Source organism: Ruditapes philippinarum, unplaced genomic scaffold (assembly GCF_026571515.1).
Source record: "Ruditapes philippinarum isolate M1 unplaced genomic scaffold, ASM2657151v2 ctg802_1_1_1_1, whole genome shotgun sequence".
NCBI classification, from domain to species: domain Eukaryota; kingdom Metazoa; phylum Mollusca; class Bivalvia; order Venerida; family Veneridae; genus Ruditapes; species Ruditapes philippinarum.
In genome coordinates this window covers 1-141,144 of record NW_026866781.1, presented here as the reverse complement: position 1 = coordinate 141,144, position 141,144 = coordinate 1, and the positions used below count along the sequence as shown (strand labels likewise).

General features: G+C 32.2%; 4 protein-coding genes across 11 annotated transcripts; 1 reads left to right on the top strand and 3 right to left on the bottom strand.

Annotated features, from left to right (window-relative positions):
• Positions 1-4,303: 4,303 nt before the first annotated feature.
• On the bottom strand, positions 4,304-27,978 carry LOC132733710 (cytochrome P450 3A8-like). The gene is made up of 14 exons (XM_060720386.1): positions 27,811-27,978; positions 27,507-27,603; positions 26,880-26,932; positions 25,934-26,030; positions 22,958-23,074; positions 20,350-20,432; positions 16,618-16,769; positions 15,809-15,933; positions 15,249-15,375; positions 14,177-14,334; positions 13,774-13,862; positions 11,746-11,883; positions 9,645-9,807; positions 4,304-5,185 (listed from the first exon to the last, which is right to left on the bottom strand). The coding sequence occupies exons 1-14, from the start codon at positions 27,876-27,878 to the stop codon at positions 5,108-5,110; spliced, it is 1,545 nt and encodes a 514-aa protein (XP_060576369.1). The 5' UTR covers positions 27,879-27,978; the 3' UTR covers positions 4,304-5,107.
• Positions 27,979-37,042: 9,064 nt separating this feature from the next.
• On the bottom strand, positions 37,043-116,878 carry LOC132733706 (PH and SEC7 domain-containing protein-like). 8 transcript variants are annotated; one of them, XM_060720382.1, is made up of 13 exons: positions 116,796-116,878; positions 99,447-99,500; positions 96,062-97,850; positions 87,310-87,503; positions 83,906-83,964; positions 83,357-83,490; positions 82,393-82,513; positions 78,930-79,011; positions 77,946-78,316; positions 77,447-77,590; positions 76,583-76,776; positions 71,762-71,849; positions 37,552-37,631 (listed from the first exon to the last, which is right to left on the bottom strand). In XM_060720382.1, the coding sequence occupies exons 3-12, from the start codon at positions 97,720-97,722 to the stop codon at positions 71,792-71,794; spliced, it is 3,018 nt and encodes a 1,005-aa protein (XP_060576365.1). In that variant the 5' UTR covers positions 97,723-97,850; positions 99,447-99,500; positions 116,796-116,878; the 3' UTR covers positions 37,552-37,631; positions 71,762-71,791. The 8 variants fall into 8 exon arrangements, 7 of the variants coding, with proteins under 7 accessions (XP_060576361.1, XP_060576365.1, XP_060576360.1 ...); XR_009626200.1 differs by having other exon boundaries at positions 37,597-37,631; positions 71,762-72,704; XM_060720381.1 differs by lacking the exon at positions 37,552-37,631 and adding an exon at positions 67,816-67,951.
• On the bottom strand, positions 44,191-58,937 carry LOC132733708 (cytochrome P450 3A8-like). The gene is made up of 14 exons (XM_060720384.1): positions 58,735-58,937; positions 58,447-58,543; positions 57,768-57,820; positions 55,166-55,262; positions 54,473-54,589; positions 53,794-53,876; positions 51,884-52,035; positions 51,100-51,224; positions 50,248-50,374; positions 47,739-47,896; positions 47,307-47,395; positions 45,980-46,117; positions 45,445-45,607; positions 44,191-44,677 (listed from the first exon to the last, which is right to left on the bottom strand). Exons 1-14 carry the CDS (start codon positions 58,800-58,802, stop codon positions 44,594-44,596), a joined length of 1,551 nt encoding a protein of 516 aa, XP_060576367.1. The 5' UTR covers positions 58,803-58,937; the 3' UTR covers positions 44,191-44,593.
• Positions 116,841-140,427, top strand: LOC132733709 (sphingosine-1-phosphate lyase 1-like; the record flags this gene model as incomplete). The annotated part of the gene is given in 11 exon segments (XM_060720385.1): positions 116,841-116,976; positions 124,865-125,021; positions 125,784-125,959; positions 132,022-132,061; positions 132,388-132,467; positions 135,576-135,704; positions 136,273-136,361; positions 138,859-138,895; positions 139,295-139,402; positions 140,027-140,089; positions 140,281-140,427. Coding segments are annotated over 11 exon segments (1,053 nt in total), but the record flags the coding sequence as incomplete, so codon positions are not given.
• Between the last annotated feature and the right edge of the window lie 717 nt (positions 140,428-141,144).

The following is a 141,144-nucleotide window of genomic DNA, read 5'->3' as shown; positions in this document are numbered from 1 at the left end:
CTTTTATAAGGCACTGGCAAAGGTTTGGTCAAAATCCATCAGGTACATAATGTAGTTTAAGTAGAGATGTTATGTAAAGAAATTGAGGTTAGTGACATCCAAAGAACTATGGACACACTGCCATCTCAAAAGCTCATATCTGAGCACTTTGTGTTCATGTGAGCTAAAAATAAAAAAGTTTTTGAGAAATTATAAAGATAGCAGTTTCAGCTTATAATTTCATTACAAAAAGTACAAAGTATTTCAATGATATGTTAAATGCTAAGAAATTATTAGAAATAAATCATTTAATCAGAATACTTGATTAGGATTGTCTACAAGGCAACTGTTAGAAATCTGACAAATACAGAATAAAGAACATGGCATAGGCAACACCTTACACAAAGTTGATGTCTGTTGTAGCCACATAACATATTCAAGTTGTAAACATCAACAATAATACCTTTGTTAAAGCAAGTGGGATATTATAAATGTAGTTAACCATGCAAGTAACCATTAAACTTCTCTGGGCAATACACAACCATTATAAAATAATAAAATTTGCCCAGTGTTGAATGAATTTCTTTAATGCAAGTTTAATTTCTTAATTGCCATATCAACCAAACACTGGTCTAAAGCATCAGATCTTTTATATTTTAATTGTGTTTTTCTTTAATTACCTTATCAACTAAGAAATTTTAATCTAATCATCACATTTGTATGAAACAAACACGATTTTATCTTGAATAACCAATTCATATTATAAAAGCACTTTAATATAAAATACATGTTGTAGATAATATACCGGACACCCACGTGAAAAATGATGACTCCTGTATAAATGAGTGTTAGCATCTATATAAAAACATTTAACTTATCAGAATTTTGTTAGAACAAATTTATCAAATTTCATAACTGCTTACTTTGATAGCCAATTATTTTGCTCATTTGAATAAAGATTTCAACTTCCCCCATCTTGTGCTGAAGCAAGTGAATGCATTGTAAAGAAAAGTAGAGAAGTCTTATTATACATTGAGACAATAAGTCAGACATTAAAGCCTGTGTCATATATCTATGCTTAAAGCTTACTCCTAATTAAATAACTTCAATGTAATTTAATGCATAGAGATTACTTGTGGAAACGTAAAACAATTTTATTTGATCCAAGATGACATTGCGTTCAGTCAGTTGATGTGTCAAATATCAATAGAAAAAAAGTTCTAAGAAATTTATTTTTTAGAAAACAAAGTGAATCTTCAACTGAGTCCATTTTTATCCAAAGCTATGATTTGTTAAAACTTGGGAAAGGTCTACTCAAAATGGCAACACAATTATCAATCTTTTTACATTTCTGACACCCTTGAGATAATATATTTTAAAGATTTTTGCATTTATAAGTCTATATAAACCCAAGAAACAATTGTGGCAGAGAGATTTTTCATCCCAACGGACACGATTAACTTGATGGTAGTACACCAGAAATGCCACACCCTAAATATCTATTAGTAAGCCTTCCAGGTTATGAATGAGTTAGTGCCTGTTTTGGCAAAGACACAAGAGGGCCATAAATTGTCCCAATGTCATAAAGGATGAAGTGGGTATAAACTGAGACTGTACCATTGGTTAAAATTTTTAAGATGTGCACAAAAATGCATTATGTGAAGGTCCAATATATAAAAAAAAGTGTTCACCAAAGCATGTATTACTTAGTGAAGCAGTCAGTATAAGTAAAATGTGATCTTGATTGAAACAGTCTTAGATTTAAGGCAAAATCCTGTGACAGTTTCTTTTGATGTAAATTAAAAAAGTAATTCGTCCTGCAACCTTAAAGTGGATCTGGTTCGAAGAGCTCTTCAAGTTGCATTTAGAGAATGAAATTGCAAGAACTTACATTTAACAGTCAAGGTTTATGTTTTTGTGCCCCCACGTTAGTGGCGGGCATTTAGATTTACCCTTGTCCGTCCGCCCGCCGTCCTTCCGTCCGTCCGTTAATTCACTTTTGTGTCGCACGTAACTCAAAAAGTTTTTGACCTACAGTCATGAAACTTTACAGGAATGTTGATCAGCATGTGTAGTTGTGCACCTGGGTATTTTCGTCTGGATATTTTTAGTATTTTCAGAGTTATTGCCCTTGACTTAGTAGATGTTGCAATTTTCAACTTGTGTCGCACGTAACTCAAAAAGTATTTGACCTAGAGTCATGAAACTTTACAGGAATGTTGATCAGCATGTGTAGTTGTGCACCTGGGTATTTTCGTGTGGATATTTATAGTATTTTCAGAGTTATTGCCCTTGATTTAGTAAAATTTTGCAATTTTCAACTTGTTTCGCACGTAACTCAAAAAGTATTTGACCTAGAGTCATGAAACTTCACAGGAATGTTGATCAGCATGTGTAGTTGTGCACCTGGGTATTTTCGTATGTATATTTTTAGTATTTTCAGAGTTATTGCCCTTGACTTAGTAAAATTTTGCAATTTTCAACTTGTGTCGCACGTAACTCAAAAAGTATTTGACCTAGAGTCATGAAACTTTACAGGAATGTTGATCAGCATGTGTTGTTGTGCACCTGGGTATTTTCGTGTGGATATTTTTAGTATTTTCAGAGTTATTGCCCTTGACTTAGTAAAATTTTGCAATTTTCAACTTGTGTCGCATGTAACTCAAAAAGTATTTGACCTAGAGTCATGAAACTTTACAGGAATGTTGATCAGCATGTGTTGTTGTGCACCTGGGTATTTTCGTCTGGATATTTTTAGTATTTTCAGAGTTATTGCCCTTGACTTAGTAAAATTTTGCAATTTTCAACTTGTGTCGCATGTAACTCAAAAAGTATTTGACCTAGAGTCATGAAACTTTACAGGAATGTTGATCAGCATGTGTTGTATGCACCTGGGTATTTTCGTCTGGATATTTCTAGTATTTTCAGAGTTATTGCCCTTGACTTAGTAAAATTTTGCAATTTTCAACTTGTGTCGCATGTAACTCAAAAAGTATTTGACCTAGAGTCATGAAACTTTACAGGAATGTTGATCAGCATGTGTTGTTGTGCACCTGGGTATTTTCGTCTGGATATTTCTAGTATTTTCAGAATTATTGCCCTTGACTTAGTAAAATTTTGCAATTTTCAACATGTGTGGCACGTAACTCAAAAAGTATTTGACCTAGAGTCATGTAACTTTACAGGAATATTGATCAGCATGTGCAGTTGTGCACCAGGTATTTTCGTCTGGATTTATTTAGCATTTTTAGAGTTATTGCCTTTCACTTAGAAAATTTTTGCAATTTTCAACTTGTGTCTCAAGTTACTCAAAAAGGATTTGACATAGTCATTAAACCTTATGGGCAGGTTGCTCAGCATATTTAGATTTGCACCTGGGGTTTCGCTTGTGGATTTATCCAGTATTTGTAGAGTTATTTCCCTTGACTTAGTAAAAAGATTGACAGAAAAGTGGCGCGGTGGGGGCACCCGTGTCCTATGGACACATTTCTAGTTTATCATGCAGAAAATTGCTAGACTTAACAACATTTGATTAGGGAATGGAGCTTTTTTTAATCTGCAAGTTTTCTTTTTCAAAACTAACTTTTCTTAAGTGGATTGGTCAATAGGCGAATTTTCAAAACAAATCAAAAGCTTGGTTATGGAACAATTTTGGGACTGTGCCATGATAAGTAGAGGACCACAAGGTCTCATACATGCAACAGATCTAAGCTCTGAGTATAGCAGTTTTGGAGAAGAAGATTTCATTTTTTAAGTTTATTTTTAGCTCACGAGACCTTCTTGTGCATGAGACTGAAACCATTTACATTACTTTTGTGGAGGGCAACCACCCTAACGATCATTCTTGTCAAATTGTAAAGTTGAGAGGATGTTGTCTAAAAACAACTCTGACTGAGATCACAAAAGCTCACCTGGTCAGGTAAGATAAAAACAAAATCTTTAGGTAATACAATACCTGTGCAAGTTTGGTTCTGTAAATGATACAGCCATTGTGTAGACAAAGCAAAAGACATTTAATTTTATCATAAAACTATACACATTCTTGACAAGTACCAACACTCCACACAGAACTGCTATTATAAGACGATTAAATGTGGACAAACAACCATCAAGTTTAGAAAATCATCAGAGCACAGAGAACAGGAAACTGGTGCCTCAGGACTTATAAAACAACATATAGCTAAACAACACATTTACATAAATCATTATATAAAACAATTGTACAACCACTCTTTAACAGAAACATACACAAAGTTAACAGTTCTTGATCGATACAACAATGACACATATATACTTTGTTTGTAAAACAGATAATAAAGAAAGAAAACATTTATTTGATCTTTAATGCTCAAATTATACTCTCTTTATATGCACAAGGCAACAACAAGAAATTAAATATTTCATTCTACAATTTTAAGGATAGCTACATTTGCTCTATTATACTCTTATAGGCACAAGGCAACAACAAGAAATTAAATATTTCATTCTACAAGTTTAATTTAAGGATAGCTACATTCCCAAGAATTATCTTATTAGGAATAACTTTCGAAAAAAGTTCATTTAATGAAATGATTAATTTAAAAAACAAAGTACAATAAAATGTATGTCCAATATATATCCTATGCCCAACCAAATAAAATGTTATATTATAATATTGATTTAACTGATGTGGAGCTCAAAGTTTATATACATTTCTATATAAACAGAATAATGAGATAATAATGAACTGTTTATGTTCTTTGGTTAGAAGATCTCATTCAACCTGTTATCACATTTCAAACTTGGCAGGTTGTGCTGAAGATAATTGTATTTTATTTTTACTTAAAACAAGGGCCCATTCTGGTTTATATAATGTTCTTTTCGGTAAATTATTTTCGTTCATTCTTTTCTGTAATTTCCGCTCATTGTGTGATTCGGATATACTCCGGACTACTACGCAGTTTGAACGTTTTATATTAGTCTGGTTCCTGTCGTACTATAAAATTTACTATTGAACGGAGAGAAAAGGGCAGGTAATCCAGACTAGGTTTATATACGTTTCTTAAATAAAAGTAAAGAAGAAAATAGACAATTAGTCGTTTATTTTATTCGTCATTATAGTTTATAGTTTACACAGGTGTTGTGGTGATTACCTTGCCTCTATCCTCACCTGGATTGGTGTTGCTGGATACAGTAAATTGAAATGTCGCAGATTCAATGGTGGATCCTATAATAACAAGCAATTATCATAGTATTGCAAGCAATCCATAAGTCCCCTACCGGTTAGAACCCCAGCAACATTCTGAACCCCAGCAACATTCTGATGGGCCATTGGCCATTCACTTATGTTTCTATTTTAAGTAAATTTGTTGAAAAAGTTCTTTAAAAGTGATCGTGCAGGAAACAGTTTTTATGTACAGACAGACCGACTGAAGGACACTCTACAGTTATTTTTTCAACATCCCTGTTATCAAAATATAACATTTTTAAAAGCAAAATTTTAAAAAAGGAGATAACTCTTAAAATAAAGATGAAAGATTTCATACATGATGTGAGTGTAACAAAGAACAATTAGTAATGAAGGTATGAATAATGAATGTTTATTTTGAATTTGAAGTAAATGAAAGTTAAAAGAACGAATAAGAAAAATAAGCAATTATCATAGTATTGCAAGCAATCCATAAATCCCCTACCGGTTAGAACCCCAGCAACATTCTGAAGGGCCATTGGCAATTCACTTATGTTTTTTTTTAAGTAAATTTGTTGAAAAAGTTCTTTAAAAGTGATCACAGGAAACAGTTTTAATGTACAGACAGACGGACTGAAGGACACTCTACAAACATCCCTGTTATCAAAATATAACATTTTTAAAAGCAAAATTTTTAAAAAGGAGATAACTCTTGAAATAAAGATGCAAGATGTCATACCTGATGTGAGTGTAACAAAGAACAATTAGTATTGAACGTATGAATAAAGAATGGTTATTTTTAATTTGAAGTAAATGAAAGTTAAAAGAACGAATAAGAAAAATTAAAAGTTTAAGGAGGAGATAACTTTGGAAATATGGATGCTAGATTTATAAACCTTGTCATATTATTATGATGTGGGAGTTTGAAGAAAATCCTATCATGATTGAAGAAGTTGAGTAAAAATTACCAATTTCTGTAAAAAAAGTTCAAAAGGGGCATAATTCTGGAAATAGTCTTGCTAGAGTATTGAACTTTCTCACAAATGTTAAGTGATAATAAGAAACATATATATGAAGTTTGAAGTAGATACATTCAGAAAAAAAGAAGTTATTAAAAAAAACAATATTTTTTTTTCATGAACATTTTAAGTTCAAGGGAGGTAATTCTAATAAATTTTGTGCTAGAGTTGTAAACTTTGTCACATATGATGTGGTTGATGACTAGCAACTTATATATAAAGTTTGAAGATAATACCTTAAGAAATAAAGAACTTATAGTGAAAAAACTTAAAAAACTAAATTCAGAAATCTTGAAATTCAGTCCATTTGTTGCCATAGCAACCAGAATTTTCAACATAGGAAGATAAGAAAAGGATGTGCATAATTTCCAGACTGCCATCTACCCATATGTCAAGTTTCATAAAAATATTTTCAGTACTTCTGCGTTATCACTGGATCCAGGTTTTGTGTAAAATTTGCCATATTTTCAGTCTATTTGTTGCCATAGCAACCAGAATTTTCAGCATAGGAAAAAAAGAAAAAGACGTGCATAATCTCCATACTGCCATCTATCCAATTATATCAAGTTTCATAAAAATATTTTCAGTACTTTTTGCGTTATCGCGGGATCCAGTTTTGTGGACGGACTGACGGACGGACAGAGGTCCGGACGGACGGACGGACAGACAGACGGACGGAGGGTAAACCTAAAGTCCCCTCCGGAAAACCGGTAGGGGACTAAAAACACATAACTTTTATCAATAGAGATAAATTGTATTTCTGATGGATATTTTCATGAAAAATAGGAAAAAATTAATGATCAAGAAATGCATGTTTAAACAATTCGGAAAAGCTGAAAATAAAGCATTGGCAAGAATAGGGGACCCGGAGGCAAGAACCACTAGTAAGCTTGATAATTTATGCAAAACGCATAGTAAACTTGCTAAATGAAAAAAACCTTGGTTAGCTTGGGGGATGCAAGGACCCCTAGTTAACTTGATGAATATAAGAACTCCTGGTAAGCTTAGAGGATACCAGGACCCCTAGTTAACCTGACTGATACAAGGATCCCTAGTTAACCTGAGTGATACAAGGTTCCCTAGTTAACCTGAATGATACAATGACCCCTAGTTAACTTGAGTGATATCAGGACCCCTAGTTAACCTGAATGATACAAGGGCCCCTAGTTGACCTGAGTGATACAAGGACCCTAGTTAACCTGAGTGATATCAGGACCCTTAGTTAACCTGAGTGATACAAGGACCCCTAAGTTAACCTGAGTAATATTATGGCCCCTAGTTAACTGAGTGATACCAGGACCCCTAGTTAACCTGGAAAGTGCAAGGCCTCAAGTCTTAGGGATGCCTGGACCCCTAGTAAGCTTGAGGGATGCATGAAAATCAGGTTATTCTGGGACATGCAAGGAGACAAGGATGTTCTGAGGGTTGTAAGGACACTATGAATCTCTGGTTTGTCCCTTGAGTGGATAGACACATGATTAGTCTGGAGTATTCAAAAACCCAAGTCAACTTGGGTGATGCAAGATTAGTCAAGGGAATGCATGAACACTAGGTCAGCCTTGGTGGTGCATGAAAATCAGGTCAGCCTTTGGGGTGCATGAACACCAGGTGTGCCTTGGGATGCATGAAAAGCACGTGTTCCTGTGGGATGCATGAACACTAGGTGTGCCTGGGGGTTGCATGAAGACCACATTTACCTGTGGGATGCATGGACACTAGGTGAGTCTGGGGGATGCATGAACACCGGGTGTGCTTGGGGGATGCATGCATACTAGGTGTGCCTGGGGGATGCATGAAGACCAAGTGTGCCTATGGGATGCATGAACGACAGGTGTACCTGGAGGATGCATGAACACCAGATGTGCCTTGGGGTTGCATGAAGACCAGGTGTGCCTATGGGATGCATGAACACTAGGTGAGTCTGGGGGATGCATGAACACCAGGTGTGCTTGGGGGATGCATGAACACTAGGTGTGCCTTGGGGATGCATGAAGACCAAGTGTGCCTATGGGATGCATGAACGACAGGTGTACCTGGAGGATGCATGAACACCAGGTGTGCCTTGGGGTTGCATGAAGACCAGGTGTGCCTATGGGATGCATGAAGACTAGGTGAGCCTGGGGGATGCATGAACACCAGGTAAGCCTGGGGGATGCATGAAGACTAAGTGAGCCTGGAGGATACATGAACACCAGGTGTGCCTGGGGGATGCATGAACACTAGGTGAGCCTGGGGATGCATGAACACAAGGTGAGCCTGGGGGATGCATGATCACTAGGTGAGCCTGGGGGATGCATGAACACTAGGTGAGCCTATTGAATGCATGAACACCAGGTGTGCCTGGGGGATGCATGAACACTAGAGGAGCCTGGGGGATGCATAAACACTAGGTCAGCTTTGGGGATGCATGGGAATCAGGTCAGCCTTGGGGTGCATGAACATTTAGTGGGCCTGGGGGGTGCATGAACACTAGGTGAGCCTAGGGATGCATGAATAATTTGACTTCTTATAGCCATTATAAAGAAATTTTTATACATGACTTTTGATGTAAGATTGTGACCTTGACCTTTAAGATGAAATGAAGATCTGGTTATTGCAACATAACATCATCATGTTCAACACATTTAATTCAAGCTATTTTCAAATCAACCAAGGAATGAAAAAATTGTCAACTAGACACAATTATCAATACACTTTTGTTTTTAAATCTTCCTTTCAATTTAAATGTGACCTTGACCTTTGACTTACAAATCTGGGTCTTTCATGCAACATATTGTCTCAATTTTTTACACATTTATGCAAAATAATTACAAAATAAAAGTTATTGGCAAGACAAAATACAGGCAGACAGAAGGACAATTAAATAACTAAATATCACCCTTAGGGGCATAAGAATATTTGTGATTAATGAAATATTCTAACTTAGACCATCCATCTAAGTAAGTGCTTCAACTGACTGATAGTTATATGCAAACAGACTTGTCATATGTTAGCATTATTTGTAACTGACATTCCTGATACAACCTTCATACAGGTATAAAGTACTTTGTGGATACAATGTACATGTATATTTGTACACTGAACTTTTGAACAAAGTGAATGGATAGTCACAGCTAATATCTTTATTTTTCCTAGATTTAGTTCACCTAAATGAATGAAATAAAAATACAGTGAACTGTTACAACTATAAACAGATTGATGACCCTCATCTATTTTCTATACTCATGTTGTCTTTTTATGAATTTTTCAGGCATGACTTGCCATACAAATAAACATATTATATATTTATTACATTTTTGCAGGATCTTTCTATTTGAAAGACCCTGATTTTTGTAATAAATTTATTACATTTTTGTATAAGAGTCTTTTCTTTCTAGTATCGTCTGATGTTTAATTAAAAACCCTGTTAATTGATCAGCTTAAACCTAGAATTCAGTTTTTGCTGTATATATAGTAACGTGAAAAATCAATACACGTACCTGTGTTTTTTCACATTTGACAAATCTAATTTTCCGTAACATATAAACAAGAGCAATCTTGGCCTCAACAAGTGCTAGTCTCATTCCAATACAATTTCTCGGCCCTGTACCAAATGGTAAAAATGTGATTTTTTCTGTAGCCCCTTTCTTTCCCTGAGCAAATCTAAAATATCAAGAAATGTCATTTACTGAAAAATAAATACAAATGTATTACCTCTTAATAAAGTCACACCAATACGTTTATTTTATATGATTAGTTTTTCGGAATAACTGCAGTAAGAAGACTGATGCATTACTGATGGAAAAAAGCTGTGATGTTCTATTGATAGAATATAAGACCTTCTAAATATCTTAAAAATATATAACCATGGCCACTAAGAATGACACAGAGTGGGCCTCTGCATCATTTAAGGCATAAGCAGCACCAAAGTCGAATAATATCCTTTTTTAAGCCATAACTGTTGCTGACAAGATAAAAACAACAAGAGCACCGCTAGGCGGAGCATTATATGCCCGAAAGTGATTTTTTTAGTAAAGATGAAGCATTTATAAGACATTGGAATTTAATAAAGTATTACCTCCTTCAAATAACAATCCTCCTATGAAGTTTGAATATTGTGGTCCAAGTTATGCCCCGGAAACTGTTTTCAGTTTTAAGGTAATAGTGACCTTGACCTTTGACCTTGTGACCCCAAAATCAATAGGGGTATTCTACCTAATATGGACAATCATCCTATGAAGTTTGAATATTGTGGGCTAAATGGAACTTAATTAATACTCAAGAAACTGTTTTCAATTTCAAAGTAATAGTGACCTTGACCTTTGATCTAGTGATCCCAAAATCAATAGGGGTATTCTACCCAATATGGACAATAATCCTATGACGTTTGAACACTGTGGGCCAAATGGAACTTTAGTTATGCTCCGAAACTGTTTTTAGTTTTAAGGTAATAGTGGCCTTGACCTTTGACCTTGTGACCTCGAAATCAATAGGCGTCTTCTACCCAATATTGACAATCATCCTATGAAGATTGAACACTGTGGGCCAAATGGAACTTAAGTTATGCTCAAGAAACTGTCTTCAGTTTTAAGGTAATAGTGACTTTGACCTTGTGACCCCAAAATCAATAGGGGTCTTCTACCCAATATGGACAATCATCCTATGAAGTTTGAACACTGTTGGCCAAATGGGACTTTAGTTATGCTCCGGAAACTGTTTTCAGTTTTAAGGTCATAGTGACTTTGACCTTGTGACCCCAATATCAATAGGGGTATTTTACCCAATATGGACAATTATCCTATGAAGTTTGAACACTGTTGGCCAAATGGGAGTTAAGTTATACTCCGGAAACTGTGTTCAGTTTTAAGGTCATAGTGACATTGACCTTTGACATTGTGATCCCAAAATCAATAGGGATCTTCTACCTAATATGGACAATCATCCTATGAAGATTGAACACTGTGGGCCAGATTGGACTTAAGTTATGCTCCGGAAACTGTTTTCAGTTTTACGGTCATAGTGACATTGATCTTTGACCTTGTGACCCCAAAATAAATAGGGGTCTTCTACCCAATATGGACAATCATCCTATGAAGTTTGAACACTGTGGGCCAAATGGGACTTAAGTTATGCTCCGGAAACTGTTTTCAGTTTTAAGGTCATAAACACCTTGACCTTTGACCGTGTGATCCCAAAATCAATAGGGGGCTTCTACCCAATATGGACAATCATCCTATGAAGTTTGAATATTGTGGGCCAAATGGAACTTAGGTTATGCTCCGGAAACCAAACTGCTAACGGACGGACGGACGGATTGACGGACGTCCTTACATTTGTATTCTTGTTGGGTATTTTACTGCGTAAAAAAGTACCCAACAATACATCAAAATTCATTAAAAATACCCTACAATACATTACGAAGTGAGTAGGATTGGTAGTTGTTGGGTATTTAGTACCCAACATATACCCTCTCGTGGGCTCGGACAGATGGACGGACGCCAGGGGGTATAACATAATATGCCCGAAATTCTTTCGGGAATATAAAAATTGAACAAAATGAATATAGTAAAGATTTTATAATGAATTAAAGATACAGGATACCTCTCAGGTTTAAATGCCTCTGAATCAGGGTAATTTTCCTCACTATGATGAACGTTCCACACAGGTATATGTATTGATGTACCTTTAGGTATGGTTATTCCTCCAACTGTTATCTCTTCATGAGCCTTCCTAAATAGCCTGTCAATACATGATTAACATATAATAGCAACATGATAGTATGGCCCTTTCTTTATGTCCTTTACAGGTGCAGCATTAAAAGAACTCCAATGAGTTTGATTTTTTTTTTACATCTATCGATCTTCCATTAATGTCAAATCCCTCCAGCGGACATAGACATGTCTGTGCGCCAAAATCACAAAAAAGATTTAAAATACGTTGAATAAAGAGGATAAAAGAATTTTAAAAATGTTAAAAACAAGGGGCTGAAAAACTAGGGTGAGACATGTTTAATGTAAACTATGACTGCACTGAACTGCTCTGGGCTATGGAGTAGGGCAACCGCAGGGGGTAGTTGGTTCCAGTGGTATACTGTCCTAGGAAAGAAAGACAATTTATAATAGTCTGAAGTTGCTTTGAATAACCTTTTACACAGGGGATGGCCATGATATGATATTCGGTAGAGGAGTGTCAAATATTCTTCTATAGGGATAGCAACCAAACCATGGTGAATCTTTTAGAAAAGGGATAACCAAGTATCTATATGTCTGAGTTTGAGTTTTCGAAGCTTAAGGGAGTGAAGCATGTCCATGACGCTAGAGGTCTGACCATAATCTAGTTTGATCCATCCGGTTGCTCTTCTTTGGACATTTTCAATATGATCTATTTCTATTTTGGTGTAGGGGAGGCCATACTTCAGAACCATATTCAAGCTGGGCTCTGACTAATCTAATGTCTGATAAGCAATGTTGGGCCTGGAAGTAACTTTTCAAGATTAATGTTCCATTTGATGTATGTCTAGACCAATAACTTCTGTGGAAAATTTGCTCACTCCATTTCTCCAAAATAGTTATTCTATTTGTAAAAAATGACCAAAGTTGAAAACACTGCAAATTATTATTGCTTTTCACTCATATTGAGCTAAATATAGCAAAAAAATATGAGTTTATTTCTTAATTATCTTTAGCATATCTTTCTGTTGTAAGTGCCCTGGTTAACTTATGTAAGAAATTCAACTTTCAGGTTTTTAGGCTTTGGACCACAGTGGAGTTCCTTTAATATTAATCTACAAAAATCTGAGCGAAGGCAATGTTATTTTACTTAAATCCTTTACCACCATCTAAAATATAGCCTTAAGAAACAATCATAACTTTATACTATTTTTGTTACCCTGCTTATTTGACATGTGTTGTCAACACACTTAATTCATTTTATTTAACTCTGACAACTAGTTGTTATAATGTTTAACTACAATGTATTTCACTAGCACAAAGAGATGTTAGCTTTTTTTCTAATGTCTGTTTAAAATTGACATTTAAATGTATATAAACCCTACCACACTAAACATCTTGAATGAACTTTTCCACCTTTCAATCTGGGTCCGAGGTTATAAAAAAAAATTTCATAGCTGAAACTCAGATCTCAGGCATTTGATTGGTCAGAAATTGTCACAGAATGTTCACTGGCCAAAGAAAATCCTGAGATCTGAGACAGAACTCAGTAAAAATTTTATAATCTTGAGACCAGGACACTCATATTTACTGGTATTAGGGTATATTTCAAAATATTTACTAACCGAGTAGCAATTATTGCAAATTATGATTCAGGTGGTAGACATGCTGGCTGATTTTGGTCTGCACTGGTTGAGAGAATTCGATCGCGGCTAGCACTAGGTAAGAGTTACATTATGGAAGTAAGTGAATTTATATACATTTCCAAGTTCTATGCTGGGCATGTCCTATACACGTGTATAACAGGGTAAAAGTTCTTCACGTCCAATACACGTGTATAACAGGGTAAAAGGTCTTCATGTCCAATACACTGGTATAACAGGATAACAGTTCTCTTCATGCTTCATGAAGAATAAAGTTTATGTTGTAAATTATTATGAATATATCATACATATGTTACCTTGGAACTGGAGGGTAAAATCTGAGCACCTCATAAATAAACTGATCCATGAACTTTAAATCATTTATACTGTCATAGTCTGGATCATCCTACAATATATAACAACATTGTCAAATCATTGTCATAGCAACATGTTAACTGTGATATATATATAGGGTAGAATTTGGCTGCTTAGAAAAAAAACAAGGACAGGTTTATGGCTGCCTACATAAAAATCACTGTTGAGCTTTTATCTTGTATGTTTTTGTATTTCTTTCCCAAAATCAATCAATCTAAAATGAAATGCATAAATAAAAGTAATTGAAAAATGTGTAAAAGCAGGACTCTATACTTATATGCAGCAATATGAAATACAACTGCTTTATCTTTATTCTCCAGTTAGAAAGTTTTCAAGTGTACATACCTGCCCAATGTATTTCTGTATCTCATCATATAGTTGTGAATCTAGTTCAGGATGAAATGCCAGGACATAAGCTGAGTAACGTAACAGACTGGCTGTTGTCTCAAACCCAGCAAGAAAGAATACAAATGCTTGACCTTTTATTTCATCATCAGTCAACCCTATATGTCAAAATCTATGTTATAACATTACATACATTTTTCATGAATGCATACATCGACCCTGATATATTTATCTGGATTAATAGTAAGATATGTTGTAAAATGATAAACACATAAGGGAACACAACCTCATCCTGTAATGGGGATGTTTGTTCGGCAATCTTGGGAGACAGTCACCCTATAATAAATTTCTGTTAAATTTTCAATTGTTTCTTGATATACATATTGAAAAGTGATTCTTTACAAGGAGATCTTCAAATATTTTCCTGAAAACATATAGGATAAAAGACAACATATCTTTTAGACAAACTGGGATTTTGATAAAATGTCACACATTTTTTTCTTTGAAACACTGTTTAAATCTATTTGACAAGGACTTTTCAGATTTCTATAGTTTTTCCTTTTGGTTGGCTTAGAAACCCGAGGTTTGAATGGGTAACTTTGAAAGAGGATTACCCAAGAAACATTTTTTTTAAGTTTGGATGATATTGACCCAGTGCTTTGGAAAGAGATGTTAATGTTTAAAGTGAAGTATGGAAGGATGAACACCAGATGGTGAGTGAACTTAAGCACTTTGAGAAAGGATTAGTAAATGTGATGGAAAGATGGAAGGAAGTTAAGGAAGGTCAAATGGGGCAACTTATAATTTCCATGGGGAAGAGCATACATAAAATTATGTAGAGAGTGTGGGACTGTGAATTCAAGCCCTACTTGGTTTACAATTGTGTTTCTCTATCTGTTACCAACAGCAAATTTTAAAATGATAAATTCAAGTTGCTCAAAGTTCCAAATCAACTTTTAAATGTACATATCATAAATACATTACAATCCCTCATTGTATACTGATTTTATTTTTGCCTAGCAACAATATCTACTAACACTTGTTATATTACTATTATCAAATAAACTCATACTTTGTAGATTATGAACATGATGACAATTAGAAGCTCCGTTGGACATTATAATCTCATTTTTCATATACCCCTCTTTTGTATTATCAAAATCTGCATCCACCAACATTTGTATGAAGTCCACTCTGTCCTGTTAAATAAAAAATTGCAGAAATTTCACCGATTAAGAAAAGAGAAACAGGTCTGTCTTACAAAACTGAAATACCCCATGGTTTAGAAAATGAAAATATGAGATATCAATGTTTCTTTACTATAAATCATAATGACATACAGCTTTGAGTATTTTATCAATATGTACCAAACAAAACAAATATTTTTCAGTACCATTCACAATAATTATTGTTTATGTTAATTGTTATACTTCATCTTGATACCATAGTTTTCTAATTACCATGTCTAAGCCACAACAATAGAGCAAGACGAGCCTGGTTAAATTAAGTATAAACATAATGAAAAAAGCTGACACAATTTCTGGGCAAGTTTACATATAGGCCTATAATAGATTTATTTGGAGTGCGGGCAGAACAACTGGTCTAAAAATGACTATATACATAACGATATACCATTTTATTTTTCCTTCTTTCATCAATCAAGGCCTGCCCTATATCATTATAAAAGTTGACACATTCTGTAGGCCATGTGGTGATCCCTATCTTATACAACCATTTTCCTAGAGGCGGTATCATTGCTTCAAATATAAAAAAATCATATTTATATATCTATACATGTGCAAGGTATATACACAATATGATGAATTTTTCAAATAATATCTCAGTCCAAAACAAGAGCTCCTCATGTTGGAGAATTATATTCCAAACAGGAGTATAAAAACAGAACAGTGTGCAAATTAATTAAAACAAGAGGGATCAGTGATCATGTGTCACCTCGAGATAGGCAATAGGCAATTGCATGTTGTAGCTATTGTGAAGCAGGGGACACACCAATTATTAATAGGCAAAAACAAGATTTTTATTCAAGGACCAGGAAACACAAAAATGTTCCAAATACCCCTTATTCTAAAATATTAATAATATATCAGTTTTAGTGATATTTCTTGAATTTTGTAAATTTCATTAAAAAGAATAAGCTCATTATAATATTTTAATTTAGAGGTATGTTATGTCCAAGTTTGACTGCTCTAGTAACTGAAAATATTATGGCCAAAGTTAAATTCAGTATTCAGTCTGTCAGAATTTGGAATGAGAGAACATTATTAGTGGGGTATAAAAAATTCCTTTGTAAAAATGGGAACAACTTAGTTAAGAGTTACAGAGCTATTAACCAATTTTAATAACTGAAAATAATCAATGATCTTCTTTTAAATTTTCCACTCAGATAATGAAAATATGTAATTATGATAAAGGAAATATACCTGATAGAAATATAGGAATCCTTTTCAACCGGGCCATCTTAAAGATTTTCTCCAGGTTTCTAACAAATGGATCATCATGTTGTTTCTGGGAATCTATTTCTATACCAAAGGCTGTAGATGCAATAGCATCCATTGTAAAACATACAAACCAACTGTAAAAAATAGAGCATTCATGCATTTAATATCACTGTGAAATATAAAACGTTTATCACTAAATTGTTTATAACAGCATTCAATGTAAAGTAAATGTTTTTTCAAGACATGTGCACTGAAGTACAAAAATAACTAGTGCTCCGCTTAAGTAGGTCAATATAAGTAAGTAAAGTAAGTAAATCTTTTATTATAGTGACATGTGTACATGTAATAACAATTACACAATAACATATTGATATAAACACACAGCCCAATGTGTCTAGGTCACTTTTAAATTAGAAGTGTTTCAATAGTTCGCATAGTTCAACAAAATTTTTTAACACATATTTAAAGGAAAGAAATATTGCTTATAACACATATTTATAACTTAGAAGAAATGTCATACAATGTCATTGGTTGTGCACAAACTTTCAAATATATAATATAATGTACTTTGTATTACTGTAAAAAGAGTTTCACCTTTTAACAGTATGCCTTCACTAAGTATTTCCTACTTTTCTTGGGGAAATTGTTCATTAACGTTATAAATTCATTTTTGATTGTCACTGAATTATTAAGCTCAAGGTTTAAATCATGAAAACATTCATTTTGTATATGGTCATAGAAAGGACACACTAAAGGGAAATGTTTTTCGTCCTCAATTTCTTATATATCACAGAAGGTACAAAGTCCCTGTTTGGGGTTTTCACCAATATAGCACATAATTTTAAAGCAGACAGGTATGATTCTACATCTGAAGTAGAGATCTCTTGTTTTTTTATACGTTCACTTTAACATATTCTTCAGTGGTGAATTTATCATTTAAAGATATACAGTCGTATTTTGAGACATTTTTGATACTGTTTAACCATGAGTTGGAATAAAGTTCTCTTAATTTTGAATGAGCAGTTTTTATAGTGATCACTATTTTTGTTCAAAATTATCTAGTTATCCTAGTTTATGTACAAGAAAAGCATTGATGCAAAGCATCAAAGGGCGTCCAAGCAAGAAATGCAGCAGGTGAAGATGAACTAGTAGACATATGATGACAAGATATTCTTATAATCTTTTCAATGGTTAATTGGTTTTTACCAGAATTGTATATCACTTATGAATGAACGGACGAAAGACATTGTTCATTATGAACTTTGATTGGCATGCTAGAGATTAGAATATTACTTGTTATTTCTTTATGCTCGTGATTATTAAAAGCAACGGATATACATTTATACAATCATTTATAATCCATGCAACGCATGATCAACACCACACTTGTGTAATTGTCCCTTATTATGTTATCGCTATTAGCGAAGAATCCCCTCTTAAGGTATCTGTTCACATTTAGTAACAATATGACACTGGTTATATTACCATGTTGATCATGTTGAGCATAATTGTTTATTATACAATAATTGTAAGATCTATTTTAATAAAAAAAAATACAGATTTAATTAATATTGTTTTCTTTTCTTTTTTGTGTTTTATGTGCTATTTTAAAACTGAGATTTTACGTTTACTTCTCTTTTTTTATTAAAATTGTAAAAGAATTCAATTGTCATATTGACCGACGATTATAAGTCAAAACTTAACTGGAAAAAGTCAGAAAATTATGGTTATTCTTTCAATATATAATATTGTTTATTCTTAAACCATGTACATGTACATTTGTATTTTTCTTTATCATTTTTTAAATTATCAATCAATTGAATAATTCATAAACTTTGAATAATTCCTCGGCATCTTTACTAAACACGAATAACAAATTAAATAAAATGTTTCAAAGTTGATAGTGTCATATTAATACAATGTACCATAAAAATGTACATTTTAATTTTTCTCAATTTTTGTACATATTTATTGTTTTTATCTCATATAGATAAAATGAAACATGCGGTTGTTGGATTTTATTCGAATTGTATGTTTACGTATAATAATAATCAATAAATTTGAGAGTTGATCCGTGTTTATTAATTATTGTAACCAAACTAAGTGACAAACATTCATTTTGGAAAAAAAGCTTATTTATCTGTAAAATATTTGTTCTGTTCTGTAACGATATCAAACATCTACTCCAAAACCGGGAGAGACCGGACAATAAGCGTGTGATACTACTCGCCGGTCACTGATAAATCCCGGTCAAAATAGACCGTGAGAGACCGGGACTTACCGATAGGAGTACATCCCTCTATAAATAGATTTTCGGAATGTTTAGGTCATCAACTCATCATTCTATTTACAGCTTTCGGATACATGTACAACAATAACATACCATAATAACCCACTGTGTACTACAAAATGATAAATAAAAAGCCCCGAAGAGCGCTATTTATTGACGGAAAAGGTTATTGCATTTGAAAATGTTTTGCATTGCGAAATTCTCCAGTTCGCTATTCATTGTACATATCGCGACATTTCATGCAAGCACCCTCATACCGATCGGAATGATCGGCTTTTATTATGAGACTAAAAGGCTCGAGAAGTTGCTGTCGCCCTTTCACAAAATCTGATTTCATTCCATAAGGGGCGCCGCGCTTCGGCGCGGACGCCAATTATAGTTTTTATTTCTAAATACCAGTTGTTAATGCACCTATCATAATCCAAGTCAATAATCTATTATCTTCTGCTCAAATTTTTGTCAATGGTTCAGATTATGACATTCCCATTAAATGTAAAAGAAAATAATTATACAGTCTAATTTTTTTCTAGGTAGCAAGTTAACATATTAAAAATAGAATATAATTGATCATTATGATAAAGCATACTTACATGCTAAATATAAACTCAATCTTTGAAATCCTTGAAAAGTTTTTCTGCAGAAATCAATAATTTCACTTAACAAGAGGGCCGCCTAGCGGGGACCACACCCAACTTTTTCTTATTTTTAAAGTCAAATACATCAGACGGAGAATATTGTCAAGGTCATATACAGGTCATGGTAATTAAAAAAACACAAAAAACTAAACATGCTAGTTTTGTTATGGCTCTTCTTTTGTCCGAGTATAAATCAAAGATATAAATAAATAATAAAATTATGACCAATTGTAGTAAAATTCACTAATTTCACCCATAGTATCAAGGTTAAATTAAGGTCAAGATCAAGTTCACTTAAAGAAAATTAATGCCTTGTCACACGTTGCACACAAGTATAAAGATAAACAGAATTTTAAGTAAAGACAATCCATATATATATATTACAAAGTTATAGCCAATTATAAATTACATTAATTTGACCTTTAAGGTCAAGGTTATTTATGAGTCAATGTCAAATTAAGTCTAATCTTCTTTGACACCTTGTCCTTAAGGTAGTTGTGCTCAAATATGAAGACAATCCATCTATAAATAACAAAGTCATAGCCAATTAGAGCAAAATAGGTTGTTGTGGTCAATCAATTCAGAAATAAAAAAAAATAGTGATTGTTAAAGTTTCAGGACATCAACAGCAACGGGAATGACAACATGACTGTAGTAATACATACATCATTATTTCTCCATAAAACTATCATATTAATGAATTTCAACAAATTGCAACAATCTTCAACCAATACAATGCCATACCTTCTGCCTCACCCTCTTAATTCTAGCAGGTAAGTCAAGTCTTACCTTCTAACAGTCACATCTTTTCCAATCTCTTTTTCTAATTTATTGATGCAAGTTTCAGCACATTTGTTGATAATGGGCACAAGCTGAGGTGAAAAAAAAATACTAAAACCAGTAAATACATGTATAGAAGAGGATTTGTCTATCATCTGTTTCCTTTACAAACATATATTTGTATACATTTCTAATTTTGAAGCACTCCCATATTTCAGTAAAACTTTTTGGCATGAAGAGTAACTGCAGAGTTACCTGACATCTGAATTCTGTTATGCTGATAAGATTTTAGTTTAAATCACAGTTACAGACTTAAAAACATTAAAGATCGTAACTGGGGCCATCCTTACCTGAGTGGTCAAGCACACTGACAGTGAAACTCTTACTCATCAAATAGTTCAACTACAGACATAGAACATCATAAAACAAAAACTATCGCTGAATGCGATTCATACCCCACCAATGTCCTTGACAGAAGACGACTTGAAAAGGTGGCTAAGGGAATAACTTTAGTGGCACAAATACATAAAAATTATCTCTGGTGAAAAAAGACTAATTGTGCAGGTAATAGTATAAATATATTTTATCAAATCATGTTCGAAACAGTTACAAATTACCTTCCATTTTCCCAATGTACTAAACATTATATAAGTCAATATTTGACCTTCAAGTGTTGCCTTGACCTTAAGTTGGCACAAGGGTAGGATGGGTTCTGCACATTGCCCAGTTGGGATGAACATTTGAGTAAAGTTTGAAGAAAATCCTTTCATTGGTATAGAATTTATAGAGCGGACACGACATATTAGAATTGATTGTATTTAAATTTAAAGACTTAAAAAGGGGCATAACTTAGTCAAAATGCAATACAGAGTTATGAATCTTGACCTTCATATCTTATTTGTAAAACCTGATATATCTTTTAAGTTTTAAGCAAATACCTGTGCTAGTTTCAGAAATATTCTAGTACATGTTTAAATTTAAGAATATTTTCTAAGTCAATATTTGACTTTCAAGTGTGACCTTGACCTTTAGCCGGTACAAAGGTTACAAGGATTCTGCACATAACCTTGTGAGGTGAACATTTGAGTAAAGTTAGAAGAACCTTCTTCAATTAGTAAAGGATTTATAGAGCGGACACGACATATTGTCTAATATTTGATTGTATGTAAATTTGAAGACTTAAAAGGGGCATAACTTTGTTAAAATGCAATACAGAGTTATGAAACTTGACCAGCATATCTTAATTGTGACACTTCATATATATTTTAAGTTTCAAGCAAATTCAGAAATATTCCATTACATATTTAAAATTTAAGAATATTTTCTAAGTCCAATTTTTGACCTTCAAGTGTGACCTTGACATTAAGTCGGCAAAATAGTGACATGGGTTCTGCACATTACCTTTTGTTGAGTGTGAACATTTGAGGCAAGATTGAAAGAAAATCTTTCAATTAGTATAGGACTTACAAAGCGGACACGACATACTGTCTAATATTTTGATTTGTTTGATATTTGACCTTCAAATTGTGATTTTGACCTTGAGCTGACACATGGACAACATGAGTTCTGCACATTCCCTGGCTGAGGTGACCATTTGAGCCAAATTTGTAGAAAATCCTTCAATTAGTGTAGGACTTACAGAGCAGGCACGACATACTGTCTAATATTTGATTGTCTGATACTAGTATTTGACCTTCAATTGTGTCCTTGACCTTGAGCTGACACATATACAACATGGGTTCTGCACATCCTCTTGTTGAGTTGAGCATTTGAGCCAAGTTTGAAGAAAATCCTTCAATTAGTGTAGGACTTGCAGAGCGGACACGACATACTGTCTAATATTTGATTGTTTGATATTTGACCTTCAATTGTGACCTTGACCTTGAGCTGACACATGGGCAACATAGGTTCTGCACATCCCCTTTGTTGAGGTGAACATTTTGAAGCCAAGTTTGAAGAAATTCTTTTCAATAAGTGTAGGACTTACAAAGCGGACACGACACATACTGTCTAATATTTGATTGTGTTTGATATTTGACCTTAAAATTGTGACCTTGACCTTTGAGCTGAACACATGGGCAACAACGGTTTCTGCATATCCCCTTGTTGAGGTGAACATTTGAGCCAAGTTTGAAGACAATCTTTCAATTAGTGTAGGACTTATAGAGCGGACACGACATACTGTCTAATATTTGATTGTGTTTGATATTTGACCTTCAATTGTGACTTTGACCTTGAGCTGACACATGCGTTCTGCACATCCCCTTGTTGAGGTGAACATTTGAGCCAATTTTGAAGAAAATCCTTCAATTGGTAAATGGAGAAGGACGGACCGACAGACGGATGGACCGACCTACGCGACAAAGCGAATCCATTTTAGCCCCCCCCCCCACACACATTTTGTGGTGGGGTATAATGATGCTAAGCTTACAGAGGGTTAGTGTTTCTATATGCAATCTTGTAACTTACATAATTATGCCTTGAGCATTGGAAGAATTGGAAATCATGGAGGTTTGAAGTAAATAAATATAATTATATAAGTAAACTGAACCATTCAGTTACATGTTTATACACTATAAAGTACTTTATTTATCGAGAAAAAGTTTAACACTGATACATTTTTTAGCTTTCCTGCACTGAAGGTGGGTGTAATTATGTTTCTCGTTTTCTTCCATGTTTGTCCTTTCATGAAGAATAGTCCATCTACCATTAATTTTGGGAGGTTACCATTGTGCTGAAAAATAATGCTTATATTTTAGTGCACTTAAAAAATTGACAAACAAAATAAGACTATTTTTCATTTATCACCATCTCAAAAAGACTAACAATAAAAACCTTATGTAAAACAAACTCACTTGACACAACATAACTAGCTATTATGTACAGTTTTATTTCATAAGTCCCTAAAGCATATACAAGTACATATTTCTCTAAAAAAATATTTATAGTTACTAAGTTCACATGAATAGTTATATTGTACGGTGGCACAAAGGTGATATGTGTGTGTTTTAATTTATCTCGTGGCCACTAGATACTATGTCGTGGCCACGAGTTACTAAGTCGTGGCCACGAGATACTATGTCATGGCCACGAGTTACTAAGTCGTGGCCACGAGATAGCTAAAATAGATAAATACAGAATCCCTAAAGAAAGCCCAAAACGACAAAATTGAAAATGTTGCAGGCTCGGTTTGATTGAGCCTGTTCATGGACGGTACTGGAAAGTGCAAGTTACTATGGAAGCTTAAATTGACCCCATAGAAGCCATAAGCGTGATAACTCGTGTGTTGGCATGTCGACACATTTTCACGCGACATGACGCCTTTTATCATTGTTTGGTGGGATATTAAAGACGTCTTGACAACGTCTGTTTTAATGCATGTCGACATATAATCTTCTCCATAATGGAGTTGATGAGAATTGTGAACAGCTATGTCAACCTGTTTTATCTCGACAAGCCTAGTAATATCTCTGCTTTTGGTAAATATCACAACATCATAACACCATGTGTACTGTCGGAAAGACCTTATTAATATTCGGAAACTAAATCCCTCCCACCAAACCAAAATCTAAAGACATCGAATGATTCATTCTTTAAAGAACAGTTCTGTAGTCTATAGTATTATTCGCTAGACTTTGAAAGGTCTTTGAATCTGTGCTTGTTTGTATATAATGCGTGTTTAACAAGCAGTTTTACCAGTTAATAATTTCAGCCAGTGTTTGCTAAGCAACCTTCTATATTTTATATATGTGTATGTACATATTACCTTCAAAAATGTTCATTTGAAAATTTTAGCCGAAAGATTATTTAAAGAGCACTTAAGTAATTTAACTTGTTTTGTTTCCAGAAAGGTTATTCAACAAAATGCTCTGCGCGTATTATACATAACTCAATTGATATACATGTATTAAAGATCGAAAATAAACATCAGACTGATATACTTTAAATCTTAATAATAATGAAATCAACGATATAGTTATGCAGTACGTCAATCATTACTCGATGGGCGGGATTTAGTTTCCGAATAATAATTAGGCTCCAGTCCTCTTTTATGATATACAAAAGTAAAGTCGAAATGCTCTGATACGGGTGTTGTCAAGATTATATTTTTTTCCCATCCAAACCATGAAAAAATACGCCATGTCGCACTATTATATGTCAACATGACCACATACAAATTATCACGGACCACGGCATCTCGGGGGGTCAATTCAAGCTTCCATAAGTTACCGTCCACGCCCCCTAGCACCGGCTTAAGCAGAATTCAACATTTAAACATGAAATAGTAAAATTTTGAATTTAGAAACATCCGCAGATGTGTTCTAAGTCGTGTTTACGAGATACTATGTCGTGGCCACGAGTTACTAAGTCGTGGCCACGAGTTACTAAGTCGTGGCCACGAGGTACTAATGTATAAGTAACGACTTAGTAACTCGTGGCCACAACATAGTATCTCGTGGCCACGACTTAGCTATCTCGTGGCCACGACATAGTACTAGTATCTCGTTGCCTTGACTTAGTAACTCATGGCCACGACATAGTATCTCGTGGCCACAACTTAGCTATCTCGTGGCCACGACTTAGTAACTCGTGGCCACGACATTGTAATTCGTGGCCACGACTTAGCTATCTCGTGGCCATGACTAAGTAACTCGTGGCCACGACATAGTATATCGTGGCCACGACTTAGTAACTCGTGGCCACGAATTAGCTATCTCGCGGCCACGACTTAGTAACTCGTGGCCACGACATAGTATCTCGTGGCCACGACTTCGCTATCTCGTGGCCACGACTTAGTAACTCGTGGCCACGACATAGTATCTCGTGGCCACGAGATATATAAAAACACACACATGTCACCTTTGTGCCACCGTAATATTGTAATGTTATGATAAATGTATTAACTGCACTACATGTGAGTCTCAAATGAATATCAAATAAATGATTAAGAAGAGCTCTGAATGTCGAAGCATCATACCTCTAAAGTATTTGTTGTTATAAAGTGTACACTGTTAAATTGTGCTTGAAGTCATTTTAGAATATAAAAGAAAACAACTAAAACAAGTTTATTTATCAGAAAAAGAGTTTAATCAGTGCTACTGTGACCTTGACCTTTGACCTAAAAACTGTAGGGGTCATCAACTTGCTATGAGCAATGTCCCCACCAAGTTCCACAGACCTAGGCTCATTCTTTCTTAAGTAATTGGTCAGACAAGTATTTTACAGTAAATGTCACGTGACCTTGACATTTGGTCTAATGATCTCATAATAAATAGGGGTCATCCACCACCAATGACTATCCTTCCTTCTAAGTATGAAGACAGCAACCCTAGTTGTAATCAAGGTATTGGGCAAACAACAATGTCACTAACTGACAGACAGGGTGGCACACATTATAAATTATACAATTAAGGTAACCTACTGGCATATAAAAAATGAAATCATCAAATAAAGACCAAACACAGAATATAGGGTACGTCATGCAAGCATGTAACTGTTATGTTACATACGGGTCTGGTTATACAGGTATGACTGTAAATGTTATGCTACCAACTGGACTATATACACAGGTATAGCTATAATATTTACTTACTGGTCTATCTGTGAAGTTTTGGAAGTCTTTGATTAGTACTGCCTTGATTATATCAGGATCTGTTACAGCTATAACTGGAGTATACCCATTGAAATATCTGCCATGATAAAATATAATTAAAATTATTTAAAATATCCTCAGCATATAAAAGCTTTTTATTCATTGCTATAATATAATAATGTTACTAATAATTTGTACAGTTAATTTCTTATTCTTGAAAAATTAATAATTGATAGATCAAAGAGATACTAAAATATGTAATATGTAACATTATGTTGAAACAAACTTAACCGATAAATACATGCATTCATGAAAAAGTGCAATAGTTCTAAATAGTACTAAAGTTGTAGGCATAGAACACACTTGTGCCATTGTTATTTTTTTCATAAAACTATTGTATACATGTATATAGTTGTCGTTGTCTACAAAGTAACAATTACTCATTATAAAACCACAAAATATGACATTGTATCAGAAATTCTGCTGAATTCCAAATCATTTGATTAATGTATTATTAACTCAATATCTCATTGCGTAGTACAATTAGTTTGACTAGTGAAAAGGCTTCACAAAATGCATAAACATAAATAAACAGTTTTCGCCATATTCATGTTTGAAAGTTGAATTCTGCTTAAGCTGGTTATGAACTTGCGCTTATCACTTCTGTCAATTAACAAAACTGGTTCATTCGGGCCAAGCATGCAAAATATTAAATTTTGACACTAAATTGGTCATTGTTTTGGGATTCCAGTTTTAACATCAATTGACAGTTAAAAAAAATCATGCAATTATTAGATATACTGGTTAACCTCCATCTTTGTTTATGTTGTCCTGACCTAGGTGCCTGATTTTGGAACATATTCTGACACATAAAAAGGGAAATCTCCTTAATTCATATTTACAACTAAACAAGTGCATGAATACAGCAGAATAATTAAAAACTTACCCGAATACTTTGCCATATTTTTTTGACCATTCTTCATCTGTGACATGCATACCCTTGTAAAAGAGAAAAAACAACAGAATATCAAACAACATCATTCTGTCAGACACGCTGCACTGCACTATTAATCATTCTCAGTGTTGAATAGTATAGAAAACAAAATCAATGCAGGACTTTATAAGATTTTGACTTACAATAATTATCCTAAAAACATTTTTTTAAGAAATGAATTGAAAATCATATTGTTGAGCCCATTTGAGTGAAAAGTGTTGTAATGCTTTTCAATTTCTGGTCAATGTTCACAATTAGAATAATTATTATGGAAGAACAGTGAGGGAATGATCTGAAATTTTGCAGACAAGTTATTTAGTTTAGACATATATCAAAAGAAACATATATCTGGAAATTAAAAAAAAATAAACCGAAGTGTTCAGTCTCCGAAGTGTTCAGTCCCTTTAATATTGTAACATTATCAGTAATAAGTAACCTATATTACCAATATATGACAGGATTGAATAGATTAATTGAATTCTGAACAAACTCTTTATTACGATATTCAAATATCTTATTCATGCTAAAACAAGTGATAGTTCAAAATCAGTACATAAATGCACCAGAATGAAATGATACCCTGTAAACTTGTTCATGAAGATTTCCGATGATAGGCCATGGTGTTGGTCCAGGTATACCGTATCTCTTCAATATTGTATAGTGTCTGTACAGAAAACTGTGAAAAATAAATACAATGATAAACAGTCATGTATATGTCATAAGTTATATGTAGGCTGTTACAAGATACATTTTCAATATCTAGCCTGTCTTAACTTGATTAACTCAAACTACATGTATATTTTTTCAATCTGTACAATTTTCACAGTATATGTTTAGTTTATACAAAATATAATAAATATGGTAAACATAGATAAATACTTACATTGCCAACAGTGTAAACAGAAGAGCAAACAGTTGCCATGACAAATTATAAAAATCAAACAGATCCATCCTCTTTTAAATTATAAAATAAAACTTGTTGATGTTAATAGTTCATGTAAACTTGTGCTTTTGAATCATTCATGGATTTAAATTCATATGTGTAAGATCCAATTTTGGATTGACCTAAAAATAAAATGAGCCTATTTACTTGTAACCTAAAAGTTATAGCTTATCTATTCAACATAATTTTTCTAAACGTTATATGTTGTTCCAGAATGAGTGTTATATTTAGGTCCTACTTTTTAGTGAAATGTTAAAGGTGATATGACTTAATTTTCAACAAAACAATGTCCACTTGATAGGTTTATTATTGTACTTCAATATTTATGCAAATTTAGCATGTATTACCTACTTATTATTAAATAAGTAGAATTTTTCAGAAAAATGTTTTAACAATTCAAGGTCAAAAATCTGGAATGAAATACCAATCAGCATACGCTCTGCACAATCACTTCAAAACTTTAAACATAAATAGATAGAAAACTGGAAAAAGACAAATCAAATACAAAATTATAAGAAACACACTGCTCTACAAGTTGAAATATTGTTATTGTCAAAGGTTTATTTGTAATTTTGAAATGCCTAGTTTCACTTTATATTTTTTGTGCACTTTATATAATTATTATCATTATTTTCTTTTTGCAATATCAAAATAATTATGTTAATGTTTCTGCATAATATTTCATGTTATTAACAACTATGATTGTAAATTTTTACATTTTATGAGGCCCGCAGGGTAGATTGCCTTTATTGCAACTGTGTAGCCTCTTTAAATAAAGACTTTATTGTTATTATCATTATTATTATTTAAGATGACATGGTCTTAATTAGAATTTTTTAAGCTTTTATCAGCCTTGCATCAGTAATCAGTCATTGATGAGGAAAAAGGCAGGGCAATATTTCATAAAATATGATAAACAAGATCAACAAGGAAAGGCGGCGTTCAATGAAAGCAACCCCCATGCGACCCAGCAACAAGAACCAGAGCCTGAAGCCTTAAGCGTTTGAGTAATCAAAGTAATCTTTTAATTAAAGAAGAGGTCAATTCATGAAACTTGTCTAAAACATGTTTTATCTTAATTATCCTTTTGATGCTCAATCAGAGCCCAAGGGCAAGAACAATTGTGACCCTCCAAAGATTGTCTATTGGATACCGTCTAATAGTAGGTTATTACACAAATCAAAGGTGTCTTAGATAAATATAATTGACATGAAGTGAAAAGACTAAATGACAGAGTCAATATCTTGCATGATAAAAGGACTAGAATGAAAAAAATAGAATTAAGATTAATACATGAAAAATATTTAAAGTGCACGATGGATACCCCATCTGCTGACAGAAGAACAGAAACGTCTCTGCGTGAAAATATCTCAAACATTGCTTACAATTTGTCCTTAATACTGTCAATGGTGATGAAACATGGGTACATTTTTATGAGCCAAGGCATAAGTTTTGAAACAAGATATGGGCTACCAAACACGCAAAAAGGCTATGTATATCTTAGCCTACCATGAGTGTCAGAAAGGTCATGTATATCATTTTCTTTGCCAATCAAGGACCAGCTTTACAAATTGCTGTACCAAATAGACAATCTGTCAATGAGGGTTTGTATTTAAAACACTGAGGAAATACTTCTACAAACAAAGGCCAGCGATGGGTCTGCATGGTGTCTGGCTGTAGCACAACGATTTGCTTCTTGCCACAAGGTGGCCATTATACATGTACCTGACATTCTTGAAAGCAGAAAAGCCCTCGGCTCCCTGTGATGTTTTCTTTTTTAAAGACTGAAAAAGTCAGTTTTGAGCTATTTAATTGCCTTCCCACAAATGCATCAACAAGGAAATGATACATGACAAATATTTTAACTTTAGGCATTGTTGTTTAACAAAGTAAGACTTAATTGTGTTTTCATACAAGACTTTATAAACAAACCCCAGGGGGGGGCAATATTAAACCAAGGGGCATCATTAATACCAGAGTGTTGTAGATGCTGACAAGGCAGTGCTACATATCTAAGCTCTAGGCATTGTAGTTTCACAAAAAGGCTTAAATGTATTTTCCTATACAAAACAATACATGTATTTAACTATTATTAAAGTGAGCCCCAGTGCCGGGACAATAATGACCCAAGGAGCATGATTAATATCAATTATATTTTGATCCTGGAAAGCCCAAACCTGTCTTCTGCACATTGTCTCATTGAATGAATGATTATTAAATTTCTTTTCTTTCAATTCAAAAGATACAGAGCTGACACTCATTGAAATTCATACAAAATGACTTAGTGTGACCTTGACCTGAGGAAGGTCAAACCTGCGCTCTGCACATTGTCTCATTATGGTTAACATTTCTGCCACATAGTTTCTATTTCCTCCATTGGTTCACGAGATATATTATATAAACCGGATAGTTGCTTACAGACTGACGGAAATCCATGTGCATAACAATATAAGCCAAAAAGTTTGTGGGCATATCAAAACAAACAAGAGGGCCATGATGGCCATGATGGCCCTGAGTCTCTTACCAGAAACAACTGCTTTTCAGTGTTAGAAAATATCCATTGTCAATATTTTCTAATAGTAAATTTGAGCATAGAATATCTTAAAACAATAATTTGAAGAAATGTCCTGACCTGGGGCATTTTAGCTTTAGCTTAAACTGAGCCAATCAAATCAATATGAGCAAACTTGATAAAAGACTTCCTAAGATTAGTAAGAATGCTACAGACAAAGTTTGGTGATCATCTATCAATTATTTCTGTAGAAAATGATGTTCATAGGTTTTTCTATTTTTAGCTTTTGTGACCCCTAAAGGGGGCCAATCAAATTTATATGAGCAAACTTGAAAACAGAATACCTAAGAATGCTACAGACAAAATTTGGTGATCATCTATAAATTAGTTCTGTAGAAGCAGACGTTTAAAGGTATTTCTATATTTAGTTTTAGCGGCCCCTAAAAGGTGCCAATCAAATTAATATGAGCAAACTTGATAAAAAGCTACCCAAGAATGCAACAGACAAAGTTTGGTGATCATCTATCAATTATTTCTGTAGGAAATGATGTTCAAAGTTTTTTTTCTATTTTTAGCTTAAGCAGCCCCTAAAAGGGACTAATCAAATTAATTTGAGCAAACTTGATAAAAGACTACCTAAGAATGCTACAGACAAAATTTGGTGATCATCCATCAATTAGTTCTGTAAAAGGAGATGTTTAAATGTTTTTCTCTTGTAGCTTTAGCAGCCCTTAAAATGGGCCAATCAAATTAATATGAGCACACTTGATAAATGACTACCTAAAAATGCTACAGACAAAGTTTGGTGATCATCCATCAATTAGTTCTGTAGAAGAAGATGTCTAACGGTTTTTCTATTTTTAGCCCTAGAGACCCCTAAAAGGGGCCACTCAAATTAATATGAGCAAACTTGATAAAAGACTACCTAAGAATGCTACAGACAAAGTTTGGTGATCATCCATCAATTAGTTCTGTAGAAATAGACGTTTAAATGTAAATCTATTTTTAGCTTTAGCGGCCCCTTATATAAGCAAACTTGATAAAAGACTACCTAAGAATGCTACAGACAAAGTTTGATGATAATCCATTCATAAGTTCTGTAGAAGAAGTGGCCAAACGTTTTTCTATTTTTAGCCATAGAGACCCCTAAAAGGGGCCAATCAAATTAATATGAGCAAACTTGATAAAAACAACTACCTAAGAATGCAACAGACAAAGTTTGGTGATCATCCATCAATTAGTTCTGAAGTAGAAGATGTTGAAAGGTTTTTCTATTTTTTGCTCAGTTGATCCCTAAAAGGAGCCAATTGAAATGACATGAGCTAATTTAAGTGTGACTGTCACAAGGATGCTACATACCAAATTTGAAGTAAATCTACCCAGCAGTTTCAGAGAAGAAGACGATTGTTGACGCATGACGACGGACTGACGGACGACGGAGCTTCCCTCCCCCTTTGATACTAATAGCTCAACCTGAACCTTCGGTTCTGGTGACCTTAAAACGTCCTGATTTTCAGGTTGTCTGCCCCTGAAATTAACTTGTTTACAATTTTTAGGTTACTTTAAAGCATTTTCTGCCTTTATTACCTTGAAATGTGGTTATAGAACACTTTTACCCCTACTTGATTTGTTGTCACAGAGGTACATTTTCATACATGAACTTATGCATATTCTATAACAGTAAAGTGTTATGTTAACAAGTAATTTATATGTACATGTAACAAATAAGTTTTACAAATGTATGACCGAAGAAACTCTTGTTCTTGATTAGAAAACTCAATATGGGTCTAAGACAGGCCATGGGCATTGTCCAACACAGTTTCATAAATTTAGCCTTTTTTCTTTTAAATTATTGATATGACAAAGCAATTATATGACCTTTGACCCAATGACCCTTAAAATCAACAGATGTCATCTACTGGCCAAGAACAATGTCCCTACTAAGTTTAAAAAAGATTTATCCCTTCTCAAATAGTTGTTAGGACAAGGATCTGGCACATAGTGGCACTGTGAGCACAACCCTAAAAAATTTAGGGGTCATTTACTAGCCAAGACCAGCCTAAATATCAAATTTATGGATTGTTGGCTAAAACTTTCTTTGGTTATTGGTCAGACAAGCTTCTAGTAGTCAAGGCCACAAGGAATTAGGCATTTTCTTCTACTGAACTCAAAATCAATAAAAGTTGTCTACTAGTCATGACCAACCTCAAAATCAAACTTTGGACCGTAGGCCATATCCTTTTCTAATTGTTGGCTGGACAAGCTTTAAGTGGTAAATGACCTCTGACCTTTGGCAATCTAAACAATAGTGGTCATCTACTAATCATGACCAACCTTCACACACAATTTTAAGACTGTAGGCCAAACTGTTCTCAAGTTATTGGATGGACAAGATTTAAGTGGTCAAAGTCAATGTGACTTTTGATCTATTGACCTAAAACTTAGTAGAGGTTATTCTACCAGTCATGAGTAACTTTCAAGCCATATGTTAAAACTGTAGGGCAGTGTTGTCTAATTATTGGTCAGACAAGCTTTTTAGTGGTCAAAGCCACAGTGACCTCGACCTAAAACAAATAGGGGTCATCTATAGGACATGGGTATGGCTCTGGGCACAATAAAAAGTAAACTGCTCCCATAAATGATTTTAAATGACTTAGTATAACCTTAACCTTGATTTGTGTAAGCCAAAATCTAAAGTTTGCAAACTGTCTCATTATTATTATTTAAATTTCTAATTAATTAGTCCATCAGTTCAATAGAGCAACACTAAATTTTAAAATTCATACACAATGATTACATGACCTTGACCAGAGGAGACCAAACCTAGATTGTTTATATATTCATCCATTGCTTCAGACATGAAATTGTTAATGGACATAAAGACAAACAGATGACTAGGTGAAATTCTATCTTCTTTTTTTGTTATATCATACAAATTTTACAGAGTGGGTGTATTTAAAGGAGTCAAGTATATTGTGTTTATACCTACAAACGTTATTCTGCAAACAACTACTGGTATATTATGATTATTGTATTATAATTTAACACCAATATGTTGAACTAAACATATGTACATACAAGAGTAGCTACACTATACCATTTGAAATGGACCGCAGACAATATCACTAGAAGGTGTTTTTATGTGTAATTTTTTTCTACAGATTTGATATAAATATATAGGCAGAATTAAAACTGTATAACTGTATAATAAAATATCAATAAGGGTTTTTAAATGACTAAGTATGACCTTGATCTGAGGAAAGCACAAACCTGGGCTCTGCACATCATCTCATTGCAGTCAACTTTTCTGCCAAGTGTTTTTAATGTCCGTTCATTGCTTTGAAAGATTCAAACAGGCACATCTTTGCTAACAGATGGACACTATTGGAGATTTTAGCATGTTGATATCAAAGTCCCTCATATTTTCAATTGACAGTTTATTTCTAGCAGTAATTAAATGTCTATTTTTTGAAATTATACAAGGTTGCAATTAAAGTATTAGCCTGAATTTCAGGTTACAATTGAACTATAATATGCTTCAAATGCAGGTACTGAAAGTGTTTATAATCACCATTGTCTTTCCTTCAAAATAACATGAACAGTTTACATTTGTATTCAGTCATAATTCAAAGGAACGCATGCATTAACTTAATAATGTAACTGTTTCACAAGGGAGAAATATCAGTAAACAAACAATAAAATAAAAATATTGTTTTTATTTCAACATCTATCACATGTTATTTATGACAAGCATTAAATTTACATTATATAATATACTTTTAGTGACATGTCAGTTTTATTAATGAACATACAAGTTAAAATGAATACATGTCTGTATAGCTTTTTTTTATTATCTACAAATAAAACATCTTGGAGAAATGAGACACTGGTTACAATACAGCAAAACTCCAAACATTTGGCACAACAAAATATAGGACATATATGTATATACATTATGGTTAATTGATGTATACTTCAAATACTATAGAGAATGACTATTTTGTTACATTTATTAATAATCTCTTACCACACTAAGGCCATCCTTAAAAAGATGTTTGTTTGCAGTAACGCGACCTACTCACAAAATTTGCCCCTACTCAAATTTTTTTTCATGGTCTGGATAAAAATTTTTTTTTTTTGGAATCAGAAAAATATGCCTTGTACATTGTTTTCGTTCTTTTAAAGGTTAATAGAAGAAATAAAATGTAGTTCTTATTAAATTAGAATTCAGTTATCAATTTATTAATTATTACCAGATTAGGCCATCTTTAAAAAAATGTTTGTTTGCAGTAACCCGACCCAGAATTTTCAAGTTGGGTAGGTAGGTAGATTTTTTTTTTTTTTTTTATTGAACTGACTACTCCCAAATAAACATGGAATTTCAAAAATGCTGGACAATATATGCTTTGATAATCTGGTAATAATTAATAAATTGATAACTGAATTCTAATTTAATAAGAACTACATTTTATTTCTTCTATTAACCTTTAAAAGAACGAAAACAATGTACAAGGCATATTTTTCTGATTCCAAAAAAAAAAAATTTTTATCCAGACCATGAAAAAAAATTTGAGTAGGGGCAAATTTTGTGAGTAGGTCGCGTTACTGCAAACAAACATCTTTTTAAGGATGGCCTTATCAAAGCATATATTGTCCAGCATTTTTGAAATTCCATGTTTATTTGGGAGTAGTCAGTTCAATAAAAAAAAAAAAAAAAATCTACCTACCTACCCAACTTGAAAATTCTGGGTCGGGTTACTGCAAACAAACATTTTTTTAAAGATGGCCTAAATATCTTAAATGGACTTGTCTATCTTTCAATCTGGATAAAACCATTGATAAACTTTACAGAAATTTTTAAAATAAGTTTTGACTGAAAAGCGAATAATGCAGAAAATGAGCAGATGTCAGCCAGGAAAGGTATATGATGAGCTTGCAGGTAACAGGTTCCCTCCACACGTTATACTGTAAAAACACAGACTGAGCTTGCTAGGCTATATCAACTATCTCTGTCTTACAGTGGTTTCATTGACGGTGTATCACCTTCTTGACTATGGAGGAACTATTTTACCAATGTTTTAACACTCAAAACATTATAAATATATAACCAGTAATCTTGTATAAAACAAATATCAATTTACAAAACTGTCATTCACACACAATAAAAAATATAAAATACAGTCAATGTCATTATTCTGGAAATATTTGCTGTTTTGGTTAGTTTTTAGTTGTTGTTTTTGTGTGTGTGTGAGAAATAACTAAACTCTTGTAATCAAATAACAAGTTGCCATTTATAAGTCTATTTTACTGATAGCTGTAACAATTAAAGTAAACATTAAAATCTCAATACTTTGGCTCCATCAAACAGACCAGATTTTAACCTGTCAATATGAAAACTTGTACCATTGGACAGAAACATTTGAAAATTATAAAAAAATATGTAATCTCTTTCTCAACTGGTAAAAATATGACAATGTCGAATGATGACAAAATAACTCATTTCATTTTTGATGTTTTATATGATTGTGTTATAAAAGAAAGGTTTCTGGAATGTCTTTATCCACCTCTTACATATTCCACCTTGATTTCTGCATGTATTCCAAGATAAAGAAGTTTAAATCAACACTTTATACACATTTTTAGACCTTATTATCTATTTCTGATATTTTCACAGATAGGTAAGTTCACAAGTTACATTATAAGAATGTTATACTAGCCGCTGCTACAGACTGGACTCGATATAGGTTGAGGGTAACTGATTCATGTAATAATGACTCCACTAAACAGTTTATCTCACATGCAGATATTCTCATCTATGAAAATAGCTAGTATCCTTTGTCTTGCATTTTACATATCATTTTGCTCGAAATTAAGTAAAGAAAACTAGTATTTTCATTTGGCACTATTTTCTAACAGTAGTTTACATTTATAACAGTACAATTACATCATCATATACATAGGATTGATTCAGATGAAATCTGAAGTTATTTAAAACACTTAGGCTGTGTTAAATTACAAATTTTCAGCACCACTGCAAACATAAGCAAATCCAGTTTGATATGGTAGAAAATTATGTAAATGCTTGACTGATATATAAGACCAAGAATAGTACAATGTACCTTTAAATCTGTAATGTTACAAGACTTTCACTACTAGCAGCCTCAGATATGAAAATCCCTCATATTAGTAGTGGACTGTTCAAAACTTAAAGTAGAAAAAGTCATGTTTAAACACACATAAATAGTGTACAGATTAAACAGAGAGTTACTATGGCAACTTTCAGTAAGTGTAAATTTCAATGTTTCTGGCAGTATTCAAACAGTAGTTAGAGGCAAGAGAAGCTTGTTAAAATTGTAGCTCAGTTTGATAAAATACTGATGTTTGATTTATAAAAATTAACCCTTAACCTGGTGAAATTCTTAAATGGACTTGTCCAGCATCTATTTGTGGAACTGTCAAGTATCAATAATGTTATAAAGGTAATAAGTTATAGTGAGTCAGCCTACAGTCAAGAACCTGGTCAAACTGCACAAGTGGCCCATCAATGGTGGCCAAAGGCCGATCACTTAATTCTGTTGCAGCAGGGCGAAGGTTACCATACCATATTTGGACATTTTACACTTTAGTACAAGAGTAGATAACGTTTTAATTTGTATCTTAGAACAGCTGTTGTTAAATGGTTAAACTATAAATATTCTTATATCTTAAATATCTAGATACATGTATTTTATATCAAGTACTATTTATATAACATAACATATGAATGATCAGCCAAAATCAATAAATACATGAAAACTTAGTGACCACCCATAAATTAAATTGCTTTCCAATTACGTTATGTACTCTCACTAGATCAACATACAATGCTATATCTTATACTTATTTCAGCTGTTTTTACGCTGATAGAAGGTTTTGCTTATAAGTTCATTACAAAATCTATCCAAATAATACTGTTACACCAATGTTAGATACACCTCCTCTTAACTGTTCTAATACATTAACTCAGTCCTAGTTTCCTACATGTATTAGCTACACAAGGGGTTACAACTTTGTATCTTCTGATTTAGAATTAACAAGTTCACCATATTCATTGTATGTAGTTTGATCACTGTTTAATGATGGCAAGTTGTCTTCTTCCATTTGTTCTCTTGTCTTAATATCAGAATCTGTGTATAAAGCCGGTGATTGGTTTGTATGGAAGACTTGATTAGGCCTGACACCTGATGTACAGCTCTCACATGGGCTCTCTCTGAAGTGATAAAAAAATGAGGAATTTTACAAAAAAAGAAAAAAAAATGCTTTAAGTTACTTACAGACAGGGAAATTTCAAGAACCAATTCATTTAATATAGAAAATATCTCAAACTACCACCAAAATATTTTAATGATATATAATATTTTTGAAATGTTTTTTATCCAGTTATCAATAATGAGAACATATAATTATATAGTTTGTTAAAACACACACATATTTATATTGAAGGTAGGAGAGAGTGAGTTTCCATACATCAGGTTACAGGAATCTCATATATTATCACATGCTAGGTTAACATATAATACACACACATACACACACGTCTGTCCACGTCCATGCACACAGATGATTACTTTAACAATGTCATCATATTAACACTGTGTGAAGGTCAGGATAATTGATAGGGTTGTAAATGGGAAGTCATGCAGTCACAAAATAATATAATTCAGTTTATATCAATAAATATTACACTTTGCACCTATGTTAGTACATACAGTGAAAATCAAAAAACAAAAAATAAACAAGAATATAGACAAATAAGAATAAAATAAACAATAAAATGAACATTTAATTAAGTAAATAAAATAGGATCATTCTGACAAAATAATTTACCATTTATTATTTTCCCTTTTGAAGTAAACCATTCTGTTCTTGCTCCCATTCCTAAAATACTTCCTTTAATTTGTTACTTTTTGTTACATGGAACAGAAATATGGTCAAAAGGTACATGTATTATTGCAGTAACATATAATTTTTTTTCTAGTTAAATTAGTCTTTGTTTTCAAGCTGTTTTAAGCTGTTTTTGATGTAAGATTTTTAAAGTTTGCCTTCATAGTATCAGATAACTTGAAAAATTATGAAACGTAGAGTTATCATTCTTGTGCACTGCACACCTCCTTAATATGATCTATCCACCCATGAAGTTTCAAGTTGATGCCTCAAATACTTTTTGAGATATGCTCCAGACAAAAATGTCAGACGGAAGGACGGACAGACTGATGGATGGAAGGACACAGACTAAGTTATATTTTGAGTTTCAAGTGAATACCTTATATAGTAAATACTTAATGAGTTACTGTCGGGACAAAAAATAAGCATGAAAAATAACAAAGGGCAATAACTGAAAACTGAAAAAGTATGCACGGTAGAGTTATCATATTTGTGCGCTGCACTCCTCAATGAGATCAACCTACCTATGAAGTTTCAAGTTGATATCTGTAACACTTTTTGAGGTAAGCTCTGGACAAAAAGTATAAAAAATAAAAAAGGGCAATAACTCGAAAATTATATGAAAAATAACAAAGGGCAATTACTCAAAAATTATAAATGGTAGTTATCTTTATTGTGCATAGCACACCTCCTAAATAAGATCTATCCACCTATGAAGTTTTATGTTGACATCACAAAGATTTTTGAGTTATGCTCAAGTCGGGAAAAAAATAAGTATAGAAATAACAAAGGGCAATAACTCAATAATTAAGAAGGGTAGAGTAATCATTCTTGTGCACTGCTCACCTACTGAGTGAGATCAATCCACCTATGAAGTTTCATGTTGATATCTCAAAGGCTTTTTGAGTTATGCTCTGGACAAAAATTAATTTTGAAAAAAACAAAAGGCAATTTCTCAAAAATCATGCAGGGTATAGTTATCATTCTTGTGAACTGCACTCTTCCACAATAAGATCTATCCACCCATGAAGTTTCAAGTTGATACCTCAAACACTTTTTGAGATATGCTCCGGACAAAAATGTCGGACGGACGGACGAAGACTATTTCTATATCCCCGCCACCTTTTAGCGGGGGATAAAAAGCTTGTTAACACTCTAGTGGCTGCAGTTTTAATCCAAATTTCCTGGAAATTAGTCAGGAAGGTTGTCTCCGGTCAAAAACTAGGTCACAGGAGCTAAAAATAGAAAAATCTTGTTAACACTAATGGCTGCAGTTTTGATCCAAATATTCTGGAAATTTGTCAGGAAGGTTGTTTTGATGATTTGTAGGTCAAGTTTGAATATGGGTCATCTCCGGTCAAAAACTAGTTCACAGGAGCTAAAAATTGAAAAATCTTGTTAACACTCCAGTGGTTGCAGTTTTGATCCAAATATCCTTGAAATTGGTCAGGAAGGTTGTTTAGATGATTTCTTGGTCAAGTTTGAATATGGGTCATCTCCGGTCAAAAGCTAGGTCACATGAGCTCAAATAGAAAAATCTCGTTAACACTCTACTGGCTGCAGTTTTGATTCAAGTATCCTGGAAATTGGTCAGAAAGGTTGTTTTGATGATTTCTAGGTCAAGTTCAAGTATGGATTGTCTCCGGTCAAAACAAGGTCACAGGAGCTAAAAAAAGAAACTTCTTGTTAACACTTAAGTGCCTGCAGTTTTGATCCAAATATTCTGGAAATTTGTCAGGAAGGTTGCTTTGATGATTTCTAGGTCATGTCTTAATATGGGTCGTCTCCGGTCAAAAATTAGGTCACAGGGGCAAAAAATCGAAAAATCTTGTTAACACTCTTGTGGCTGCAGTTTTGATCCAAATATCCTTGAAATTAGTCAGGAAGGTTGTTTTGATGATTTCTATGTCAAGTTTTTATATGGTCATCTCCGGTCAAAAACTAGGTCACAGGAGCTAAAAATAGAAAAATCTTGTGAACACTAGTGGCTGCAGTTTTGCTCCAAATATCCTGGAGATTGGTCAGGAAGGTTGTTTTGATGATTTCTATGTCAACTTTGAAAATGGGTCACCTGGGTTCAAAAGCTAGGTCACACTGCCCAAATATGGAAAATCCTTGTTAACACACTAGAGGTCACATTTGTTACTCCATTGTCATCAAACTTGGTCAGGATGCTTGTCTAAGACATTGCTCGGATGTGGTTGATGGGTCAGGGGAGCGATCTAGGGCCATATTGGCCCTCTTGTTTTACACACCAAGAAGCTTCAAGTAACTTTAAGTTACTTTTTTCTTGGTCAAGTTTATTTATAGATCACCTGCGGTCAAAACCTAGGTCACACTGCCCAAATATGGAAAAACCTTGTTAATTTTCTTATGGTAACATTTTGATCAATTCTCATCAAGGGGCGTCCGTTGCCGAGTGGTTAAGGTCGTTGACTTCAAACCACTTGCCCCTCACCGCTGTTGGTTCGAATCCCGATAGGGACTTTGGATTCTTTCATCCAGCTAGCTTTCGGAAAGTCGGTGGATCTACTCAGGTGCCTGATCGTGCCTGAAATAATGCACGGAAGGGCCCCTGAGGTCTTCCTCCACCAGTAAAGCTGGAACGTCGCCATATGACCTTAATGTGTCGGTGTGACATAAAACTCAAACAAACAAACAATTCTCATCAAACTTGGTCAGGATGCTTGTCTAGTTAATTGCTTGGAGGAATTCGAATATGGGTGTCTCTGATGAAAAACTAGGTCACAGGAGCTTAGAAATCTTGTAAACTAATTTTCTAGTGGCTACTGTTGTTATCCAAATATCCTGGAAATTGGTCTGCAAGTTTGTTTTGATGATTTCTATGTCAACTTTGAAAATGGGTCACCTGGGTTCAAAAGCTAGGTCACACTGCCCAAATATGGAAAATCCTTGTTAACACACTAGAGGTCACATTTGTTACTCCATTGTCATCAAACTTGGTCAGGATGCTTGTCTAAGACATTGCTCGGATGTGGTTGATGGGTCAGGGGAGCGATCTAGGGCCATATTGGCCCTCTTATTTTACACACCAAGAAGCTTCAAGTAACTTTAAGTCTTCTTCGGGGGAGGTGGTATCAATTCCACGAATATGCTTTAAGAAAATGGAATCGTAATAGGATTGGTCAGGACACCTTCCAGCTTTATGCGAGACAATTCTTCAACATGTATAAGGATTATGACTGGACACAGTGTAAAGCGAACGAACTCGGTCATGGTCACACTGAGGTCAAAGGCAAACAACTAATGCATTGAGTTGCCACGTACATTTTAATCAAAGATAATCCTCGAGTCATCATTAGGATAGATAGATTTATTTCAGTACTATGTAATAACACTGTAACATATCCAATACATGATAAAACAGTATAGCATCGATAAGAAATGAACCAACATCAAATACATCATACCTAAGGTAGCACAATACCACATAATCGATCAAACGGAGCCTGCAACATTTTCAATATTGCCGTTTTGGTCGTTCTTAATGTTTATTTTAAATATATATATAATGCTTCAATTAATGTTCAGTACTGACAGTAACTAGAGCTACAATCAGGTTAATGACTTATCAGTTAAACTTATTGAAATACGTCAATGTTTTATCATTTCAATTATCCTAACTTCTTGTTAACCTACCTTTATACGACTCTACCACCGTCTTAGTACAAGTTTGACATCACAGTTTTAATGAACTTTTCTCTTGTGAGTAGCCTGTAGTCTGCTTATGACAGGTGTTTTAATGGTTAATGGTTGATAACATTTACTTTATGTTTTGTGATCGATTGGAGTTTCTGCATTGCTCCGAAACAATGGCATGTTGCTTTGCTTAATTTAAATTTGTAAACATTAACAATAATACCGTTGTAAAAGCAAGTGGGATATTATAAATGTAGTTAACCATGCAAGTAACCATTAAACTTCTGTGGGCAATATACAACCATTATAAAATAATAAAATTTTGCCCAGCGTTGAATTAAATTCTTTAATGTAAGTTTAATTTCTTAATTGCCATATGAACCAAACACTGGCTGGTCTAAAGCATCAGATCACTTATATTTTGATTGTGTTTTTCTTTAATTACCTTATCAACTAAGAAATTTTAGTCTAATCATCACATTTGTATGAAACAAACACGATTTAATCTTGAATAACCAATTCATATTATAAAAACACTTTAATATAAAATACATGTTGTAGATAATATACCGGACACCCACATGAAAAATGATGACTCATGTATAAATGAGTGTTAGCATCTATATAAAAACATTTAACTTATCAGAATTTTGTTAGAACAAATTTATAAAATTTCATAACTGCTTACTTTGATAGCCAATTACTTAGCTCATTTGAAAAAAGATTCCAACTTCCCCCATCTTGTGCTGAAGCAAGTGAATGCATTGTAAAGAAAAGTAGAGAAGTCTTATTATACATTGAGACAATGAGTCAGACGTTAAAGTCTGTGTCATATATCTATGCTCAAAGCTTACTCCTAAATAACTTCAATGTTAGTCAATGCATAGAGATTACTTGTTGAAACGCAAAGCAATTTTATTTTAGCCAAGATGACACCAATTGAGTTCTAAGAAATTTATTTTTAGAAAACCAGGTGAATTTAAGAATGAGTCAGTTTTGATCCAAAACAATGATTTCTTCGAACTTGGAAAAGGTCTACTCAAAATGTCAACACAAATATCAAGGATTGTGGCATTTTTTAAACTCTTTAGATATTTTGAAGATTTTTTAATTTAAAAATCTATATAAAAGCAATTAACAACTGCGGCAGAGTGAATGATCCTGAAGGACACACTCTTTATAAACTTGATTGAAGTACACCAGACAATGCCACATTCTTAATATCTATTAGTAAGCCTTCCACGTTATGAATAAGAGTTAGTGCCTGCTTTGGCCAAAACACAAGAGGGCCACAAGTTGTCCCAATATCATAAAGGATGAAGTGGTTATAAATTGAGACTTTTCCATAGGTTAAAATTTTAAGATGTGCACAAAAATGCATTATTTGAAATTCCAATATACACATGTATACAAGTGTTCACCATAGAATGTATTACTTAGTGAAGCACAATCAGTATAAGTAAAATGTGATCTTAATTGAAACAGTCTTAGTTTTAAGGCAAAATCCTGCGACAGTTTCTTTTGATGTAAATTAAAAAGGTAATTCATTCGAATTAATTCCATGTCATAATTGTTCGATCCTGCAACCTTTAAGTGGATATGGTGCGAATATCTCCTCAAGTTGCATTTAGAGAATGAAAGTGCCAGAACTTACATTTAACAGTCAAGGTTTATGTTTTTATTAAGCAGAAAATTGCTAGACTTAACAACATTTGATTAGGGAATGGAACGTTTTGTAATCTGCAAGTTTTCTTTTTTATTTCAAAACTAACTTTTCTAAAGTGGATGATTGGTTATGGGACAATTTTGGGACTGGCCATGATAAGAAGAGGACCACAAGGTCACATACATGCCAAAGATCTAAGCTCTCGTTATAACAGTTTTGGAGAAGAAGATTTCATTTTTTATGTTATTTTTAGCTTCTGAGACCTTCTTGTGCATTAGACTAAATGGAAACATTTACATAACTTTTGTGGAAGGAAACCTAACCATCATTCTTGTCAAGTTGAGGGGGTGTTGTCAAAAAACAAATTTATTTTAAACAACCATCAAGCCTTGAATCTCACCAGAGCACAGTGATCGGGAAACTGGTAGCTCGAGACTTATAGAACAACATATAGCTAAACAACATAAATCATTATATAATACAATTATACAACCACACTTTAACAGAAACCTACACAAAGTTAACAGTTCTTGACACATATGCTATAAAAAAGAAAGAAAACAATTATTGGATCTTTAATGCTCTAATTATACTCTTTTTATATGCACAATGCAACAACAAGAAATTAAGTTTTTCATTCTACAAGTTTAAGGATAGCTACATTCCCAAGAATTATCTTCTTTAGAATAACTTTCGAAAAAGTTCATTTAATGAACTGATGAATTTAAAAAATTAAACAAAGTACAATAAAATTTATGTCCAATATATTTCCTATGCCCAACCAAATAAAATGTTATATTATAATATTGACATAACTGATGTGGAGCTCGAAGTTTATATACATTTCTATATAAATAGAACAATGAGATAATAATGAACTGTTTATGTTCTCTGGTTAGAAGATCTCTTCTATAGACTATCTCATTAAAACTGTTATCACATTTCAAACTTGGCCGGTGTTGTTATGATAACCTTGCCTCTATCCTCACCTGGATGGGTGTTTTTGGACTCAGTAAAGTGAAATGTCGCAGATTCAATGGTGGATTCTGTAATAAAATCATGTAATTTTTATCAATAGAGACCTTTGACCTACATATCTGGGTCTTCCATGCAACATATTGTCACAATTTTTTACACATATAAAAAAAAATTGCAAAATAATTACAAAATAAAAGTTATTGGCAAGACAAAAAACAGACAGACAGAAGGACAATTAAATAACTTTAACCCTTCAGGGCATAAGAATATTTGTGATTAATGCAATATTCTAACTTGGAACTTCCATATAAATAAGTGCTAAAATTGACTGTCAGCTAAATGCAAACCCCTGCATATAGCAAGCTTGTCATATGTTAGCATTATTTGTAACTGACATTCCTGATACAAACTATATACTGGTATAGTATTTTGTGGATACAATGTACACTGAACTTTTGAACAAAGAGAATGGATAGTCACAGCTAATATCTTGATTTTTTTCTAGATTTTGTTCACCTAAATGAAAGAAATCAAAATACAGTGAACCATAACAACTATAAACAGATTGATCTTTTTTCTATACTCATGTTGTCTTTTTAGTTTTTATTCCGGCATGACTTGACATACAAATAAACAAATTATAAATTTTTTGCACTTTTTGTAGGGTCTTTCTATTTGAAGACCCTAATTTTTTGTAATAAATTTATTACATTTATGTATAAGAGTCCTTTGTTTCTAGTATCATCCGATCTTTAATTAAAAACAGTGTTAGTTGATCAGCTTATACCTAGAATTAAGTTTTTGCTGTATATATTGTAACATAACAAATCAATACCTGTGTTTTTTCACATTTGACAAATCTAATTTTCCTTAACATATAAACAAGAGCAATCTTGGCCTCAACAAGTGCTAGTCTCATTCCAATACAATTTCTCGGCCCTGTACCAAATGGTAAAAACGTGATCTTTTCTGTAGCCCCTTTCTTTCCCTGAGCAAATCTAAAATACAAAACTATGCATCAAGAAATATCATATAATGAAAAAATAAATACCCATGTTGTTAGCTCTTTATGAAGTCCCACGAATACATTCATTTTTGTTTGACTACTTTTATAGATTTACTGTAGTAAGAATATTGATGCTTTACTGATGGAGAAAAGTTTGGATGTTTGATTGATAAAATTCAATAGCTGCTAAATATCTTAAAATATTTAATCATGGCCACTAAAGGTGACTTTAAGTGGGCATCTGCATCATTCAAAGCATAAGCAACACCAAAGTAGAATGATATCCCAATTCTAAACCATAACAGCAAAAATTGAACAGAATGAAGATAGTAAAGATTTTGTAATGATTGTAAGATACAGATACCTGTCAGGTTTAAAAGCCTCTGGTTCGGGGTAATTTTCCTCACTATGATGAACGTTCCACACAGGTATTTGTATTGATGTACCTTTAGGTATTGTTATTCCTCCAACTGTTATCTCTTCATGAGCCTTCCTTGTTAACCTGTCAATACATGGATAAGCATATGATAGTATGGCCTTTTCTTTATGTCCTTTACAGGTGTAGTATAAAAAGGACTCCTATGAGGTTTTTTGACATCTATCGATCTTCCATTAATGTCAAATCCCTCCATGTCTGCCCGCCAAAATCGCAAAAAAACTTAAAATACGTTGTATAAAAAAAGGATAAAATAATGTTAAAAATGTTTGAAGCAGGTATAGACCAGTAACTTCTGTGCAAAATATCAGATCATTTGCTCACTCCTTTTCTCCAAAATAGTTAGTCTATTTGTGAAAAATGACCAAAAGTTGAAAACATAGCAAATTATTATTGCTTTTCACTCATATTGGGCTAAGTATAGCACAAAAATATGAATTTCAATTTATTTCTGAGTTTAATTCTTAATTATCTTTAGCAGATCTTTCTGTTGTAAGTGCCCTGGTTAACTTATGTAAAAAATTTAACTTTCAGGTTTTCAGGTTTTGGACCACAGTGGAGTTCCTTTAATATTAATCTACATAAATCTGAGCGAAGGCAATGTTATTTTACTTAAATCCTTTATCACCATCTCAAATATAGCCTTAAGAAACAATCATAACTTTATACTATTTTTGTTACTCTGCCTACTGGACATGTGTTAGAATAGTTTAGGTCAACACACTTCCGGAGTAATTCAATTTATTTAACCCTGACAACTACTAGTAGTTGTTATAATGTTTAACTACAATGTACATTTTTTTGTATTCCACTAGCACAGAGATATGTTAGCCTTTTATTCTAATGTCTGCTTAAAATTGACATTAAAATCTATAAACCCTACCGTACTAAATATCTTAAATGTACTACTCCATCTTTTAATCTGGACACTCATATTTTTCAAGGAAAATTTCAAAATATTTACTAACAGAATAGCAATTAATGCAGATTATGATCAGGTAACACATGCATGCTGGCTGACTTTGGTCTGCATTGGTTGAGGGAATTCAACAACGGCTGGCACTAGGTAAGTGTTAAATTATGGAAGTAAGTGAATTTATATACATTTCCAAGTTCTATGATGGGCACGTTCAATACAAATATATAACAGGGTAAAATTTTTCACGTCCAATACATGGGTATAACAGAATAACAGTTCTTCATGCTTCATTAGATTTATTTGTAAATTATTATGAATATATCATACATATGTTACCTTGGAACTGGAGGGTAAAATCTGAGGACCTCGTAAATAAACTGATCCATGAACTTTAAATCACTTATACTGTCATAGTCTGGATCATCCTACAATTTATAACAACACTGTCAAATCATTGTCATAGCAACATGTTAACTGTAGTAAAATCGTATATATAGTTGCTTAGAAAAAAACAAGGGCAGGTCTATGGCTGCCTGCATAAAAAATCACTGTGGAGCTTTTATCTCGTATGTTTTTGTATTTCTTTCCAAAAGCTTGTATGTTTTTGTATTCTTTCCGAAAATCAATCAATCTAAAATGAAATGCATAAATTAAAGCAACTGAAAAATGTGTAAAGGCAATACTCTATATTCATATGCAGCAACATGAAAATACAAGTGCCTTATCTTTATTATTATTATAATATTAGTTTTATTAAAGTTAACCTACCTGCCCAATATATTTCTGTATCTCATCATAAAGTTGTGAATCTAGTTCAGGATGAAATGCCAGGATATAAGCTGAGTAACGTAGTAGACTAGCTGTTGTCTCAAACCCAGCAAGAAAGAATACAAACGCCTGACCTTTTATTTCATCATCAGTCAACCCTATATATCAAAATCAATGTTATAACATTACATACATTTTTCATGAGACCATAAATCATCTGGATTTGATAGAAAGATATGTTATAAAATTGTTTTCTTTGTATAGATAAACATATAGGGGAAAACAACCTCACCCTGTAATGGGGATGTTTGTTCAGGAATCAAAATTATTTTAAGAATCTTGGGAGACGGTCACCCGAGAATAATTTGTGTTAAATGTTCAAATGTTTTTTTTTATAAACATATTGAAAAGTGACATGTCAACGACTTTCATGTTTTATGAAAATGGTGGTCTAAATAGAATAGAGGGGTTGATCATATGAGCATAGAAACAAAGATTGGAATTTTTTAAATTCAGTTTTCTAGCTACGAGGGATGTCCGGAAAGTCCATATACTTCTTGATTTTTTATTCTTTAACAATACATACCTTGTTTAACTTTTGTCAGCAAAAGTATACATATCTAGCGAAGACATTTATCAAAAATTACTGAACTGTGACTTACGTTTGTATTCTAACAGTAGTTACATACAACATATATACATCGTCATGGAGCACTTTGACAACGTCAACGGCGTCAAATGAAAGTCACGTTTACCCACTAATCAATTTCTTCCGATTTCAACAGCCATGGTACATGTCTGGCGTAAACTTAATACATGTTATATTCCTTTGCTATTACTCTATGAATTTCATATACTACATTTATTTAAAAATAAAGAAGTCACTGGTTCCCATACAGTGTGTGAGATGACTATCTTTTTCAAAGATTGTTGTAACGCAATCCTCGATATTTCGGCCATGCTACTTTTAGCATCTGGAGTGTTTCTTATATGATATTGTCATCACCACTTCTTAATCTTGTTTGACATTTAAACACAAGTTGTCTTTAACAATATAAGGTTGATTTTGTTTTTAAAGTAAAGATTAAACTTTCAGTTGGTGCCATATTAGCGTTGCTATGAAGATAAATAACATTACGTTGCTCCGTCCTTGAATTTGACGTCTTTTTTGCAACACAAAATTTATGTTACTTCATTGCATAAAACTGTCATTAACAAGCTGTTTATTTGATTTACGGCATCAATATTTCCACTAAATATCATGGAATTGTATCCTTTGATGTCACAAATTTAAAACGAGATTTTGTGTTAAAATTACACTTTCTAGCAACTTATTATTCGAGTAGCAATCGTCACAAAATCAAAGTGCTCCGTGATTCGTTGATCATGTTGCCATGGTGATTGACGCTTTGCGAATATTTCTTTTATCATGTTTTTGAATTTAGAAATATGTAGCAGATAAATACTTTAGCAAAATATTTAATCTTCATATTGATAAAACTGATTATGATAATTTTATAGCCTTGTCTACGAACTTTCCGGACAGCCCTCGTATTTGGTCCTACTTTAGGGGGTGGTACTACGAATTACTAGTGTGCTTTGTAGAATTATGAGTTACTCATTTTAAGAAGTTATATTGATCAAACAGATTTTTTACAAGAGATTTTCAAACATTTTCCTGAAGACATATAGGATCAAAGACAACATATCTTTAAGAAAACTAGAATTTAATTAATTTTGATAAAATGTTCCACAATGTTTCCTATGGAACAATATTTAAATTTATTTGACAAGCAGTCTTTTTTTCCAGTTTTCACTTCTGGTTGGCATAGAAACCTGAGGTCTGTAGGGCATGTTTGCAAAAGGATCACATAAGAAACCCTTCTTTTAAGTTATGGAAGGAGATGTTGTTTAAAGTGAAGTATGGAAGGATAGACACCACATGGTGAGTGATCACAATACCTAAACTTTGAGAAAGCATACATGTAACTTTTTTTTTGATGATCAAGTGGGACATTTTTCTTCAAAAAGAGGGAGATTTTGGAATTTGCATTAAACAAAGAAGGAAGTTCTGACATCAAAATAGGAAGATTTCTTTGATTTGTGAAAATACCCTTATTTTAAGAAAAATCTTTGAAAATATGGCTGCAGAAAGTGGGAGTCTCCGCCCAAAAAGTGGGATTTTCCACATGTATGAGAAAGGAGGAAAGATGTAAGGAGAATAAGGAAGGTCAAATGGGGCAACTTATAATTATCATTGGGATGAGCATATGTAAAATAAAGTAGGGAGTGTGTGACTGTGAATTCAAGTCCTACTTGGTTTACAATTGTGTTTCTCTATCTGTTACCAACAGCAGATTTTAAAGTGATAAATTTAAGTTGCTCAAAGTTCAAATTCAACTTATAAAATGTACATAACATAAATACATTACAATCCACATCATTAAATACTGATTTTATTGTTGCCTAGCAACAATATCTACTAACACTTGTAATAATAAGGTCATACTTTCTAGATTATGTACATGATGACCACTAGAAGCACCATTGGACATTGTAGTCTCATTTTTGATGTACCCCTCTCTTGTATTATCAAAATCTGCATCCATCAACATTTGTATGAAGTCCACTCTGTCCTTTATAATCAAAATTTGCAAAAAATTTACCACTTAAGAAAAGAGAAGCATGTCTGTTTTACACAAGTGAAATACCCCATGGTTTAGAAAATGAAAATATGAGATATCAATGTTTCTCTAATATGAATCATAATGACTTAAAGCTTTGAGTATTTTATCAAAATGTACCAAACAAAACAAATATTTTTCAGTACCATTCACAATAATTGTTGTTTATGTTATTTATTATACTTGATACTATAGTTTTCTTAGTACCATGTCTAAGGCACAAAAATAGAGCCAGATGAGCCTGGTTAAAATCAGTGTAAACATAATGAAATAAGCAAACACAAAATCTGGGCAAGTTTACATATAGGCTCACAGTAGATTTATTTGGCAACTGGTCTAAAAAGCCTTTATACATAACAATATACCATTTGCTATATACATAACAATATACCATTTGCTATATACATAACAATATACCATTTGCTATATACATAACAATATACAATTTGCTATATACATAACAATATACCATTTGCTATATACATAACAATATACCATTTGCTATATACATAACAATATACCATTTGCTATATACATAACAATATACCATTTGCTATATACATAACAATATACCATTTGCTATATACATAACAATATACCATTTGCTATATACATAACAATATACCATTTGCTATATACATAACAATATACCATTTGCTATATACATAACAATATACCATTTTATTTTTCCTTCTTTCATCAATCAAGGCCTGTCCTATATCATTATAAAAGTTGACACATTCTGTAGGCCATGTGGTGATCCCTATCTTATACAGCCATTTTCCTAGAGGTGGTATCATAGCTTCAAATATAAAATAACAAAATACAAATTATATTTATATATTTATACATGTGCAAGGTATATACACAATGTGATGATTTTTTCAAAATAATATCTCAGTCCAAAACCAGAGCTCCTCATGTTGGAGCATTATAATTTACTCTAAACAGGAGTATAAACAGAACAATGTGCAAATTAATTAAAACAAGAGCAATCAGTGATCATGTGTCACCTCGAGATAAGCTATAGCCAATTGCATGTTGTAGCTACTGTGAATCAGGAGACACATCAATCATTAACAGGCCAAAACATGATTTTTCAGGCAACACAAAAATGTTCCAAATACCCCTATCCAAAATTATTAATAATGCATCATCAGCTGAAATAGTGATATTTCTTGAATAGTGTAACTGTCATTTAAAAGATCAAGCTCATTATAATATTTCTATTTAGAAGAATGTTGTGTACAAGTTTGACTAACTGAAAATATTATGGCCAAAGTTTAATTCAGTATGTAGTCTTTCAGAATTTGGAATGACGGAACATTATGGGAACAACTTAGTTTAGAGTTACAGAGCTATTCACCAATATCAATAACTGAAAATCATTAATGTTCTTTTTTTTAAATTTTTCACTCAGATAATCAATGAAAATGCATAATTGCAATCAAGGAAATATACCTGATAGAAATATAGGAATCCTTTTCCACTGGGTGAGCTTAAAGATTTTCTCCAGGTTTCTAACAAATGGATCATCATGTTGTTTCTGGGAATCTATTTCTATACCAAAGGCTGTAGATGCAATAGCATCCATTGTAAAACATACAAACCAACTGTAAAAAATAGAGCATTCATACATTATCACTCATTTATCACTATATAATAACATTCAATGTGACGTAAATGTTTTTAACGCTATGAGCACTGAAGTAAAAAAAGAAACAAGAGCTCCGCTGAGGTGAAGCAATATAAGTAAGTAAATCTTTTATTATAATGACATGTGTACATGTTATAAAAATAACATAAATAACACATTAATATAAAGCCAAACACAATGTGTCTTTCGATCACTTTTAAATTAGAAGTGTTTCAATAGTTCACATAGTTCAACAAAATTTTTAACACATATTTAAAGGAAAGAAATATTGCTTATAACACATATTTATAACTTAGAAGAAATGTCATACAATGTCATTGGTTGTGCACAAACTTTCAAATATATAATATAATGTACTTTGTATTACTGTAAATAGAGTTTCGCCTTTTAAAGTACACCTTTACAAAGTATTTCCTACTTTTCTTGGGGAAATTGTTCATTAAATTGTTCATTAACTTTATAAATTCATTTTTGATTTATTAAGCTCAAGGTTTAAATCACGAAAACAGTCATTTTATATATGGCCATAGAAAGGACACACTAAAAGGAAATGTTTTTCGTCCTCAATTTCTTATAAATCACAGAAGGTACAAAGTCCCTGTTTCAGGTTTGCACGCAATTTTAAAGCAGACAGGTATGATTCCACATCTGAAGTAGAGATCTCTTGTTTTTTTTTGATAAGTTTATTTTAACATATTGGCGAGGGGTGAATTTATCTTTAAAAGAGATATACAGTCGTATTTTGAGACATTTTTGATACTGTTTAACCATGAGTTGAAATAAAGTTCTCTGAATTTTGAATGAGCAGTTTCTATATTGATCATTATTTTCTGCTTGAAATTGTCTAGTTATCCTAGTTTATGTATTATAGTTTTTATTTCTAAATACCAGTTGTTAATGCACCTATCATAATCCAAGTTAAAGGTATGCTTCAATAATCTACAAATTATTGTCAATGGCTCAGATTATGACATTCCCATTAAATGTAAAAGAAAATAAGTATACAGTCTAAATTTTTTCTAGGTAGCAAGTTAACATATTAGTAATAGAAGATAATTGAACATTATGATAAAACATACTAACATGCTAAATATAAACTCAATCATTGAAATCCTTCAAAAGTTTTTCTGCAGAAATCAATAATTTCACATAACAAGAGCACCGCATAGTGGGGACCACACTCAACTTTTTCTTATTTCTAATGTCAAATACATCAGACGGAGAATATTGTCAAGGTCATATACAGGTTTTAGTAAGTTATAGCCAATCATAGCCAAAAACTGTGAAATTACATTAATTTGACCTTAAAGGTCAAGGTTATTTATAAGTCAAGGTCAAATTGAGTGACTTTAAGTCTGATCTTCATTGACACATTGTCCTTAGGGTAATTCTGCTCAAATATGAAGACAATCCATTTAATAAATAACAAAGTTATAGCCAATTATAGCAAAATAGGTTGTTGTGGCCAAGTATAAAGTCAATTCATTCAGAAATAAAAAAATAATGGTGATTGTTAAAGTTTCAGGTCATCAACAGCAATGGAAATGACAACATGACTGTAGCAATACAGACATCATTATTATTTCTCTTCATAAAACTATCAAATTAATCAATTTTAACAAGTTGCAACAATCTTGAACCAATACAATACCCTATCTGCATTTCATACCTACTGCCTCACCGTCTTAATTCTAGTAGGTAAGTAAAGTCTTACCTTCTAACAGTCACATCTTTTCCAATCTCTTTTTCTAATTTATTGATGCAAGTTTCAGCACATTTGTTGATAATGGGCACAAGCTGAGGAGAAAAAAATACTAAAACCAGTAAATAAATGTATGTAAGAGGATTTATGAAATCAGGCAATCTGTTCATTTATCTGTCTATCATCTGTTTCCTTTACAAACATAATTTTGTATACATTTCTAATTTTGAAGCACTCCAATATTTCAGTAAGACTTTTTGGCATGAAGAGTAACTGCAGAGATACCTGACATCTGAATTCTGTTATGCTGATAAGATTTTAGTTTAAATCACAGTTACAGTGTTAAAAACATTCAAGATCTTTTCATCATTTAAGTTTGAGTAACTGGGGTCATTCTTACCAGAGTGGTCATGCACACTGACAGGGAAACTCTTGCTCATCAAATAGTTTAAATACAGAGACATAGAACATAATAAAATGATGCTATGTCCCTAAGCTTACAGAGGGTGAGTGACTAAGTGTCTCTATATGCATTCTTGTAAGTGAAATAATTATGCCTTGAGGATTGGAAGAATTGGAAATCATGGAGGTACAAGTAAATGAATAATTTATAAGTTAACTAAACCATTCAGTTATAGGCTTGTACACTGTAAATTACTTCATTTATCAAGAAAAAATTTAACACTGATACATTTTTTAGCTTTCCTGCACTGAAGGTGGGTGTAATGATGTTTCTAGTTTTCTTCCATGTTTGTCCTTTCATGAAGAATAGTCCATCTAACATCAACTTCGGGAGGTTACCATTGTGCTGAAAAATAATGCTTATATTTTAGTGCACTTAAAAAAATAAATATTTTGACCCGGGCTTTTATTTGAACAAACTTGGTAGACACTCACTAGAAGATGTTACATGCCAAATATCTAAGCTCTAGCTCTTTGGGTTTTTCAGAAGAAGATATTTTCTAGCTCTTTGGGTTTTTCAGAAGAAGAAATTTTAAGTTTTTTCTATTGGTTGCCATGGCAACCAGAGTTCTGCATGGAATTAAATTCTTTGAACAATTTTCAAAGGTGACCACCAAAGGAACATTCCTGTGACGTTTGGATTAAATTGGCTTAGTGGTTTATGAGGAGATGTCATTTAAAGTAAAAGTTTACGGACGCCGGACGGCCAGACGAAAAGCGATCACAAAAGCTCACCCTGTCACTTTGTGACAGGTGAGCTAAAACCAGTGATTTAACATCTTCAAATAAAGACTAAATACAGAATATATGGTGAAGTATGTAACTGTTATGTTACATACTGGTCTGGTTATACAGGTATGACTGTAAATGTTATGCTACCAACTGGACTATATACACAGGTATAGCTATAATATTAACTTACTGGTCTATCTGTAAAGTTTTGGAAGTCTTTGATTAGTACTGCCTTGATTATATCAGGATCTGTTACAGCTATAACTGGATTATACCCATTGAAATATCTGCCATGATAAAATATAATTAAAATTATTTAAAATACACTTTGCATAATTATAAAAGCTTTTAATCAATTTCTATAATATAATAATGTTATCATTAATTATAAATTTATATTAAAAGATTGGGAGGGGGAACAACACATCAAAACACCATTTAATTTCTTATTCTTGAAAAATTAATAATTGATAGATCAAAAAGATGCTAAAATATGTAACACTATGTTAAAACAGACTTCCAGTAAATACATACATTCATGAAGAAGTGCAATAGTTCTAAATAGCATTAAAATTGTGGTCATATTACACACTTGTGCCATTGTTATTTTTTCATAAAACTATTGTAAACATGTATATAGTTGTCTACAAAGTAACAATTACTCATTATAAAACCACAGAATATGACATTGTTTCAGAAATTCTGCTGAATTTCACATCATTTGATTAATGTATTATTAACTCAATATCTCATTGCGTAGTACAATTAGTTTGACTAGTGAAAAGGCTACACAAAATGCATAAACATAAACAAGAGCTGTCGGAAGGACAGCATGCTCGACTATTCTAAGTGCTTGATAGTAAAAGAGCCTTGATACTGTTAAATTTTTCAAGTTCACAAAAGGGCTATTTTTTTTTATAAATTCATGTTATAGGCCTTAGAGAGAGTCTAATTATACAGTATTGGCTTGACTATTTGGAAGGTAATGTCACAAGGGTGTTTTATTGAGTATAATAATACTAATTACCTATGAATACATAAATTTGACAGAAAAGGTACAATAGCTTGTTATTAAGATGTTTTATCAAGTAAATCACTGCTTTATTATTATGAATGCATAAAATTGTCCCAAAAAAAGGCACAAACCCTTCAGTAGTTATTGAGATAACAGCTTACAAGCAAAACTTTACCATGAATTTCTAAGTTGAAAAAGGGGAGAAAAATCAGCCTAAATGAAAGATAGAATTATGGATCTTTGTCAGTGACCTACAATTATGACCCTAAATGCATATGTGAAGTTTTAAATAAATATCTTTAATATTTATTGAGATATGTAAAACTTGCATGTAAACATTAACCAAGACACTAAGTAGAAAAGGGGATATGAATCAGCCTTAATGCAAGACAGAGTTATGGAACTTGGTCAGTGACATACAATTATGACCCTCCAATTTATAATGACCCTAAGTGCATGTGTAAAGTTTCAAGTAAATATCTTTGAAGACCTTTAACCAAAATTTCTAAGTTTCAAAGGGGCAAATAATTCTGCAAATATTGCAGGCAGAGTTATGCAATTTTGCAAACTGATGTACATTGCTACTATAAAAAAGGTATTTTAAATTTCAATTGAATATCTCAAGCAATAATTGAGATATTTGACTTTACAAAAAAACTTTAACCAAAATTTCTAAGTTCCAAAGGGGCATAATTCTGTCAATATTGTAGGCAGAGTTATCCAACTTGTCAATCCGATGTACCTTGTTACTATAAATAAGTATTGTAAGTTTCAATTGAATATCTCAAGCAATAATTGAGATATTTGACTTTACAAAAAACTTTAACCAAAATTTCTAAGTTAAAAAGGGGCATAATTCTGTCAATATTGTAGGCAGAGTTATCCAACTTGTCAATCTGATGTACCTTGTTACTATAAATAAGTATTGTAAGTTTCAATTGAATATCTCAAGCAATAATTGAGATATTTGACTTTACAAAAAACTTTAACCAAAATTTCTAAGTTAAAAAGGGGCATAATTCTGTCAATATTGTAGGCAGAGTTATCCAACTTGTCAATCTGATGTACATTGTTACTATAAATAAGTATTGTAAGTTTCAATTGAATATCTCAAGCAATAATTGAGATATTTGACTTTACAAAAAACTTTAACCAAAATTTCTAAGTTAAAAAGGGGCATAATTCTGTCAATATTGTAGGCAGAGTTATCCAACTTGTCAATCTGATGTACTTTGTTACTATAAATAAGTATTGTAAGTTTGAATTGAATATCTCAAGTAATAATTGAGATATTTGAATTTACAAAAAACTTTAACCAACGCAGACGCCGACGCGGACGCTGACGCCGACGCCGACGCCGGGGCGACTACAATAGCTCTCATATTCTTCGAATAGTCGAGCTAATAAAACTATCAAAAACAGTTTTCGCCATATTCATGTTTGAAAGTTGAATTCTGCTTAAGCTGGTTATGGACGGTAACTTGCGCTTATCACTTCTGTCAATGAACAGAACTGGTTCATTCGGGCCAAGCATGCAAAATATTAAAATTTGACACTAAATTGGTCATTGTTTTGAGATTCAAGTTTTAACATCAATTGACAGTAAAAAAATCATGCAATCTTTATATATACTGGTTAACCTCCATCTTTGTTTATGTTGTCCTGACCTAGGTGCCTGATTTTAGAACATATTCTGGTACATAAAAAGTGAAATCTCCTTAATTCATATTCACAACTAAACAAGTGCATGAATACTGCAGGGTAATTAAAAACTTACCCGAATACTTTGCCATATTTCTTTGACCATTCTTCATCTGTGACATGAATTCCCTTGTAACATAGGAAAAATACAGAATATCAAACAAAATCTGTCAGACACAATGCACATGATCAACCATTCTCAGTGTTTATTAGTAAAACAAAATCAATGCAGGACTTTTTAAGATATTAACTTACAATAATTATCCTGAAAACATTTTTTTTTTCAAAAATAAATTAAAAATCATATTTTTGTGCCCGTTTGAGTGAAAAGTGTTGCAATGTTAGAAAAATTATTCTGGAAAAACAGAGTCAGCGAATGATATTAAATTTTGCAGACAAATTATTAAGTCTAGACATATATCAAAAGAAACATATATCTGGAAATATTAAAAAAAACAAACAAACCTAAGTGGTCAGTCCCTTTAAAGACGTTTTTGGGAGTTCAACATGCTAAGTTTAAAGAAATTCTATTGAACAGTTTTAATTTTGCCTATATGTCCATATGAAAACTCTTGAAAACGTCTTTAATATTGTAACATTATCAGTAAATATGTTACCAGTATATGACGGGATCAATTGAATGAAATCTGAGCATGCAAACTCTTTATTACGATATTTAAATACCTTGTACAAGTCATGCATAAACAAGTGATAGTTCAAATCCAGTACATAAATACACTAGAATAAAATGATACCCTGTAAACTTGTTCATGAAGATTTCCGATGATAGGCCATGGTGTCGGACCTGGTATACCATATCTCTTCAATATTGTATAGTGTCGGTACAGAAAACTGAAAAATAAATACAATGATATACAGTCATGTATATATCTAAAGTTATAGGCTGTTACAAGATCTAGGCTGTCTTAACTTGATTAACTCAATTTACATGTATATTTTTTCAATCTATACAATTTTCACTGTAAATGTTTCATTTATAAAAATAATTATCATAAATAAGATAAACAAAGATAAATACTTACATTGCCAACAGTGTAATAAGAAGAGCAAACAATTGCCATGACAAACTATAAACATCAAACAAATCCATCCTCTTTAAACTATAAAATAAAACTTGTTGATGTTAATGGTTCATGTAAACTTGTGCTTGTGAATCATTCATGGATTTAAAATCCAATTTTGGTTTGACCTAAAAATAAGCTGTGCCCATTTATACACTTGTAACATAATATTTAAAGCTTATCTATTCAACATGATTTTTTTCTTAAACTTTATGTGTTGTACTAGAATGAGTGTTATATTTGCATGTTATATTTGCGTCCTACTTTTTAGTGAAATATTTAAGGTGATATGACCTAATTTTCAACAAAACAATGTCAACTTGATAGGTTTATTGTACTTCAATATTTATGAAAATTTAGCATGTGTTACCTACTTATTATTTATTTAAGATGACAGGGTAAATGGGAAATTCTTCCAGCTTTTATCAGCGCTGCATCAGTAATCAGCCATTGATGAGGAAAAAGGCAGGGCAATATCTTAAAAGCCTGAATACAAACTAATTTGAGTAATCAAAAGTAATCTTTCAATTAAAGAAGAACTTGTCTGAAACATGTTTTATCTTAATTATTCTTTGATACTCAATCAGAGCCCCTGGGCAAGAACAATTTTGAATCTCCAAAGAGTTGATTGGAGACCATCTATTAGAAGGTTATTTATTACATAAATCAAAGGTCTGTAAGATAAATATAATTGATATGACTTGAAAAGACTAAAGGACAAACAATTTTCAGTACGACTGTTTATCAGTGTCAATATCTTGCATAATGAATGCAAAAAAAAGAAAAGAACAAGAGGGCCATGATGGCCCTGAGTCGCTTATCAGAAACAACTGCTTTTCAATGTTGGAAATTACCCATTGTCAATATTTTCTTATATTAGATTTGAGCATAGAATATGTTTAAACAATAATTTGAAGAAACGCCATGACCTGGGGCATTTAAGCTTTAGCTTAAACAGGGCCAATAAAATTAATATGAGCAAACTTGATAAAAGACTACCTAATAATGCTATAAAGTTTGGTGATCATTTATCAATTATTTCACTAGGAAATGATGTTCAAAAGTTTTTATTTATTTTTGGCTATAGTGGCCCCTTAAAAAGGCTAATCAAATTAAGATGAGCAAACTTGATAGAAGAGTACCTAAGAATGCTACAGAAAAAGTTTGGTGATCATCCATCAATTAGCTCTGTAGAAATAGATGTTTAAAGGTATTTCTATTTTTAGCTTTAGTGACCCCTAAAAGGGGCCAATCAAATTACGGTAATATGAGAAAACTTGATAAAATACTTCCCAAGAATGCTACAGACAAAGTTTGGTGATCATCCATTAAATTAGTTCTGTAGAAAAAGTGGTTGAAAGGTTTTTCTATTTTTAGCCATAGAGACCCCTAAAAGGGGCCAATCAAATTAATATGAGCAAACTTGATATAAGACTACCCAAGAATGCTACAGACAAAGTTTTGTGATCATCCATCCATTAGTTCTGTAGAAGAAGAGGTTTAAAGGTTTTTCTATTTTTAGCCAAAGAGACCCCTAAAAGGGGCTAACCAAATTAATATGAAGAAACTTGATGAAAGACTACCCAAGAATGCTTTAGACAAAGTTTGGTGATCATTCATCCATTAGTTCTGTAGAAGAAGATGTTTAAAGGTTTTTCTATTTTTAGCTCTGTTGATCCCTTAAAGGGGCCAATTGAAATGACATGAGCAAATTCAAGTGTGACTGTCACAAGGATGCTACAGACCAAATTTGAAGTAAATCTGCCCAGCAGTTCCAGAGAAGAAGACGATTGTTGACACATGACGACAGACGCCGGAGCATCCCCCCTTGATACTAATAGCTCACCCTGAACCTTTGGTTCTGGTGAGCTAATAAAGATTAATAATACATGAAAAATATTTAAAGTGCACGATTAATACCCCATCTGTTTACAGAAGGACAGAAACATCTCTGCATAGAAACAGCCAAAACATTGCTTAAAATGTCACCGTCAATGGTTATGAGACATGGGTAAATTTTTATGAGCCAAGGCAAGATATAGGGTACCAAACACGCAAAAAGGCCATGTGTAACCAAGCAATTCCATGAGTGTCAGAAAGGTCTTGTATGTCATTATCTTTGCCAACCAAGGTTCTGCTATACAAATTGCTGTGCTGTGAATGGCAAGGTTTACAGAGGGACTGTTTTTAAAAAACTGTGGAAATACTTCTACAAAAGAAGGCCAGGGATGGGTCTGCATGGTGTCCGACTGTTGTATGACAATGCTTCTTGCCCCATGATGGCCATTATACATGTTCCTCACATTCTTGAAAGCAGAAAAAGTTGTTGAGCTTCCTGACACCCTCAATTTTCACCAGACCTTGGCCCTGTGATTTTTTCTTTTACACACTGAAAAAGTACCTTGATGGAAAGAAATATTGGTCAGCCAAATTCCAGTGTCTCTAAGGTAAACCTTAACACGATCAAAATAATAACAAAATAAGACTTAAATGTATTTTCGTACAAGACTTAGGGGCAGGGCCAATATTGAACCAAGGGGCATGATTAATACCAGTTTTGTAGAGGCCAACAAAGCATTGCTGCTTATTAAAACTAGAAATTGTCACAAGTGCCGAATACTCCCAACACGTGTTTGTCAGAAAACATGCTTTTTAGTTAATAATTTTGCACATATTGAGAATGCAGTAGTTTGTAGATTTCTTTTCAAACGTTTTATTGAATTATTTGTCCTACATAAACAAGATGAATTAAAGTTTGGATTTGAAGTTTTCACGACTTCTTTTCAGGGTAATACGTTCTTTCTCCCTCAGATTTCTGTACTCTACTCAGCGAGATCTATATACCTACATAGTTTCATGTTGATAACTTTCATAGTTCTCAAGTTATGTCCTGGACAAAGTTCAAGGTGAAAAATGAACAAAAGGCAATAACTCCAAAATTAGGGTAGTGAGGCTGCACTTCTACTCAGTGATATCTATCTACCTACAAAGTTTCAAGTTGATTCCTTTTATATTTTGGTAATTTTGTTATAGAAACTTGCCATAAATGGGTACATGGAAGTGTTCAATTATGGAAAAAAGAAAAATAATGAAGACTTTGTGATAAATAGTTTTCAAGATAATGAGATATTTAAGGCCCCTGTGACCTAGAACTTTGAACTAGTGACCCAAAATCAATAGGGGTCATCTAATAGGTATTACCAATCAATATTAGAAATATGAAGACTTTGTGATAAATAGTTTTCAAGATAATAAGCGGAAACCAAACTAACATTCAAGAACCCTGTGAACTTTACCTTTGACCTACTCACCCCAAAATCAATAGGTTCGCTTACTTGTGATATAAAATCTTCAAGATAATATGCTGAAACCATTATGACACTTAAGGCCCCTGTGACCTTGACCTTTGATCTAGTGACCCCAAAAGCAATACAGATCATCTGTTGGTTATGACCCATTACTTTGTGAAATATGAAGACCTGTGATTATTATCTTTCAAGATAATGAGCTAAAACCATTCCCTGTGACTTTGACCTAGTGACCCCAAAATCATTAGGGGTCATCTACTAGTTATGACCAATCAATATGTGAAATATTAGATCTTGTGATAAATAGTAACCAAGAAAATAAGCAGAAATCATATTACTTTGCAAGGCCCCTGTGACCTTGACCTTTGACCTAGTGACCCCAAAATCAATAGGGGTCATCTACTAATTTTGACCAATCAATATGTGAAATATGAAGACTTTGCGATGAACTGTAACCAAGATAATGAGCAGACACCATTCTGACATTTAAGGTCCCTGTGACCTTTGACCTTGTGACCCCAAAATCAATAGGGGTCATCTACTAGTTATGACCAATCACTATGTGAAATATGAAGACTTTGTGATAAATGGTAACCAAGATAATAAGCGGAAATCATATTACTATTCAAGGACCCTGTGATCTTGACCTTTAACCTAATGACCCCAAAATCAATAGGGGTCATCTACCACTTATGAGCAATCAATATGTGAAATATGAAGACTGTGATTAATACTTTTAAAGATAATCAGCGGAAACCATTCTGACATTTAAGGCCCCTGTGACCTTGATCTTTGACCTAGTGACCCCAAAATCAATAGGGGTTAACTATTAGTTATGGCCCATAACTATGTGAAATATGAAGACTACGATGAATACTTTTCAATTTAATCAGCAGAAACCATTTTGACATTTAAGGCCCATGCGACCTTGACCTTTGAGCTAGTGACCCCAAGAGCAATAGGGGTCATCTACTAGTTATGACCAATCACTATGGTAAATATGAAGACTTTGTAATGAATACTTTTCAAGATAATCAGCGGAAACCATTTTCACATTTAAGGCCCCTGTGACCTTGACCTTTGACTTAGTGACCCCAAAATCAATAGGGGTCATCTTTTAGTTATGGCCAATCACTATGTGAAATATGAAGACTTTGTGATGAATACTTTTCAAGATAATCAGCGGAAACAATTTTGAACTTTAAGGCCCCTGTGACCTTTGACCTAGCGACCCCAAAATCAATAGGGGTCATCTACTCTTTATGGTTAATCACTATGAGAAATATGAAGACTTTGCGACAAATAGTTTTCAAGATAATCAGCGGAAACCATGTGGTCTACCGACGGACAGACTGACGGACCGACAGACAGACAGACCGACATAAGCAAAACAATATACCCCATCTTCTTCGAAGGGGGGCATAAAAATGAACAAAGGGCAATAACTCCAAAATTTTGGATGAGAGGGTTATATTTCTTATTCACTGCAATTGTACTCCGTAAGATTGTATACCTTTAGAGTTTTAAGTTGATACCTTTTGTAGCTGGACAAAGTTCAAAGTGTAAAAAATGAAGAAAGGGCAATAACTCCAAAATTACCAAAGGTGGAGTTATGGTTCTTTTATGGTGCATTTCTACTCAATGATATCTATCTACCTACAAAGTTTCTTGTTAACACCCCTTATGGTTTAGAGTTAAGTCTCGGACAAAGTTCAGTGTAAAAATAAACAAAGGGCAATAACTCCAAAAATAAGGCAAGGCAGAGCTACGGTTCTTTTGCATTACATTTCTATTCAATGAGATCTACCGACCTACAAAGTTTCTTGTTAATACCCCTTGTCATTTTAGAGTGACAAAGTTCAAAGTGTAAAATAAACTAAGGGCAATAACTCCAAAATAAGGGAAGGCAGAGTTACTGTTCTTTTGCACTGCACTTCTACTCAATGAGATCTATCTATCTAAAAAGTTTCTTGTCAATACCCCTTGTTGTTTTAGAGTTATGTCCTGGACAAAGTTCATAGTGTAAAAATAAACAAAGGGCAATTACTCCAAATTTAGGCAAGAGTTACAATCCTTTTGCACTGCACTTCTACTCAATGAGATCTATCTACCTTCAAAGTTTCATGTTAATACCCCTTGTGATTTTAGAGTGACAAAGTTCAAAGTGTAAAATAAAGAAAGGGCAATAACTCCAAAATTAGGCAAGGCAGAGTTAAAGTTCTTTTGCATTGCACTTCTACTCAATAATACCCCTTTTAGTTTTACTTTCGTTATTTTGGAAAATACATTTAAGTTTCATTATGTAAAACTACAATGTCTAGGACTCAAATACATGTATTTAACATGTAGCATTGCCTTATTGACCTTAACAAAACTGGTATGAATTATGCCCCTGGGTTCAATTTTAGCCATGTCCCAGGGGTCACTTGATTTATTTAGACTTATAGAGGAAAAACACATCTGATATTTTGCATGTAACATCACTTTGTGAACCACAACATAATTGGTATTCATCATGCTCCTTGGGTCATTATTGGCCCAGCTCCGGAGCTCACTTATATAATAATGTTTTGAATAGGAAAACACGTTTAAGTATTATTTTGTGAAACTACAATACTTAGATATTTATTATACCCCTGACAAACAAAGTTTTAGGGGGTATACTGGAGACAGCCAGTCAGTCAATCTGTTGCAGATTTCTTGTCCAGGACATAATTCTGAAACTACAAGAGATATCAACTTTAATTTTGATAGATATCATTGAGTAGGAGTGCAGTGCAAAAGAACTTTAAATCTGCCTTGCCTAATTTTTGGAGTTATTGCCCTTTGTTTATTTTTACACTTTGAACTTTGTCTGGGAAACTCTGAAACCACAAGGGGTAACAAGAAACTTTGTAGGTTGATAGATCTCATTGAGTAGAGTGCAATGCAAGAGAACCGTTACTCCGCCTTGCCTGAAATCATGCAAAGTTGCAATTAAAGAAAAGTTTTAGCCTGAGAATTCAACTATAATATGCCAATAATGCAGGCACTGAAAGTGTTTATAATCACCATTTTCTTTCCTTCAAAATGGCAAGGAAAGATTAATTTTGTATTCAGTCATAAACTAACGGTAAGCATGCTTTAACTTTATAATGTTACTGTTTCACTTGGGAGAAATATCAGTAAACAAACAAAAAACGTAAAAATATTGTTTTTATTTCAACATCTATCACATGTTATTTATGACAAATATTAAATTCACATTATATAATATACTTTTAGTGACATATCAGTTTTATTAATGAACATACAAGTTAAAATGAATACATGTTTGTATATCTTTTTTTATTATCTACAAATAAAACATCCTGGAGAAATGAGACACTGGTTACAATACAGCAAAACTCCAAACATTTGGCACAACAAAATATAGGACATATATGTATATACATTATGGTTAATTGATGTATACTTCAAATACTATAGAGAATGACTATTTTGTTACATTTATTAATAATCTCTTACCACACTAAATATCTTAAATGGACTTGTCTATCTTTCAATCTGGATAAAACCATTGATAAATCTTTACAGAAATTTTTAAAATAAGTTTTAAATGAATAGCGAATAATGCAGACGATGAGCAGATGGCAGCCAGCAAAGGTACATGATGAGCTTGCAGGTAACAGGTTCCCTCCACATACAACACCTGGGCTTGCTACACTTTATCACTTTGTCATGATACTCTATTTGTAATACAGTGGCTTCATGGATGGTGTATCACCTTGGTTACGAAGGACTTTTAACATTCAAAACATTATCAATATATAAAACAAATATCAATTTACAAAACTGTCATTTACACACACAATAAAAAATATAAAATACTAGCAATGTCATTATTCTGGAAATTTTTGCTGTTTTGGTTTGTTTTTTGTTGTTTTTTTTGTGTAAAAAATAACTAAACTCTTGTAATCAAATAACAAGTTGCCATTTATAAGTCTATTTTACTGATAGCAGTAACAATTAAAGTAAACATTAAAATCTCAATACTTTGGCTCCATCAAACACACCAGATTTTAACCTGTCAATATGAAAACTTATACCCTTGGACAGAAACATTTGAGAATTATAAAAAAATATGTAATCTCTTTCTAAACTGGTAAAAGTATGACACTGTCCAATGATGACAAAATTACTCATTTCATTTTTGTGATGGTTTATATGATTATATTATAAAAGAATGATTTCTGCAATGTCTTTATTCACCTCTAACATATTCCAACTTGATTTCTGCTTGTATTTCAAGATAAAGTATCTTAACTTACTCTGTGTACACATCTGCCGGTCTCTCTATCTCTAATATTTTTACAGATAGGTGAGTTCGCAGGTTACATTATAAGAATCTTATACTAACCACAGCTACAGGCTGGACTATAATAGTTTACGGGTAACTGATTCATAAGGCTATATACCCAACTTCCACTGAACAGTTGTCACATTCACATATTCTCATCTATGTCAATAGCTAGTATCCTTTGTCTTGCATTTTACATATCATTTTGCTCGAAATCAAGTAAAGAAAACTAGAATTTTCATTTGGCACTATTTTCTAACAGTAGTTAATAATTTCATTTATGACATAATCATATACACAGGATCGATTCAGATGAAATCTGAAGTCATTTAAAACATGTAGGATGTGTGAAATTACATTTTTCAGCACCACTGCAAACATAAGCAAATCCAGACTGATATGCTAGAAAATTATGTAAATACTTATCAAAGTGATACTGACTGATATATAAGACACAGAATAGTTCAATGTACCTTTAGATCTGTCATGGTACAAGACTATTGTACTACTAGCAGCCTCAGTTTATCATTATGATATGAAAATCCCTCATATTAGTAGTGGACTGTTCCAAAATTAATGTAGAAAAAGGTCATGTACACACACATTAAGTATTGTATAGGTTAAACAGACAGTTACCATAATGATTTACAGATAGTATAAAATTTCAATGTCCCTGGCAGGATCAGACAGCAGTTCGAGGCAAGAGAAGCATGATAAAATTGTAGCTCAATTTCATAAAGTACTGATGTTTGATTTACAAAAATTAACCCTTAACCTGGTAAAATTCTTAAATGGACTTGTCCAGCATCTATTTGTGGAACTGTTAATGGTGGTAAAGGCCGATCACTTTCTGTTCCAGCAGGGCGAAGGTTACCATACCATACCATATATGGACATTTTACACTTTAGTACAAGAGTATATAACTTTTTAATTGGTATCTTAGTGCAGCTGTTGTTAGTGGTTAAACTATAAATATTCTTATTTATTAAATATCTAGATACATGTATTTTATATCAAGTACTATTTATATAACATAACATATGAATGATCAGCCAAAATTAATAAATACACGAATCCTAAGTGACCACCCATAAATTAAATTGCTTTCCAATTACGTTATGTACTCTCACTAGATCAACATACAATGCTATATCTTATACTTATTTCAGCTGTTTTTACGCTGATAGAAGGTTTTGCTTATAAGTTCATTACAAAATCTATCCAAATAATACTGTTACACCAATGTTAGATACACCTCCTCTTAACTGTTCTAATACATTAACTCAGTCCTAGTTTCCTACATGTATTAGCTACACAAGGGGTTACAACTTTGTATCTTCTGATTTAGAATTAACAAGTTCACCATATTCATTGTATGTAGTTTGATCACTGTTTAATGATGGCAAGTTGTCTTCTTCCATTTGTTCTCTTGTCTTAATATCAGAATCTGTATATAAAGCTGGTGATTGGTTTGTATGGAAGACTTGATTAGACCTGTCACCCGATGTACAGCTCTCACATGGGCTCTCTCTGAAGTGATAAAAAAAATGAGGATCTTTACAAAAAAAGAAAAAAATGCTTTAAGTTACTTACAGACAGGGAAATTTCAAGAACCAATTCATTAAATATTTAAATATAGAAAATATATCAAACTACCACCAAAATATTTTAATGAAATATAATATTTTAAAAATGTTTTTTATCCAGTTATCAATAATGAGAACATATAATTATATAGTTTGTTAAAACACACATATTTATATTGAAGGTAGGAGAGAGTGAGTTTCCATACATCAGGTTACAGGTATCTCATATATGATCACATGCTAGGTTAACATATATACACATACACATACGTCTGTCCACGTCCATGCACACAGATGATTACTTTAATAACGTCATCATATTAACACTGCGTGAAGGTCAGGTTTATTGAGAGGATAATTTAGAGGGTTGTATATGGGAAGTCATGCAGTCACAAAATGATATATTCAGTTTATATCAATAAATATTACACTTTGCACCCATGTTAGTACATACAGTGAAAAACAAAAAATAAACAACAATATAGACAAATAAGAATAAAATAAACAATAAATCATACATTTATTGAAGTAAATAAAATAGGATCATTCTGACAAAATAATTTACCATTTATTATTTTCCCTTTTGAAGTAAACCATTCTGTTCTTGCTCCCATTCCTAAAATACTTCCTTTAATTTGTTACTTTTTGTTACATGGAACAGAAATATGGTCAAAAAGTATATGTATTTATAATACGTTATTTCAGTAACATTAATTTCTCTCTATGCTGCCTTTTTAGTTAAATTTCAAGCAGTTTTTGATGTAAGATTTTGTATTTGCCTTCATAGAAACAGATTACTAATCATAACCAAAATAGAGGGAAATTTCATGAAAAGCAATTTAATTAACACCAAACAATGTCTTTCTTTTCCTTCTATACTTCATGCTAATTCTGAGGCTGACAAAGCAGTCAAACATTTTTCCCAATAAACTATTTTATGTTATAAAATGTTTCAGACAAGTATAATGTATATAGATGTACTTCTATATTGCACTTGAAATTTTTAATGTTAGTACGTACATTAGTGTGTAAGATAAAAGGTGGAGAAAGATAAAACAAAAGCCCAGTTTTTAAACATACATATATTTCATGGATAAGTACAAATATCATCAATCATAATTTGTGTTCTGGACAAAAATATCATTGCACATCAGAAAGCAGGACTATATACAGCTTACACTGTTGTCTCAACAAAATAAAATCCTCCTCATATTATCTTTACATAATCTTACATTAACAAACATGAAGATTCTATAATAATGCCAGTTTATATTAATTATCATGTAAAATGAGGAAATAACAACAAAATAATTCTTTGCTATACGAAAAAGAAGTAATAAACATTAACAGCAAAATCTATATTCATTAAAACTAATGTTTAACTTTAAAATTAATTCTAGATGGCGTAATAAAATCATCTGTACACTGGATCTTCTGGTAAATAAAAATGAACATAATTTTCTCAGTCAATTTCAACCATGATTGATTTACTAAAGATTAAAAAAAACATCATATTAGTGTAAAATCATCATATGAGCCGCGTCATGACAAAACCAACATAGTGTGTTTGCGACCAGCATGGATCCAGACCAGCCTGCGCATCCACGCAGTCTGATCAGGATCCATGCTGTTCGCTATTAGTTTCTCTACTTGTAGTAACGTTTGTAAGCAAACAGCATGATCCTGATCCTGATCTGGTCTGGATCCATGCTGGTCGCAAACGAACTATGTTGGTTTTGTCATGGCGCGGCTCATATGTTTAGACTGCAATTTAAAGGAAATATGAGACAACCTGTTAAAATGTCAGTAAGTGAAAGACGAGATCCGAAGAAAATATTACAAATTTAACGGCTGATAAATATTAAACTTTCAGTAAAATGAGTGTTACATTGCAAAAGGAACAATACACGTCTGTGTCAGAGACAAGAAAAAGATTTTAACAAAATTAACATAGCATAGTGAATTATCATCAAAATAAGCAAGCAAATAAATTGAACAAGATGCTTAAAAAAAATCTCATATTCAAACATAGTCTGACCTTCCTGTTGCGAGGCTACAGCCATTTTAGCAATTAAAAACTATTTAATATATTAAGTCTCACTTAAGATTTCTCCAAAATATATTTCTAGCCAACAATTGAATAAATGCATCAACACTCCAATTTTTCCTCTTGCTAACTTAATAACGAGACAGGTGTCCATATACCTAATGAATAATAGAATTACCATTAAAATAAACCCTATATATTCTTGTTTAACTGCACTAACCTATCATTAAAGCAACAAAAATTCATTCACAATGGTATATTACTGAACATAGGAAAAATCATAATTACTTTTCATTAGAAAAAATATCAGTCAGCACATACAGTTTGATATAGAAGCTCAAGTGCTAGTATGATAAATATATGGGATTTCAACAAACATGATATCACTTATATACATGTACTGTATATCATGTATGTTAAATGCAACTTCAAATAAGAAGTTAATATTCCAGTTTTATAATAAATATATCAAAAAGTCTATATAACAGACATCTTATTTAGTGAAATACATGTACTTAATAAATTCCTTTAATTGACAGCACATGTGGTAATAAATAAATCAGCAAGCTACAATAAAAACATAAAATTTTAAACAAGGTTTTAATGTCAATTTTTTAAATGCATCTTTGTCATTGGTCAATTTCAAACTCAACCTTGAAATTAACCAATCGCATGATTGTTATTTATAAACTTTTTATATCATAGTTAAGATCAGAAAATAGATATTTATTAGCTACAAACTGATGGAAGCAAATACTTGTAAACCTATAAAGTGACTCTTAGTGCTGCACATTGCTCCTTCAATATGACAAAACAAACATGAAGCAAATTCCGAGACAAATCTTGGCTAATGATATCTTGTGTACCCTATTTACAAATCAATATAAATACAAACAAATCTTTGGTTCACAAACCGTTTAAATTATTTACTGTGTATAAAAATAATAAACAACATATACATGGTTAACTTAATAACAACATTAAAATAAAGATAATTTCTATATCTTGCACTATGTATAAATAATAACACTGTTTAATATATTTATTCTAGTTTACATTCATTACCTATATAACAAATACAGAAATTTAACACTTTTTTCAACAGGTTATCAATGAAAATTTCCCTGAAAAGACAAATTTCTTAAATATGCCGATTGTTAAACAAAGTTCCTTCAAACAATGGAAGCCATAGGGAACTTTCTACTGAATTCTCAATTCAATTGTCAAATTCAAATCATAATCAACACTTTACAAATTGAATGCACAAGCCTTCAAGAAAACTGCAGATTTTAACTGAATATAAAATTCATATTCTTTATTTATAAAAAAGGCTAAAACAATGAAAATTTTTTAATAACATTTTTGACATTCTTTAAACACATGCAATGATAAAAACATAAGATTTGACAGGTAAAGATCTGTAAACTCACACTGCAAAAAAATAACTTATAAACATGCTTTTGTCAAAATGCTTACTATACAAGTATTTGGGTTCAAGAGAAAATAATCAATCAAATAAATTATAACAGAAATAGTTAATAAACATGAACAAGATTTTTCTTTCTATTGAAAAATGTTTAAATTTTATTTGATTTATTGACACCCAAATACTTTCCTATAGTACCAATAAGTTTTGAAATCCACACATGGAATAACCAGAAAATTGTATAAAGGACATCCAATCACAGCAGAGGTTACAAATCTTACCACTTTAAATGTAACAACGTTGTTCATTGGTCACACTAATGTACTCAATGTGTCAAATGTAGGGTAACACTCAATCCTGTGAGGTGACCTGTTAGTACAGAGTCCAGTATTATATCAAATATATCATCTAGAATGTTATATATCAGTGAATAAAGAAAAATTAATATTGTATCTGTGACTCATTGCTGGAGACAATTTTATGGATATTTTTATTGAAGTTTTAAAGAACAAGATGTCTTGGGAAACAATCACTAAGGGTCATCTATTGGCCATTGCATTTGCAATGGAACTATCAAGCTTACACTCCTAAGATCATTCACTTAAATAGAAAATGAAATCATTACATTCATTATTACAGAAAAGTTTACATACATGTACTTTTAACTTAAACTGCATAATTTTCTTTAACAAAGTACATGTGTAAAATGTTTTACAGAATTTTCTTCAGAAAGTAATTAATTTTAAACTAATATGGCATTTTAGTATACATGTATATTATGTACTATAAATAAATGCAGTGTAAAAATCTTGAATAAAGAAATCCAGTGTCTTTACTTTTATATGTTAATCAGACAAACAAGTCAAACAGTAAAATTGAAGTTTGGGAAAAAGGTTTGCTGGAAGTCTTACATTTCTCCAACATGCTTAAATATAACATACCATATCAAATAAAAGTTTCAACTGTATATCAATTAATGTTTTAAACTCTTGAACAGAATGTGCCCTATGAAATATTCTGCCTACAAAAATAATTTTCTAACAACAATGATTGTCTTAAGGACAATATAAAGGTAAGTTCAATTTTAAACTGTCAACAATTTGCCGAGATATCAAAAGCGACTACAACATTGTATATAAGACTTGGAGAAATTATAACAGTTCCAGCTTCACTATATATCTTAGCAATACCATATTCACAGCTTATATTGTAACCTTAGAATTGCTGAAAATAAAACAGAAATCAAATGTTGAAGTTTCTAACACTGATATAATCATATACATGTTATAACATTTAAATACTGTGTCTGTAAGCAATAATTATAAATGTGTCCTTATGCCTCCACTTCATGTGTCTGCCACAGTGGCACATTTACATTCTTATGTATATTTCATAAAAGTAAAGTGCTTTATCATAAGTAAGTATTATAACAAATCTATGACTGAGAGAATTCTAGAAATTGAATAGACAAGGACTTTACATATAAGTTACCTTGATAAAATAACCTCACAATCACTAAGGGTCATCTATTGGCCATTGACTATGTAACTATCAAGTTTAACAAACCTTGCCTTATTTTTCTCATATTATTGATTGAACAAGAATGTTACACTACATTTCATTGTGAACTTGACCTATGACCTCAAAATCACAAGGTCACCTTCTGTCCATAGGCAATGTCCCTACCAAGTTTCAAAACCTATGAGGCTTATATTATTATCTTGAAATTTAATTATCAGACAAGGATTTTACACAGTGTCATTATGACCTTTGACATTATGACCTAAAATTGCTAGAGATCATCTAATGGCCATAGGCAATGTCCCTACAAAGTTACATAAACCACAGGCTACAACTTCTCAAAAATGTTACCCTGTAAAATAGATAATTTATAATATATCTAAACAAAATTTTAAACAGCTTTTTGAAAGTTTATATTATTGATGTATTAGTTTTTCCTCACAACATAATTATTGTGACCAAGTCCACACATCATGTATTACTGCCATCAAAATGTAACAGTCAAAATTTGAGACATTTACAAATCGGGACTTCAATAAAGTATTTATAAACTACAGGATATAATAATATTACAGTTCTGTCAAATTGAGATGTGAAATTACACAATTGTGTACAATAAAAAATGTCTAGATAAATTAGTTTAAATATATGACATTATAAAAATGAAAAATTAAATAAAATATACTTGAGACAATCTTCATTTAGAAGTATATGTTTGAGATTTCTAATATTTTACCCTGTTATAAGTCTGATCATAAAATAAATCAACAGAAAAATGTAATTGAGCCGCGCCATGAAAAAACCAACATAATGCTTTTGCGACCAGCATGGATCCAGACCAGCCTGCACATCCATGCAGTCTGATCAGGATCCATGCTGTTCGCTATAAGTTTCCATACTTGTAATAGGGTTTGTAAGCGAACAGTATGGATCCTAATCAGACTGCGCAGGCTGGTCTGGATCCATGCTGGTCGGAAATGCATTATGTTGGTTTTGTCATGGCGTGGCTCAATTATTAAATAACAAATTGTTATAAAACTGACATATAATTCTGATCACTGTGTTTTATAGCTGATAAAATTACCCTTGTAAAAGATCATTCTAAAACATGTATGGTTTTCTAAAGTCATACAAAATTTGTGTTTCTTACAAATCTATATATCAGTGTTAAACTGTATGTTGACATAACATAAATAATTGTTTAGGGGGTAGGGTTTTAAGTCGCACCAACACTTTTAAGTTCATATGGCCACTTTCCAGCTTTGATAAATAATCAGTACAAGGTTTCACTACATAATATATCAAGAAAAGGGTGTATAATATATAACATTTTCTTTGTATTGCTATAACAGAAATGCTCGTACACGTTTTGGCATATAAAGCACTATATGTGTGTTATTGGGAAGATGGCACAAGGATGTTTACACACTGATATGTTGTGTAATATCACATACATGTATACATTATGCTAAATGATATTTTATACATGTACACATTAATTTATGATACATGATTTTATATGATATAAATGAACATTGGATTAGCACTATCTTTAATGACCGCTGATAAAAAAAATATGAAAACATAATAATCTTTAACTGAATATTTCTGTATCACATGACAATGATAACATAACCATTACACTGCTAAATATAGCATGTAACAATTGTTATAATCAACATTTGATGTGTCATATCATCTCTTCACCGCTTATCCCTGATAATGTACTACATACGAGAACTATCCTTTTTCTCTCTTAACTCTTACCCCTTATAATGACCAACATACCAAAAACTATCAGAGTTCTCTTCTCAATATGTTAAAAAATAAGTGTACAAACCATATGTTAGAGGCCAATGTGAGGACATTTTACAAACTGTTTTACAGTATCTTTAAAAATCATCCATTTCATTTTCTTTTATCTATTTCTTGTTGAACTAGAAACCTAAACAGAAATATTCAGTTAGAAATATATGCTATAATCATTATGACTAGTCTTGGGTACATGAAATACAAGAAAATCTGCATTATTTGCAAACAAAATATCCTAACACCTTGCTTACCTAATGATAAATCTTCAAAGACAATTACTTGTATATACCTTTCAATATATCTAATTATCTTTGTGAATGTATCTATTAACTTAAAATATCTAAAATTCTCTGAATATTCTGCATCAGCGATTATACTAATAAAGTTACCCCATCCCCAATGCCACAATTTGGATTTCAGAAAATGAGCTTTATTAAAAATCATTACATATTTTAGGTTATACGATAATTTAAATAAGAACAATAAAAGTAAATATGAAGATAGCTGAATAATGTTGAATACATATTGATTAAGAAATCTTGTTGAAATAATGCGACAAATAAAAATTTACTGAAAAATATATTCTTTGATTTTTGTTCATCAGCATTATTATTTTTGTAATTTTTTTATAAAAAAACAAACCCAAAGAAGATCAGAATGTATCAGATACATGATTATCTGATTATCTAATATTATATGTTTGAAAACTAAACAAAGTTCAATGTATATAAAAACCATGCTTATAAAACTACCGTTCCGGTATTCATAATACTTTCAACCATATTGGATATACGTAATATTTGAGAGAAAAAAAAAATCAACATGTAAAACATTAGAATACATCTTAAATGGAGGATATGTAAAAAATGAGGGGGTTATAACACATTAGTGTAAAATAAAATCTTCTTTAAACTACAATGTAACACTATTATAAAAAGCAACAACAAAAGTACTTCTATACAAGGAAATTAACAGGAAAATAACAATAATCTGATTCTAGAAATAAGTACGTGCCCAAAAGTTCACATTAAAACTTCACACAAAAATGCCAACTTCAGATGCAAGTCAATGAGAAACCAGTATAAAAACTGGTATTTTCAAATGATTGTCAAAACACTTTGATCAATGGAGTGTAACACTCCTGATTATATGTCCATTTGTCGAAGGAATTATCCTCTAACTGTACATGTTCACTGTCCAGTTGCCTGACTAGAGGGGGTATTGATGAATATTTATATCACATGGATCCAGATAAATGTACCAGATAAATGTAGGTACACTCCATTACCAGGGAACAGTTTACACAATGGCACAAATGTTTCTACATACTCACATTAAATGCCAATGTAATATCACTTTCAAACCAAGTTAATATGGAAAATAAAATGACAATGCCAGAGGTATAGAATTGAACACTTCAATTATCTTTGCTGATATAAAAGGTCACAGAAAGATTTCCAGTACAGTTTGTCTATTAATGAAGAAAATAAAACCAGACATGAACTTCTGTTTTCAAAACTTCTGTCAGTTTCTGTGCCACTTTAGAACTGTTTCCTCTTTTAACATAACACAAACATCTGGAGTAAATTCCTTCTTTTGACAATGACATAGAGTATTACCACCATTGTGTATCAAATTCCCTGGTTACAGAATTAAGATGAGAGATTCTATATATAGAGATTGATATATATATATATAATGACTGTTGTTCTCATATTAAATCAAGATCAAGTCTATCTGCCTGAAATATAGCAGCTCTATAACTATACCTATCTGAAATGCTGTGCTGCACCACTCCTGTCTTTTTCTGACCAGGGGAGGTAAATGAGTGAATGGCTGGATTAACTCCCTTGATTCCTTCTTCATCTTCACCAATAGCTGTCTCTACCAGAGAGGGTTCAAGCTCTGGGTGTGAAGTAAGCCGAGATTGCAGCAGGTAAACGTATGTTTTCAAGCGTCCAATCTGTTGAAGAATTTAAATGTTTATAGACAACTAATATAATAACAATAGTGTGAAACAACTACCTACATCAAGTAATCCCGACAACTAACAAACAACAGGATTTATACTTGACTCTTATATCTTTAATTCAAATTTTAAATAAAGAGATTATCATCTTTATTTAATGAACAAACATGATGATGGTTTTATAGAAATTAATTTGGGAAATAAGAATTTTTCTTTATTGTTTATCAAGAAAATCTGAAAATGAGAACAAACATGTAAATGCATTGTTCATATCAACAAATACATCAAAGAACTTATTAATTATCAGTGTCAATTTAGAGTACTTCTAACTAAATGAGTTTACATTTAGCAAGAAACATTACATTTATGCCTAATATTTAAGTAGAAACCAAAATTCAACATGAAATATTGACTTCCAGGAAAGTAGTGAATTCCTAATATACTTCCCTATCTTATTTACTGCCTCTCCCATATTGGTAATTAATAATTGTCAATTTACAGTCTTTCAGAAGACAGTTTTTAATGTGTTTATAAATGCTGGGATACAGCACGTCTCTTGAGATATTAAAGAAATAAATACAAATAATATATCAAATAATGTAAGTATACATTTCTTGTAAACACACTTCAAAGTGTGTGATATAAATGAGGACTAATTGTATACCTCATATATGTGATAATTCTCTTTCTCCAGGAAATGCTGTATTACACTAGACTTTGATCCTTTCTCTGGCGGAAATTTTCTGTGTTCTTGTAAATCTAGTTCTGTCTGTTCCAATCTCTCCTCTATACTTCGTAACTGATCTTGCTATAATACCAAACATAATGATTCTATAACAGTAACTTTAGTCATTTTGACAGTCAATGTGGTAGTCATTTTGTAAAGGTTAAGTAAGGAATATCAGTGATACAAGATTTCAAAGAAGAATTATTGGCTTCCCTACGTATGTATATAAAGTTTATGAAATACAAGGTCTACATTTACAAAATGGTCTAAAATTAAAAACTGTTTAAGATAATACATTATTCTTTTATTTCTCTATTCTTTTATTTCTCTAAGAAAATGTTGACCGTCATGTGACTTCTGTTAGTCATGTGACAGATTTAGTCATTAGTTTATGACATAATGACACAGCAATAAAATCATATTGATATCTACTTACCAGATTTAAGCGAGTATATGAGGCTGGTAAAAGAGGTCGCTGAAACTTCTTCTGAGAACCAACGGCACCTGGTAATGGTGGCGCCGATAAGATTGCCGCTACATAATTTAACGTATCTATCCATTCTTGGCACTCTTTAGTGTTTGAAGTTTGAAATAAATATTCTGCCCAGTCGGCAGTCTGTAAACGGAACACATGTTGCTTTTTGGTATAGTCAGAGGCCTTTGAGGCTAAACAATGGTGGACACGAACTGCATTATGAGAGCTAGTGTTCGTAGATTTCTTCAATGCCTGTTCATCTTTATAAAGGTATAAAATCATGTCTCTTAGTACAACATAATACATCTTCCAACTTCTCTTTCCAACAGCAGCTGTAACAAACAACATGTTACGTTTTAATAATCTTTATTATTATTACATAGTCCTTAAACAGAATTGAACTAAAATAAATCCTGCCCCCCCACCCCCATTATTGGTCATCATTTCAGAGAAGAACCAGCAACTTCCTTGAGAGCAGTGTACGGTTAATAATCCACTCAACTTGAACCACTCAGCTGAAAAGAACACATTTTTTGATGTCACTCAGTAAGATCATATGGTGACTTTCCAGCTTTACTGGTGGAGGAAGACCTCAGGTTGCCTTCCATACATTTTTTTCAGGCACAAATTGGCACCTGAGTAGAACCACCTACGTTCCACAAGGTAGCTTGATAGTTTCCTCACAAGACAGAATCCAATTTCCCTGAAGGGATGTTTCGAACCCATAGCAGTGAAGGGCATGTGGTTTAAAGTTAACGACCTTCACCACTAGGCCATGGATGCCCATAACAACTTCTTTTATTCTTTAAATGTATAAAATAGTAAACCAGGAAAATTAATGTCATTTATAAACTTCTGTTCTGGTGAAACATACAAAATGAAATGATTATTTATGTAGCTATTTAACATCATGACTTATGGTAATATATAAAAGTTATAGAATACTTTTCCTGCCATCAGGATCTACACAACATTTCCTCATGATATAACCTTTCTTATACTCTGTTGTTTGGCTGGGATCAGGAACCTAAAATATACAACATAAACATACTGTATGCATCTTTTTTTCATGTAGATAAATGCTACTTTTTGTAAGCCCCCTCGTACAAATCAGATAGCCTCGTGTTTCGATGCTCTTTCTAATACTTATATTGTTGATATTTTACAAACACAACTAGAACAATAAGAAAATCTTAAGATTTTGAGATTCTACAAAAGTTTGAAATACTTTCAACAAATATCTTTGCTTTTTTGTAATTCTGTGTAAATTTGAAAACTGGAAAAAAGTAAAATTCAATTATACCATTCTGTCTGTAAATTTCCAATCATTTACAGAAAGATAATGGGTGTAGAAATGGTATAATTGTCTAAATTACATTAAAACCATCTTACTTGTGTAAATGTCTTGATGATAAAGTAGATTTGAGGAAAGATAATGTTTCACTTACAATAACAGGCAGGAAAAATTTTAGTATTTAAAATAACTGTTGTTGTATAGCCCACTGAATTACAATTACAAACAGTATCTCATCAGAATGTCTAGGATATACATGAGTTTATTAGACATAAAGGAAAGGGCAAAATACGTCAAATATCATTAAACAAGATATGTTTGTAAAACATGTATGCCCCCTATCAGCAGCCAATTATTCATGTGATAAGGTAATTATGCATGACTTCTGACCCAGTGATCAAACAATTAATAAGGGTTATCAAGTATCTACTGGTCATGACCTTGACCTTTGACCCCTTGACCCAAAACTAAATAGGGGTCATCTGCTGGTCAAGACAAATCATCATACAAAGTTTGAAGTTCCTAGGCCTAAGCGTTTTTACTTAATTGATCAGAAACCGTTTTTACTTACAAGGTCAATGTGACCTTGACCTTTGACCCCTTGACCCCAAAATCAATAGGGGTCATTTGCTGGTCATGACTAATCACCATGCCAAGTTTGAAGTTCCTAGGCCTAAGGGTTCTTTTATTATTGATCCGAAACCCTTTTAACATACAAGGTCAATGTGACCTTGACCTTTGACCCCAAAATCAATAGGGGTCATCTGCTGATCATGACCAATCACTATGCCAAGTTTGAAGTTCCTAGCCGAAGTGTTCTTTAGTTATTGATCAGAAACCGTTTTTACTTACAAGGTCAATGTGACCTTGACCTTTGACCCTTTGATCCCAAAATCGAAAGGGGTAATCTGCTGGTCATGAACAATCACCATACCAAGTTTGAAGTTCCTAGGCCTAAGCGTTCTTAAGTTATTGATCAGAAACCGTTTTTACTAACAAGGTCGATGTGACCTTGACCTTTGACCCCTTGACCCAAAACTCAATAGGGGTCATCTGCTGGTCACCACCAATCATCATACAAAGTTTGAAGTTCCTAGGCCTAAGCGTTTTTAGTTAATTGATCGGAAACCGTTTTTACCTACAAGGTCAATGTTACATGACCTTTGACCCCTTGACCCTAAAAACAATAGGTCATCTGCTGGTCATGACCAATCACCATACCAAGTTTGAAGTTCCTAGGCCTAAGGGTTCTTAAGTTATTGATCGGAAAGCATTTTTACCTACAAGGTCAATGTGACCTTTCCCTTTGACCCCTTAACCCCAAAATCAGTAGGGGTCATCTGCTGGTCATGACCAATCACCATACCAAGTTTGAAGTTCCTAGGCCTAAGGGTTCTTTAGTTATTGATCGAAAACTGCTTTTACCTAAGAGGTCAATGTGACCTTGACCTTTGACCCCTTGACCCAAAATCAATAGGGGTCATCTACTGATCATGACCAATCACCATACCAAGTTTGAAGTTCCTAGGCCTAAGGGTTCTTTAGTTATTGATCCGAAACTGTTTTTACCTAAGAGGTCAATGTGACCTTGACCTTTGACCCCTTGACCCAAAATCAATAGGGTCATCTACTGATCATGACCAATCACCATATCAAGTTTGTAGTCCCTAGGCCTAAGGGTTCTTTCGTTATTGATCGGAAACCGTTTTTACATACAAGGTCAAAGTGACCTTGACCTTTGACCCCAAAATCAATAGGGGTCACTACTGATCATGAGCAATCACCATATCAAGTTTGAAGTCCCTAGGCCTAAGCGTTCTTTAGTTATTGATCGGAAACCGTTGTTACCTACAAGGTCAATGTGACCTTGACCTTTGACCCCTTAACCCCAAAATCAATAGGGATCATCTGCTGGTCATAACCAATCACCATACCAAGTTTGAAGTTCCTAGGCCTAAGGGTTCTTTTGTTATTGATCGGAAACCGTTTTTACCCAAGAGGTCAATGTGACCTTGACCTTTGACCCCTTGACCCCAAAATCAATAGGGGTCATCTACTGATCATGACCAATCACCATACCAAGTTTGAAGTTCCTAGGCCTTAAGGTTCTTTACTTATTGATCAGAAACCGTTTTTGCTTACAAGGTCAATGTGACCTTGACCTTTGACCCCTTGACCCAAAATCAATAGGGGTCATCTACTGATCATGACAAATCACCATACCAAGTTTGAAGTTCCTAGGCCTTAAGGTTCTTTAGTTATTGATCGGAAACCGTTTTTGCTTACAAGGTCAATGTGACCTTGACCTTTGACCCCTTGACCCCAAAATCAATAGGGGTCATCTACTTGTCATGACCAATCACCATACCAAGTTTGAAGTTCCTAGGCCTTAAGGTTCTTTAGTTATTGATCGGAAACCGTTTTTGCTTACAAGGTCAATGTGACCTTGACCTTTGACCCCTTGACCCCAAAATCAATAGGGGTCATCTACTTGTCATGACCAATCACCATACCAAGTTTGAAGTTCCTAGGCCTAAGGGTTCTTTAGTTATCACTCGGAAACCATTTGGTCTACGGACCGACGGACCGACGGACCGACAGACCGACGGACCGACAAGTGCAAAGCAATATACCCCCTTTTCTTCGAAATGGGGGCATAATAACCTTTAACGTATCATGACAATATAACTGTCTTATGTAAGCAGCCATATTACGAGAGCCAGACTTATTTTTATCATCTTTCATTACAAGTAACAGTATCATATAGAAATAATTACTGAGGTAAAAATTTTACCCCCTGCATCTCAACATTATTTCATCCTCAACATTTATATACATAGTCTGATATTGTTAGATAAACCATCCTTATTGATCCCCAGTCAATATTAATGTAAGTTTTTGTACATTGTGATTTATGTACAAAATAAACTTCTCTTTGAGACTAAAAATAATTTTGAACTTTACATTTTAAGCATTAATGAATTCTGAATGCTACACTTACATCACCAACAGTATAGAATCTGGTAGCTATGACAAGCATACTGGCCTGGTTCTATAATTGTGTCATATGCCATTATCCTTGTACGTTTTCGGAGATAATTTGTGTTAACTTACATCAAGAAATGGGTTCCTGCCCACTACAGGTGGAAGGTTTGGAAGACTAGGAGTTGGTTGAGGCTGTATTGGTCTCTGATCATCACCCACTGTAGGACCGTTATCTTGAAACTCATCATCACTAACAATACAGCATTTATAACATGTAAATAATAACATCACATTATAGTTATAGTTACAACAAAATATGACAGGTTTGATTTCAAGACCTAAAATTCATTTAATGAACCATAAAAACTCAAGGATATTAAAATTGTTTAACATCTTTGAAATCAAACTCTTAACAAAATTTTGTGTATAACAGAAATGTATGAGAATTAATGCATTTTTTTTCTCACATATCCATTTCTTTGGCTCAAATATAACCATAACCTATCTTTTCTATAATAATTGAAGTATGATATATTTAAATATGAATAAATAAGATAAACAAAATGAAAATTTGATTAATCACTGATGAAACAAAATAATCCAAAGACTCGGTAGGCTACATGTCAAGCATTTTTCTACCAATGACCTTGACATAGATCTAGATAATGAGATGAGTGTTTCACACTTTTACAAAAACTTCCTCGTTTCAGCACAATGTTTTTATAATCAATGCCATATTTGCATAACTTTTATCATACTTTCATTACAAAAAACAAGATATTTCAATTACTTTAAGGATAGATTTGGTATGATGATGATGATAAATCAGGATATGAATATACTGACATTAATTCCTACAGATGTCTATCATCAGACTGTCTACTTGTTTGTCAATTTATGACCAGCATCTAATCATTGATCACATTTTTGTAAATCTCATCCCCGATCTAACCTCATAAAACTCAGGAATAATTTACAAATGAAGCTCCAATTGAATAAAGATACTGTACTTTATAGGCATCAGGGTCAGTGTTATTTCAGTATTTTCAGGCTTGTGTTTTTGGTTCTTGTTTTATCAATAAGTATAACTTACGGTGCCCATTCAATGGGTTCAGCTTTTATAGCATGATAGAGTGCCTTTAGGACTTCCTTTGGGAAGTTTTCCCCATCATTTAACTCTGCGAGATTCTCTATAAACTCATTACATGTCATTTTTCTGCCAACAGCCTACAATACATCATATAACAGTTTTTACATCATCTCAAAATAATGACACATGCTTAATTATAGCTGATGAATAATTACAATATTTCTTCCACTTCTGCGGTCATCTATGTTAATGCTTTTTAATGAAGCATACATATTACTGAAGACAGTATTCTCATGCTATTGGCAACATTTCTCATTCAAACATACAGGAAACCTACTGCTGCTTTTATACAACTCTATACAGTGGTCAGGACATATGTCATTTGGGGCCAGCATAGTTTAAATCTGATTCAATTATGATAAAGGATAACAATCAAACATAAGACCATTAAGGTTGCCTAGTCTGAAATAATTACATGTACATACATGTTTATCTATATAAGTAAATTTCTGATGATATAATTTATATGATAACCAAAAATTTCCAGCTTACCTGGCCATGTAAATCAGTGTTGAGTAACATGATTGCACAAACCAGTGTATGACAAGCATCTGTAAATAAATGGTATAAAATAAAGGGTATAAATAATTTGATATAAGTGTCTATAAGATGTCTTTAACTTATCCCCTCCAGTATTTCATGTCCCATGCTGAAAGTGATAATGGAGGTCATACAGTATATCTTGCTGATTCTTCACCCATAAAATACCATTACAGAAGGAGAAACTGGTGTTTTTGTCACATAAGTAAATTACAAATCATTGTTTCTGCTAAGAAAATGGATAACCTACATGGATAATCAATACTGTAAGTACATTGTTTGATTTAGACATTTCTGACCTAATATTACAGGCTTAGCCACCTTCTGTCAGGTTATGTTTTAGACAATATATGTCAATACAAAATTGCCTCTCAAAAAGAGGTCAAGGGAAAAAGTTAAAAACTATATCATGGGAATATGATAAAACAATGCAACAGTTCATTGCATATGAATATGAAAGTACCAGCTTTCATTAAACAAACAAATGAGCCATGCCATGACAAAACCAACATAATGCGTTTGCGACCAGCATGGATCCAGACCAGCCTGCGCATCTGCGCAGTCTGATCAGGATCCATGCTGTTCGCTTACAAACCCTATAGCAAATAGAGAAACTGATAGCGAACAGCATGAATCCTGATCAGACTGCGCGGATGCGCAGGCTGGTCTGGATCCATGCTGGTTGCAAACGCACTATGATGGTTTTGTCATGACGTGGCTCAAATCAATTTCTCTGCCACATTTATATCTGGAAGATCAATTATTGCTGTTCTCCAGTAAAAAGCATTTTGAAAAGGGAATAATTGAGGCGGAGTGAGGTGGTATTATCAGCAAAATTACACAGTAATTAATCTACTATAATACCACAACTAACATTCAACACATACCACAAAAACAGGAAACATTTCTCTAACAAGCAGCTGTCAGTAATGTAACTTCTAACTGTTATAAAATGACACAACTGTCAGGAAAATATATAAAAAATTCACTTTTCCCTGCAAATTTCTGCAGCATCAATTTCATATTATATGAGATATATATTATATTCACATCCACAGCAAGCTTGATCTGCTGGTTATATTAAACTATGAAAAATATTCAGTTTGTTTTTTAAGAATTTTCTTTTGAAACAGCCCTCAGTAATTCTGGCTTCGAAAATGATAAAAAAAAATTCACTTTTTTTCTAAGACATACAAACATACATATAATTGGTATTTTTTCATTTAAAGTCACCAGACTAAAACTAAATGGTTGGGGGAAACATTTACATGTTTGTGAATTTTAATATCAAATTACATGTAGTAATAATTAGTTTCAATAGTTTTTTTTGTAAATTTGGAAAAGGCAAGATACAACCTTTATTTTATGAAAAAAATTCTATTTTTTCTTCATAATTTTTTTCTGGAGTAACTGTTTTACAGTAGGAAAATTGTCTTCTAGTTAAACAAACAAACTTCATCTGTACAAAAAACATATTCAATAACCATCATTGGAAGAAATCAATTAAACATGCACAGCTTTTTGTTCATTTACTTGAAGAGCATTATTTTCTCAGCTTCTCATGATTTAATTAACGCTGATTAAAACATTTCATGGAAGCTTTATAATGACAAAATCTGTCCCTACTTTCTTAAAGAACATCACAAATATCAATACACAATGTATCAATGTAAGATCTTCACTAAGTTAAACACTTACAGCAATAGAAGAGACCTATACCAGCAGTGAAGAGCCAGGCAAGCTTTGAATTTTATTTTATTTTAAAACTGACCTAATTATAGTATTCTTCTTTTGAACTAACTTCTGCTTTTGCTTTACTAAATAACTTCTACTTTTGTAGTAACTTCTGGTTTTGAAATTGCTTTTGAAATTACTTCTGCTTTAAAAATTAGTAAATTAATTCCACTTTTGAAATTACTTCTGCCATTGAATTACTTCTGCTTTTGAAATTACTAAATAACTTCCACTTTTGAAATAACTTCTGCTTTTGAAATAACTAAATAACTTTACTTTTAAAATAACTTCTGCTTTTGAAATTACTAAATTATTCCACTTTTGAAATAACTTCTGCTTTTGAAATTACTTCCACTTTTGAAATTTCTTCTGCTTTTGAAATTACTAAATTACTTCCACTTTTGGAATTATTCTTCTGCTTTTGAAATTTATACTAAATTACTTCCACTTTGAAATTACTTCTGCTTTTGAAATTTCTTCTGAATATGAAATAACTTAATTATTAATTATTTAATTTTGAAATTAACAACTGAGAATTCCAAATTCAAAGCAGAAAAAGCCCATTAAACTACTTTACAAAATGAAAGTTTAAAGTGTTGGGAAATAATTAAAATGTTCAGTGAATTTTTTTAACAGGAACATACATACATGTAAAACAAAGATAATCTCAGCTATATAAGACTGGCACAATAACATCATACTTCAGACTGTTGGAAACAGAAATTTATTGAAAAATGACTGTAATACTATACAAGTTTATAGCATTGTTGGCCAATAAACATCCCTAAGGGAACACATATTATACAGAAGGTTTAATGCTACCATGGCACTGATGAACCAGAAATAAAAAATATACCTCTAAGCTATATCAGTTTTTAACTGAACAGTGTTATCTTTCTGTGCTCACAATATCTAATACACTCTCATAATTACATATCTAATTCCTGGCTCCTATTCAGAAGTACTACTTATGTTAGAAATAAAAACCCTATCAGTTTATAAGTTGATACATTTAGAAGTTTATAAATTTGAGAACAATAGTTCACTTGAGCACATATCAATCCTAAAGGTAACATCTCAAATCTACAATCATAGTTCATTCAAGAACTTCCTCAGCAAGACTTCAAAAGTTAAGTGTATGTGTATTGTAATTCAGTTTTACAATCTGAGAACATCACAAACATATATTTATCACACACCCGTGCCGATTTTACGACTCCGTAAAAATGGTATTGCATGGCCGTGCATAAATTTTAACGTGACGTCATTAGCATTATACAAACATAGTGTAAAGTGCTAAATGTTAGCGTTATACAATAGGCGCATCAATGAGAAACGACTCTTTTTTCACTTTTGGGTATGTGAAAAATAGAATATTAAATACGTGTAAGTTCATTACTGAATTTATTGAACTCGTCGCCAGAGGCTCGCATAATATAATTTTATTCAACTCGTGCAATCAATTCAGTATTGAACATACACTCATTCAATAATTATCCTCTATGTAGGAATCAAGCTCAGACTGTCTAATTAAGACTACCATTTAAACTCTTCTTTATAAGAAATACAACGTGACCTTAAAAATTCCTTTTATGTACGTTATAGATACATGTAAAGTTTACCTTCAGAGTTATATGTTCCAGGATTGGTCTGGATATAGTGCCGTGAGAAGTGGGCGAGAATCCTTTCCCTCTCCTGTGTCTCCCCGATGAGGGAAAACTGCTTGAGAAACTTGCGTAAGGCCACATCTAGCGTATCACCACTAAAGTCAAAGAACTTGAGGTATTCTTCAGCCACTAATATACTAAAGTCATTCCTGTAAAACATACAATAGTTTTAAAACATCTCCATCAAAAAATATAAAGTTCAGTACATCACTGTCATAATTCAATATACTCAAAGAAAAGTTCTGTCTGAATTTTTATTAATCAAAATTAATAAAATAAATTAAAACAGCTAAAAATTAAAAATTTCACTCTATTACATAAGCATCACAAAGAAATATTTTAATGATTACATTATAAAGTTACTTTAACAAGCAGTTAAAATATAAATGAAAGTTTGTTATTGTAGTATGTTTTTAATTAATCAGTGTTTTTAACAATAAAATTAGTAATACATGTGTATAATAATGAAAACTACTTGAGTTAAGACTTCCTTGTAATCAATAAGGAAAATACATTATAGTTTCTTACTAATAAAGAATTTATCTCATTGTTTGGTTAAAGACACAAACTTTATTTAACAATGGTCATATGAAAATGTAGAGCAAATTGAGAGGTGTGTTTTACATGGAACAATCAAGCTAAAGCTGTGTCACAATGACTTGCTTATGTCAGTAGAAAATGTGAACTGATCAATATAAAAGAAGACAACATAGATAATACAGGATAATATAAATATGTCACAAATACAAAACTTTGTCTCAATAAATATGATGCTAAATAGCAGGACAGCACACTTAACATTTAACCTCCTAAATTTGTGTAATGGAATTGCCGAGCTTTCAAATTGGAACAGTCTATTCAAAGTTTATGGGACTATAACATCAAAATACAAAACTTGACCAACCGGACAGTGTAGTGCCTGTACAGGTTGCATGGAAGTACAGGCTAGCCTGGCTCTATACTGGTGAGAAATGCCAGTTACATTTGGTTACAGCACGTTAGTTTATACAAAATTATTTTAGTTGGAAGCTATAAGCTTATTGAAACACTCTCGAATCCGTTCCTGGAACCAACCAGTACTAAGCAATGAATGTAAAGTTTCTTGCTCACGGAAACAACGGCTTGTCAAAGCAAGTGGTAAGCAATCCTTAGATAACTAGTCTGACGCGTTAACCAATCGGCCACAGCCATCATAAAAATTCTATAATGCTTAACTTTATCATATTCATTTAAATGCGTTTGTTATCTTTATCTGAAAATGTTTAATACTATATAACCAGATTCCTCAAATAAATTTGAATGTGAATTATAATTTCAAATAATAATCACAGTTCATCTAGTATCATAGACAATGATACATACTCAACAAGGAGAATACCAGGTTTTTGACCAACCTTAGAATGCATTATGATGAGGTGGATACCACATACTTGTGTACAAAGTTCTAGTGGCTGTGTCATGAAGGATATGAGGTTTACATAGAGACAATGACAAGACAATATCACACTGAAGTGTTACTGATTCCTAGTAAGGTAAATATCCTTGAGGAGCAGACAATGTCTCATTCTAAAATGATCATTTACATTAATTTTCACAGTTAATAACTAGCAAACTATAAGTTACACAAAAAAGAATTAAAATCGCAAAAAAATGTTTGACCTTGGTTGAGCTCCTGTTTGACCAGAAACACTGGAGCTATATAAAAGGATTTTGCTAACAAGTTATAATAACACAGCTGTACCTTAATAATTTATGAACATATTATGTCAGAGCTCTGATACTACTGATGCAATGGTATTGACAAACTATACTATAAAAGTATTTTAAGCATATCAGGATGGCTGACATATTTCAGGATGGCTGGCAAGGATTTCAGGATGGCTGACAAGCATTTTTAGATGGCAGACATGCATTTAAGGATGGCTGACAAATATTTAATGATGGTTGACAGGTATTTAAGGATGGCTGACAATCATTTTGGATGGCTGACATATATTTCAGGATGGCTGACAAGCATTTTGGATGGCTGACATATATTTCAGTATGGCTGACAAGCATTTTGGATGGCTGACATATTTCAGGATGGCTGATAATCATTTTGGATGGCTGACATGCATTTTTAGATGACAGACATGCATTTTAGGATAGCTGGCAAGCATTTCAGGATGGCTGACAGGTATTTAAGGACGGCTGACAATCATTTTGGACGGCTGACATATTTCAGGATGGCTGACAAGCATTTTTAGATGACAGACATGCATTTAAGGATAGCTGGCAAGCATTTAAGGGTGGCTGATAAGCATGTCACGGTGGCTGATGAAAACAATACACACACATGCAATCAACAATACTGCAGCAATAATAACTCACACATCAACAAACCAAATAAAAGAGTGAACAATTTAACATGTTATTGTTTCATGAAGTTAAAATAAAAAGAAGTATGTATCAATCTTAAGTTAAGCAGAAATATGCAGTACAAGCATGTATTGTGTGGTAATAACAATCAATAATGTGGAGACATTTAAATATATCTATCATTACTAAACACTGTAAACATACATCAGTGTAGAGTTGTCATTTCACAACAGAAATATATACATCCATGTCTGTTTAGTAGAATAATATATGAACATAAACTCCTTGTCAAAAACTAGGAAGAAAATAATATCCTCTATAAATAATCCTGTATTCTAGTGAAGTCTTATTGTATAGAACACTACAAGACTTGGAAAGTTTAATTAAATCTACAGACACTAGGTATACATGTGTTTGTAGAGGTTGTGAAGCTAACTCTACAGGATACTATGTATTATGATTAGAGATCTAAGGGCCAATTAAAGTAAAATATCTGGCAAACCAACTTGCTTTACAATCTAATTAACACCAAGGTCAGTAAGTGGAACTTCTTACACTGATCAATATAACTAGACATGGTGCAGCTTTATAATAATGTGTTTAGTGAGGAAAAAAATCTACAGGAAATATATACTATAAATGTCATAAGTCTTTTCATTATTAGTGTGTATAGGTTATTCAGATTAATTTTCATCCTTTCTGCTACCCTTACAAGTCTTTGTATTTAATTTGGCAATACAAATATACATGTATATTATACCATACAATCAATAATGAAAAATTTGTTTTTTTTTACATGTACATGACTGTCCTGACCCAGTGTCAGAATGACAGCCTTACAGTTGAGAAGTGAAATACTTGTTAAGGTGACCCACAGATAAACTTAAACCCCAGAAGACAGACCAGAAACTGATTTATATAGGGTTAGGGCTTTATAGAAATCAAATCAGAAAGTGATTTGAATAGGAATTTGGTTTTCTTCAAAATAAAGCTGAAAGAAATACCCAGATCAAACTTATACATAAATCATATAAATGTAGGACTTGTTAAAAAGTATTTTCTACAATATAAGTATTCAATTATTGGGTAGTACATAATTCCCTTGACTTTAAGAATTTCACTTGAAGAATTTTCTTTTAATATTAATGAAAACCTCCACAAGTTCTTCAAATATTCAAGTCTTGAGGCTTTTAAAGATCAATATTAGCTCAAATGTCTGTTATATGTTTGATAATGCCAAACAGTTGTGAAATTTTAATCTATCATGGATCTACAGAAAGAAACTGAATAAAATTAATCTAAGTTTACACAGATTAAAATGATCTCAAAATGCTGAAACATCAAGAAAGCTAAAGGTAACTGTTGAAACAAGGCATGGTAAATTTTAACACAGACCTAAGCAAAAAGATCAGCCCATTATATTATGCAAATTCATTGAAACATTCAGGAACTTCTTTTATAGATAACTAAAACAGATGGATAGTTCAAAAACTTGAATATTTGTATTAATATGCATAACAGTCAATAATTAAAAGCTTTAAGAGCAAAAGAGTAAAAATCTAATTTTAGCATTAGTGATTCTTAACCATGACTAGAGTGACCTCTAAGGGGACTTACCAAAAGTATCTACCAACCAAATATGAAATACAGGCTGTTTGAGCAAACTTGTTAAACATTTATTTATAGCACTGGTGACTTTGACCCAAGTTACCCCTGACTACACTACCAAATATGAAGACATTGGTCAATGAAGGGAGATGATGAATAAAATAAACAACAGAGAATTATTGTTCTTGGACAGCACACTTACTGTAACTGGTCTCTATCACTGTGTGAAGTTTTAATCAATTTCCTTTGACAATTTTCAAGTTATTCCCCGAGACAAAAGTGTGACAGGCAGATAGACTGACAATGTGGTGACTAATATCGTGCTCCCTTCAGCCTGGATCATAAATGTAAGCTCCATCTACATATACATTGCAAAGCAAATGTTGATGGTAAGTAATTCCTTTATTAATACTAGCAGTACTACTGACGAGTCTAAATTTAACCCATGGTCACAAACAGACTTTTGTTGGTTGAAAGGTTTTGGTTGTTTTTTTTTTACAATTCTTTCATGAATTCCCTCAAAATATGGACAGTTCTAAAATGGAAATTTGACATGTTCATTACAGGAATTGAGCGAGGTAAAGGTTACAGGAAATGTGTTGTGTGTTGAGCGAGGACATTTATGACTGTATATGGATGCCCGAGGCAGCAATGCCAGGATCATTCTCTAAAACATCAATCAATATCTCTATAAAACATCCAACAATATTACATTTATGAGAAGACGGTGAATTTTCGCAGATTAAGTTTTTTTCTTTAAGTAGTCTCTAAGGTTGTGTGTGATTTGCAGGCTATAATGCTATCATGTCAGAAAAACTCGTTTCTATGATAATTTATGTTCCTACATTTTTACAGTGTGTGTTTTTCATTTTAAAGAGTCCCAAGTCAATGAACTTGATTTCTATCAAAAGAGTTCCAGTAAAGTAATTGGCTGAAATTGTATTGCAGGAACGAAACTGGTTTCGATATTATATAACATTTAAAAATATTGGCAAAGGTTAACAAGTGCAATGATCTAGTACACAGTAAGTATGCTAAACAACAGTATTTACATTAAACAACTATATTTCCATTGTACTTTAGTTTTCATAATTCACCTTTATCTTCAATGAATTCAGATAAATGAAAAATTATCAGCGTAAATACCAGTGATATATCATAATACAAACAAATGGAAAATATAGTATGTCTTATCTTACCTACCATTTTTATAATTAACTTAATTCAGGTACTCTATCAACAATTTACAAAATCTATATCAATCTTTAGGTAGCAGATGTTACAAAACAACAATTTTAGCCAGCATTTATAACAACAAAAACAACAACAGCAATAACAATATTAATAGCAAAACAACATGAATGTACAGACGGAATAAATCCCCTTTTATCATTTAAACAAAATGCTGATTTTCATTATAGATAATAAAATAGGTCTACCTGGTAAAATAATTCCCTTTCATAATCTTAAAAACATTTCTTTCAAATAAAACTTTGAAAAAATCAATTTCACAGTCTGTAGATTTTTTGCATATAGACTGAGCAGGTATAAACAAACAGGTATGAAATTCTAGACTGGTAAATTTGTGAATACACTGTGTTTTAGTACAGGAGATCTTCTATTTTATATAAGAGATCTTTTAGAGCCATAATGTCTTACTGACATGAAAACTTAACCTCAAAAACAAAAACAGAATAGCTCGAGGTTTTCTTGCCATAAAATCTTTGACTTGTTTAGGTTTATGTTTAAAGTATGTATGATATAAGAAAGAATTATCTACTAGCTCAAATAGGTTTTTACAATCCCAAAAAATAAAATTTTAAAGTGTAAAGTAAAATCAAAAATAATGTTTAATTAAGTTTTTTTGTAATTTTTATTCGTAAATAAGTTGTTTGAAATTCAGTTATTTCATTTTAATGAATTTCAGAAAAAAGGTGATCAGCTGCTAATATTTTATGGGCTAGTAGGGCTTATGATTGGAAAGATTTAATGGACCCAACCCAAATTCTGATAGCCATGGGCTAATAGGCTATTGCTAATTTCACAGACTGACCTAAATGTCTCAATATAATTTCTAATATTTCAGTGATGTCATACTTTAACACTGAAACTGCTGAATTCATATAATATACTTTTGACTTTATAAAATTTGGAAATGTTCATATTTGTTCAAGAGATTTCAGTATCATTAAAATAAACTTGAGTAACTTGTGGTTTTTTACCCCACTCAATTGGAAAGTGGCATTAGCGCTGGAGGAATTATTGCTAAAATTGCTAATTTGGAAAGTAAAAAAGCAAGTGTAGGTTTGGTGTTTTGGGAAAACTGCATGACTTGGTAGGCCTCTGTTATATCAGGTGAAAAATCAATGGAAACAAAATGTCTATAGTGTGGTCTTCTAGGCTTCACCAACTCAACATTTAACTACATTGTGTTTCAATAATTACATCTATACATTTTAGTTACAACCTTAAACCTCTGTTTTATTACTTGTATAAGAATGAAAAATGTTAAAAATACAAAAAAATGGAGAAGTTTTAAGTTTTGACTACCCTCAACTTATGTTTAATGTACCATTAACTACAATACAATTTCTTGTTATGTATATTATTGTGATAAACATATAATATTTGAAATATTTAACACAGAATGAGTAAGTGAAATCAAAATAGTCATGACTGTTGTAACAGTGATACAAGCTGGGGATGGTTACAGTGCACTACATGCTTAAATATACACTAAAAACTTGAAAATCTCTTCAGTTTATCAAGGGAGATAACCTGTTAGTGATAACCATTATATATCTAATCATTATCTATATATAACTGTCCATAAAAGTTTGTAAAATAATAATTGACAGTGTAATGAATAATCAATTCACCAAAAAAATAGCAAGTACAAAACCTTTTTAATGATTTCATCTGATAAACTCAAACTGAAAATAGAAATGCTAATCTATGCGTAAACAATACCCTTAAATTATGAATCAGTATTATTTTTCAATATTGCTTTTTAGATCATTCACTTGCTACAGAATAATGTAGTTTGCTAAAGCTGAAATTAAGGACAAGCTGGGTTGTGACCTTAAATTGAGGACCTCTGCACCTGACAGAGTGACTGCAGTTTGTTCTTGCAGCTATAACTTGATTACCGTATCCATTAAACTACATTTAGTCTCAACTTGTAATACAGGATTGACCATTAATGTAGCTTTCCCCTTGACCTGGGAACAAAGTTAGATAACCCTAGATAACACCAATCAAAATATTTCATATCAATTTTAAACAATGATATGTGATCAGACTGTGTCAATATATAACAGTATAAGTGAGTTTACAGACAGGTCAGGTGACTGATAACATCATAATGAAAACTTTCCCTCAATAATCAATATCTTCATACCAAGTATTCAAATTTATAATATTCAGCACTGCCATCGTTCAGGATAGTTCTGAAACAGCAGTTTTAAAGATAAAGTTCTACAAAAAAATACCTTAAATGAAGATGCAAGGGTAGTGGAAGGAAGAAGGGTATCTTACAACTTTATTGTTTAGTTAAAAATAAAGCAACTTCCTTGCTTAACAAATGAGGAAGAGGCCAGGCGATCCTCTATAGCCAGGGTATCCTCTATGGAGGTATGACACCCCCACAAATCTATCCTGTGCTGTTTGTACTCTGTGCTGTATGTACAACTTCAAAATAAAACCAACATCTACCAGTTGGTTTCTGGCTTGTTTAAGTTTTAATCACAGCTTGAATTCTTATAAACATCAGTTTACTTCATATTATGAAATTGAAATGATAAACAAAGAATTAGGCCATCCATCATCATACAATCTTACTCTGAATGTAATAAAAAGAAAAAATCTTATAAGTTGATGTTTCCAGTGCACATGCTTATTAAACATGACCATTAACCTTCACATAAAAATACACCTGTTTTCTGTATATTTCTGTATAGATAATTTAAATGCTCACTTATTATGCAGATATGACGAGCCTATTTATTACAGGTAACACAGGTTTGAATCTACCTGTATTTTTAATTGACTTAATTTCATTTTACCTAATAAAAAAAACATTATAATAATTTCAGAAACATATTTTTGCAGTTATACTTCCAGATATTTTGAAAATGAAAATTGATTAACAAACAGGTGTGGCCACAAACTGCCCTGATTTTCTGAGAAGACAAAACAAAACATTACAAAAATATCTGTACAAGCTGATTGCAGTAAACTAAAAAAAAATACCAACTTAAAATATTGAAGCAAAGCTGTTTCATTTTTGTAGAACACCCATACCATGCTACATGAGTAAACAAGGGAAAGGAAAACAATATTTGGTGTATATATATCATATAAAGCTATTGATGGAAACATGCCCATGATGAGAATGACTGAACTTGAATGCGGACCATAGATACTACAGATATATGCTGAAGTAACATGAATGCTACCCATTCACACCATAGGCAAATATCAAGTACAGTTTTATCTTCCTTAAATACCACTTTCAGGTTTATTTTTATCATTAATCAATCAGTTTTTAGTTTTTCTATAAAACTGAAATATTTTGTAGCTAGCTATAATGCTTTAAAACAGATGAAATGTAAGGATACTAGGATATATTTTATGGGCATGTTTCGCAGTTATCAATGCATCTACAAGATGATAACAGTCCAAGCAGCACAGCACACCATACACAAGAGAAAGACAGAGCAGCATTGATTTAAATGCTTACTTTTTACTAAGGTGCCGGGACACATCTGATTTCCGAAAGCCATCTAGATTATACAGACGCTTTGCAAGTCTCATTGCCGATGGCTGATCCACACTTTTGGCTGGTGGTAGTACAAACAAATCATCCTGGTTTATAACTTCTCCAATTCCATCAAAGTTATCTACATCACCTATACTATCCAAATGTAATTTATTATCAGTTGTCTGAGCACCATTATCAGGGACTTCATCAAACTCCTGAGTTACTTCTTGAGCATGCTTATCATGTACACTATCACTTATGCTATCATTGCTTTCCAGTTTTTCAATATCTGAATCAAACATATCACTACATTCATCCCGCGAATCTTCTTCACTAGAATATTCAGAGTTCTCATGTACAGATTTATCAAGTTTTACAAAAGCAGGCATAAATATCCTGTCATCATTTGGGTCAGGATCTCTTTCAGTTTTGTTTCTAGATGGAGATTCTATTTCAAATTTGACTGGTCTATCAAATTCATCTCTAGTAGGGGTTTTCTCAGCTGATAATGGTATTTGATCTAATGAATATGCAGTATCGTCAATATCAATACTTACAAATGTAAAATCTTCACCTACACATTGTTCTTGACTTTTACTCGCCCGTACACCTTGACAGTCTTGACCTATTTGTCTCATTTGTTTTTGAATAAGAATTTTTTCAGCACTCTTGCATGTAATCAAACTTTTAACATCATGCTGATAAACAGGTGACATTCCACCAGAATCTGATAAACTTCTCTCATAAATGAGTTCTGGGGTTAGCTCCCCTGAAAAACTCTCTGTTGAAGAGATATCAATGCTACTAGAACTAGAACTATCTTCTTTCAGGAGAGGTTCCACTTCTTGTTGTAACACAGTACTCACAGAAGTTTCTGATCTTAGATCAGAAGGTGTTGAAACAGTTGATACATTATACATAGCAGAAGTCTGAGACCCTACCATATTTCCATTCCCAAGTAAATCATCAGAATCCACTTCTGACAAATCAGAAACACTATTAGGGTCATTTGGAAGTTTTTCTGGTTTTTCTAATGTGCCAGAGTCTGAATGAATGACCTGCTCCTCAAAACCAGATTCAGCAGATTCTTTACGGTTCATAGAATTTTCGTCATCATCTTCTAATGCTTTAGATATATTATCCATGGTAACATTATCATTTGTAATGACTGTAGCACCAGTAAATGTTGATTGATCAGGAGAAGAAGCAGACCTTTTGAAAGCCTTTTTCTCTGCATTTAAATCATATGGAGAACTATCAGAGTGGTGTCTTTCTAGCCCTGTACCATCCAGTTTCCGTAGTTTTAATGATGGATTTTTCTTGATTATCATATCACCTGTCATAAGAAATGCCTCAAAACCTTTTTCAGGAGGATTCTTAAGTTTACCCTTATCTATAAGAAGTTCTTTGGGGGCTGTAGCTTTTGGCACTTTTGATAGAGACTTTGGGGACTGACTTACAACTTTTTTGTCTAGTTTGACACCATTTTCACAACCATTGGACTCTTCACTGCAATCTTCCCCTTGTATAATCGGGACAACCACATCTGCCCCACATTTTCCATTACGCATCACTTTAGGGGAGGATATAGATTTTGGGACAGGTATACGTGAAGGACCATGTGGTATACGGTCAACCATGTTTTAAGGGCAGGGAGTAAGACAGGTTTTACAGATGGTGTTTAATGCTAGGTTGTAGCTAGTGTGTATAGACAGTATGGAAGTACCTTGGCTTCCCTTCAGCTAACATCCTCATTTTCATGACAGTCCTGAAAATATAACACGTACAATAATACACAGATGCTGACAAATAAAAATAATGGTACTAGACATGGTAAAGAGAAATCATCAAGTTATTCAAAATAAGATCATTCAAAGTACAAAATAAATGTATATCAGAGCATAAGATACTGAATTCTGGACTGACTTCTCTTAGTGCTGGATAATAAACAGCATTGTTTCTAAATACAGGGAGAAAATGAATTAAGAGACTCACTGACCTTGATCTTTGACCTTTTTATCTGAACATGGGTGCTGCATGCAGAACTCATTAAAACATATCCACATAATTCTCATGTTTTAATGCCATAATTGAAGTTATTAACACTGTCATGTGGGCCATGTAAAATGAAAAAAACTGCATTTCTTTGAAAAATGGAGCTAATTCTCTTGTTGTTGACACCATAAATAGCCAACCCCTTAATGTGGGTTTTAATCCTGTATGGGTTATAGACTCATTTTATGTAAGGAAGAAACATATACCCAGTTAGCATAAAGAAGGTTAAAGATTTTACCAAGATCCCTACTCATGCTTGAAATTGCTGGATTACTCCTCTACTAGTCAACATGTAAAAAATGTTAGAAACTTAACTTTGTTTCTATTTTTTCTTTTACTTCTGTAATTTGCTGTTCCATTTAAATGCATTAAACTTGTCAATAATTACATAACAAATTAAAGGGAAAACTAATCTAAAATCTCTGTAGGTATCAATATTTCCAGGACAATTTTCCTCACTCCTGGGAAATTTTAAGTAAATGCAAATGCCAGAGGACATTCTTACTTTAGTTCTTTTGTCAAAATTAGAAGAGACCTCTTAAGCCTGATTACTAAAAATAATTTCAGTGAAGTGTGGTTAAAATCTACCATGTTGTTTAAAGAAATTGTAGTAATAGATAAGGGCTGTCATTGATGGACAATAATTTTGTATCGATATATAGAGACAAATATCGACGATATATCGACTTTAACAGTAGATACAATGAAAAACATTTAAGTATGTGTTTTAAATTGGGATCATGGTGTTATGCATGCTTGTATTCGACATTACAAATACTTCAAACTAACAGAAAGTTTGTTTTTTCTGTTACTTTTGTCACTGACATTTGAAAACAGAGTTAAAAGTTCAAATTAGCCAAGAAAACTGGAAAAAAGTGACCTCTTATTAGGCAAAATACAGAGATATATTCATTTACAGAAATAAATAAATTTTAGCTTGTATCATTATTTGAAAGTGTATATCGATGTTGTATCGGATGATGAATATCTATGATATATCAATATCGTGATATTCAATGACAGCCCTACAATAGATGGACATCAAGCATGGACTTATCTTGAATTTGATAGCTAAAAACAAGTCACAACAACGTTAAATCATAAAATCTACTAAACCATTAACCAAATATTTCAGATCAAGTCAAAATAAACAAAATTATTCATATATAAAGAAATCTATGCAAATAGGAAAACATTTCTGTTGAAGATTTTATAGGTATCAGATACAGTTAACCCGCCTATCTGTCTGATGAAAGCTTTCAAAAACCATGTCAAATTATAAACAGAAGAAAAAACAGAAGTTTCTTACGTATTAATTGTTTACATTTTGGCTGGCCCTCTGTTTCTCTCTACCACCTCAGACCTGCAATATAAGACAATAATATTGTTACATGAAATGATAATTATCTCTGTATATCAAGTTTATTTTGGGGATGCACTATTGGTTGTTACATATGGTTCTCTGCGGCTTCCCTGCAATAATTAATAATAAATTAATTATACATGTATGTACATCTTATATGACCACCAGCTGGTATCCCTGATTACCCTGGCCACCAACACTACAAATTAGAAAATTGGCAATAAATTTATAAATAATTCACCCACATGTTGCATATATCAACAATAACTGCTTACAATTCCGAGGAAGATATACATATATTAAATATGTTAACTTTTAAAAACTGTCTCAAATTTTAATTTTTCACAAACAGGAAAATAACTTTTGATTACTTTATTACAGAATACATGAATAGGTAAATTATAATATGAAACTACCTTGTAAACATGACTTTTATTGAAACTTTTTTAAGGAAATAGATCTTGATTTTGAATGTATTATTGTAGAATATTGCAAGAATAAAGAGGTGCTATGCTCATTAAGTTAACCACAAAGAATTTGAACATCAGAGATCAATTTCTGATTATCATGTAATAACTCACAATATTCACTCAAACTTAACATATATAATTATATCCATTCTCACATGATTCCAGAGACATAATACAGATTGACATTTCATGGAGAAGAAATTAACTTAATATCCTTTATTGACATTATTATCTGATTTTGTAAGAAAGTGTCAACATTATTTTTTTCAAACTGTGCTAGATTGAATGAGAATTAATGTACTAGTTGTTTACTTACATGGCTAAAATATTATACCATCATTATTATAATCACGAAACATTCCATAATATGCTGAACTGTTTTTAAACTGCTTTCTCCCAAACAAATTATGTTAAACATATCCAAACTTTAATGACAAACACGGTAAACAGTCAAATTTTTCAGTGTCCTTATTCAAATTATGTTGGCAGACTTTTTAAGATATGTTAAATATTCATAAATAAATAGATAAAATAATAACTAATATATTGGTCACAGTAAACACAGTGATGGTATGTTTGTAATTATTATAGAGAAAAGATGGCAATATGGTAATTACTGAAGTTCCAAGAAAATGGTTAGAGATCACTAATCTTCATTAATTAATATTCTCTGGCAATTAGTTGTATGTATAAAGTCATAACGAGGGAGCTGTAACGGCAATTAGTTGTATGTATAAAGTGATAACGAGGGAGTATGCTGGGAATGAGGAAGTCATGGAAATCATAAATGACAGTGATTTGTCTTCACTATAATCAACAGTAACTCTTATGTTAAATATGTATTTTTTATAATTGGTATAAATGGTAAAATGGTATTTAGATGAAAAAACATGGGGAATATCTTGTTATTGTTAATACTAGTTTTAAAATTACACCACCATTGTCATTCCTTTCCTACCTAATTTTTTTTATTAATAAATCTAAAAATACACAAATTATTTTATTAAGCTTAATTCATATTCATTCAGAATGTTTACTTCCATTTTTTTTAGGAAATTCTATCTATGAAATTTAAATCTAAACTTAACAACTGACAGTAACAATATTCTAACTGAGAATTATAGACACATTTGTCCTTAACTTAATATATAAGTATGCAAAAATATTTAAAAAATGAATATGCTCTTCCCTATTAAAAAAGCAAAATCCCAGCTGATGTGTTTTCAAAGTCTGCCAGTGTATTTTAGTAATTTATATTGTAATTAAGTGATTTATTTGATTTGAATTAATTGAATCAATATGACTGTAAAAAGAATGAATGATATTGGAATAAAGAGAATCCTAAATTAATCATTTTATGGAACCTAGACTGTCGGAATGGCAGTTTTTTAATATACATGTATTTGAAAACTTCAATATGTTTACAAAATCTCCTGACTGTAGCACGATTGATTGTAGACAAAAGTAAGGAAAGCAGGTCTGTGGTTGATTAGCTCCATTATTAATCTGGCACACACTTTGTTTTTTCTTAGTGTTTTTATTTCATGATCAATAATGTCTGTATTATCCTCATTCACAATATTTCTTCATATAAATTACCAATCTCAGCATAGCATTAGATCAGAAACTTGTCTTATTTTAGTATAAAGCCTGAAACAGTTTCAGTACACTTCAATGAAAAAGAATCTTCTGTTACTATTTTCTTTCTCTGAGTCTGATTTTGCTTATATAAATAAAATATTAAGTATAAACATTCTTCAATGATTAATGACAAAAAATATACATGAACTGAAATTACAATACATCCTCATCATTAATGAACTAGTAACAGTAGATCTTTATAGTAAAAATATGCTTGAAACAAACATAATTCATGAATAAAATTTCTCTTTGTTGTGATATATGAGAATGTAAACATAAACCAAATTAGTATATACATTAACTTATTCTTCTACAGAAAAACTCCACAGATGTATTTGAAATAAATCAAACCTGTATCTATGAGATTCATCATGTGTTTGATTTATCTGGCATTTACAGTAAAATAGTGTAAGTTCCCACAGGAAGAATATTAAAGGCATGTATTATGCTTAAAGCAAAACAAGTTCATACATCTGCCTACCTCCTTTGAAAAACATTTATATAAAATATCTTATCTCTGTGTATTTTCCTATCAGGTGTAAGTGTTGTAAATTTTTGGAATCGTAAAACCTGTAAAATCTGCTAAAAATCACCGATACCTTATCTCAATTTTACCAGAAACAACCTTCAAACTTCCAACATACCAATATCTTGAAAATATATACTAAAGTTTAAAAAAGAAACTGATAAGTCAAATGTTTTCTAGTGCCTTCATCAGGTTACAACCTATTCCAAATAGGGTTCAGTTTTCAAAATAATCTTCACAACTTTAATGTTAATGTTTTCACAGCTTTCAGAAAAACAATATGGGACTCTGTGAGCATTACTTGTCATAAGGGAAGACTTATAATGCTATCATCCATGTAGTCTTTCCAGACCCAATAAGCAACTCGGTACATACTAATCCTAAATTAATCATTTTATGAAACCTAGACTGTAGGAATGGCAGCTTTTTAATATACATGTATTTGAAAACTTCAATATGTTTACAAAATCTCCTGACTGTAGCACGATTGATTGTAGACAAAAGTAAGGAAAGCAGGTCTGTGGTTGATTAGCTCCATTATTAATCTGGCACACACTTTGTTTTTTCTTAGTGTTTTTATTTCATGATCAATAATGTCTGTATTATCCTCATTCACAATATTTCTTCATATAAAATTACCAATCTCAGCATAGCATTAGATCAGAAACTTGTTTTATTTTAGTATAAAGCCTGAAACAGTTTCAGTAGACTTCAGTGAAAAAGAATCTTCTGTTTACTATTTTCTTTCTCTGAGTCTGATTTTGCTTATATAAATAAAATATTAAGTATAAACATTCTTCAATGATTAATGACAAAAAATATACATGAACTGAAATTACAATATATCCTCATCATTAATGAACTAGTAACAGTAGATCTTTATAGTAAAAATATGCTTGAAACAAACATAATTCATGGATAAAATTTCTGTTTGTTGTGATATATGAGAATGTAAACATAAACCAAATTAGTATATACATTAACTTATTCTTCTACAGAAAAAACTCCACAGATGTATTTGAAATAAATCAAACCTGTATCTATGAGATTCATCATGTGTTTGATTTATCTGGCATTTACAGTAAAATAGTGTAAGTTCCCACAGGAAGAATATTAAAGGCATGTATTATGCTTAAAGCAAAACAAGTTCATACATCTGCCTACCTCCTTTGAGAAACATTTATATAAAATATCTTATCTCAGTGTATTTTCCTATCAGGTGTAAGTGTTGTAAATTTTTGGAATCGTAAAACCTGTAAAACCTGAAAAATCACCGATATCTTATCTCAATTTCACCAGAAACAACCTTCAAACTTCCAACATACCAATTTCTAAAAAATATATACTCAAGTTTAAAAAAGAAACTGATAAGTCAAATGTTTTCTAGTGCCTTCATCAGGTTACAACCTATTCCAAATAGGGTTCAGTTTTCAAAATAATCTTCACAACTTTAATGTAAATGTTTTCACAGCTTTCAGAAAAACAATATGGGACTCTGTGAGCATTACTTGTCATAAGGGAAGACTTATAATGCTATCATCCATGTAGTCTTTCCAGACCCAATAAGCAACTCTGTACATAGAAAAATTTAAATTCAAAATTAACATTATTGTGTTCAGATGCAAAAGATTGTGATATAATTATACATGCAACAAAATACATGTTGAAATTAATATGGATGATAAAAAAGGTAAATATGCTTTCATGTAACAAATTGCATTTCTTTTCTTCCCCTAGACATCTAAATCTTCATTGTAGATTCACTAAGTATTGATCTCGTTTAGAAAGTTCAAAACCTTCATTATAAGCACTACATGAAATTTAATCATCCCCTCCCTGTGAGCTATTGAAAAGTTTACTTTATTTAAACCAGTGGTAGCAAGATAAAATAATGCATGTAGTTGGTTGGTACTATTGATTCAATGGTACCATAATAATTTAATAATGTAACATGTCACAAATGTAGTATGTCCAGGTTAAAAGAAATGTATGTCTGTATTCTTCATAACCTTTCTATTAACAAAAAAATCTCATTCTGCACAAAATATATATATTTATGCTATGTATAAACTTTAAGTGAACAGTTAAGCGTTTGACCTGACTGAAATTGTGAAGGAGTATATTAATGATATCAATAACAACTGTAACCTAGTAAAATGTAAGCTAGTTTAAGTGACAAAGAATTATACATCTACTTGGGAACTCACAACAGATATTGCTACCCTGACCCAATCAGAAGTTACCAAGGTACTGGGAGTTTCTATTTCCTCATATAGCAATGGATTACATTTATCCAACAACTTGTCAAACAGTTTATATACCACACAAACAATATTATATACTGACCAAGACCTCTGGCTCCATAATACAATGTAACAGAATGATAAGACAATAAATATATTATATTATTACTACTCTAATAAGCAAGAGTATTTTATAGGAAAATGACAGAAAAAGGACAAGTCTTGTAATATTGTATTTACTTTAGAACATGCGAGCTCGTATAAATGCAAATAGGAAAGCTTATGTAGCTTCGTTACAGAGGGCATGACACTGACTCACCAGTTTGTTGTAGACTTAGAAGACTACCATCAGCAAGATTTATGCATTGTATATACCATACACAGTTATAGACTGTAAACTTTCTGATTAACAGTAATAACATATGCCAATAACTTGTATAAATTTTATTTTAATATTGAATCAAATAATATAATGATTGTAAACTATAAATTAAGGCAAATAAAGCAGGGTTCACTGAGAAAATTACATATTTAAATGACCTTGACCTTTATCAAGTATATCAAACTCTGTATGCTAAATACAATTAAAGGTGATGGAATATATGAAATGATTCAATTTCACTATGGTGCATTATAAGAAGACAATCATACCGAAAAACTGTGTTGTAATAATAGCCCCCCTTTTGGAAAATTTTAGGAATTTTACGGTAAGTGGCCCAGACCTTTCTATTGATCCTTTCCCCCTACTGATTTAGCGTCATAAATGTCTCCAGTTTTGAATTAAGAGATGTTCATTTGGATCATTTTATGGTTTTCTAGTTCAAGGACTGAATATATGCAGCAAACATGTATATACAAGGGATGATCAAGAAATACCTGTAAATTTGTATGTCAGCCAGTACCTGGCCAGACTGCAGTCTGGTTCTATATGTCACTATCCTTACTTGCAATAAGAAATTAAATTTACAAGACAGATATTAACTTGAAAGCAATTTTATTGTTTAAAAATTGAATGATAAAGATTGACCAATGGGTACTGATTATAAAATGTATTATCTAAATATCTGGTAAACCTGAAAAAATAAATATGTACGATCATCTTAATTATGTTAGTTTAAATGATTAAGATGACAAAACCCACCATATCCTTCATTTTGGATTACAGTACCTATTTAAAAACCTAAATTCAACATCCTAATTACTAAATGGTACATACATGTAAATATTGTTTGACTGCCTGATTATTATAAATGAAACCTTCTAATTCTTGTTGAGTATATCTGATATCATACACAGCAAATAAATCATCAATCTGAATTTCACCCAATCAACTAATTAAATCAAGTGTAGATGTATAAAATATCATGTACACAATATCAAACTATATGGTATGAGTTATTTAATCCTTGCATGATATGATTTGAAGCAAAAAATAGAAAAAAAAAATGAATTATTGATACTGTTTTTGAGTTATCTGACCTTGAATTTGATTTTTTGCTTATTTCAGGTCAGTTCAGGAGTAGGAATTTGAATTTTGTTTTCTAAATTAGTCTAGGTCAAAATATTAAGTATTTTTCAAGAAATTTGTCTCTATGAATAAACTGTAACAGATGTCTTTTTAAGAAGCATACATGTAGCAGACATTATAATGTCTGAAACTGTTCTTATCTCACGGTCAGAATATTAACGGCTTAATAAATCTCTTACCTGTAATATTGAACAACTAATTTAACTCAAATCCATTTAGAATTTATTGCTTACTGCAAATCAATGCACCCTGCTTCTAATGTAATTCCACAAGAAATGAACTTACATGCAATATCAAACTGTTCACTTCAACAAATCCGAAAAATATTGTTTTCATAGAAACTCTTAAGACAGGAAATAATCATCTATGTGACAGAAGTCCCAATTCTTAATCAATCTCTAATCTTCAATGAAGCAGTACTGATGAATTCATCAAGGCTTACAAACACATCATAATCTCCAGACCTTCCACAAATATCTTCTTTATCTTGAACTTGTTCGTCAAAAAATCAAAAGTACACTTCACATACATATCTGAAAACTGAACTTGCAACTGACATTGTATTTTCTTCTCACAAATATTTTCAAAAAGAATTTATAAATTTCAGAAAGTCATTGAACTCATTTAATATTTTGAACTGTCACAGTATAATATAAAAAATATGAAAACTTCATCCGACAAGAATGTCAGTCTTATCAAACACTGACCGTAAGAGAAAGTAACCAATATAAAATAAAGAGTGTATTGATTTCTGCTGTAGTGATGTTGAAGATAGGATAAGTTGGAGCTGCTGTATTAAATGATTGTGAGGTATTCACAGTCCCATAAGGCAATTTGACACGAGCAAGTGTTACACCCAAAGGTCCAGATAAATTAATTTATTGTATGTTTATGAGACTAATGTATCACTCTATTTCACCTAATCACTAATCATATAGGGGAAAAAAAGTCCCATAATGGCTTCAACTGTGTAAATAATTCCCTTTCTATGACCTTTTCACAGGATAAAACATCACTACTTGACAATGTAAGGTAACTTTAATGTTACAAATGTGCAGCTTAAAACAGTCTTTGGTTTACTAACATATTCAGTTTGTGTCAGTCCGTTGTATCACAACAACATATTTAAAATGGTAAATGGAGCAACCACCAGTGGTAGAAAGAATACTCTTGTGACATTATGTGGTGGTAAAAAGAATGCTCCTGTGGTGAAAGCTTTAGACATTATGTAGTTGTAGAAAGAATGGTCTTGTGGTGAAAGCTTTAGACATTATGTGGTTGTAGAAAGAATACTCTTGTGGTGAAAGCTTTAGACATTATGTGGTGGTAGAAATAATGCTCTTGTGGTGAAAGCTTTAGACATTATATGGTTGTAGAAAGAATACTCTTGTGGTGAAAGCTTTAGATATTATGTGGTGGTAGAAATAATGCTCTTGTGGTGAAAGCTTTAGACATTATATGGTTGTAGAAGGAATACTCTTGTGATGAAAGCTTTAGACATTATGTGGTGGTAGAAAGCTTTTAAACATTATGTGATGGTAGAAAGAATGTTCTTGTTGTGAAGCTTTAGACATCATGTGGTGTTAGAATCATCTTGTGGTAAAAGCTTTAGACATTACCTGGAGGTAGAAAGATTTTTCTTGTGGTGAAGCTTAGACATTATATGGTGGTAAAAAGAATGCTTCTGTGGTGAAAGGAAAATTATACATTATGTGGTGGTAGAAAGTATGTTCTGATGTTGAAAGCTTAAGACATTATATGGTGGTAGAAAGAGTATTTGGATGCTTAAAGCTTTAGATATTTCTGGAGTAGAGGCTCTGGGTGTTCTTTTAATAAGATTAACAATTCTGATGGTGAAGTGGTTAAAAATTTGAGTTTAAGAAAGATTGAAACAAATGATGAAGGAACTGAGACTTAAGATGATGTTGTGTTGTGAGGGAGTTACTAAACTGACACTTCTAGAAGTAATATGGTTCACTTCAAAATTTGTAACATTGTGCATGAAATGAACCTATGTTTCTAGTAGTTATAATATGACACACAATCAACATTTCTTGGTGTTTTAAACTAAACAGCTAGCCTATTTAACAAAGAACAAGAACATTTTATCAATAATTCAAACAAGATGTAATTGTTAGACAATGCATTTGTAGAAAGTTTTATTGGTAAAATCAGCAAACCAACCCTGGTTTGCTGCTCATTCAGTAAGGCATTTATATATGTTCCTGATTCTAAACTCAGTGGGGATTCTTTTATAGTGCACTTAAAACAATAGCTACTAATTCTGTAAATAATGAATTATATTTTATGGCTTTTAACAGCATCAACTTACTTTATTACCTAATTGTTCTCTTGTTTACAGTGTAAGGGCTATACTACTTGTTAATTATTAAAAACTTTCAACAGGTTCTGAACAATGAACATTAGGTACAGCTTATAAAAGTAAACAATAACAGTCTTGCTGTAATATTTAATTATTTGTTTTATTGTCCGTCATGTACTGGTGGTTAGTCACTTATCTATTATTTCAGAGGTTGTTTTTCAATTAGAAATTACAGTAAGTACATGTATATAAATATTTCTACGTCAATAAATCTAACCAGACAGTCACATCAGTAAACTTGATCAGAACAAATGGTAAATCTAGTGCAGCTGATCTTGTGAATCTGTAGACTAAATGCTCTCCCTGCATATTTACTAGGACAAACTTTATTTGTGTTTCATTATATTTTTTTTTCAAGAGTATCTGTCATAAGTCTGTCATAAGAAAAAGAACCTGTTTTGTGTATCTGTCATAAGTCCGTCAATGTCTGACAAGTATGAGACCACAGTAACAAGTGAGCCTGACAAGAAAAGCAAAGAGTGCATAGAAACAACCAATAGATATCTTTCTCACAAAGAAACTGGACAAGTGAAACACCAATGATTGATCAATGTAACAAGACATTACGGGTATGGTGGCATGGTGGCTGATTTCTGCCATTTTTTGCCTTCGCCCCTCAAAAGGTATTTCCCCTAATATATATTGTGTCTTCGTGTTGGCGCCACAAAATGGCAGAAATCAGCCACCATACTCGAGAGAGTTTGACAATGTACATCAGTGATGGAATTGTCTAGTTTCAAATCAAATAGAAATCAGATTTTTTTTGCAATCTAGAACAAATACAACTTGCTTAAAAACAACCTTGTCTAATTCATAAGAATTTGAGTTTCAATTGTGAAACAAACATATGAAAGTCTAACCTAACTAAAGAACAAACAGAACAAACCTATGTAATTATTTCCCTCTTAATCCAATATATCAAATGTCCACTCATTAATACTGAGACGCCATGTCAGAAATATCTTTTACATCTTATTTAACAGTTAAAGATTTTCCCCCCAACTGTTCTAGAGTCTATAGAAAGAAGCGGATAGAAATCAATACTTATTAAGTGTCAATTAGAAACCTGTGATTGTCTGCTGAGATAATCAACACACTAGTTCCACCTCCTTTATTTTCTATATAACATCCATCCACTGCTGTGACACAGCTCATGAATCCTTTGCCTCACAATAACTATCATTATATAGCTGGGCCATTCATCCTGGAAGAAATCTGGAACACCTTCTCCAACAAAATGTTACCTTAGTACACAGTATGCGTAGCAATATGCCTTAAAGACGGTACTAGTTCATATAAAAAGATCTTGATAACTTTTAAGTCATGAGGGAATACTGGTACTGATGAAAGAGATAAACATTAAAAGGTTTAATGCACCTAAGAGAAGGGACAAGGTGATAATCGGAGAAGGTGATAATCGGACCCGCTAAATGAAAAACGGGCAAATGAGTCATTATTCATCAAGAAGCAATAACTACTTTCTGACCCGTCTTTGACATGTATAAATAATATTAAAGTCTTTAATACAGTTGCTGACAAATGAAATAGTATTTTCAATGACTTTCTAATATTTTGGTCTAAATCTGTGTGTTTAAACAAATTACCCTCAGGGATTTTTTTTGGCTTGTTTTATAGCCGATATTCGGTCATATTCCCAATTGAAAATAGTATATTATTTTCCCAATCCACAGGAAAAAATTCCCAATTGAAAGTTGCAAAATAAAAATATTGAATAAAAACTCTAAAATCTTTGAAAATAAGGGCTTCTTCACTGTTATAGTTCTTAAATGTTTGAAAATGCCATCTTAGACAATGGTTGTTTGCATTTATTTAATCACTGCAAATTTTCAGTCATGCATTTTTTCCCAATTTTTAACAAAATATTGTTGAAATTCCCAATTCCATGGGTATGGGTCAAGTTCCCAAAATCCTGAGAAAAAACCCTGACCCTTAAATTTTAATCATAAACTCAAGCCATCGAAACCAAAACCTTGCCTTTGTTCTCATCTAGATTGTTTTGATTGATGTCAAATGTGACGTCACATTTTTCAGTTTTGTATGTGCTTTCAGTTACAATTATGACTTTTCAGCCCTTGAAAATGGTGTTCAAAGTGAATAGCAAAGAATGCCGATCATGATCTGACAGACAGCATGGATTATTTAATAACATGCACACAATTTTTTTAATACAATATGTTGGAGAAACAGGTACCGGTAATACAAAGACAACTTTTTCGTACAAACATGTGTGTCAATTTGAAACCTAACTTCAATATCCAAGTGTGGCCATAATTCTATACATGTGATATCCCAGCATGATCCACAAAAAAATCCTAATATTTTTACCCTTATCCAGATGCCAGATATTGAATTCCCTGATATTCAATTTCAGTTGAAAAATATATGCCCAACATAAATAAAATCGAACACAGCACCTGTCTATAAAATCATTAAAATGTAAATTATGACTAGGGTCATTAGTGATAAACTGTATCTGTCCATATCCTATATCACAGTATGTTAGCGAATTAATTATTATGTTGCTAATTGACAGCAAGGTAACATAACAACAAAATTTGTCCTGGGCTGTCAGCTAAAGTTAATCTTTCATGTTAATTTTATGGCATGTGTTGCCTTTCACATTTTTAAAAAAGTTTTAAGTTTACACACTGTGACTCGGTCTTTATTTGGCAGTAGGTAGTAAATGCTACAAGTACCTTACGTCACAACGACCATTTAAATTTACATACATGTATATGAATTTGTACATATAATATGTCGACACTGCCTTTTATTTTCTTTTATTAATACCTCACTGATATAGATAAAAGATCTGTCAAATCATTTAAACTGGATCATTTAAAAGCTAGAAATAAACGTCTAATTCATAATTCAACCACATCTTGCGGCTCTTGACCTTTAGCTCCATACTTCGAAAAATATCAATATATACAAGTTTAAGAAATCCACCAAAAGTAATTTATGTTGCACGTAAGGACAAGTTCTTGTCACAGGTATACATTTTTCTTATACAATTTTCAAGAAATCAAGAAGTGTAGAGCGTTTCCATGGTTGGAAATTTGATTCAACTGTTCAACAAATCGTCATTCACTTCATCATTGGAAAAGGTTCTCCCAAGTTTATCTTAATTTTCTCAAATCATTGGAAGCCTTCAACAATCCTACACAGAACTACATTGATTGAGTTTTGAAAAAATACAACTTTAATGAATTTATAGAAGACAAAAAGTTAAAACATAAACAATTACACGATACTTAAAATTAGCCGTTTAAATCGGCCTTCCCCTCTATCCTCGAAAATGCTGTTCGCTCATTTTTCCATACACCACAATTCTGTATTATTTGATGATGGGCAAAACCAAACTTACATTTCTGGCAAAAAGTACCACCAGAATAATTTAAAGATAATAAGCAAGGTATTCCGTTTACAGACCAATCATAAATTTTCAGCTAAGGAAGAATGGTTGAGGTGTTCCATTTGAATATGGAAACAGTGCCTGGAAATACTGAACAAAATTTTTTTGACCTTGGGTACAGCGCCCTCCTGAGTAGAACCACTGATGAATGTGATGCTCTTTATGTTGCCTTGAATTTGGTTCATTACTTTCCTGACATGATAAAAGCAATACTAGTCGCTGTTGGGATTTGAATTCAACAAACCATGTGTACCCTCGCAAAAAAGTAAATAAAAAAATGAACAGAGTAACACTATACATGCCATAACATCCCGGATGTCCAGGATTATCCTGGAAATAAGGTATCTGTACCGGACATGACATGGAGATGATTTATGTCCCGAAAAAAAAAATCTAAAATGATCTACTTTGAAGCCAGAAATTTTATATTTTTATATAATCTTATTTTCAAGTTATTATTAACTATTCTAGAACACTAATAACGGAACTGGAACGATTATCCCCATACAGTAATATACAGTAAATGTTGACACTAATCCTAATAAATCAATTTAAAAGATTAAATGTTTACCCCCTGTGGCTTCCTGATGGAAGGCGTCATAAACTGTACCTAACAACTTGCCAGCATGAATTGAATTTGCCTGCAGGCATTAATTAACTCCATTTAGTGCTAAAAAATTCTAAGATAAAGGCCATAAAGGCCTGCTTGCAAGCTTTACGATTACGCAAGTATCTGCTAGATAGTGATGGTTTTGAAAATTTTAGTCGGAAGTACTGTAAAATTATGGGTAATAGACCAATTGCAACCTTTTGACGATAAAAGCTGAGAAATTCTGATTGGAAACGGATGCGACTAGACTGGTCTCCTGAGCACATCAATGAAAACTACAATAGGATAGAGAACCAGAATAAACGGAAGCAGTGCATAAATACCGAATGACACTTTTAAAAAGGAAAATGTAAAATAAAAATGAATGATTATCTTAACAGACTTCCCTGTTAATAGGCTTTGCCTAATTTCATATTACCTGAACCAGTGTTCAATCTAGAATGAATTCCCAGGGGGCCCTTTGGGCCCATAAACTAATCAACAGAGGGCTATTCGAGAAAAAAAAGGGCCCACACCTAAAATTCAATTAAGGTATAATATACTACCTTTTAACTTACTTGTTCCCACAACTGCAAATACATACCATATATCCACCAAAAATGGTTGCAAAAAATTGACTCGACTAAAAAATATTGCTCTTAATTATTTGAGCCTTTTTTGAGAGTTCTATTAGCAGATCAGGCTCATTTATAAGAACTGATTAGTAGAGAAACAAAGACATAGTGTTTCAAGTATAAAACTATCAAAAAGGATCAAATATAAAGGTTGCCAGGGATGTTCGATAATAATGTTCAGTTTTTATTTGTTTGGGTCGTCAGACCAAACAAATAATGGTAGCGAAATTTCAGAGTCTAATGTTGTTAATTGCAAATGCCGAAAGTAGTCCACTTTTTTGAAGCGGTTACTTCCCTTTTGTATGTACACTAACGCCGAAAAATTCAGGGGAGATCACTGCGTAAAGATGGTCAAAGACAGGTGCATTAATTTTCAAGCAAAGTAATTCCCGAATGGTCGAAGATTTCTAATATTGTTTTATTGTATTTTCTGATCAAAAATAAGTAAATAGAAAGCGGACATTCAATCTCTGTCACAGAAATTTACGACAAACTTAACAACAAGTAGTTCTCAAAACAGCTTAAAACTAGCGATTTAAAAGAAAGAAATATTTTATTTTGTTACAAGTATCCAACAAATTACAACGCATTCAAAGTTAAACAATAGCATTGACTTATAGAATTGTCAATAAATGCACAATCACAAATTACGCGGATGAATATGATTTTATCAATGAAAATACTATTTTTAGCGATGTCGATTACCGAATACTACACAAACCGAGTAGTGGAATATATAGATTCTACATGTCGGACTGTTTGGGCGAGAAGATTTTCGCTTAAATATTTACTTCAATTTTAAACAACAGGTTTACCCTGAACAAAATACCTTGAAATTAATAAGGATTACAAACCCGAAATGCAATGGAAGTTCTAAATTTAGAATGACTTAATGTTATTCAGCCATTGTTGTTTTAACTTCTCCGTGGTACAGTGGTAACGCGCTCGCTTAGTGAGTGAGAGGTCTCGAGTTCAAATCCCAGTTGAGGAAACTTTTTTTTTGTGTTAAATTCTTTTTTAAGTGTCTTTGTTAAGGAAGTAGCCATGATATGCAAGGATAAAGTGTGGCTGTCATAAAAAATGAACATAAATGATTTTTTGATGCAACTCTAGTTATGCAGAATTCCGAATGTATCAAACTCTGGTGCCTTGCAAAATGAATTATAATACATAAAAATAAACTTATACAGGAAAATGCATACAGATATACAGTACGATTTAGATTGCAAAGATCAGAAAATACCAGAGAACTTGCATCCCTTTGATCCTTTATAAATATACATGCTTATAGTAAGCTCCAGGATTATTTACATTTGTGTTAAACAACAGTTAAAGTCGTTACAAGCCCTAATTTCGAATAATATGGTTTTCTTCAGGCCGTTCACATATAAATTCACCGTGGCTGAAGGGTTTTCGGGCTCGCTTAGGAAGCGAGAGGTCTGGAGTTCAAATCCCAGTAAAGTAAATTCATTTTTTTTCAAATTGTTAAAGTCAAATAAACATTGGATTGAATATCAGTGTTGCAATTAGTCTTATAGCCAATTTACTACAATTAAAACGCTTGAAAGCATTGATGGCACTATACAAATAATCTCACAACCAGCGCCTTTCTTACATTCTGAGACCCAAACAAATTCAGCGCCTTCTGTGCTTTGATTTAATCAGCGGCCGATATACAGTAAAGGAAAATCATATTTTGCAATTAGCAAAAAACATTTCACTTTGTTGATGAAGAATATAAACTAACACAATCGCTTAAAATATTTACCCTTCTCAATATATCTACGCGGAAAACAAAGTATCAACAGGTGCTTAGACAATGTACATTGACATATACCGGTCCTTTTGATCTTTTGTCAGATGTTTGTAATGATTATCATTAATGATATGCACAATGTTTTTGCGCCGACCAACCGAAGACAATTAAAATTAATTTATTTAATTGTCAGACACTCCCAGGGCACTAGACAACTTTTGGGGACAGTGAAACACAGCAAAACTATTTCCTATTATAGTCATTAATGTTTTCTTTATTTTTAAAGTTAAAAATGTATCACACTATTTTGCAATCTGCACTGGTCAGTTCTTAATCTATTTTCTACATATTTCTGCCTGTTCTTTAGATTGAAACAATTATAACAATGAGAATTGAAATAAGAATTAGATAAAAATAAACAAGAAAGTTTTATGCCTTTTCTAAAAAAGGTTTTGGTTTCAGAGGAAATTGTCTGTAACTGAAAACTGGGTACGAAAATATTTGGTACGAAAATATTTGAGTACAAAGCTGCAAGAGAAATACGTTTTTTCCAACAACTGACAAAAATTAAAATAGTTTTGTTTAGTGACTAGTAGAATATGACAATGTATGTCTATTCTCTAAACAAATTGAATATAAGGTAAACTCCTACAATGATTATCTGCCACATTAATTTTGTCAATAATTTTACGAGAGTTACCTCCCTTGTACATTTCTCACTTCCTGCTACTTACGGTTTTAACATACAGCGTTGTTGACAACTGTATTTTAGTTTTCAATCCATTGAAAGTTAAACAGAAATATATTTTATTTTTATGAAATCAAAACATTACTTTTTTGGTTAAATATCAAACATTTACACTACAAATTTTTTTTTGAGGGGAATTTTCTACTGAAATAGGGGAAAAAAGCATATGATTTTGAGAGGGGAATGGGGCCGATATACGGCCCCAAAAATGGCCAAACGAGTGCCCTGACTCCCTAGCCAATTGTGTTTGATTAGCTCAATCTCATGAACTTTTTAATTTGATGATGACATGTTCGTAATAATTTATATAAATGCACACTGTTTCTTAAATATATAGATTTTTTCGGCGGAAAGTTATTACACATTTCTTAGTTTTGTCCGTTACAAAAATACAATTACACCCACGTATTGGATTTTCTGTAACAATTTGTTTTGTTTATAATAATAAATTTATATCAACTGTGACATAAAAGTTAAGTTATAGGTACATTACGAGGAATAGGTGTGCATAGTCTTTACAGACCCGGTAGCAATTTGAACACCAAGAGAGCGTAGTGTTTTAAAGGGTTACAGAGTGCGAAAAACTATCTTACCTACATGCTCTTTTGTTTTTTCTATCCAAACTTCAGTTTTAATTCAGTAATGTATTTATTAATATTATTCACAAAAAACCTATTATTTTCTGAGTGCGCTTGTTGGGCCCACAGTTGAAACTTGAATTTGTTTTGCGTCGGCAGTCTTTTCAGGGGGTCAATGGCGCACTCCAGATTGAACACTGCCTGAACTATAATCTGGTTCCCCGTCTTAATATGGTTCCCATCTTTGATCTCTGACAAGTGGATTCAATTTAGATATCATATAAAAAATGAAATGGCCGTGTATAGTGTGTGGTTGTGTTGAGTGCGGCCAAAAGTGTGCAGTTCTAGGACTATAAAATGTGAAGCCACTGATGGGTTTTAATTTTAATGTAGTAAAGTACTAACGATATAATTTCTATCAAAGTGCTTGCTTTAAGGCTTTGCCTACTTCCAAATTCATGGGTATTGCCAACTGTCATATTATCTATAATTTTATCATATTTATGTAGCCATATGTGTTTTCTAAATACCTTCACATGTCTTAAAATGTTTGCAACGTTAAATACTTTTATCACAATACACTATTATATTAGCACATCCAGTAGTCTTATTATTCAATTTTATTGGACTGTCTCAACAGTTAAGAAAAATTATGAGAAACTAAAAAGATTATCACAGGTATTTTCATACAAATATAGTGTAACGACTGACCAGTTATCAATATAAAGACCTGCAAATATCAACAGACCTACAATAACTTACATTTACGAAGAAATCACATAAAATTTCTGGAATTTATTATTCATCGGTGAACTAGACTCACTTCCTGTTGATAATCTCGGAGTAAGTCATGTGACATCATTTAACTGCATGTATTCAGCTACGAGAATCTCCGAGAGTTACTATTTCATACAAAATGGAGGATGTCACGAGAGTTGTTAAGGTAAAATGCAGACGTATTTTCATGAAGAATATAGTTGCTAGATTTCAGTATCTTTATAGAAAATTGTATTTATTAATTGTGATTTAATCTATTGTCTTCTGTGTTTATTTTTGGGTAATTTATAAACATTTTCAGAGTCGTTAAAACTATTTTTGAAAATTGCCAATGAAAACAAATAATCTGATAGTGATAACTTAATGCCAAGTTCATCAGATGTTTTAAGTGATTGTGTCAAGCCCCCTCTTCTTTATTGCGTATGCTTGCGTAATTTTTTTCGAGCAAATTTGGCTCAAACTTAAAATTTCTTTAATTTAATAAGTGGAGCGGTTAGTAAACCTTCAATACATTATAATTTATTGTTTCATAACATCTTAGGAAAAGGTTAAAATTAATAAAAAACTAGTCCACTACATATAAACTGGACTTTCTTGAATTTGGAATCATTATATCATGTTTATGTTAAGTACTTGTAACGATTTAATTGTCACCATTGATATCAAAATTGATAAACTTTACAATTGATCAGGCCAATTTTATGTACTTTGTAGTTTGTACCTGATTAAATTAATATGAAATTAGGCAAAGCCTATGAACGGGGAAGTCGGTAAAAAATCCTTTCATTTTTCCGTTTTAAAGGTGTCATTCAGTATTATATGTACCCGCTTCCGTTTTCACTCGAAACACTCGACGATTATTATTAATCCGAAAAGTTGAGATTTGTTCCATTATCGGAATACACTGCCTTTTATCATTGAGTTACATTGTAAATGGCGGCGCCTAACTAGAACTGACACTGAAAATTTCATTGATAGGTATAGAATTCTATATATTTTTTAATTGTTTTTTATTTGATTTTCTTTTAAATATACACATGTAGTCTATAGCCGGGCAAGCCAAAGCCAAGGCTTTGACTTCCCCGTATAAAAAAGTTAGTCAGTAAAGTAGTTTTGTTTATGACTTTCTGTACATTTATATTATTTACACTCTGCCGTGCATGACTCAAAATTTTACATGCACATATATAATTTGCAGTCATGGACAATAATAGAATTTACATGTAAATAAAGATTAATATTTTTGTTTACTAAAAAAATCCATAAATCCATGTCCAACTTTGAACTTTATGTTAAATTTAATCTTTTCTTTTAGAACAACCATACATTACAACCGGTATAGATGGATACCGAAAATAAGCTATTTTCACGAAAATAAGATCGCATCCACGAAAATAAGATTTATTTTTGAAATAGTGTATTAATCTTTTTAATTAATTATGTTAATTAAATATTTATCCATTGTTTGAATGATTGTACAGCAAATTAAATTTTCATAACCAAAAAAATATCTAAAAATGTGAAGTTTGAGCCAAAAAATAGCTACCTACGAAAATAGCTCAAATCGCCGTGTGAAGCTAAAATAAGATCGGGTCTACGAAAATAAGATTTATTTTTGATATAATTTATTAAAAACGTATTTTTGTTGTTATTAAATGATTTGCATGAATGAAATAATAAAAAATGAAATGTTTTAAAATGAAATATAGAAGTGTGTTCGATTAAAAAGAACGCATGGCAAAATAACTCAACGCGACTACGAAAATAAAATTTGTAAACATGGTTCATAACTTTTATTAAAATTGTATTAATTGTAAATATGATTGTAAGAATTTAATCTTCTATTATAAGACAAGTATAGGTTAGAGTGCATATTGGGTGTTCTTCATAAATAAGAAAGCTAAAAAGGAGCGGAGCTTGCGAAGCGACTGTAGCTTTCTTCTTTACAAAGAACATCCAATATGCACTCTAACCGGCTTAGTGCTCCGCCGATTTTTTCCGCCCAACACACTGTGTGACGTCACACAATAGCCTAAATGTGTATAACCATATTTGGAAGAGTTAGCGGTACACATTTTCGGGTCACGTGTTTTGCATAGCTTATTCCCGCACTCTGTCTAGGTAAATCAGACAATATCACGGTGCATATCCATATCGGTACCCTCTTTGCGAAATATTCTCAAACGGTACCCTCTTTGAACATACACAGGTCATTCTCTGCTAAAATCAAACCAGCGATGGATAACAATGCAGTAAAAATTCATTGTAATAAGGAAAGGAGGTATGACACGTAGAAAAGATGTATACCACGGAACACTAGAATGTTTTATTTATGTGCTGATTTGTCATGTGCCTGATTTTCATGTACTGCAACTTCACAATAAGCTACAAAAAGTCGACATATGTCTTGCCTCGCCCGTCACCTTGACATATTTTTCGGGCTGAAATGAACCTGTAGCTACAGTCGCTTCGCAAACTCCGCTCCTTTTTAGCTCGACTTTTCTATGAAAAGGGGAGCTATCCTACTCGCCCCGGCGTCGGCGTCGGCGTTGGCGTCACACCTTGGTTAAGTTTTTCGTACCACCCCACTTTATTTCAGAAGTATTACGAGTATGGCTTTGAAACTTACCATACTTGTTCACCATCATAACCTCCATCTACAGACAAGAGTACATAACTCTGTCAAGGTTTTTGACAGAATTATGGCCCTTTTTTGACTTAGAAAGTGTATTGAGCTTGGTTAAGTTTTTTGTACCACCTCACTTTATTTCAAAACCATTGGAGGTATTGCTTTGAAACTGACCATACTTGTTTACCATCACGACCTTCATAAACAGACAAGAGGACATAACTCTGTCAAGGTTTTTGACAGAATTATGCCCCTTTTTGACTTAGAAAATACATTGAATATGGGTAAAATCCACTTATTGCCTTAACCCTTTGAGATATTGCTTTGAAACTTTTAATGCTATTTCACATCATTACCCCCATCTGTACGCAAGAGAAGGTAACTCTGTCAAGGATTTGTTTTAAAAATTAAGGCCTTTTATCGACTTAGAATCTTGGTTAAGTTTTTAGTACCAGTCCACTTTTTGACTGAACTGTTTGAGATATTAATTTGAAAGTTGGAATACTTGTTCACTTTAAAAATACAGAGATTCTTGTATTGCCTTTTACTGCAAAAACTTTTTTTATTGGCAAGCAATAAAAAAGTCGAGCGCGCTGTCTTACGGACAGCTCTTGTTAGCTTTCTTATTTACGAAGAACATCCAATATGCACTCTAACCGGCTTAGTGCTCCGCCCATTTTTTTTCCGCCCAACACACTGCGTGACGTCACACGATAGCCTAAATGTGTATAACCATATTTGGAAGAGTTAGCGGTACACATTTTCGGGTCATGTGTTTTGCGTAGCTTATTCCCGCATTCTGTCTAGGTAAATCAGACAATATCACAGTGCATATCCATATCGGTACCCTCTTTGCGAAATATTCTCAAACGGTACCCTCTTTGAACATACACAGGTCATTCTCTGCTAAAAACAAACCAGCGATGGATAACAATGCAGTAAAAATTCATTGTAATAAGGAAAGGAGGTATGACACATAGAAAAGATGTATACCACGGAACACTAGAATGTTTTATTTATGTGCTGATTTGTCATGTGCCCGATTTTCATGTACTGCAACTTCACAATAAGCTGCAAAAAGTCGACATGTCTTGCCTCGCCCTTCACCTCGACATATTTTTCGGGCTGAAATGAACCTGTAGCTTGATTATATATGCATCATACATATTTATTATGTTCATATACATATCATCTTCGGACAAATGGCAGTATATTGTCAAAAATAAATGTAAAATTAATAAAAACACCCTACTTTCGGTTTTGCAGCGGCACGGGCTGTAATATTAACATAAAAAGTAAGAAATATTACATACATACTTTGTTGGAATAAGTGAACTTTTTATTTGGAAATTATAAAATGATACTGGTTCTGTGAGTAATAATACATTTTAACTGTTATTTTGCCTGTTTTCATTTCAATGAACCTCTTTTTTTAAATTCTATGCCGTAGTGACGTGTACGGAAAAAACATGATGCATAAATATTGATTAGTAGGAGTAAACTTCAAGATCTCTGCACATGCGTATATTTCACTTAAGCGCTCTTCGAAACTTAGCTCCGCCCACTTGCGTTTTATAATATAAAACGTCCAGTTTATATAAAATCTGTTCTATTAAGATTTGAAACCTTAAAATTTGAAAAATCCTCGTCGGTGATTGGCTTAAAAAATTGGCGAGCACTAAGAAAAGTTTGTGGTAAAAAAGCAAGAATTAACTAGTGTGAAAATAACCTGAAACAACGATTACAAGAATTACAAGACAAGTGAAATCGACTCTGCCATGCTTTTTTGCTAACTATGCTACATGTATCTACAGATCCTGTCAATAAATTTAATCTACACCTCTGGGCGTAGCTTAAAAACTTGATTGATGATGCACAGTTACTGCTGATAATTGACTGCATTTAACAAATTTATGTAACATGTCACTTTTGTATCAGCCAATTGATCAGTGATATGCAATAAATACCAAGTATAACCACATGATCAGTATTCGTACCCAGTTCATTTTATACTACATGTGTACTAGAATTTCACACCAAAAGTAAACATTATTTATGCACAATCATGTACATGTACAAATAAAAAATCATTTAAGTATCTTATTGTTAAAAAAACCCATGTTTTTAAAGTTTATATTATGCATAATTCTCACATGTCATGTCTCCCTGGATATAAAAATTCCCCATGAATACCTGGCATATTATGTAAAATTCCCAATTTGAGTCAAAATGATGCATTTTTAGCTCGACTTTTCTATGAAAAGGGGAGCTATCCTACTCGCCCCGGCGTCGGCGTCGGCGTTAGCGTTGGCGTCACACCTTGGTTAAGTTTTTCGTACCACCCCACTTTATTTCAGAAGTATTACAAGTATGGCTTTGAAACTTACCATACTTGTTCACCATCATAACCTCCATCTACAGACAAGAGTACATAACTCTGTCAAGGTTTTTGACAGAATTATGGCCCTTTTTTGACTTAGAAAGTGTATTGAGCTTGGTTAAGATTTTTGTACCACCTCACTTTATTTCAAAACCATTGGAGGTATTGCTTTGAAACTGACCATACTTGTTTACCATCACGACCTTCATCAACAGACAAGAGGACATAACTCTGTCAAGGTTTTTGACAGAATTATACCCCTTTTTGACTTAGAAAATACATTGAATATGGGTAAAATCCACTTATTGCCTTAACCCTTTGAGATATTGCTTTGAAACTTTTAATGCTATTTCACATCATTACCCCCATCTGTACGCAAGAGAAGGTAACTCTGTCAAGGATTTGTTTTAAAAATTAAGGCCTTTTATCGACTTAGAATCTTGGTTAAGTTTTTAGTACCAGTCCACTTTTTGACTGAACTGTTTGAGATATTAATTTGAAAGTTGGAATACTTGTTTACCATCATGGTCCCAAAACATGGGCAGGAGAAGGTAATTCTGTTAAGGATTTTATTTGAATTATGGCCCTTTTTGACTTAGAAACTCAGTTAAGATTTTCATTCTTGTCCACTTGTTGACTTAACCATTTGAGATATTACTTTGGAAGTTGGAGTTCTTATGTGCCATCATGAGACCTATCTGTAAGCAAGAGAAGATAACTCTGTGAAAATGTTTCTTGATTTGTACTTAGAAATTCCTAGTTAAAGTCTTGTGTGCCCTTAACTGTCAAAGTTTTGTTTTATAGGCAAGCACTAAAAAAGTCGAGCGCGCTGTCCTTCTGACAGCTCTTGTTCTTTCCCCAGTTTGCTTGGTACTGGCACTATTCCCAAAGCAGTTGAAAAAAACGCTGAATTTAAATAAGAATATTACAGCTGCACACTAAATGAGCAAATGGTTAAAACATCATCTTTTTAGATCAAATCTTTTTTTTCTTTTTTTTTTTAGTTTAAAAAAAAACAAAAAACTAGATCAAATCAATGTGCCTTATCCTAGCACCTTTTCATTTCTCCCTATGCCTTCAAACTTCTCCCTGATGGGTGATGAGGGAAAAGTCACTTCTCTGTAAAACTTGGGTTTATCTAGAGCCCTAACATTTAGTAGAACCACCATATATCTTATTATTCTTACCAAACTTTAAATGTCTGATCTAATACCAAACTAAAATAATGCAGGCATTTTACATGTATATTTAAAATAATATTTTTTAAACTTCATAGCTTTTTAAAAAAAAAAATCAAATGAAAAGAAATGTGTAACAATTTAGAGTTATGTCGCAATTGACAATTCCATCACAGTCTATCAAGGTCACATATTATTTAGATCAACAAAGAAACTTTGAAGGTGAAATAAGTGCCAAAATGATGTAAATTCCATCTCTAAAATAATTTACAGGTAATTAGCTAATCTGACTGGAAGATTTCTTCATGCAGTGAGTTCCTTTGATGTTAAACTGTCATGACAAAAGACACAGGTCTTTCATTGCCACTTCTGAGTAATAAAATTTATCATTGACTTTTAGTGTTAATTGCAAACAATAAATTTAGACATTAAACATAATAACAATATGTTAATTTATGGACTTTGAAATGTGAAGATTTTCTTTATTTCAACAAAAACGTGCTCTCACCTACACAAAATTAATTAAAGAACAAAAACATAATTGAACTACTGTATACCTACATATTATAAATGTACTACAGGAGGTTCATGCACCCTTACTTTTGAAATTCAGTTGACATGCTTTGATTAAGTCTTAAATATTTAAGTATAAAGGTTGTGTGTGTGTGTTTTCTTTTTTGTTTAATTTTAAATATCTTATACCACAGGCAACATTATTGATATGTAGGTAGAAAATCCACAAAGCCTTAGATGTTGTTTGTTTAATTGATAAATGAGTACACTATTTTTATAGACATTTTCTGTACATGTTAGTCTTCTAAGTACAATGTATACAAGGGTTGTCTTTGAGAAGTCAAAATATATTAACCATCAATTTGACTAAAGTTGATCTACTTAAGAAACTCTTAAATATTCTATAAAAGATCTATTTTGTAAATATTAAATTAATCAAAGCAGGAACTTACATTTAAATTTGGGGTAACCGTTATACAATGTAATAAATATTTCAATGTTGACCATGGGGTAATCTCCTGTCAGACAATGATCACTTTTACAATAACTAATCATGTCATTTCATAGGAACATGATTTTATACAACTTCATGCATGTATAACATCAAATACTAAGTTAAAACAGAACACAAGGCTAGTCTGTAAGCATAGAAGCAAATGTACACTTTCAGCTCTTTAAATAAATGATATTATAATGGTTCATAATATGTAAGTTAATATATCCTTATCTTAAACAACATTACCAAATTAACTAAACTCAAATGGGATATCAATGTTATATGATGAAAACTACTTAAAATAGCAGATTTTTTTTTTATTTTACTTGTCTCAATGTAAATTCCATGCAAATTTAACTCAGGATTTTCAAAACCCTACCTGCATGTTTAATACAATCTGATTAAAATCAGTTCCTAATTAACGCTATGCATTAGGATCTGACAGGCACCAATAAGAGGTCATTTGTTGTGACCTTTCAGACAGCCAATTTTGAAAGCAATGTGGTTTCTAATCTGTTTTAACTGCTGGAAAACCAATACCGAGTAGGTAATTTTCACAATTTTGAAAACAAACATGGCGATGTCCATATAGTCGGAAGATAACTAGCAAAATATTCTTGCCCATTAAAAATTTTCAATTAATTTGTTTAAAAATGTTTCAAACAATTTTTTTAACAAAAAACCAATTTGGACAGCAATGTTTTATTACTTCATCTTATGCCTATATGTAAAAGACATTTTGATTGCATGGCTAAATAACAGCTTTCTCGGAAAATCCAAATCATAATTATTAGGCAAAACAAATATGGTGGCTAATCAGTTGTCAAAAATATAACTTTGTCTTTGTCTTTATTCTAGGACATTGTAAGGACAGTTGTTCCTTATTTAGAAGATGCTCGTGTTAAAGTTAATGGTGCCTGTGACCAGGTTGAAGGATGGCAGGTTATAGCTTACACTTTTGGATTCACATTGATTCTGATATCTTTGTACAACTTTATATTTGATGAAGAAAAAAGTAAGTATTTCAAAAATGCATTTGAATGTTCAATTTCATATTTTTGAAACATCTAATACTTTTAATATTCTTTATATAAATATTTAAATATAATGGACATATATTAATAGTATCTCAACAATATTGATAACTTTATTAGATGTTCTTTCACTTATCTTTCTGTATGCATAATTAATAACAATGTTCTACTTAGTGTAGCTAATGTTAAAGGTCCCATTGGGAATTTATTTATATGGATACGTTCATGTATATGGCATTGATAAAAAAAAAGTATGTTTACTGGTATAACTGTACATGTATATTGTTTGATAAGGATAACAGAACCTAATTACATGCCACCGTATTGGTACATCGTATTTTTCTCAAATAATGAATATCAGTGGAAAATAAACTCTCAGTGGACAAAAACATACTAAATGTAGTTTACTGGTATATGAAAAATGTTGCAAGATGCACATTGATTTTTTTCTGATATTACCCAACATTCGTTGGTATTTGTTAATTCATTAGGGTTTGTAATCCTTAATTGGAGTGATTCTGTGTTTGCTGCAATGAGCCATTCTCTATTATGTTGTAATAAAATAGATTAAAAAGCAAAAAAGTTTACACTTTATCCAATAAACACATACTCATAATGTTAATAGCTTTGTTTAGAACACATTAGAATAGTAACTCTGTAGGAACTTAACTTGCAAATAGTAATTAATTATACACAGCAAAGGTCAAGAAATGTTTTTAAAGCTCATTTTTCTCTATAAATAGGTTTAAAAGAGAGAATTAAAAAACGTTTCTTCAAGTTTGTGAAGAAGTTACCTATAATCAAAGACCAAATTGCCAAGGAGATTGATAAGAATGCTAAAGGTGTGGAAGAGGGTTTTCAAAAAGGTGTCGGCAAGATGAAGTACATGCACAAACTGCCAGACAAGGGATGGACAGAGGTATATGATCCGCGTCACGACAAAACCAACATAATGAGTTTGCGACCAGCATGGATCCAGACCAGCCTGCTCATCCGCGCAATCTGATCAGGATCCATGCTGTTCGCTGTCAGTTTCTCCACTTGTAATAGAGTTGGTAAGCGAACAGCATGGATCCTGATCAGACTGCGCGGATGCGCAGGCTGGTCTGGATCCATGCTGGTCGCAAACCCACTATGTTGGTTTTGTCGTGACGCGGCTCAAATATGTTCATAATTGATTTTGCACAGTGTTGAAGCAGTGGTCACAGTGGCTTCATTCATATATAATATAGAATGTGAAATCATTTACTCTGTGTGTATTTGGTTTACTTGCTCAAAATGGTGAGGAAACATATTGCAGAGCAAATACTTCATTTATGATATACCACTTTTATCTAAGGGGAAATGAAATTTGATGGGTATCGATACATTGGTCTATGGATTTAGTATTTTAGAACATAATAAAAATGTACATAGTAAAAATTAATTTTTGCCTGCTGTAAAACATGTCAGGAATATGTTTCCCATTTTGTGGCTTATGTGTAAAATAAGTAAATGATTGTTAAGTTTAATTATTAAAGTATAAAATTGTTATATTAAAAAGGACAGGACCTGATAAGACCAGATAAAATCATAGTTCAATAAATCCTCTATACATATATACATATATTCAGGCACTGATAGGCATACATATTGTAAAACTGTTACCGGGTAAATTGAAAAGAACTCCCACCAGCCTTATTATCTAAAAGTCTAAAAAAAAATGGCTGCAATGTTCTAATTTTTTAAAGCAATGAATTTTATTGTTTGTTTTTCAATTTTGCAACTACTAGAAGGAAAGGAAATGAACTGTTAAGCGCAAATCTGGAAACTTAGGCTATACCTCTATATACATTTCTCTGTGATAATATTTTTAGAGACAATTTACCAAAAAGCAGGATTGAATATAGAGAGAGGGACTTTTATTTGTTGTACCATATTATTATCACAGACAATTAAAAGCCAATTATAAAACATGGCAACATTATTATGATAAGCGAGCCTTAAATCATTGTTAGTTATCATATAGGTAATGACATATAATTGTTCTTTATTATGCCCCCGCCATATAATGGCAGGGGCATATAGTGTTACCCTGTTCCGTCATTCCGTCCTTCCGTCCTTCCGTCATCATCAGTTTCCGTTCATTATCTTAATAACCCTTGCACATATTGAACTCAAATTTGACATATGGATATGTCATGAGAAAATTACAGGTCAAGTTCGAAATTGGTCATGGTTCGATGATTTTTGGCAGAGTTATGCCCCTTTTACATTGAAAATAATATGAAATTTTCAGTTTCCGTATTCATTATCTCTCAAACGGTTCAAAACATCAATTCAAAATTGACATATGGATATGTCATTGAGAAAATACAGGTCAAGTTCGAAATTGGTCATGGTTCGATGATTTTTGCAGAGTTATGCCCCTTTTACTTTGAAAATAATATGAAATTTTCAGTTTCCGTTCATTATCTCCCCAACGGTACAACACATCCAACTCAAACTTGAGATATTGATATGTCATGAGGAAAATACAGGTCAAGTTCAAATTTGGTCATGGTTCAATGATTTTTGGCAGAGTTATGCCCCTTTTAATTTTGAAAATAATATGAAATTTTCAGTTTCCGTTCATTTATCTCCCCCAACGGTACAACACATCCAACTCAAAAACTTGACATATTGATATGTCATGAGAAAATACAGGTTTCAAGTTCGAATTTGGTTCATGGTTCGATGATTTTTTGGCAGAGTTATGCCCCTTTTACTTTGAAAATAATATGAAATTTTCAGTTTCCGTTCATTATCTCCCTCAAGGTACAACACATTCAACTCAAACGTGACATATGGATGCGTCAAAGGAATGCGCAGGTCAAGTTTCAAATTTGGTCATGGTTCAATGATTTTTGGCAGAATTATGCCCCTTTTACTTTTGAAAATAATATGAAATTTTCAGTTTCCATTCATTAACTCCCTAATGGTACAAACACATTCAACTCAAAACTTGACATATGGATACGTCAAAGGAATGCGCAGGTCAAGTTTTTCAAATTGGTCATGGTTCAATGATTTTTTTGGCAGAGTTATGCCCCTTCACTTTGAAAATAATATGAAATTTTCAGTTTCCGTTCATTATCTCCCAATCGTACAACACATTTAGCTCAAACTTGACATATCGATACGTCAAAGGAATGCGCAGGCCAAGTTCAATTGGTCATGGTTCGATGATTTTTGCAGAGTTATGCTCCTTTTTACTTTGAAAATAATATGAAATTTTCAGTTTCTGTTTATTATCTCCCCAACAGTATTAAACATTCAACTCAAATTTGACATATTGATACGTCAAAGGAATGCGCAGGTCAATTTTAAATTTGGTCATGGTTCGATGATTTTTGGCAGAGTTATGCCCCTTTCACTTTGAAAATGATATGAAATTTACAGTTTCTGTTCATTATCAACCCAACAGTGTTACATATTCAACTCGAAATTGACATATGGATATGTCAAAGGAATGCGCAGGTCAATTTCAAATTTGGTCATGGTTCGATGATTTTTGGCAGAGTTATGCCCCTTTCACTTTAAAAATAATATGAAATTTTCAGTTTCCGTTTATTATCTCCCCAACAATATTACACATTCAACTCAAATTTGACATATGGATATGTTTTTGGAATGCGCAGACCAAGTTCGAATCTGGTCATGGTTCAATGATTTTTGGCAGAGTAATGCCCCTTTCACTTTGAAAATGATATGAAATTTACAGTTTCTGTTCATTATCAACCCAACAGTGTTACATATTCAACTCAAAATTGACATATGGATATGTCAAAGGAATGCGCAGGTCAAGTTGGAATTTGGTCATGGTTCGATGATTTTTGGCAGAGTTATGCCCCTTTCACTTTAAAAATAATATGAAATTTTCAGTTTCCGTTTATTATCTCCCCAACAATATTACACATTCAACTCAAATTTGACATATGGATATGTTTTTGGAATGCGCAGACCAAGTTCGAATCTGGTCATGGTTCAATGATTTTTGGCAGAGTAATGCCCCTTTCACTTTGAAAATAATATGAAATTTACAGTTTCTGTTCATTATCAACCCAACAGTGTTACATATTCAACTCGAAATTGACATATGGATATGTCAAAGGAATGCGCAGGTCAAGTTGGAATTTGGTCATGGTTCGATGATTTTTTGGCAGAGTTATGTCCCTTTCACTTTGAAAATAATATAGATACATCTTAGGAATAAGCAGTTTAAGTTTGAATTTGGTCGTGGTTCAATGATTTTAGACAAACTTATCTTTCCTGAATGTTGGAAAAATTTTGAACTTTCAGTTTCAGCACTCATACTTTTGTGGAAATGTATATAGCCATTATGTTGGCTACAAATATGCAATATGCTATTTTTAAAAGGTTAAGACTGAATAATTTCAGTGCCTTTAATTGAACATTGTATAAAAATGGTTAAGACTGAATAATTTCAGTGCCTTGAACATTGTATAAAAATGGTTTGTGTTAACATTGAAAAGTTTTAAGGGCTTTGAACTTAGAATGAAAAAAATAATTTGTGCAAACAAATTTGGAACTAAATATTATAACATTTGAAATTTTGGCTGCATGCGGGGGCATCCGTGGCATGATGACACATTTCTAGTTTAGAATATGTTACATAAAATTATTTGTCTTGTGGGTCCTATTTAAGGGGAATTAAGCAAGTATTCCTGCTTTATATTATAACTCCTCTGGAAATTGAGCTGTATTATATCAGAGATATCTATTTTTGATAGTATTTTATATGTAGAACCTAATTTAGGTACCAGAAATTATTGGTTAAATGGAAAAACATATAAACAAAATATCAATGTTTTTATCAATTTGCAAGCTTTCATGTTGAACAAAATCTTTTTTGTAGATATTATTTAGTATGTCTAGAGTTTTCATGATAAAATCTAGATAAATAATAAAGCTGTATGTCATTATTGTATAAATCAGTCACTGTACTTTAGTATTCCCAGTTAAATTGCATAATTTATTGTTGAAAGTTACACAAGGAGATGACAATACACATAAATTTTTATCATACTAGATAACATATCATTGTTATTTTTGATGAAAATAATCATTGACACTTAGTAAATATGTCATATACTATGATTAAACTTTTACCCATCCATTCACACAGTAATTAATTACAAGAACGAATGTACTAGTGAAAATAAAAAAACAACTAAAATTTCTCGTAGATATAAACTTTTACAATTTCACTTTACTTACCACTTTTTAAATTTTTTGCAACATCATAGATCACAGTTACATAAATATTCATATAGCAAATAATGGTTTAACAAATATAATATCATTTCATAAAATTAATATAAATAAATTAAATCATGGACTAATCACTATGATGTAAGTTAAGACATAGGTTACAATCATGAAAAATCACAGATAAGATTATGACTACAACAAATCAGAAAATAATAACTAAGAGTACAAAAATTTACTTAAAACTACTAGTATATTTAAATTTTTATATTGTTCACTTATCTATAAATATAAAGGAGAGAGTGGTGACCTAGTGATTAAGGTGTCTGCCACTCAACCCAGGAATTATGGGTTTGAGTCCTAATAGGGTCACAACCATGTTTCTTCATATGACACCAGTACTGCTTGGTTCCAGGAAGCGGACACGAAAGTGATTAATATAAGTTGCAAGAACTTGTTTCACAATCAAACTTAAATAAAATTAATATGTTTTAATATAAAGGAGGATAACTAAAAATACCAATATTTAATTATTTATACAGCTAAAAAAATAGAAAAATGGAGAATAATTACTAAAATAAATGAATCAATGAAAGTGATCTATGGTTACAAGGAGAGCCCATTTAGCTTGGAAGGTTATCAATGTCTGGACCATTGGGCCTTATTCATACAATGTCATGTCAGGCAGAATAAATCATAGAAAACCACCCCCAAGTTTTGAAAGATTGTCTTTATCTGCATATAAGGGGTCTTATAACCTCCATGTCAACAAGAAAATCCCTGTTAAAAACCAATATTACTAATTATTTTGTAGAAGATGTTTTTACAAGCTTGCAAAGAAAACTAAAGAAATTGTCCAGAACAATCACAAAACAAGACTTTAGTTAGTTGTTGAACTTTCCAATTTTTGTTATAAATCGGTAATGGTAGTTTGTTTGAGTGCACAATAAAATTGTTTATATTGTGAAAGAACACATAGCGTGTTACATGTGACATTTACTGGAATTAATCCTTCTTTATAAGAAAAGTCAGATTAATTAACAGTGAACAAACATCAGTAGTTTTATTATCTAGCTGTTTTAACATACAGTGTGACATTTAATGTTTGTAAGGCCATGACAAAATATCTTTTACTTCAAGACTGATTATAAACAATTATTTCTCTTCTTAAAAGTTAAAAATGAAAGCCGACCCTTTTTGTTAATGTAATTAAGAAAATTGTTTAAATAAGTTAATTGTTAATTATTTAATGTGCACAGCATGGTTGAGTACTTGATGTTGATTTCATGAGTCTTAATAGTAAATGCTAAGCTAGTGGGTATGATTACTATGGTAGCAAAAATGTTCTCTTTATCGGTTAAATTAGGATCAGGTGCCATATAACACCAACATTATATTGTTGAAGTCAAAAAATAGATCAGTCAATTGTTTTCTCAGTCATGGCCTTAGTTACACTTATTCTAAGAGTTTTTTTTTCCATTATTACACAGTATGCAAAAGAAACTGTCAAGAAAATGATTAATTCCTGTATCTCAGTGATTAATGAATGATAAAATCTTTTCTAATTTGTTAAAGATGGAACACTGTTTTTATACTTATCACAGCATGCTCAAAAGGACTGAATAACTCTTTTTTCTTAGAAATTCATAATACATTTTTATCTTATTTCTTGCTGACACCTTGATATTTCTGAATTTCAGTAATTTTACATGTTTATTTCTTCTGTTTCAGAAAAAAATCATGGATGAACTGGACAGATATCACTCATTAGGTAATAATAATGAACATTTTAATTTCTGTCTAATGGCCTCCAATGGCTGAGTTGTTGTACATGAGTAGAATATATGATGAGGAATTTTTGAATGGCCCCTGTTCTCATGATCTAGAGAATAGTAAAGCATGCTGTCTGTCTGTTTGACAGTTTTTATTACTAAATGATTTTGAGTGAAACAGGTACTTTCTACAGCCTTAATGAATTGTTTAGTTAAACTATGAAAATACCTGTAGGAACATTGAGAAATTAATTATTGACAGAACTCTTATGGTACTATTTTCATATTGATATAATATAATTCATGTTATACTTTTATTCAACAGTGAAAGTAGACTGGACAAAGGGTACAGTGTCAGGAGCTGTATATAGTGGTGATGATAAACTCACAGATATTCTTGTGGAGGTAAGAATGATAAACTGTCCTAAAAACTGTGCTAATATTTACAGTCAAAACTGTACTGTACTTATATTTACAGTCAAAACGATCCTAATATTTACTGTCAAAACTGTCCTAATATTTACAGTCAAACCTGCATTCACAGGTTAATGTTCACCATAAGTAAGTGAAGATAGTAATATTGGTGTTGATTTGGGAAACTTTACAAAGATGCTTTTTGGGGGTGTCTGTGGCTGACATGGTTAAGGTTGGTTACATCAAACCACTTGCCCCTCACTAATGTGGACTCATATACCACCAGTGACTTTGGATTCTTTCATGTGAGGAAGCTATCCAGCTAGCATAAGGAATGTCGGTGGTTCTACGCAGGTGCCTGTTTGTGCCTGTAATAATGCGGGGAGGGGCACCTGAGGTCTTTCTCCCCCAGAAAAGCTAGAAAATCACAATATTACGTTTAAAAGCCAAACTAGAAAAAGAGATAGTTTTGATTTCTGTTTTCGTTTTTATTAATGAAACTTGTCAATTTTAATCAGTCAGTAAAATAAGACCAAAGTACAAATATGTGTGTTGTTTTTGTAGACTTAGTTACTTATTTTAAATGACAACATGTGATATTTAGATGTATTATTGATCCAGCTTGTTTTTCAATAATCAGAGTCATATGAAACCTGTTGATGTGTTTACTAGCTACTTATTTTATAATGTCAGAGTGTAAATAACTGTGTCTCTATTTATCTTTCACTGTGCTGCAGCTTTAATATATGTTCAAGGTTATAGACAGTGAAATATGGTATTTGTTTCTGAGACATTTAAGTTTATTATGCCAGATAACAGTTTAAATGTTCTATCATCATCAATTAGTTTTATTTCATTTGTATTTTTGTTAAATGTCAAGTTATAGATAAAATTTTACTGTTGAGTACTAGAGTATGTCAGTATTTTTTTATTGATTGAACTTACTTTTTAATTAAATTTCTCATCCTTTGAGCTTTTTTTGTAATTTTACATATTCAATTTTTGTAAAGAGCATAAACATTCTAATTAAGTCATACAATGCATCAAAAACTATAATATGCAGTTGTAATTAATTTTTTACATCTTAAAAGTGTGTGATTATACTGTTAAATTAGGACTGCTACTTATAGCCATGTGTGTTGATTTAATATTGATGTAACAATAATCCAACGGCAGTTTCTCATGCAAACAAAAATTGTACTTCCGATTACGCCACAATGAGGTTGCAGATTTTTATGCTTAAAAAACTCATTAAGGTTGTCTGGACACCATAATAAGATCTGGAGTTTATTTATTAATGAAATGTCCCTTTTTCTGTTTTTATTAAATTATCCCGAAGCAACCAATTTTCAATCACAACCTAAATTCAAACACATTCTTTATTCTGTGGCTCTGATGTTATGTCTGACTAAATTGCATGAAGTCACATGTTGTATTAACTTCAAAACTTGCAGATATGCCACAGTTGATTAATTGTCAGATGTTATCAGAAAAACAATAATAAACTGTTTGTTTTAAGTGACACAATATAAATTGTCCAATTTCAACTATATCAAAATAGTCACATGTTTGAAATAGTGGTAAAAATTTTTCCAAACAAGTTAATGTTTTTTATAAAGTATTGGCTAAAGAGTTTTACCATTTACATCAGTCCTAGGTGTATTTGAAACATTTATTTATATGATGTACCACTAAATATTCATCAGACTTTACATGGGGGTCCTTATTAATAAAATCTTATATTGTTATCAAATTTTTTCATATGATGATTGTAGAATAATTGTTTTGTAAGCAATACCAGCTGGCAGATCTAGACAAATTTCCATATTTGTTAATATTATAAAGTGGGGAAGATAAAATGGCTGTAAAGATTGGATGCATTTATCATTTTGCACCCCAAATAGCGCACTAAGACGTGACACCTTTAACTGGCTTTTTATACACATTAACAGTAGTCCTACCAATGCATTGTACTGTACATATGTTATAACATTTAGTGTAAGTTTTTAAAATCTTGAAAAAAACTGTTGAAAATCGTTGAATAGACTGTTGTGAAATTTTCTACAATTTTAAGTGGCCCTGATTTATCTCAAACAAATTTTCCATGGTGATTACCCTGCTGTTTGAATTTAGGTTAAAATATTCCTGGGAGTGACCCGAGTGGGTTATATCGTTTTTATTGAATTTCTAAGAAATATCAAGACTTGTTGAAAATGTACCAACCTTAAAATGAATAAGTGTTGATAGATGCATTAATAGCTAAAATAAATTTAAAGTTTAATTTCCCCTTCCATTTAATATTTGCTAAAAACAGCTTAACTGATTGAATATTGGTTGTCCCGGGATAATTACATGCAGCTTTAAACATGCTAAATGACATTAAATGTCAAAATAATGTTTTAATGTCAATAAAATGATTTACTTTTGCCTTGTGTATCATAAAAATAATCTAATGTACATTATAATGTTAACAAGTTTCAATCAAGTGATTTATATCATTTGGAAAGGGATATCAACTCAGTGACTTTGCTTGTTTTGTGAACATTAGTCTTATACATGTATAAGAACTGCAACAAGTGTCTTTATCATGATATTGGTATATAAAGCTAAGACTGCACTGTAATTTAGCAATAAATGCATGAGTTACTTTAGTTAGCAAGTTCCATGCTAAAAAGTATCTAGTGTTATTTGTTATCCTGAAGTGCATGTTAATTTCACACTAGTAAAACAATGTTTTATAAAAGTTGCACAAAATTCATCGCCTTAGTGCAAAAATGGATTAACTCCTATCAATGTTAATACAATGAAGTAGTTAACTTGTTAATGCACTAAGGTGACGAGATACAGGTCCCTATATAATTTTTAATCAAAACCACGATGATTGGGTTTGAAGCTTAAAAGATATATAAAAAAAATAGTGTTAAGCGATTTTAATGGGTTTTGTTGGCTAACTGTCATTACTTCAAGAACATTTGATATCTTTTATTTCTGTTCTGTACGATTGTCAAAGAAGTAAAATTATTCTCTACGTTTTTCAAACAAACTGTTGCTGATTGTTATTTGTACATGTATTATGATACTTTGTGTTACTATTTATAGGCATACAGGAAGTTTGCATGGACAAATCCCCTTCATCCAGATCTGTTCCCTGACATACGTAAGATGGAAGCAGAAGTTGTACGTATGTGTTGTAACATGTTCAACGGTGATGACAAATCGTGCGGCTCTGTAAGTAATTCTAACATTTAATTTACATATTGACAAGTCTAAATCTTTGTATAGTTATACTTTGGTATGTTGGATATAAGAATACCAATGGTTTCATACTGCTCACACTAATAAATGTTAATACTAATGTAGAAATAGTTCCAGAGGTATGTTTGTTTACGACATCCAGATTTGCTTAATCAGATATTTTTCAAGGAATGAAGTTCAATAGACAAGCTTTAATTAGGCTGTTTAAACTGAATGTGAGTCAAATAATTTTTTCCATGCAAAATGAATAGTTTCTACTTCATAAGTTTTTTATTTGAAACTTCACACATGTCTTCCGGATAATAACTAAAAGGTTTCTTCGCAGAACCATAATACTAGCATGCTTTTGATTGAATGACAGCAAATTGTGAACTGTATATTATAGCTCTTATCATGGATTGTAAAATATCAAGGTTCTTAGTTTATTATCACACTTTCCTTTTGGCAGCTCTTGTTTACATTTTCATTATGAAGCATTATACATCTTATGTCCATACTGGTATTTTAATATTAACAAGGGAGAAATATGTTATGATTACAGGTGACATCAGGGGGTACAGAGAGTATCTTATTAGCATGTCTGGCTTACAGAAATAGAGCTAGAGAAAATGGCATTAAATTTCCTGAAATGTAAGATTTTATTATTTTTATAAAATAGAATTCTCTTTGGTAAGTTATGTTTGTAATACTGTGGTTTTTATTGCAAGAAAATATTTATTAATTGTGGCTTTATTACTTTTTCCTAAATAGCAGTTACCTTTTATTCTTTTCGTTCATATTAGCTAAAACTCTAATGAAAAATATCTAAACATAAGCTGTAGTCTAATATATGAGCCGCGTCACAACAAAACCAACATAATGGGTTTGCGACCAGCATGGATCCAGACCAACCTGCGCATCCGCGCAGTCTGATCAGGATCCATGCTGTTCGCTTACCAACTCAATAACAAGTAGAGAAACTGATAGCGAACAGCATGGATACTGCTCAGACTGCGCGGATGCGCAGGCTGGTCTGGATCCATGCTGGTCGCAAACTCATTATGTTGGTTTTGTCGTGACACGGCTCATATGTATTTTACGGTGGTGTTGTTCGTAGTTTTCACACTGGATCACGACAGTTAGCCACATTGAATTTACCAGAGCTCAGTTCAGCCACCGCATCATTCTTAGGCAGGCTGTCAAACAGTTTACCAGTACTAGTTTTGCAAGGAACTGATAACTTCTTTACATGCCAGAGCAGAGGTACATGATAACTTCTGACCATGCCAGAGGTACAGTACAAATGACTGTAAAAATGATTTCATGATGAACCACAGGGACAGTGTCCTGTACAGTCCGAGAATCGAACCTTGGACACTTTAATCACAGTCCAATGCTCTACCTATTGAGCTAACCGGAGGGTTTAATCATGTATCTTACTATATTTAAATCACATTCCACCTGATTGATATTTACAAATCTACAGGAATTCATTTACTTTTTCCATGTGATGATATTCCAAGTATTAAAATTTGGATGGCAAGGAAAAATTGACAATAATTTCATTTTCTGTTAAATTTGTAATTTCATGAAATATGATATAAATTGATAATATGTTAGGTATGTAGTAACTTTCAAACTTTACTGGTGAATGATTGTTTTAGGAGCAGGTTGTGTTATTTTATCTGACGTAAGTGGGTGCCTGAGTAGAAGCACCAACATTCTATAATCTGTTCCAAGAAATTTACATGTAAATCCTGCTATTATCCAAAAGGTACAAAAGTAAGTTTGATGGTACTTGGTATGTGAATCAAGGACCATGTAGAGATTATGCATGGCATATTAATGTTGTTATCAGTAAAAATATGTTGTTGCTTTGGTAACAGAAATTGTAAAAACAAGGAAATATGATACTAACTTAACTGACATCATGTGATTACTCATAAAATGGTCATTTCAAATTGCATAACCATAATTTCTTCCTAGTTATGGGTTTACTCATAAAAAAATAAAAGACAAATTTTTCAAGTCAATTTCCATAATTGAATGGTTTGAAGTAGGGAATCTGAAACCATTACACAGGTAGGGGACTGGACACACTCTTGTTGAAAGGCGATTCTTCCGAGGGAGCAAATTTGATGCTGTATTTGATAAAAAAGGAAATACAGTTGACTCTCGGTAACTCGAAATCCAAGGGACTGGGCATTTTACTTCGAGAGAAACGGAATTCATGTAATGTGGAACTACCGCCATTACATTGACATTCGTACATGTATATACATGTGCCTGATTGAATGTGTAAAGAAGTAGGTTGTTATTGTTGTTAGCGGCAATGCTGCAATATTTGACCATTGAAATGACGGTAAATAACTTACAACTACAAATTATAGATGAACAAAAATATATCATTCAAAATTTAATACATGTATATTAATAGTGAAACGTAAACTCACAATTATATTTGATTTAATTGATTATCGGACGAAAATGAAATAGCAACTATCATGAACCGGAAGTACAATTAATGTATGCAATATGACGGGACATTAATTATACAAATGTTATTTCGTTGATAACACACATCAATACCTAGGCTGTTATTTGACTACCAAACCCGTCAGACTGGCACGAGTCAACTTTCTTAAAGCAATTGTAATTACATTTTAATTTAGTTATCTAACTGTTAAAACCAATTAAGTCCTGAAACGGATTAAAGCCACTTTTACGACGTGTTAATAATACATGATGACCGGCAATTAAAAATTACTATGAAACGTGTAAATCACGAGTGACAACATCTCACCTTGATGTCGCCATCCTTTGATCAGTCGGCTGTTTTCACACTTCGACTAATTGAGATGAAAATATGTTGTAGTTTAACTGACGGGACCAAATTTTCTTTTCGACTAAACAGGAGTCTCGGTAAGTCAAAATTTGACCTAAGCGGAGTTAAAATACAAAGATAAAGAAGGAAATTTGACGGGACTTTAGAAATTTTTCGACTAAGGCGGAATTTTGAGTAAAGCGATTTTGACTTATTGAGAGTCAACTGTATATATAATGCCAAGCTCTCTAAAACAGATTGCTATGATGGTCTTTATTTGTTTGTTGTGAGGTTTAATGCTATTTTACACTTATATTTAAACAGGATTGTTCCAGTTACAGTACATGCTGCATTTGATAAGGTATTTTAAAATGTTTTTGCTTGTTTTCTTTAAAACATGAAAGCATACCAATTTTTACTGAATAGTGAAGTATTTATATCATAGAAAAGTAAATTAGATAAACTTAGAAATGTTCTCTGTGAATGATTAAGTTGGAAACTTATTGTAATTTAGTTTATATTGAATAGTCAGTTGTGATGTAAGCCACCTTTTATTGGGAAATATTCTTAAAGTTATGGGGAACACACCTATTTAAGTGTTATGTAAATTTATAGGGATTATTTTACAGGAAAAGGCCTTCAGTGTTTGAAAATTAATTGACCTTGTGTAATACATCTAGTACAGTTTCAGAACCATACAATTATAATGTAAAATGTATGCAGATTATTCACTTAATGCATGTATACTATTATTTTCTAGGCAGCTGAATTTTTCCACATGAAAATCACACATATACCAGTGGATCCTGTTACGTGTAAAGTTGATATCAGAAAAATGAAGAGAGCTATTAATGGAAGCACATGCATGGTAAGACAGTCAAGTTGATGATGTCCTAATTAATAAATGTAGTCTATTCTTATAGAAAATGCCAGTGTGTATTCATACTGTGATTACCTATGATGTGTAGAGTTTAAAACAACATATTTTCTCTGTGTGTATTTCAAAAGGGACATGTAATTATCAGAGTAATTATCAGTTTTTTCAAATATCAAATTTGAGCACAATATATCTTCAATATTATGTGATACTAAATAGAAAAAAAAATCAGACTTGATATATAGTTAAGAGTTAAATACTACTAATTGCATATTAATGAACATTTTAACCAAGACAGTCACTTTTCAAAGAAAGTTTAATTGGATTTTTTATTTATTTGATTGTCCTTAAGGGTAAGTTAAGATAACTTGAAAACACCATGTTTGTTGACAATTACTTCCCTTGAACAATGATTAAGAAAATGTAGTGTCTTCTTTTACTGCTTACTTGTACATTGAATTGATTCATGTTAAAATTATGATGACTTATTCTCACATTTTGCACATACCTTGCATACTTATAATGTGTAAAGTATATTCCATATTCATTCATTTTATTTTCCATTGACAAATTTCTCAACTAATGACATTTCACCTTATATTTCCCTATTTACAGTTAGTTGGCTCTGCTCCACAGTTTCCGCATGGATCCATTGACCCAATAGAAGAGATAGCAGCTGTAAGTTCATGTACTTTATTCATGTACTTTATCACAGTAATGACAAAAGATAGAAAGACATCATTTGCTGCATCAAATAGACTATATTAAACTTTTTGTCCAAACTAATATGAGATTATTTATAAAGAGCATGTTAAAAAGCTTTTAATTTTCATTCATGCTATTTCATTGTTACTCTGATTTTATTACAGCTCGGACGTAAGTACAGTATTCCGGTACATACAGATTGTTGTTTAGGAGGCTTCCTGGTTCCCTTTATGGAGAAAGCTGGTTTCTCTGTACCAAAAGTTGACTTCCGGGTACCAGGAGTTACTAGTATATCTGCAGATACCCATAAGGTTTGTAGTTTATTTAAAGTGTCTTGTTTGTATATCTCTAACATATATTATAAATTATATTAACAAGCTTACGAAAGATTAATGGAACTATTCATGTGCTGGTTTGTGCCTGAAATAATACATGGTGTCACCTGAAGTTCCAATCTCCTACGCAGTGATCTCCTCTGGTCAGTACAGAGATCTCTGCCACCACATACATTTTTATCAATATTTTGTTATTTTATATTTTTTAACTTTTGAGTTTATTTTTTCATTATTTTGTATACTTTTAATAATGTTTTGATAAACTATAATGAACATCGGTAAGAAAAGGTTAAAAATAAAACAGAAAGAGACAAATGATGTTAGATTTTCTATGTAACAGTCAAGTTTTACATTTGAATTTCAATGTTACATCATGTGAGTTTCATCATCATAATACATCTATGAAGGCCGAGGGGCGTCCGTGGCCGAGTGGTTAAGGTCGTTGACTTCAAATCACTTGCCCCTCACCACTGTGGGTTTGAATCCCGACAGGGACTTTGGATTCTTTCATGTGAGGAAGCTATCCAGCTAGCTTACGGAATGTCGGTGGTTCTACTCGGGTGCCCGTTCGTGACTGAAATAATGCACGGAAGGGCACCTGAGGTCTTCCTCCACCAGAAAAGCTAGAAAATCAACAATATTGTAAAGGAATGACTTGTACTTGAACATTTTTATGTACTGTTATATTTATTT

Excerpts from the sequence above, each read along its gene's own strand:
- LOC132733706 (XM_060720378.1), bottom strand. The coding sequence starts at position 97,722 with ATGGTTGACCGTATACCACATGGTCCTTCACGTATACCTGTCCCAAAA. Across the intron at positions 83,965-87,309 it reads TGGAACATATAACTCTGAAG|ATGCTTGTCATACACTGGTT; the intron begins GTAAACTTTACA and ends ATTTATTTACAG. Across the intron at positions 37,632-76,582 it reads CAGCACAGCATTTCAGATAG|AGAGAGCCCATGTGAGAGCT; the intron begins GTATAGTTATAG and ends TTATCACTTCAG.
- LOC132733708 (XM_060720384.1), bottom strand. The coding sequence starts at position 58,802 with ATGGATTTGTTTGATGTTTATAGTTTGTCATGGCAATTGTTTGCTCTT. Across the intron at positions 58,544-58,734 it reads CTTATTACACTGTTGGCAAT|TTTTCTGTACCGACACTATA; the intron begins GTAAGTATTTAT and ends TTTATTTTTCAG. Across the intron at positions 50,375-51,099 it reads AAAGAAGGAAAAATAAAATG|GACAGAGTGGACTTCATACA; the intron begins GTATATTGTTAT and ends TTGATTATAAAG.
- LOC132733710 (XM_060720386.1), bottom strand. The coding sequence starts at position 27,878 with ATGGATCTGTTTGATTTTTATAATTTGTCATGGCAACTGTTTGCTCTT. Across the intron at positions 26,933-27,506 it reads TTCATGAACAAGTTTACAGG|GGTATGCATGTCACAGATGA; the intron begins GTATCATTTCAT and ends CTCTTTTACAAG. Across the intron at positions 15,934-16,617 it reads GATTCCTATATTTCTATCAG|CAATGATACCGCCTCTAGGA; the intron begins GTATATTTCCTT and ends TTATATTTGAAG.